Source organism: Falco punctatus, assembly GCF_963210335.1.
Source record: "Falco punctatus genome assembly, chromosome: 4".
In the NCBI taxonomy this organism is placed as follows: Eukaryota; Metazoa; Chordata; class Aves; order Falconiformes; family Falconidae; genus Falco; species Falco punctatus.
Window position 1 is genome coordinate 63,717,427 of NC_137583.1, and position 144,179 is coordinate 63,861,605.

General features: G+C 37.9%; 2 protein-coding genes across 5 annotated transcripts; one reads left to right on the forward strand and one right to left on the reverse strand.

Annotated features, from left to right (window-relative positions):
- The first annotated feature begins 33,993 nt into the window (after positions 1–33,993).
- PFKP (phosphofructokinase, platelet) lies at positions 33,994–80,752 on the forward strand. Of its 3 annotated transcripts, XM_080385112.1 has the most exons (23): positions 33,994–34,377; positions 43,141–43,214; positions 49,930–50,007; positions 52,315–52,504; positions 55,044–55,209; positions 55,953–55,997; positions 56,098–56,206; positions 56,563–56,658; positions 58,133–58,225; positions 58,598–58,723; positions 59,318–59,382; positions 60,069–60,138; positions 63,057–63,203; positions 64,106–64,176; positions 64,604–64,691; positions 65,640–65,792; positions 71,602–71,754; positions 74,937–75,101; positions 76,249–76,310; positions 77,275–77,386; positions 78,813–78,912; positions 79,555–79,660; positions 80,221–80,752. In XM_080385112.1, exons 1-23 carry the CDS (start codon positions 34,293–34,295, stop codon positions 80,372–80,374), a joined length of 2,508 nt encoding a protein of 835 aa, XP_080241238.1. In that variant the 5' UTR covers positions 33,994–34,292; the 3' UTR covers positions 80,375–80,752. The 3 variants fall into 3 exon arrangements, with proteins under 3 accessions (XP_080241238.1, XP_080241237.1, XP_080241236.1); XM_080385111.1 differs by lacking the exon at positions 71,602–71,754; XM_080385110.1 differs by lacking the exon at positions 65,640–65,792 and having other exon boundaries at positions 33,995–34,377.
- A 600-nt stretch (positions 80,753–81,352) lies between these two features.
- PITRM1 (pitrilysin metallopeptidase 1) lies at positions 81,353–110,086 on the reverse strand. Of its 2 annotated transcripts, none has more exons than XM_080385108.1 (27): positions 109,953–110,086; positions 109,472–109,574; positions 108,567–108,673; positions 107,448–107,599; positions 106,898–107,012; positions 106,649–106,745; positions 106,099–106,259; positions 104,717–104,843; positions 104,298–104,386; positions 103,624–103,752; positions 101,792–101,905; positions 101,259–101,355; positions 96,526–96,660; positions 94,354–94,492; positions 93,143–93,259; positions 91,925–92,057; positions 91,089–91,209; positions 90,224–90,300; positions 89,740–89,905; positions 89,515–89,615; positions 88,439–88,559; positions 87,567–87,638; positions 86,127–86,239; positions 85,489–85,614; positions 84,070–84,215; positions 82,382–82,484; positions 81,353–81,824 (listed from the first exon to the last, which is right to left on the reverse strand). In XM_080385108.1, the coding sequence occupies exons 1-27, from the start codon at positions 109,997–109,999 to the stop codon at positions 81,731–81,733; spliced, it is 3,102 nt and encodes a 1,033-aa protein (XP_080241234.1). In that variant the 5' UTR covers positions 110,000–110,086; the 3' UTR covers positions 81,353–81,730. The 2 variants fall into 2 exon arrangements, with proteins under 2 accessions (XP_080241234.1, XP_080241235.1); XM_080385109.1 differs by having other exon boundaries at positions 109,936–110,064.
- Positions 110,087–144,179: the final 34,093 nt, after the last annotated feature.

A 144,179-nucleotide genomic window follows, 5' to 3' on the forward strand; every position in this document is an offset into this window, starting at 1 on the left:
TTTTTGTAAAAAAAATGGAAGCTTTTTCAAACTTGTTTGTTGGTTTTCTTACTACCTTGAGGCTGTTTTTATCAACAAGTTGTGACTTAATTTTTAAGACCTCATTTTCCTCTAGTTCAAAAAAACCAATCACTATAAAAGTTTGGTTTAAAGAATTATAACAAATGCCACCCTCAAATCTTCTTGCAAATTAGTTTTTTTCCCCTCTGTAGTAAATCAACAGTGCAACTAATATTTTTATGTATGTGTATATATTTATATACATACACATCAGTTTAGAATATCTCACAATTATATATTTACCATTTAAAATATCTTCCTGAATTCTGATAGCAGTAAGAATGAAAATGAAATCTCATTTTATCTTCAATTAAAAGACAGGTAAATCTGCTATTTCATGGTGCTTTGAAAGATTCTGGATTTGGGGAAAACGGTATTTGTAGTTAACTATGAAAATCATAAACCTTTAAAAATACCTAATAATTAAATGCTATTTCAATTGCCTCTTCTAAAAAACTTGAATAACTTGGTGCTAAAAATTTAAACTCATTGAAAGTGCATTTGTTATATATTTTCTATTCAGAAATAAAAGTTTCATACTTTAAGTTTCTAGGTTGTGTGAAATCAGGTATAGTTTTCCAAGGCTAGACTTTATAAAATGCCTTTCCAATGATGGTGCATTTTCCCGTAAGTACCCTATTAAAAAAAAACAACAACAACAAAAAAAACTAAACTTGTGATTATTACTGCAAGTCAAGGCAGAGCTCCTTAGTACGGACAATCTAAACGTAGACTATACATACCTTCTAAATGTCCATTTCTGGGAACTGAAAACAAACTGGCTTTATTCTGTCCATATTTGTTACCTCCTCTTCCCATTCAGTACAAGAACTGTAAAGAAACAGAAACTGCAGAGTGCTTGATATATGTACCAATTTTAAAAGTATCTTCTATAATTTTGCCATCTGCAAATGATTAACATTAAATTTCATGAAAATCTCATTAATTTAACCCAGTCTTGTTATACAATCCATGGGTGAAGGCAGTCCAAAACCCTTTAGTAACAGTTCCCAAACTATCTTGGTTCACTTACCACATCGTGAAAAAACGATTTTATCATACTAATGTACTTGCCTTGGGTGCATTACCCTTAATTTAAGCATACCTGCATAAGTGCCATAAACCTAAAATATGTTAATACAAATGAGGCCGGCACTGTTTGGATTAGGAGGCTGCACTGTGTAAAGCAGAGGAGAATTCTGACCTTAGGTCTCCTGCATTCAGGTTGCAGGTTTATTCACTGGGTGTTATATAAATGAGTGACTTGCTATGAATTTTTAAAGAAATGAGTCCTACATTTTCCCAAAAAACAAAATGAAGTTGCTAGTCTGCAGGGACTTTGAATTACACTGTATGGCAGTAAAAATGAGGCATTTGTTTTTTACTCCATACTCAGATATTTTCTCAAATCTAGATAAAAATGGAAAACAGAAGCAGCAGTCATTGTAACAGAAACCATTTTAGATGTTTCCATACTCTTCTACTATGTTTTTATAGATGAAAAAAAAACTAATTTCTGGAGTTGTACGTGAGAACTGAGGACATTAAATTTTCATTGGAAAAAAACTTTTCATTTTATAATGTATTATCCATTCTTCCTGGTTGCCCCTCTTTCTTCTTTAATCTTCAAGCTTTCCCATGCAATAATTAGTAATTAACTATGAACTTCTAAAAGGCTGTGAGTCCCCTAGACATTTCCAGTGTCATTCACTGTATAAATGTCAGAAGTCATGTAATGAAATTTTCCTGCAGGTGGGTGGAATCTTGTGAATAATAGGAGTTTTTTCAGCGTATAGATTAATGCATATTGACCAACTATTACAGTGTACACTACATATATATTTGGAGGGGGGGGAAAGTAGCTGTAACAGTAGGCAGTAATGTCTACTTCTGTAAAAATTATTCTTTTGGAATAATTCCAAAAAGGATTGAATTAATATTGGATTCATGCATTATTCACTTGGTTCAAAACTTCAATTCTGGAAGCCTTAGAAATGCTTGATTTTCACAGAACCTCAGCTTTTTGACATTTATTTATTCCAACCATTTAATGTTCACTTGCACTCTACTAAGCTTGTCCAGCATCCATCTCATTTTAAGCGTGGCACAGATCCAGCGTCTGAAACTCCCAATGGAGCCAAGCAAATGCTTTGGGAAGACAAAATGGATCAGCTCTACTTTGGGAAGACAAAATGGATCGGCTCTCCAGAGAAGTCAATGAAGTCTGCTTTCAAAGCATATCTGGGGAAGAACAGCAGTGCCTCTTCCCCTTTGTAATAAATGAAACACTTATTCTTGAACGGGAAGGCCATACATCTCTCACATCGCCTGTAACTGCCATAGTTAGCAGTCACGAGGGCAGGCACAAGACTCAACTAAACATAACAGCAGTAACACAGGTTGGATGGTTATTATGGTCACCCCTAGTTGGTACAGCCTTGCTTAATCACCAGGTTACAGTTTATTCTAAACTGAGGGACATTACACATGTTTCTGTCTCTTTCTCTGTACACATACCTTTCTTTGGCATAGGGATACCAATTTAACATAACGGTTAGCATTCCTGCTTGGATGAGGGTGAAGTTCTGTTACGGTATGTCCAACAGTTTACTCCAGGTCAAGTTCTCTGAGCATCCCTTCTGTCTAACTGTCAGAGGTCCTGGGCTGATCTGCTACAGGGGAATGTTCAGGAACACTGAGCTTTGGTGCAGGGAGCTCATAAGCAATGCTAACAGCCCACACTGTGAAGGACTCTGCCTTAATTCTTCCAAATCCACCAACTCACGTCCCACATTTATAAGTGATGACTTAACCCACCACACCACATGCAAACCCCCATTGTCCTGTGCCCTACATTAGACATACTCTGCCGAGCCTTCACTGCACAGGCACACAGCATCGCATTTATAATCCTGAAACCAAATGAATGAGAGAGGTCAATTAACATGAACACATTAGTCAGTCAGCAAACAACACAAAACAAGTAATAAACCATCACTCTCCTCCCCGTGTGGATGCGGTAGTCTCAGCAGATGCCCAAGATCAGCACCAGCATGCACCAACAGAACACAAGTGTACCAATGACGAATGAGAAGATTCAACAGACAAGCAGTGCCTGCTCATGTAGACTCTTCATGTTTGTAAGCTACACTGTAGAGGAAAATAATTGTTCTTTCTTAATAATTTCCTCTTGTAATCAATCACAGAATTATAGAACATTGAGGTTGGAAGGGGTCTCTGGAGGTCACCCAGTCCACACCCCTGCTCAGGGTTTGGCTCACCTACAGCCTGTTGCCTGGATTGTGCAGGTGGCTTTTGAGTAACTCCAAGATGGAGACTCCACAATCTCCCTGGACAACCTCTGCCAGTGCTCAATCACTCTCACAGTAAAAAAGTGTTTCCTGACACTGAGGGGGTAACCTCTCGTGTTTCAGTCTGTGCCTGTTGCCTCTGGTCCTGCCACCAGGCACCACTGGACAGAGCCTGGCTCCATCTTCTTTGCACTCTCCCTTCAGGTATTTATATACGTTGTAAGATCTCCCCCAAGCTGTTGCCTTCTCTAAGCTAAACAGTCTGAGCTCTCCCAGCCTTTCCTCATAGCAGAGATGCTCCAGTCCCTTAATTGTCTTACTAGCCCTTTGTTGGACTCTCTCCAGCATGTCTCTCTTGTACTGGAGAGCCCAGCACTGGACACAGGACTCCAGATGTGGCCTCACCAATGCTGACTAGATGGGAAGGTTCACCTCCCATGACCTGCTGGCAGTACTGTTCCTAATGCAGCCCAGGGCACCATTAGCCTTCTTTGCCACAAGGGCACATTGCTGGCTCATGGTCGACTTGGTGTCCACCAGGAGCCCCAGGTCTGTTTCTGCAATGTTGCTCCCCAGCTGGGTGGCACCTACCATATACTGGTGCATGGGATAGTTCCTCCCCAGGGGCAGGATTTTGCACTTCCCTTTGCTGAACTTCATGAGGTTCCTCTTGGCCCATTTCTGCAGCTTGATGAAATACTTTTGGATGGCAGCACAACCCTCTGGTGTATCAGTGCTCCTCCCAGATTGGCATCATCTGCAGACTTGCTGACCAGGACTTTGCGCCATCATCCAGATCATTAATGAAGATGTTGGACAGGATTGGAGCCAGTACTGATCACTAGAGTCCTCTGCTAGTTACTGGTCTATGACTAGACTATGTGCTACTGACGATCATCCTCTGGGGCCAGCTGTTCAGCCAGCTTTCAATCCACTTCACTGCCTGCTCATCCAGCCCATACATACAGCTTCTCTATGAGGATATTACAGGAGACTGTTGAAAGCCCTACTGAAGTTTAGGTAGACAAGATCCACTGCTCCTCTCTCATCTACCAACCCTTCAAAATCCTTCACGTGGATTTTAAAAACTGTCTCTTTTCAACCTGTACTAACCTATTTATTTCTTTATTCAATGGAAAGCAATGGAACTTGCTGCGTGTCTGGGAATCTAGCTGCACCTGCCAGTGACACCTGTCCTTCAACTGCAGGAGTAAAAGCACACAGCTCAATAAGTAACAGACACTACCCATCTCTAAGGAAGAATGCAAAAATTTCCTTTTTTAGCTTGGTCTTTCATTCTACCTAGTGTTTCAGATCTGTTTTGAAGCAGCTGACTTCTCCAAGAACCTTTGTGCCCTTCTCCGGAACCTCTGTGCCCAGCTCATGAGCCCAGACTTCACATTAGAAATCATGTAAAGATACAAAATATGACAAGGCATAAGAGGTTTGCAGAGATTTGAAAATCGGTAGTTTTCCTATTAACAAACAAGTTTTCTCCTTGTTTTCTTCTGTTTCCATATTTTATTGGCTTTTCTGCTCTTTTATTAATTCTTTCCCAAAGCAGGAATTTCATCTGCCAATCACAAAACATGGGGTTTTTTTGATGAGATTTTTAGCATTTTTCCACCATTTTAATATTCCTGTACAACAGTATAGGTTTTTCATGTATCTTGTCATAAACATCAGTCATTTATATTTTCAGTACTGAAGTACATGGCTAACTCCTTCTATGTTTTAATTGCATTTACCTTTATATAAGTGACATTCTACAGAATTGGATGGGAATTAAACAGTTAATTGATCAGGATCTTAATTTAACATTTTGAATTATGAACTCTACTGAATTGTAGAGCTAATTAACAGATTTTCCAAAAAACATTTCTGTATTATTTTCTGACAGAATTGAGTCAATTAATAAAAATTAAGTGCTAGCAGGGCTTAGATTCATGCGTGTTTTCATAGAAACAGGGTGAGTTCAAAGCAAGTTTTAAGAAACGGTGCAAGGTTAGACATGGCCATAATTTTCCAAAGAATTGATATTTTTTTTATATTTTATTATTAAGCATGATTTTCAGAGACTGCATGATCAGCAGTTCCAGGAAGCCATGTCTTTTGACAGTGCCTCAGTCTGGATGCCAAAATAATGACAACTAAAACGTTTCACATTACAGTATTGGTAGAGAGATTACATAAACCACAAAGCTCTTCCAAATGTGAAGTCAGGAATACCTGGCACATCAAGCTTGGCCATTGCATGAAAAATTTCACACAGAAAGAAATGAATGAGAATTCTAAAACAGATGCATAAACCTCATGAATAGAAACCAGTGAGCATTAAATGCTATGGAAGGAAATGATACCAAAAGTGGTAAGGCTTAACCATTCTCAAACAAGGTTCAGGCCCAACTAGAATGTTTAACTAATCCAATAGTTTATTTTAATTAGGGAGTGATGCAATTGTGAGAACATCTGAAAAACAGGCAGCTTTTATTTTACTGTCATTTTCTAGCTTTCAGATCGGAACTCAACCTGGCTGAGTTAAAACATTCTCAAGGATGTTTACTCTAGCCCACACCTTATCAAAAACATGTAAAGAAACATTTAAAATCACCAACTTCAGCCTCCAGCCCTGGTGCATATTGTATTATGTTACATTTTACACCAACTTATAAAGCTTGTATGTTAATACAAAATATACCTTATCCCTACTCCAGTTAGAAAATTCTGCCAGAATCTAAGAGCTCCAGAGGCTGGGAACATTCAGAATGATAATTAAATATCAGTATGTTTTAAATGGTCTCCCTATAGTGCAGTATCCCCAAAACAGCTGTGCTAAGTACCCTGGAAGACCTAGCCCTAATGAAATAGGGAAGCCATCAGTCCTCTAAATACAGGGACCTTTCTTCAGCTTCCTACAAATACGAAGTCACCTGACTTGACATATGAGGGGCAATGTCTTCAGAACATGTCCACAACTGTCATCCTCCATGACCTACCCATGCCACCTAATGATGCCACTTATTCACAGCTTCAGCACTCAAACAATACCTTGTTTTCAAAACAAATAAAACATTGGTGTGCAATCCAAATTTAATCACATTTGCCTTTTTTTCTATACTAAAACACAGGATGCTGAATCAAGACAATACTGACGGCCAAATAAAATAGAATTCAAACCCCATAATCTCAATGACAGGTTCTTAAATCATCATTGGCCTTCTCCGTTCACCTTTTGTATTCTCATATATCTAATGGCCTAAGAGTCACAAAAATATTACAACCTGTTAAGAAATTTCACTTAAGTTGAAAAGTGAGAGAATTTAATAGATTTTTTTTTTTAAAGCAACGTGAGTTTATTAGCCATGAAACATCAGGTACCTTTAGCTGTCACAAAATACTAGTATTCTCTCCCCTTCCTGGTTAAGTATTTTAATTTCAGGATTTGTCATTCTAAGCTATGACAAATTTGCAGGACTACCTTGTGGAAAACAAAAAGCAAAATGTATAGCATGTAAACATGTCCATGGTTTATACCATGCTGCAATTGTCTCCACTAAGAATGATGATAGGAAAGAGTCTCTCCATGTTCACATTGCTGAGTCTCCAGGGAGCTCGCTGCTCCTGGCTATGCTACTAATACAAGCTCTCACGTAGGTTTCTCTACTTTGCTCTGTAACAGTATTTAGGTTGCTTTCTGCAGATAGCAAGCCTTCTGTTAAATTCTTACAAGTCAACACAATCCTAAATTTCCCTATGGACACTATCCGAGAGATAAGAATTAAAGTACTAAAAAATAAAAGTGATTGCACAAAGGTCACCAAAATAAAAAGTCTTGATATCCAGATCTTCCAAGTTCCATTTTGGTATCTTAAAGATGATTTATAATCTACATTTATACCAGGCCTAACAAAGGTTAATAATTTCCTCACTATCCACATTCTTGAACAAGTGAATGTAAATTTTTTTGAGAGCTACAATGCTATCATTTCATTTACAGGACTCGAGTTTTAAATTCTAAGCAGTGAGGTTAAATGTTTAATTTTCAATCTTTCTGGATTACTTTTCCTGATCAGCAGGAAATTACTTTCAGGTGTGGCTTTCACTTTCTGCAGATAGACGTTATACAGTAAAGTGTGCCTTTTAAAAAAACCTAGTTCGCACCCACAACACAAAAAAAGGGGGTGGGGTGGATGGAAACACCTCTCCCACACACATCAGCCCCAAACTGAATGGGATCTTCTAGCTCAAGGAATTCTTGTAGTTACACAGCGATACTGACAGTATTCAATTACCTCACTTCGAGAAAAGTGAGGTAATTGCTGCTGTCTCCTCTGGCAAACCAGCAGAAAGGGGCCAAAACACAACAAAGACTATGGTTCTTATGTTCAATAAATATTCTGTCAAATATTTTTCTTTAGTTCATTCTTTTACAGGTCTTTTTGTTTGTTTGCTTGCAAATGTTTTAATTAGAAACACAGCAGAGCAAAAGTTTTACCACATCACTGCTGAGCATCTTGTAAAAGGAAAACCACAATAGAAAGAGAAAACATGAAAGGAAAAATGCTAGAAGCATTTCAGGTGCCTAGCCCCAGTCACTCCTAGAGTTGCAGTGCTTGAAAGGAAATGACATTATCCTGAACTGTGAAGCCTAATGTTGAAAGCCAAGCAGGGTGGAAAACTGAAGTGTTAAGTTTTAAAACACAGACATCTATCAGTCATCTTTCAGGCCAAGAAAAATCTATAACTCCAGCAACAAACAAGTAGTATTTATGCTTCTATCAGTAAGATAGTCTAATATTAAGAAGAAATTTAAAAAAAAAAAATCTGGTATTGAAAGATTTGTAGGTTCAAGTAAGATCATTTACACAGCTAGAAAAAGTGATGTTTCCTCTTTTTATTTTCCTGTTGGTTTTTTTCCCCTTCAAAAGAACATATTTGAATTCCTATGTCAGACAAATGATTAAAAACATTCAGAGGTGAATTGCAGAATCACAATATGGTTATTTCATTAACCTTTTGAGAAGGGACTCCCTTTAGTAAACATAACATGAAGAAATACCTTTGAAAGCTGACTTGTTTCACTTGCAGCCCCACTGCACTCCTTCCTCAAATATTCTCTCCAAAGTGGTCCCAATGAATTTTCAGTACAATGAATTTATAAAAAGAAAAATCATGATTTAGTCACAAGATACTACACAGCAATCGTGCATCTTTTATTCTTTAGTCTTCATCTCTCAAGAAGCCACAATGGGAAAAGGAAGAAATGAGAAGACAAAGACAAGGAGCACAGGCAATTTTCACGCGGCTCTCCTCCTCCCCTAGAATGCTTCTCTAAATTTTTACTATGTAAAGTCTATTGAAGATGTACTACATATTTTCCATTCTTTACTGATGTTGAGTCAAAAGCAAAGGTGAGACTGAATGCCACATGAAAAATCTAGGGTACCACTGTTTACAGATATTTACATTAATATACATAACATGCATTTTAGAAACTGAAACTTAACCAGCACAGTTCCCTAAACACAGAGTAAAATATGTTTACCACCATCCAGTCTACTTAAAACAAAGTTACTCAGTTCAAAGGGAAACCAGTATTTTCAATCTTATAAACAGGATCCACCATTTTAGAATTTCAGAACTATTCCTTTATATGGTTGGTTGCTGAAACTGAGTATCCAACTACTAAGCTGTTTTCTGTGCTAAATGTTAAGAAATGTGTAGTGAGGTTTGCACACAACTTCAGTGGTCTAAAATCCCATTTTTGAAATTCAAATCATAATCAGTAAATTATTACCTTTCTTATTTTTTGTTAGGCATTGAAAACTCGACAGGTGAATATAAATGAATCCATAAGATTTAGGTTAACATCTGTAGCATCAAGTTAGGTAGCCAGGTGGCTCACACTGAAAGGTGTGATCACAGTGAAATGAGCAATCAAGCCCAAAAATGTTCCAACTTCCAGCACTGTACTGTTCCTGGTGTTCCCTTTGCCCTATTACCACAGTTCTCCATCTAATCCTGACGTAGTGTTATGCTAAGAAAGTGGTGCCCTGAATTATACCCTTCCTTAGTGCCTGCATGTATCTTACGGTAAATATTTAAGTCCTGTATCCAGAATCTACCGCTGCAAAGATGTTCATGAAACATCTCCAAGACAAGATAAAATGAGGCCTGTCTTACCACACCCATTAGCTACTTACTCGCAGAAAAGTGGAAAAAATTGCCTTTAATTCCAGATGTTAAGTTCCTTATTACGATTCCAGAAGAGTTATGAATGGTATGTAGAGAACTGACATCCACTAGCAATAGTAAAGTAAAATTATTAAAGATTGGCAGGTATTCTGTAAAGGGAAAAATTGACAAAACATTAGAGATTAAAGATACAAATACGATCTTAATGAGCTTTCCAGAGGTTGGATGTTAGATAACTACAGACTTTTAAAACTACAAGTCAATCCATCCAAAAAAAAACTTTTAAAAAAATGGTGCAAAATCTTTTCTGTTTCCACGTTATGCAGTGCTTAACATTTGGACAAACCAACGTGAAGAAACTTCAGGCACCAAGATGAAGGGTCTCAGATAGATATGAAATAACAAGAACAGTACAGTTGGATGCTAGATTACTTCAAGTTTTAATGGGATTTAAAAGCCCCAGGGACAAAATTTAATGAAAAGAGAATATTATTATTAAGACATTTTCTAATTTGGTAGGGATTAGCTCTCTTGGAAATTAATTCTCCTCAGTAACTCCAGCCTACAGTGAATGAAAAACTTAATGCTGATAGTCCTTGGTGCAACTTGGGGAAGTAACATATGTGTATGTGTGTGATGTATGTTGTATGTGTGTGCGCACGAGTTTGCATTTTACATTTGAAGGTCAATATAATACTTACAGAACTATAAAGTTAGATGTTCGCATAGAATGGGTACAGTTAAACTTTTTCACTGTTATGTTCAATGCCACTTATACAATTATAAATCGCATGGGGTAAATTATATGAAATTCTATATCCATTATGTAAATATAGAAGACAGTATTTGTTCATACTGAAGAACACTGGGTTTTATATTTTATTACCTGATGTGAATATTTACAAACTGCTAACGATAAAGTTGTAAAATAAACTCTAACAGTTTGTTCTACAGACTTCAGACATGTATTTTTTCTCTGTTTAAATAAAAACTTTAAAATGTGGCCTCTGCCACCCACATATAGCCTCTCTATTGCCTGGAAATCAACATACCTGAAGAGATGGAATAGTGAAAGAAAGAAGTTTCACTCTGCATCATCTGCTGAGAGGAGGTGGTCAGAGATTTGTAACAGTTGGAGAAGAGCATTTAAAAGGGACTGAGGCAGCTGCCAGAATGTACCCCAGGAGCCCTACAGAAGTGCACAATCAGGAGCAGACATTATCCACAAGGTAGGCTTTTTTGATTTTCTTGCTCATTTTTCTAGATGAAATCAATTTATTCATTTAACTTCCCCTTTTTATTTTACTATTGTAATGCCCAATGAGTTTATGACAACAAAATCTGACTAAAATATAAACTTATATTTAGAAGTGATCACTCTAAATCATGTTACAAGTTACAGGTAAGAAAGAAGGTTACAGGAATTACTACACAGCAAACTGCTAGGGGAAAAAATATTCTTTTTTATTTCATTATTTAGTAGGCAATAGTTTACATTTATTCAAATTTACTGCAGCAAATAATGCCAGTTTTCTAGATACTGTGGAAATAGGTATTTCAGAAAATCAGAATAGGATATTTACAAAAAACATACAACCATTTACATATTATATGGATAGTATAAAAAAAGGTTGTCTTATATGATTTTTTTTTCTTCTTTATACACTGAGTAAACATATTTAACATTTAGAACTTATTAGGCCTATCACAGCACATCAGTAAACACAGAGTAAAAGTGAACAAGCAGAAGCAACTGAGTGCTTGCATGACTTCACAAAACTGTAAAACCACCCTGATTCTGTTAAGACTTCTGTCTTCTTACTTTTCCAAAACTAGACAATGTATTGCCCTGGGAGCCACTTCTTCCTCTTAACTGTCTGCCTTATTGCTACATCCCTTGGTTATCGCCGCAGCAGCAGTCATCAGTGCTTTCAAAGCGTGCAGTGGAGTGCGCTTTTAGAGGAGATTGAGAAACTGGTAAGTCAATGTGTAAAATATTGCCACAATTTATAGATGTCATTTTCAATCTTTCTTTAGTTTAGGTGCAAGAAATTCCCAAATGCATAACAATTGCCTGGTTACAATTTTTTTTTACATTATTAAAAAATTATGAGCCAGATACCCCTTTTGTACGAAGCCAAAAACCTTAAATTTAGATTTTTCAATCTGAACTCCTTCTGTTGAATATATGACATTTATGTGCCTTCCTGAGAACACATCCTCCACACAGAAGTCACGTATTTTAGAGCACACAGTCATCTGGGGTTCCTGCTAATTGGCATCAACTGAAACCATAACACCACAATTTACTATGACTTAATCCCACTCAAGGAAAAGGGCATTCACAGCCATAAAGTTTTTGGTACAAATACTCTCTGAAAGTGTTTTTGGAAATCAGCTATATGAAAAGCATGTTTCCTCTCCCAGTTTGGCTTCTTTTGTGGCCTGCCCTTTCCCCAGCACCATACAGACTGAGCTCCCTGGAATAACTGAGAAAAGGTGAAATAGGTATCGGGCAGCTATTTCTTCCATTTCAGATAGGCTTGGGAACATACAAGCAAATTAATCTTCCTCACACAACCTCATGAGATACATAGTGTCCTCTATGAATGTGGTCATTCATACACTTCATCGTTAAGTGACCAACTGATAAGTGAACTCTTTTATTAATTGTTTCCGTAATAAGCCTGGTTTTGCATATGCTTAAAATTTCTATACTGATGTTTTCTTTAAGAACAAAAAAGGCTTTTCTTTGGAGTGTGAGGAAATGAGCAACGAAGATTTGTGTTTCCCTGAGCAGATGCTAAAAGCAGTAAGTAGAAAAAGATACATACTTGACATTATCTCATTGTAACAGCTCTACCTTACACAGCCTGTGCAACTTGTTAAAAGACTTTCACATTAGAATTATGACATACTAAATTACAGCTTTAAATGATAAATCTGACTGTTGAGTGTTCAGTCCAAATTCTTTTCCCTGAGAGGTTACTTACGGAAATAATCTTTTTTTTTTTTTTTTGCTTTTCCTATTATTTAAGTTATTATGTTACTTTTACACGAAAAGGTTTAGGTGCTTTTTTGTTAGTCCTGCTGTTTAAAGTGGAAAATTAGTTGGAATCAATCTGCTAGCCTGGAAACTACCAGCACGACATGCTGACTCAATTTCAGTCAGAAGCAGACCCCACAAAATTAGGGCTGGGGTGATTTTACATGCTATTCAGTACATGCATGTACTTTATATGCACAGTTCACTTTCAGTCCAGGTCTGCAATGCCACAAAATAAGAAGGTACTGGGTTGAGAGTGTGCGACTGCAACAAAGGAATTCACTCAGCCCACTTCCAGCTCATCTCATCAATGGAGCTTCTAAAACACAAGCAGGGAACAAAGGGGGAAAAAAGTCATCGGCCTCTCTTGTATTTCCATCTTCTCTAAGACAGAGGGAGCTCCCCTTCACCAAATATGTACTGCGATTGTGAGGAAAGAGCTGCACACTCAGTGTGTTGTCTTTGGTCTGAATTCAAAAGATCTGCTTTTGACTCTTGGCTTCTTATTGACTATTCCTTGTACACTGTATATATCCAAGAATGTCAATAGAATTCAAAAATGCAAGATATATTTCCATTACAAAACACAGATCTACCTTATGAAAGCAAAAATTGCAACTGGAAATGCACAGACAATTCCTGATTTTCAAATAAATACCATCTTTGCAATGCATATTACTTTCTATAATTTTTGTACTAAAAAATTTGAAGAGCAGAAGAAAGTGGTGAAAAGTCTTTAAGAACTTAAAACAGACTCTGGCAGTAGAAAAACATACCATTATCTGAGACTTAAGTGCAAATTTCAGAAACCAAATTTGTCTGTATTAATTTTTTGTCATCACAGGTTGGATATGATAATGCCGCCATTGTTCATATAGTGCATGAAATTGCTGAGTTTTTCAAGAAAGCAGACACTCCTTTTCAAAGCAAGAACATTTTTCTAAGAGGAATGTATGAAGCTCATGCTCAGCTCAAAACTTGTGTAAGTATAATTTTTTTTTACACCACATGATATTCAAGTCAGATATTCATGGTTAATAAAACTGGTAATATGTATGCTGAAAATGTGAGAGAAAACTTTAAAGATTACATTTTCAAATAATGAAAATTAAAACATCTGTATGCAAGTAATGACAGGCATCTTTCGCGCTTTTACTGACCTGTATGATACAGGCAGTTTTAAATTCACATATATGTATTTGTGGGCATATTTTGAGATGTGATGCCTAAAAATATGGCTAAGCCAGTATTTAACTTGCTTCTCCTTAAAGACTGCACCAGTTCTACCACAGAAGTACTTACTATTCTCACTAAATATCAATGTCATGTGCTTTGTTTCAATTACTTATGACTTCTGTCAAGACAAGCTAACGTAAAGAATTAGCTGCAAATTGTATGCAAAACACTTCAGGAAAATATTAGGTCTGCATTCATCTTATTTCAGCTCAGTAAACTACTTAAACATATATGCTAATAGTTAATTCAGTTGGGGTCAGCTTAAGAACTATTTACAGAGGGTGAAGCCTCAGATTAACTATAGCTTGCCTTGCAACTAATGCCTATGCCATGCACCAGATTTGCTAATTAACCTGCAGGAGAACAAACCTAGGCATACAAATGTACACTCTAACACACTCTTCTGTGCTGCTGTGGAGGGAACCCACTGCACTTCACTGCAGGAAAGAGAGGTTTCCAGGGCTAGACATATGCCTGAGCAACAGCACATAAACACGGAGCTCCAAAACCACACTGCTGCTTCTGACCTGGCTAGACCCTAGAACAAGATGGGTACAACAAATGATAATAACTGGTGGTTACTTAAGCACTTTTTTTTTTTTTTAATGAATTAACATAATCACATAGGTACATGATATGTCAAACGACCACCAGTTACTCTGAAATCAGTTTCCTTCAAAGACAGCGTACATAAACAAAACTAGTATTGTCACAGAACAAAAAAAATCCATAGACCCCTTACCTTGCTTTGAACATTGACATATTTTTCTCCTGATCTCTTTGTAGACATAGCAAGTGTGTGCTACACTACCTTTAATATTAACATATTTAGCAGGCTTGCATCTTACAGAAGCATTACAAAGCTCTCAGTCATGACCATGTCTATCAGAAGGTACTGTTTTCTGAGTCATGTTGAACTTCTATTTACTTGTCACTGTTCAAACTAAGTTTCTTTTGTTTTCCATTAAAATAACAGCTGAAGTCCAGACTTAACACTACCCATGAATCTATAGTGAAAGACTGCTTCCAAAAAATGGATAAATTTGTGGCCAAGGTAAGTAGGCTGGTTTTTTTCTTCCAGCTCACTTTAAGGAATTTTAAAGATACAGAAGAGTTTCTTATACAAGTTATACATAGCTGATCAAAGCTGTATGAATCTGTGGGATTGTGCCACATTACCAAGCACTACAGATTTTCACTCATACAAAACCTTTCAGCCCACACCCATTTTAAGCTCAATCATCGTAGGCTTTCTAAAAATATCTAACTTTAATTCAGCACCAAAACCTATACCAGTCTATGCCTTAGTCTATGCCTTCTTAGAAACACTTTACATCACATGGGTAAGGATTAGCCATGCAACTGATGGCACCTATTTCACCTGGAACAGCAATGATCATTTTATACGCCAAAGAACACTTGAATCTTAACTAAATTTCCTAGAATTATTCTTCATTTTTTCTTAAATTTCTTTTGAATAAATTATTACATGCTTGTTCACAACTCACATTTTGCTTGCCACAATACTGGATGTCATTTTTTATAAGACAGCTAATAAACACTTCTTGACAATCTTTTTTTCATAGGCAAATGATCACTGCACTTGGCAAGAGATCCACGCACAATTCAGAGAGATACTTCAAAGAATTGAAAACTACTCTTTCAAAAGAAGAGCAACACATTAGCAAAGTCAGTTTCCATCAAATACTTTGAGGATCTATATCATGTCATGAAAAATTATCCTATTTTTCTAAAAATTAAAGGAAGTATATACATATAGTTCCTATTTAAAAATATAAACTGCTTAACTTATTATTGTCAAGACATTTTTTATAAAGAACTATAATAACTTTAGCCTTAATAAAAAGGATGCAAAAGAGCATGTAAATATATTTGTGTGTGTTCGTTTTACAAAAAAAAAAAGGGGGGATATTTTCGTAAAATATATATCATAAGATACAGCCCTCAAAACCTTCTGTCCAGGCTAAAAAGTGAGCATATCAGTTACACTACTTAATTTCACAGTACATTTATCAGTTATGGGAATATGAACCTATGACAGCCTAATGCTTTTCCAACGCACATCTCATACCACACATTTGCACTGCTGCATCTACCACTGCAGTTACAAAGCTACCTAGCTGTTCATGTGTGAAAAGATATGCTTGTTTCCACAACGCCATGCTGCCAGGCTTCCACAACCGTTCATGAAGAATTCTGAGATTTCAGTTTGATCATCCAGATGTAAATTTCATATCTATATCTCTCTATATATAAAACTAACAACTGCATTCCATTATACAGACAAGACCTAAATAGTGAAACACCTTTAAATACTCACATGGTATCTAATAGGCGCTGGCAGCACTGCGTACTGGCACATTTTTCCGAGCAGCTCGCTGACTATTTGAAAGCCTGTAAAAGAAGATAACATCTATGAAACTGACAGTTTTGAAGAAGAGAAAGAAGGGTTACTGTGAATGAACAGTGTTTCATAACATCTTTTGGCATCGAAACAACACTCATTCCTGTGGTTCCAGATTTCTAGGCACTGGTTTTCAACCTGCCTCTTCAGATAACACAGATGTTAAAACAAATCAGGAGACTTTGCAAAACATTCTAATATTCACATTTGATTTAGATTACACAAGGATGAAAAGAGTAAAATTATTTGTAATACTGTATCTGTCCCATCTTCTTACCATTCTTTAACTTTTTATTTGTTTTTCTAAATCTGTCTCAAGTCTTCAAAGGCAGCCTAGCACCTCAATTCAGTATGAATTCCCAAAATCCCCAAAATCACCTCAGCCCTCCTTTCAAAAATGGCTTGGGAAAAACCCCTTATCTTTTTTTTAATTAAAATTAAAGTTACCAGGTAATCAGTATTAACCCTTTTAGACCTACTGCTTTGGCACCAAGATTAAGAACAAACACAGTTTTTGTGTTTTGATCATTTGTCGTGGCATATTCATTACACTGCCTTACTCATGCATCATCTGGACCAGAAGCTGCTCACTCAGCCAAGACCTGTGTCACAGATCAGGGCGCCAACAGCATGCAGACAGTGTTCCAGCAGAGAAAATAACCCCTTGAAGTCACACAGTAATCAATATAAAAATCAAAATGCTTCCATGAATAAATTCAACTAAGACAGATACTAAATTAAAACAATGAACAAAATTCCCTCATCTTTGAACTGAGGAAGTGCTTGTGCATCTACTGCACTCTAAGACAGATATTGATATACACTGCAGTAGTTTGGATGTGGATCCAACCTTTCCATCATAAAAGGTACACTGCCAGTGTAAGCACATTATATATACTGATGGCATAAATACCTAGAAAGAAAAATAAAAAAAAAATAAAAATTGTCCTACTCTTGCCTTTCCAATGTGTTGCTTTGTATATAGTTCAAAATATATATATGGGTTTGTTTTTTTTCTTTTGCTTTGTTTTATTCCTTAACACGTAGACATTTGTAAACTGAGTTAGGGTGGGATTATTACACTAATACATCTCTCTGAGTATTTATTTTAACCGTCATAACCTATTTTAATCAGATTAGAAAGGACATCAATTATTTAAAATATTTGATACAGAAAATATAAGCACACAAAAATAACCTTACAAAAATAAAGAAGCAAAGAGATGCGCTGTGCTTTAAAGTTTCAGCTAATGAATCACTTGATGAATACATTGGTTCTGCAATATCTGTCCCAATCTCCTACTGTAGAGGAAGATATATTAGGATTATGAAATCTTTAGGCATCTAGCAGTGATACTGTGCATTTCAAGTAACAGCCAAAGACAGACACTTTAATTCCTGCTGGAAAGGTTGTCAACTTCTAACCTTCTTAGATGTTCAGCAAATAAAACAACCTGTTTTCTTTTCATAGGAACTTATTTTTCTGTGTATTCGCAGATATGCAAGCAAGTTAAAGCAATATGTGAAGCTAAGAAGTCTCTCTCTTGCATCTGGGGGAAAGCAATCAGAAATCATGGCCACAATAAACTGTGTATGCCAGATAGTGACAAACAGTTTGGACTAGCAGGTATAACACCTCCGTTAAGGACCATTCTGAGGACATCTTTCTACAGCACAGGGTAGTACAAAAATACCTGAGCTAGCTTTAAAACATTTGGCTAGAACATGATAAAAACTTGAGCTACAGATAATAGTACCAGTTCTTCACTTAGGCAGCAAAGAGCAGATTAACAGCTATCCTAATTTTATACAGCAAAAAGTCAACATGAGTAAAAAAATACCAATGCATATTTCATTATTATGAGTGTTTTGTTTTGTTTTCCTGAAAAACAGCATTAGAATTGCTAAAGGCTTTTATGCTTTGGAAAAAGGCAGAAGTTATTCAGCATCTTCTAAAACGCTAAGCATGTACTGCGAAAGGGGGAGGTTGGAGGAAAAAGATTTTTAAAGGAAAAGAAATAAAAATTTGAAAGAATGGTCATGTTAAACAGCCTATACTTTGTCTCAGAGAGCTTCAGATATAAGTTTAAATATACATTGCCTTATTTTGCATATTTTTACAAAGTATTTCGGAATACAAATAAAGCAAGGAGACTGAATACAATATGAAACAGCACTTTTGGAATAGACTAGAACTATTTTTTCCTCCATTTGAAGTCACTAGTATGCACAAGCTTAAAAATATTGTTTCCTATCACAACTATTTAAGTCCAGCAAACTTGATTTTACCTGCCAAGAGGAATTTGCAATAGCAAAATTTAAGAATAGGTTCTTGCACCAGTTGAATATTCACATCCAAAATTTCACCTTAAAAGCACCTGTGTAGAACTCATACCTATGTAGTACAGCCTTCATAAATACAAGATATGTGTACATCCTCAGATGTAGTAAACACAGTCTTTTAAATCAAGAACATTTCTCAAGGGACAGTACTGAGTCAGAGGTTGTATTAAATAGCAATTTTACTAAGACTAGATTTATTAGTGACTCTCCAATTCCAACCTGTGGAAGAGACAAGAGCAGTCACTTTCCAATATACACATGACTCCATGATGACTTTGAAGATTTGTATGCCTGGATTCTTATTTCTGTAGTCTTTTTTCAATATAATCTCATGTAATTTGACCTTAAATTTTTCCTCATTCTTTTTCAAATAACCAACACCACACTGAAAGTCTAGTGGTACCATCCTTATAGCCTGAACTAATTAATTTAATGAAGCACATTACATGATTTGGTTTGTCATTCGGATTCATTGCATGTATTTTAGTGTAACCAATACGCTAAGGGCTTGTATCTGTCCTTGACCCAGCTATTACTCAGGAGAAAAGGACCTGGTGGTGTACAGGAATGGCAAGAATAGCAGGCAAAAGTGAAAATTGAGATATTTATGTTATTAGCATATGGCAAACCAAATATACACTAGTTATTTAAAGTTTGAAGTTTTTAAAAATTCCATTTGCACACAGGCATCTCAAGAGGGATGTGGCAGAACAGTACGAGACAAAGTCATGAGTGGGAGACTTTTTCTTAATGGTGATTTTTTCTGGCTACAGCAACTGAACTTTGACATTACTAAAACAGTAGTGTATCAGCTTTTTAACATGAACTTACAGCTGAAAACAAGGAGAGATGAGAACCATACACCAATTTCTATAATTTAGTGAGAATGTATGGCTTTCAGTTTAAAGAAGCATGTGGTGCTATCTGCATTCTAAGCTAACAACAGCATCAGAAGAAAGAAGCCCTGCATTACCATTTTATGTGATCTTTACTCTGTGACATACTCAGAAGAGAAAAAAGCCTCGGTATATCAAGGCCTGTCACAAACAAGGGAAGCTATTTGTAGCTAATAAAAAAAAAAAATAGCTGCTCTGAATTATACTTCAGAAAACTCTCCTGCCCTGATCATAACAGAGGGCTTCCACTTATTTTAAGGAGCTTAAGCTTGTTAGAGTCAGGTAACACACTGCGTATCAAAGCTCAAATACTCTGTGGTGCTTTGATGAAGGGATAGTTTTGTATTGTTTTATAGGACTTTTTTAACAATACACTCTGTATTGCCACAATCATTCTAAAACAAAGTGTTAGGTTCACTTTAGATAATTCTGAATGACTTATGGAAAAAGAACTTAAGGATTTTATAATAAGCATGTTGCTCCTTCAAATTCACTTTTACTACTTCACTCACTGTGATACAATAACATTACTAAACTTCCACTTCTTGAAACATCACTCAGATTCAGTCCAAGTTAATAGCCCTCCTGTTTGTAGCTAGTTTAGAATATCGAAGTGTGTCTTTCTAATGGAAACTGTTCACAGAAAACACTGTCTCTGAAAACTGAACAGCAGTTCTGCAATAAAGAGGCAGCACTTTATGGTAAAAGCTCTTTCCTGCCTGGTTTTGTATTTTATGTTCCCACCCCATCTTTCTTCCTGCTTCACGTGCATCTTCCCTGCATATACCATAACTGTATATCACAAAAAAAAACTAGAAAAGTCTATCTTAGATACCAAATCCCTCTCCAAATAAGCTTGCAGCATGGAGTCTTGGAAAAAATTCTATCATCAGTGATCTGAGTTCATAAGACAGTCTCACCAGAAATACTGAGTTCACCTGGAACCCCAGCTTTCCCCTCTCGAATGGGGGTTGGAACAGAGAAGCCCATTTTTAGCCTTCGTCCAGCACAGCAGATGCCAGATTCTTTCCAGACTCAACCTTGAAACTGTCACATTAATAAGACACAAGGCTCTCATCAGCTATACTGCTAAAATTACAAAGATAAGACTCCGCTCTCTTTTGTCATGGAGCTGTTAAACATTGGCTAGAATGTAAATATTATTTCAGATACTCCTCCTGATATTTAGCCACTGTCCATGTTTTTGTTTTGTGGGTAACTGCTGCCTCTTAAGAAACAATAGATAATCCAGGTAAAATTTCCAGTCAATATTATGCATTACAGATAAATAATGGAAATACTAATTTTTTTACACTCTTAATATAAGCAACTGCCTGCTTTAGATTTCTAGCATGTTAAAATTCAGATATAAACCTAAGAAGGAAAAGTTTAATTATGTTCAATGTGTTTGGTTCTTGAATAAGAAAACTTAGCTTCAAAATGTGAATTATTCATAAAAACAAAACACTGTACCACCTGAATATTTACTCAACTGCCATACAGTACCTTCTCACATCTGAATTCTTGATTTCTGGTCAAAGAAATTTTCTTCCTAAGCTCTCGAGTCCTTGAAAGAGAAAAACAAATGCAACCTTTGTTTTTAAGTACAGTATCTACGTGGCAACACTGTTTAAAGTTAATTTGGAAAATATTTCAAGCCTGTTTGTTAAACCATAAATATGTGGCATAAGGAACTTTAGAACATGCATGTGCATGTCATGGATTATTACTGGAAAGGCCACCCACATTCAGAACACAGGAGAACAAAGCAAATAAAACTTGACAATGTGATACTATTATCCTATCCCCATGTTTACATTTATATCTTATAAAAGAAGTAGTGTACTTGTCACATTTAATACACAATCAGGACTACAAATCACACAATCACAGAATGGTCAGGGTTGGAAAGGACCTCTGGAGACCATCTAGTCCAACCCCTGCTAAAGCAGGTTCTCCTAGAGCTGGTTGCACAGAGTCACGTCCAGGTGGGTTTTGAATGTCCCCAGGGAAGGAGACCCCACAGCCTCTCTGGGCAGCCTGTCCCAGGGCTCTGTCACCCTCAAAGTAAAGATGTTTTTCCCCATATTTAGGTGGAACTTCCCGTGTTGCAGTTTGTCCCCATTGCCCCTTGTCCTGTTGCTGAGCACCACTGAGAAGAGCCTGGCCCCATCCCCTTGACACTTGCTCTGAAGATAGTTGCTTCTCTTCTCCAGGCTAAGCAGGCCCAGCTCTCTCAGCCTTTCCTCATAAGGGACACGCTCCAGTCCCCTCATCATCTTCATAGCCCTCTGCTGGATCCTCTCCAGCAACTCCCTGTCTGTCTTGAACTGGGGAGCCCAGAACTGGACCCAGCACTCCAGATGTGGCCTCACCAGGGCAGAGCAGATGGGGAGGATCACCTCCCTTGACCTGCTGGCCACTCTTCCCCAGTGCACCCCAGGATCCCATTGGGCTTCTTGGCCACAAGGGCACACTGCTGGTCCATGGGCACTTTGCTGTCCACCAGACCTCCCAGGTCCTTCTCCACAGAGCCACCTTCCAGCAGGTCGGCCCCAGTCTGTACTGGTGTATGGCGTTATTCCTTCCATATGCAGGACCCTGCACTTGCCCTTGTTGAAGTGATGCTTGAGTATCAGCTCTCTTGTACCCCCCTACCTTCCAGAGCCCTAACCCATGGGATCCCTCCAAGGAGGTCCTTGAAGAGGCCAAAAGTCAAGTCCAGGATTGCAATCCTACTTGTTGCCCTGCTTCCTCCACACAGGATCCTGAACTCCACCATCTCATGGTCACTGTAGCCAAGGCTGCTCCCAACCTTCACATCCCCAACCAGTCCTTTGTGTGTGAATACAAAGTCTATGAGTACACCTCGCCTTGTTGGTTCCTCCACCACCTGCATCAAAAAGTTATCATTGATGCTCTGCAGGAACCCCCTGGACTGTGTGAGCCTGGCTGGGTTGTTTTCCCAGCAGATATCAGAGAGGTTGAAATCCTCCATGAGAATCAGGGCCCGTGATCATGAGGCTCCCTCCAATTGTCTGTAGAAGGGCTCACCGACTGCCTCTTCAAGGTGAAAAAGATGAGTTGAAAACAAACACCTGATTCCACAGGGTCAAGAACACGGATGGTGGTCCAGGTCGCTGACACAAACATTATAGAACAATGGTGGCTAAATGTACTAGAAATAGTGCTTGAAGTGTTTAAGTAGTCTTCAGTGAAAAAGGAATGGACTGAAGACAGCTGACTCTTTTAGATGAATATACATTACTTCATATCTTTAGATTCAAGAAGAAATAAGTATCAGTATCAGTAACACAGAACCTAAAGTTACATATTCAAGTCACATAAAAAACAGTCCTACTTTAAAAAGAACAAAAGTAAAGGTGAAAAAAACCCCAAAGCCCAGTATCCCTAACTTAGTACTGGTAACAACACTGTTACTATTCATACACGTCTCAATGTAACAGTAACTGTGGGGACAAAAGATTACTATCAGTTTTAAGTTATACTTGTTAATGAAATACTAAGTTACCAGAACGTAAATTGTGGAAAATAATTTTGTATGGTGGTATCAGACAGGTGGCCTAGCCAACCACTTCTACCTCAAACTTATATGACGTCATTAAACTGCACTTCCATTTTGGGTAAGGAAAAAGAAAGTAAGAAGTATTTGAAGCCCTAACCCATGCCAGAGTGGAGTCTGCACTGCAAACAAGATCATGCCAACTCATTACAAGGCTGGAACGGTTGTAAAGCTGAATTAGGTCCATTATAAAGGAGCAGAGTACAAACTTGCACCCACGTGCCCTCTTAATGTGATCTTTGTGCTGGACATGTGTACAGCTGCCTCTTCCTCCAACACCCATATTATTTCTTTCCTATTAAGGATATTTATTACATTTTGCCCAAGCGGTTGCTGACTGACGGCTGCTCAAGGGTAGCATTAAGGGACTGCTGCTCCAGACCTGGCTGCTGCTGCCAGACCTACTCTGCAAGTTATCTTCAGTTTCATTTTCACTACTGCCCTGACCTTATAGCAACATCCTATCTCTCGATCACATCACCTACAGCAGCACAGACTGTGGCCTCTTGCCAGTGTGCACAGCTTTCAGAGAAATTCTGGCCCTAACAATTACAAGGAAACCAACTGCAATATCAATTATTTTGGCTTCTCTAAATGATTCTTCACTCTGGAACCTAGGTACTCCCCTGGGTTTGACTTTCTTCAAACTATGAAGTGCTCCCTGTTTGTTCAGTAATCACAACCTTGCCCTGACTCATGCTACTCACCCTGTTGGCTGCACAGTAAGAGTTTCCCCCCAAAATCCCAAGTTTCTAGAACTTCACTGGTTCTTTCTTAAAACAAAAATAATTTCAGAGTGGCTGCGACTGGGCTGGCAGCCTAAGAGGATGCATAATTTCCTTCAGAACTTTTTAGCCTGTAACTGACACTCTTCCCTTCCTTGCAAGACACTATACAATACCCCAAAGTACAGTCACATCCTCCACTAGGGCAGATGAATACTTGCCACCTAGCCAATACAGCTAGGAAGCTATTACACACATTCAACCTCTTAGTAATTTACAAATTTGAGTAAAATTTAGAATTACAGAATCATAAAATAATTAAGGTTAAAAGGGACCTCACAAGAGCTAAACTCAACCTCCTGCTACAAGCAAGGTCAAAACTGAATTCTGGGCTTTGTCCAGTCAGGTCTTGAAAACCTCAAAGGTAGAAGTTGTAAGAAAAGTGAATAATCCTCACAGCAGATCACATTCTTTTGTGATTCTTGATAAATTATTTTCATTGGTGGGAATATGAAGGTTAAAAAGGCATTAAAACATTTTCCCTTGTAGACATTATCTCTTCTGTCTCTGTTCCTGTCTTACTTATGGGATTATTTTTGTCCTCTGTTCTGCTTCTTCACCTTTCAGTACTCTATCCTAGTCTGGCCCTACATACTGGAAAGCACTGAGGTTTGCCAAGGCAGCCACTTGCTCAATTTATGATCCTCAGATGCTTGTGGATCCTAAGTTAGGGACAATGGCATTGCAGCAGAATTGTTTCAGGGATAGGATGGGAATTCCTATCCCTCTCTGTCACCTAGCAAAATGGAAGCAGTTTGCCATGGGTGTCTGGTTTGGGCTTGGTGAGCATCACCTTGTGCCACTAAAATGGAATGAAACTTCACAGCAGCAGATGTTGACTTTATGAAGAAATTAGATTGGCTATGGACAAGTGTATCAGGGAGGAAGACTGAAAATGTAGACTATAACTTACCAGAATTAGCTAAAATACTACTAACTCCTTGTGGGGCTCATCCTGCCCTGGAATTCAGGGATCCCCTTCTGGCCCACCACACATTATATCCAAGACTCCCAATGATGTCTCCTACTCCTGTCTACTCCTTTCAATCATGTCACAGAAATGCTGACTGTTGTGAGCTAAATTGCTTTTTTGGTTTTCATAGTAAAATTTAATTTGATCAAGTTCTGAACTCACAAAAGCAATAATGAAGAGTAAATACCATGACAGGTAACCTCTATATCATGTTATTTAACGAACTAATTTTTCATCTATGTAGAATATTATTTTCCTTTGTGGTAAGAAGGATCTTCTTTTTAATATCTCCAGTGAGCTGTTGTTATTGCACCTGTTCTTCCAACAGTTATTTCCTTTTTTTTTTTTTTTAAAAAAAGCAAATATTTAATACACGACTTTCATACCTGAAAGACAAAGTACTGTGTAAGGCATTCAGTCTCAGCAACAAATAGAGACATTCAACATCAAAGAAACATCACCTTTCTGGAAGGGAAACTATAAACCTAAGATTGATTGTAAACAATAAACATTAAAAATCTTTCATCTATGTCTGATCACAACAATCACTGTTCAATTTATTCACAATATACTGATTATTTTCACTGGTCCTAATGGTATTACACAAACATACCATAAAAGGAAGCTGCTCACTTGCATAGACAATCAAAGAAATCAATTTTTCCTTTATTAGAATTCTTAGGAACTCCAAGGAATTATAATGCAAGTTGAGGAAAAAAAAAAAAAAAAAAAAAAACCAAACAAAAAAAACCCAACCAAATAACCAAAACCAAATATGTCAAAAGCCAGATACTTTATACCTCCTTAGGCCTAGCACATACTCTTAAATACTGCACTTCATATATGTTTACAATATTATTGTCTGTAGATAAACGCAAAAACATTTGTTTTTTCTTAGTTCTGTTCCACAGTTTAAATGTTACTTAACTTCTTAGCTATGCCTGCCAAAGTATTTCTAAACTGTAGATTCTGGTATATGCAATGTCTTCTGTCTGAGTTTGTTTGGGTGGGGTTTATTTTTGTGCTACAGAATGTGAGATAAGACTTTTTCTGGTGTCATTCTGAGCAAAGGAGGCATACAAATGCATAGTTACAGAAATTAATATTAAATGCATCTCTGCCAACTATTTAAATTTCACAGACAAGGAGAAACAAGACGTTATTAACTGCCTTCCAGGAAGGAAACAGACAACATTGCATAAGGCATCCAGATTGGCTTCTGACAAATGAAAATGACTCTGCTAGTCATGAAAGGCTATTTTTCTTATTTCACAAAGGGAAAAATTCCGTACTTTTTACTATTGGTTATGATCTCAGTGTCATAAAAAATATTTGCAAACAAGAATATGAAATTTGCATCAGTTAACTACTATACTATAACTATCAATGAGAGTGAAAAAATTCCTGACCTTCTTATCTTCAGCGTTAAGAAAGGAAGAAAGAGATGGGGAGGAAGTTGCAAGTAGTTAAAGCAAGGAGGAGCAAAGGAAAAGAGATAGTAGGAAAATAAATAAAAGGAAGAAAAGGAAGGCTGGAGTAGGGAGGAGAAAGAGAGACAGCAAATGCATGCTAGGGCATAAGAGGTATTGACTGATCAGGAAAGTAAGTAAAAAAAAGTACGTCCTTTTGAAGAAACAATCTGTGCTGTTATATATTATTCATGACACCACAACAGAATAAAACAATAAATCAAAGGTAAAGACTGCTTCTTGAAGTGCAAATTATTTGGACCAAATACCTAATTTTATTGTGTTGTCAAGTACTTGTAATCGCTCTCAGAAACTGCTGGCTGCTAACACACCAGCCTTAATGATGGCCCCACTATCTGCATTACTACCAAAATTGCTTTTCTAGTCTCAGTCCTGCAGAAAGACAACTTCGTGGCACTGTACACCCAGATAGTTTGTGGAGGAGACAAAGATGCCCTGTACACTCTGGAAGACATTGCATTTTCACCAGTGAGGCTCTCCCCCCACCTCACAGTCCCCCAAATTAATGTCTCCATTAGGTTCATTTTGAACACTGAATCCTCTTTCAATCCAATAGGATGACTCCACACTGATTTGCAAAAGCATTTGAAGCACTAGGGTCATATCAGCTACAATAAAAAGTGCAATCATATATCATTCTATCTATCTAAGCAAAATATCACTAATGGCTGCCTGAAGTCTCCACAACCACTTAGGTTATTTTAAGCACTGCTGGAGCTTCCATTTCCAGGCAAGCCACAAGACTGCAAAGAAAATATGCATAACCTCTATTGTAAAGAGTGAAATCTACCCTCAAAAGGAAAAGATGAGAAATACATATCAAATCCATTGTTTATCAATACTAATAAAAGTAATATAAATACTAAAACTTTTGCAAAAACCTACAGTAAGTAGGAAAGCATTTACAGTGCAACAAAGAACAAGTTCACTTGTTTAACTCTCATGTATTATAAAACATGTAAAGATTGCAAATCATAAACCACATTTTAGATTAGTTTTATTTTAAATGAACTAAAATTCTTCAGTATCATGGGAACCGCTACATATTTGGGGGGGACTACATTTTTAATTCACCATATCAGTAACTGTCTAACTACATTTATATTACCTTATTACCTTAACTATACTGCCACGTTAATTCCACATTATAAAATTCCAAGTCTTTGTGGAAGGGAACAACCATTGTGATGTTGTTAGAACATCAGAGCTTACATTTAGAAATGAAGTTACACTTACCAAACCAATTGAATTAGATTAGATTAGATCATTACTCAAGGTATCATTTCTTGAAGTATAGTTAAGGGTACGTAATTTTAAGTAGAGAGTTATTTCTGTGGGTTTTTGGTTGTTTCTCTTTTCCACATAAAATGTTTCCCAAGGCCATAAAATAGGGGAAGAGATTACTCTTTCCTTAAGCAACCCCAAGTTACACAAATAATATAAATTCTTCTTTATCTCTCCCTTGCAGTTATTTCCATCAATTCTGCTGAGGGAAGAAATCAGAGACAGCTTCAGGCCAAATTGTCCATTTGGCCCCAATCCACATAAGCACTTAGTTGATGTGTCCTCTATTCATGCCTGTTGGGGAACAACTGACTAAGCATTATTCCAACCAAACTCTGCTGAGGAATATAACAGATCTTCAGAGAACTCCTTAATATCACCCACTTTTCAATAGAAGTGACTTTCATGTAAAATTCTACATTGCTCATCTTTCATATAACATAGCCTAACGACTGCAGCATATGACCAGAAAGTGATGCTCCTGAGATCAGTTCTGCCCAAACACGCTGACGTCCTCCTCCACAATCTGCCCGATTGGTCAGGAGGACATTTTTCTGGACGAGGACACACCAACACTACTGCTGAAGCTGTCACAAGGATTCACCCATCCAGAAGTACTGTACAAAGGATAATAGCATCCAATAACTCAGTAGTTAGGGCACTCATCTATAAGAAAGAAGTTCTGTGTTCTAGACAATATTCTAAGGTTATTGTTCATATTTTTATATTGAGTATTAAGGTAAACATAATTCACATCACATAAATAGTAAGATTTCTCCTCAAGATCATTTGCAGTACTTAAGAGAAAGCTGCAGAAGGACCACATTCTGAGAATACCATAATTAGTCTGCATCCTTTTAACATGGAATATGAACATACACGCATAGCCCTACTCATTTCCCAACCAGACGTATACCTTTTGTGGCTCATAGTATGGCAAGCTTACAAATTATCCTGTGGTGCCAAATGATGGCTCACTGTGGAAGTCTTCTGGGTGAGAAAGGCTTATGTATTGTTCACCCCCCAAACCAGGAGAAATAACTTAGTCAATTGTATGATTCATTAATCGCTTAATTAGCACAAGTTTTCCTTTTAATGAAGTGTCTTAGGCAGTTTTTTCTGTTTTGGAGTTTTTTAACCCTCTGAGCAATTATGATACATGTATGACTAGCATGGTTCAATTATTCCAAACCTAGTATATCTGACACAACATATCTTTCACAATAACACAAATCCTCTTTGCTCTGCAATATTTTTGGGTGGTGCTTAGCTCAGTCATGAATTTTCCTACCCAATACAACAAGAAAAACAGACTTCTAAATTAAGAAGTGGACTCCAGGTCATGTCAAACCCCAGAAAGATGCATTTTTAGGGGCTTAGACCTTGTTTTTTTCAAGAATCAAAGTCTGAAAGCTAGATAAACTAGAAATAGATAGCATGTTAATAATACTTGTTTGATGGTGGCATTGAACAGTGAATTTAGTGGCTGGTAGCAGAAGGAAGGAAAAAACAATGTCACACAATGAACCTGCTGAGCACAAACTAGAAATTTTAGTGAGTGTCATATAAGAAAAGATACATGAATTTACCAGGGAAGAAATAACTATCAAGCCTAAAGACCACACTGACACATTTTCCATATAAGCATTTATAGAACATTTTCCACAAAAACCTGGAAGCTTCAAAGCTGGTATGAGCTGAACAATACTCCTTGGTTTTGAAGTTATATAACATTCCCATTCAAAATATTTTGGCTAGGAAGTAATCTGATACTGCTTTATTATGTTTTACATTTACATCCTGAGATAAAATCATTGTGGAGGAAATAACTTAGAGAAAATTACTGCTCAATCATTGTCTTTTTTTTTTTTTAATAAAGAACAGATAGAGTCAAGTAAACATAGGGATTAGCTTTGTGCTTTTCTTTTATACAAGGCCTGATTCAAGTACCATTAAAAGGTCTTGTCATTTCATTTTAGTGGGAATTTAATCAAGGCCTTAGATTTGTACCTAAACTCTCAATTGAAGCGTCGGGGACAGCAAATTTGAAGCAACAGCCATTTAACACCCAAGAAAAAGTTCTAGTTGATGGTCAGCACGTGATTTTCTTTCATTATGAATATGGTGACATTTTACATTATCATCCCTCATTGAAAATAATGAAACATCCTTTACAGTTGGCATTTTTTCCCTCTTCCACTTCTTGCGCCAACCTGGGCATTGTAAATGTCTTACAATTGCTACAGTACATGACTTAAGTATTTTTGTCCCTGTGTAAAACTGGCATATCCATAGGCCACTGATACGACTCTCTCTTTTTTAAAAGCTGATATTACAGTGACTCAGGACATTATCCATGTTTAGAGTGAGAATTATTTTGATGCATTTTATATGGCCACTGGGAAGTAACATTAATAATTTGATCACTTTTTCCATAATGTCTATATTGGCCAGAGTCTGTCTCTGAGGCTATGTTAATTGCTGTTCTCTAACAAAATCAGTACCAATGAGAGATGAAAACAAGAAAAATACATGGTAAAATCTTGTCTGAATATTTATTAAAAGATTTAACTATTCTGGATACAGTCACATCCCTTTCTGAAATCCATGTTATCTTTCCCTTGCCTTCATATCTCTTCCTTCCTCACCCAACTCTAACAGCAAGTCCTCCAAATCTCTTGGATATTTTCCTATACTTCTTGTCTCACACTAGTTCTGGATTTCCTCTCATTTACACCTTATATTTCTAGCATAAAGAAAGCCTTTTTCATATTAGTCACCAGGACTGTCATTATGCAAGAAAGGAAAGAACCCCCATAGAATCCAGCCCCTGTACTACAGAATTTATACTGTTAGAATGACACAATTGAAGGGTGAAAATAAATAGGAAAGTGACTAGTAACAAGGGTTTATATGCAACATGTAGGGCCAGTGAATATTGTAGTATTAACAGAAGAAAGCAGTCAGTCCTTTTCAAGAAACCATCTGCCCAGAAATTATATTTTGATGACTTCTTTCCTTCTTTCCATGCTAATCTGTGCATCCTATGAGTAGGCTGTTTTGTTTAAAAATGCTGGAATTTGTTTAAAACCTTCCATCTCGTTCTCTGTTCTCTGCCTATTTTAAAATAATATTAACAAGTTGAATATGCAAAAGTTAACTTTCTTTATGATTCATAAGTCTCATGAAAAAACAACAGCTGGGCAGAAGAGACAGCTCCTATAAGCACCTCAGACAAACTTGAAGTGTGGGCTCACGTACCATTAGATGCCAGAGAACCCACATATGAAAGAAAGGTCTAGCTGTAGAAAATAGTTCCAGCTGGCTGGAAACCCATTCATTCAGCTCTGTTACTCATGCAATCATCTCGTTCTCTTTTGACATGAATTGTTTCTCCTAGTTTAACTTAATTTCAATGGAAGATGTTTTGCCAAATGAAGAACTGGATGCTTCTGTGATATTACATGCATGATATGAACCGTTTTATAGTTCAAAGGTAGCATGTGTAAAGATACTGCCACAGTAAGATGAGATGGGTAGCAATCCAAAGTATTTTGAAAGGGTCAATCAGGATTTCTTAGGTAGTAAAAAGATTTCAAGATGGACATATAGGCTTGATCTAGATGGCACTGGCAACAAACAGGCAATGGGAAGAGGATGCAGCAGAGCATCTGCAATGGTCACTATCAGGGAAGAGTCAAAACCCACCTGTCCTCTCCCTATCCCATGTAAACTGACTCTTTTTAGTATTACAGTAAGAGGACAATTAGAGTGCCTAATGTAGCATGCAAATAACCTGCTGAGGTTTCATTCAGATATGCAGTTTCTTTATTATCAGTTTGCATATCTCAAAAGAGCCTATTCTCTTAGTGTCAGTATGATTTATGCACCTGCACCTAGGTGCATTGCAACTATATCCCACAAGGTTAAACAAGACTGTTTCCCCCAACAATCTTCAACACAAGCCAAGAAGTCACTCCTTTTAAGATTACAGGCAATTGTACTGCTGTTAAGATATTTAAGTATATCAAGACAGCTTCAGGAACAAACAGTTCCACATCCTTTCCTCTCCTCCCACCTCTACTTTAATAACTTGACACCGACAAAATACAATTCTTTCCTGAGAGCTCTGCTGAAGAACAATGAGTAACTGTATTAAATGATGAAAACAGTGAAATCATAGGGAGCTTCCTGGTTACACAAGGGTGAAAAAAATATGTCACTTATGTTCATTACATACCATAAGGCAACTAGAGAAAAAAAAATACCTTCAGAAAATAATAGCTCCTTAGCATCAAGGCTGTATTTGGAAACAAGAGGGGCAAGACTACTTCCAAAGTGTGAATACTTAAGTTACAGTGAACAAAACACAATAAGCCAATTTTAAAGAATGTCTAAGTAACTGTACCAAACCAAGCAGAACCGATGAATGCTTCCTCAAAGTGTCACTCTGATGACAAACTATCATTGGTCCATGATCTTAAAATAGTCATAATAGTTTATATTAGCCAAAGACCTTCCTATTGATTTTACAGGCTTTGGATTAAGCCCCGCATCACTGAAATAGCTTAATTTAGCTTTTGCAGAGCTACTCTCCAGAAAACTAATGTGATTCTAATTCACACCAGACCCCTTTGAAGAGAGCATGACTTTATGGGGGTTTACATATTTCTGTAACAAAAGCTCACCTTTATAATCTGTGACTCCGAGCTCTCTTCACATTCAAGAAAGAATACCATTACATTTCCTGTAAAATCACTGTAGTTGATGGTATGTAAACTATTCGGCAATGTGTCTTTTCAGTTTTCAATTCACACGCTCATTTTAGCCTCTGAGTAAATTTGCAAACATCAGCTGCCCGCTTACTTGGTATAGGTATCTATTTGCAGGTATGGTTTCTTCAAACATTTATCTATGAGTAATTTTGACTGAACTATTCAAATGACTGTACTTCTGCGTGTGTCTCTGTGCAAGTTGACACGATGAGCATGTCTTTGTACAGTGTGAGGCAAGTCTAAGATGTGATGAAGATGTTGAATAAAAGCAATAATTACTACAGCAATTAAAATGTAAAACTTGAGTCAGCATTTTGCTGCTGTTCCTGACTCCCTGACTTGCTTTGTAATTTTGGGCAAGTAACTTAGCCCTCGACCCTGCAAATACTTATGCTAAGTACCGTGAAGAACTGTATATGGGATAATAGAGCTTTATTTGCTTAAACTAACAAAATCGGGGGTTGAAGTTGTTTCTGTGACTACACTCATTGCTCTGATCAACAATTATTCTGTTGTATTCCGGTGTTGTGTTACAATACAGTGAGTTCAAGTGAGTGCTTCTGTGCCAATACTAAGCACTCCCCAAGCAAAATCATATTTTTGGAGAACAAAAAAGGCAAAGACTGGGATTCCTACCTAGGGTAATTTCTCCCAACTGCTTTATCTTTGTTGCTCCCTTAGACTCGACCCTTGTCTCTAAGCTGTAAACACTTACAGGAAGGAACTTCCCTTCCTTGCTGGCACCTGAACGGCTGCCATGGCTTAGAGATGCCACAGCAGCAAGGCATACCCGAGAAGGGATGAGAGGCAAAAGGAGAACGAAGGGAGCTCCAGGCCTTTGGGTTTCCCTGCCTGACAACGCGGCCGCGGACTCGACCCCGCCACACGAAGCCGGCACAAGGGGCTCCTGCCTCACCCCGCAGGCACGGCGGGAGCCGCGCTCCCCGCGGGCTGCTGCGGGCCGCCGGGCTGCAGGGCAGCGCCAAGGGGCCGGCCAGGCCGCCCGGCAGCGCGCAGCCCACACGCCGGCGGCACATTTCCACTCCAGCCCCCGCCCGCCAGGCCTGCCGCCGGGCTACATGGCGCGGCCGACTGGGCTCAGCCCGGAGAGCCCAGCCCCACTGCGGGGGAGCCCAGGGGCAAGGCCAGCGCGGCTCTGGCCGCCGCAGAGCTCCCGCAGAAAGGGCCGCCCGGGGAACCCGCTCCCGCGGCTCCACACGCGGCGTTACTCCGTCTCTACGGTGGAGACGATGAGTTAGTCAAGCCCGCCCCCTCCGCGGCCGCGCCGCCGAGCCGCCAGCCATCTTTCCCGCATCGCCCCCACCTCAGGCGCCGCCGGGGGAAGGGCGCGGCGGGGCCTCCCACCCCCACCTGGGGCCCCGCCCCCGCCGCCCGCCTGCTCCCGCCGGCCCCCACCTGCCAGCTCACCCCCAGCGCAACCACACCGCCCGCCGCTCCCGCGGCAGCTCGCTCTCTCATTGGCTCCCCGGGCCGCCCGTCCGCCTGAAGGGGCGTAGGAGGGCGGGGCCGGGCCGCACCGCGCAGGGCTGTCAGCGGGCGCGGGGAGAGGAAGCGGCCTCGGGCACGGCGGGGGAAGAGGCGGGTGGCTGCGATGTGAGAGCTGCATCTCTCCGCTCTCCCCTCACTTTTTTGTTTTCCTCCCGGACTTTTTCACACAGCCGCCCCCTCCCCTCATTTTTTTCTATAGCAATCTACCTGTCTGTAGATACACACCTACACCGTTTTTTTCTCGGGTTCTTTTTTTTCGCAGAGCCACATACTTCATCCAGCGGAGTGTGCGCCCCGGATAGCAGGGCAGACCCCCGCGGCTAGGGGCTCCCCTCAGCGACCTCGCTCCGTCTCGTTCGCCGGTGCCGCCCCCGTAGCGCCATGGATCACCAGCCGAAGTTCTTCGAGAACCTCTCGGGCACCGGGAAGGCCATCGGGGTGCTGACCAGCGGCGGCGATGCCCAAGGTAGCTGCTCACCCCGTTCACACCGGGAGCGGAGGGAGGACGAGGGGAAGGAGCCGAGCGGGAAGGAGAGGCAGAATGTGGGGCGGGGAACTGCGGGCGCGGTGGGGAATGGGGGCAGCGGAGAGGGAGGGTGAGCAGCCTCCGGGGGACGGTATGAGGGAGGCAGGAGCGCGGAGGGCCTCCCAGGCAGGCCGGGCGCCCATGCGGGAGGCTGGGCAGGAGCCGGTGGGTGCCGCAGCCCCGCGGGCAGGGTGGGAGCACGGGCCGCCCGTGGGGCGGTGGCGGGAAGCCGCGCCGGCAGGGGCACATGGGCGGCGGTGGGGAGAGCGCGGGGTCTGGGAGCGGGGCACACGAGATTGTGGGGGTTCTGGGGTTCCTCTTTGCGCGCTGGCCTTCGAGCTGTCTCGCTTACTGAGATGATTTGGAAAATAAATAATTTTTACGCGGCCTGGGCGCCTGAGCTGCAAGCGTATCTTCATGCTTCCTCCTTCCCTTTCTCATCACGTTTCCTCTGAGCCTGCCTGGGCCGGGAAGAGGGTAGAAACGCTCCAGTAACTTTCACCACCACCATGTCCTCACCCCTCGGGAGATGGTGGGGAGAGGAGAGCCAGGAGGGAGCGCGGATGGCTGATGTGAGCGGGGGAGGAGGTCGTGCTGCCTCGCACGGCGGGTGGGAGGCTGGCTGCGCTGCTGGGGCTCTGCCAGCCCTCGCCTCATCTGCTTTTCACTTCATTTTGGCACCGGGAGCACTTTCGTGTTCCTAGCCATGATTTCGAACGCTCAGCTGGTAGTTTACTCTCTAGAGCCCCGTAGGAGTGTGCTGGAAACGTGTTTCACCTCCTTAAGTCTCTAAAGTGTGGAGGGAGTCGTAGCTACAGGACAGGGTGAACAAAAGACTTACAGACATTAAGAGGGAAGGGAAAGAAGAGAGGCTTGATCGCAGTGCACTTAGTCATCAACTCATATTTTCCTACGCTTTCGCTTCCCATTTCCTACCGTATAGATTATATATATTAAGAGTTTGAAATTTCAGTTAATTAAGATGTGCAACGCTCTGTGCTACTTGAGAGAACTTTTGCCAGGAGGGTTGTTTAGTGGTGATTGCTTTTAGCTCCTTCCCCTTAAATTGCGATTTTTTTTTTTTTTTAATTTTTTTTTTTTTGCCGGCAGTGTCTAGAAAGTACTTTCACTTAAAGAAACGGCACTTACTCGCATTTGTGAAGAGGATGGGGGTGGGGTGGGGGTGGTGCGGGGAAGCCTCTCCTTTTTGCGCGGGCTGGGCAGTTTAATGACCACTTTCCCTACCTTGTTACGCGGGGGCGCGGAGGGACGAGCCCGCACCCGCACCGTGCTGTCCGCTTCCCCGGGGCGGGAGCGGGCGCCGGCAGCGCCGCTCCTCCCCTCGCCTTCCCGGCGCGTCCATGAGGTGGTAGCCTACATGGACCAGCGTCTCCGCGCTCCCTCCCCGCCGCCGGTGTGTACGTGATCCGCTGCGAGTCGCTGCAGATTCCGCCTCTTTGCGTCATCTGGGCTGGGAGAAGCATCTTCCCTCCCTCTGCCCGCAGGAATAACGGGGAGCCCCCGGGTTTACCTGGGATTATCTGAAACTCTAATCAGGCGTGGAAGGAAGGGATTTGGTACCAATCGGAGAGGGAAATGTTTGCCATTTCGGAGAAAACGCAAATCGATGTCCTTAATGGCTTTTCTGTTGCCCCTTAGTGGGGTTGCACTTGTTTAAGTTTCATCAACAGTTTGCACTCAGTGCCGTCAATTCCACCGCTAAGTGATTCTAGGAAGGACGGCGAGTGAAGGCATCTCTGTCTTAGTGGTCTGGTCGCCAAATCGCCATTTTAGCTTTAAAGTGTGACAGGGCATTGCCTCAAGCAGCAGGAGCGAGTTCAGCAAGAGGCTGAGCCCTGCTACTTGCTTCCGCGTGGCTGGAGATTATATAATGCAGCAGCAGATGTATCTCTTTTTGTAAAGTATTAATCTGCACTTGCCACTATGTGAATTAAAGCATTTAAAGGACTTGCAGAATCCATGGGTAACATCTAGGCTTTATTATCTGGCAGGTTGCCACTGAAGCATATTTTTCTGGACGGATAAACAGTAACAGCCTGTGAAAGTTGCTGTCTGAGGGGTGAGGTCGTCACAAAGACCAAAGTGAATTGAATGACTTCCAAGTTGTTCTGTAGGCAGCTTTATTGCCCTAACTTAGAAGAATAAGGGGAAAAAAATAAACCCCAAACCAAAAGGCTTTAGAACTTGATTGTTTCAACTCAATCCCACAACACAGTTGAGGTTCATAACCCTTACTATATTGGTCACAGTATAGCTGTGTAAAATATGCAACCTCAAACCTGTTGGCATGCTAAGTTAGGAGTTAGACAAGGGCCAGAATGAGTCATGCTCTGTCAAGGTCGTTTGCCCTCTGTAGGGCAAATGTGTGAGAGAGGTGAAGTATAAGTAGAGGGAAATATGCAGCTATTGCTGCAGAGCTATTTGAAAATGTATGTTCAAGTAATCTGTAGGTGAGGAAAAACTAACTCTGAAGTAGACAAAAAAAGTACTAGTATAAAAAAAAAAGTTCCACTCTCCTGTTTTGGGGTTTGTTTGTGTGTTTGTTTTAATTTGTTAGACACTAAAACTCTTCAGAATATCTGTAATGCAAACGAAACACAAGAGAGTTGAGTGGAAGGAGCACCCGTTAATGTTGTAGTAAACACATCATCTTCATATCAATAGGTGCCTTGATTTAGACTGGGCTGTAAATCTTAGCCTAGAATAAAATATACTTCAAATTATCTTAAAATAGAAGTTACTGCCTTTACTGTTATTGTACACCTTAATAATCTATAAGTAGCATTATGTAAATTACACAAGCCTTTCTATTTGTAAGACATGTTAAGTTTTAAATTACTTCCCTACATTTGTGGTATTTCTTTGCAAGGTTTTTTGGTTTTCCTTTTTACTACCTGTGGAATATTAGAATGTATATATGTCATACTGGAACTATTATGATTTGCTCACCATGTTTTAAACATAGGTATGTTCTTTGGTGGTGTTAAAGAATTTATCAGGGATTTATTTCACGGGGAAAAATATTTTTGTACACTGTAAACTTGGCATTTAATCATTTCAGGTAGCCAGCTGTTAAACTGTGAATTAAAACAAGTACTTTCCACCATAATAACAAGTGATTGAGGGGCAAAGGAAGTTTTGTTTTGGCAATTGATTCCCAAGATTTATGTATTGGGTCAGTTTCTGGACTATTTCTAAATTGTAGTGGTTGCAGCTCAAAAAGGTGGGATAATAAATGGGTTTTAAGTCACACTTCTATCTTCACTTTGTGGGATTGTCTGGCCATGGTCTCCTTCAGGTCATGAAGTACACTGGTTGTATTTTATGTGGATTTCCAGTGGCTGCCACAGACAATTTTGACTGCTGTAGGTCTCTTAGTTCCTACAACCTCCAATCAGACTGCTGATTGTGTGGGACCGTGATAGGTATGGCTTAGCAGCAGGAACAGTGTCATCTGAAAGCTTCTGACAGAAGACAATTGTGTGCTACTGGGGAATGATGTGTTAGTGGCTACTTTGAGCTGCTGTCGGGTTCTGGTTCACTGGCTCAAGATTATTGCCTTTGAATGTGACCATGTTAGCTGAGATAAACTTGAAAGATTTAGTGTTGTGGAAGACAGCATTAAGTAAGGGACTTACGGATTGCATGGTAATGGTCTGGAATATCATAGACTGTGACTGCTGAAGTAAAGATCTACTACATATCTCTACGTCTGAAGCACTACAGACTTCCCAACATTTCAAGGTATATTTAATATAGCAGTGTAGATGTACTGCTCTTGTCCTGGTAACTTAAACTGGAAGAAGAAATCTCACCACTCAACTAAAAAAAACCCCTCCACTCCTTCAGCACCTACTGAGCTTAAAACAGCTGAAAAGAACTCTGTGGCCTCTTGGATTCCAGAGTTTTGGAATGCCACAAGCATGACTGGAGGCAAAGATCTACCTATGTCTACTTTTGAGGTGTTACAGGCTTCAGAGGGACATCACAAGACAAGTGCAGATATATTGAACTTGTCCTGGTAGCGTATCATGGAAAAAGAAATTTTGCCACTGAACAAATAAAATATAAAAACATACAAACAAAAAAAAGTGAACACCCCCCCCCCCCCCCCCCCCCATAACAGCACATACTCTTTTTATGTCATCAAAATTACAGTTTGTTAACATTTAAGTAATGGGAAGATAGTCACAAGGGATTTTTGAGTCCTACCCCTAAAAACGCACCTTTTCCAGCAAATAATTGTGCGTGTATAAATATGTGTATAGAATATGTATATATGTGTCCATGTATATGATACTATAAATACAATTTAATGTAAACTAAGGAATATACTTAACAGATGTGTTTAACTATTTCAGTATACTTACTGTCTTGCAGGAACTGCTTCCGTAACTAGTGGATTCTATGTTTGAAACTAGTCTCTTAAGATTTTATTATTTTTTTTTTAATTTTGAAGGAGACTTGTATGTCATCTAGTTGTTTTGCTATTGTATTTTTTTGTGCACTAGAATGCTCTGATCTAATATGGTGTTACTAGGAAAAATTGTACAGTGTTTTTGTCAGGTATCTAGAATTATTACTGTGATAATATGCAACAAAATCTGTTATGTAATTAAAAGTAAATGGAACAAACCCAAATTGTTTTCTTAATGATTTCTTCAGTTCTTGTATTTGACTCTTTCCCTTTGATGATTATAGGCTTTTTACATAATTACTGATACATCCATTTACATGCTTGCATAAAGTCTTTCTGTTTTGGTAATATTTGTACATTTTCTTTAGTTTGTGTGTTCTGCCATATAGCCTTTTAAGTGTGGATCTTTATTCAGGGTAGCACTTAAACATATGTGTTAAGTCATTAAGTATGCATTAAAACCAACGTTTATCTTTAAAATTGGTGGTACTTAAGTGTTTCTTGATGCTTGTCCAAGATACATAGTTCTGATTTTTCTTTTATATGGTTAGTATTACCATTATTTATTTAAAGGCCTGTGTAGCTGATTAAAGTGAGGAAAACTTGGCTTAAACAGAAAATAGTGTAGTGGTGCCTATTGGATGTGGAACAAGATGTAGTCACAGGAAAGGAATACCCTTCTGGGGGAAGGGAGTGCTTTTAAAATAATTCAAAGATTTCTGTGGTACTGTTTATAACCCCGCTATGAAAGCTGTTGCTTTCAAAGACAATTGAATAGATAATATCAAGAAAGACAGTAAATTATCAACTCTTAAATTAATTCAGACATTATGGAAAACTGTGCAAGTAGTTACAGTTTACTTAATATTTGCTGAGTCCAAAAGAACAAAATAAATCATTTCCTCTGTTGAAGGCTTTAATGCAAGTGGTAATTCAGAAAGGTTTTAACTAATTCTTATGTTATATAAAAATACTGGTTTTACTTGTGACTTTCTTTTGAAGCAGCTATTGTAATCCTATATGTTTATCAGGCTATGGTTATTATTTGGGACTAAGTCCATGGTTAACCCGGTAAATCTCTTTTTTTTCAGTAATAAGCATATGATTACATTTCATAGTTACTATGGTAATTCACAAATACTGTTGTAAGACTCCACAAATAATCAAATACTGCGACATTTTGTTAGACAAGTTCTGTGGAGACTTAATTAAATTCTCTGTATTTACCTAATTGAATCACTGCAAGCACTGTATTCTGATTTAGATAGCCAACATGTAGAAGTCTAAAGCTTCAATGACTTAATGTATTTAGTAGTTATCAAATTATAACGTCCTTCAGTCCCCTTCCTTTCTGAAATGTAAGCCACTTCTTTAGGAGCTTGCCAGTAGACACGCAAGACCTTTTTTTTCTGTAAGGAGATAAGATACACGTTGTCAACTAATATTAAGATACATATTGCATAAACTTGTAAAGTTACGGTGGTGGTGGTACTGAGAAGATGTTTCTGTCTGTAATTTATGGTTTTTTTTCCTGGGCTTTTGCCCTTTTTTGCAGCAGGGAAATTATGGATTCTACCAGTTTTTCATGGAAACTGGAAAATATTCATGAAGAAAGTGTGTGGCTATATTACAAATATATTCACGTGGAAAGAATGGAATTGTCATTTTGAGAATTAAATGCTTATGTTTTACTCTGTTTTTAGAAGAAGTATGAACACTAGGCTGAGTCAATATTTGTAGGCTAATTTATACATAACAAAGGTATGGAGGATCTAGAGAATTTGTGGTGAGAACAGAGCAACTACCTTTTCAAATGCACTTGAGAGGCGCATGCTAAAGGTAAAAGGGAGGATACATGACCAATAAAGCGGTAATGTGAGCAAGAAACAGATAAGAGAAGTATGTAACTTCGGTAGACACATGAATGTTTGTTTAATGTTTTCCTATTTTGTTAATTATTTCCCACCCCAACCCACCCCACCCCCCCACCCAACAAAAGTATTCTGCTTTAGCCTGTTTGGACCACAGATGCTTTTTCTTTATTCTAACTGGATACTTGCAATACAGAGGCTACTGCTGAATGAGACACCAGAGTCTATAACTGGACATAGATATCTGAAACAGTCTTAGTGTTTCTTCTCAGGTGCCAAATGGGAGAGGTGACAAAGCTGAACCTCAAGAACAGAGGGTTCTTAAAAGGGCAGTTGTCCTTTTAAGAGTCCCGAGTAGTCCTCATACTGTGAGAATGAACTTTTTCCATTCAGAAAACAAACCTTTTAGCCGTTATTCTAGAACCCTGCAGCCAAATGGAGAACATAAAAAATTTTTCTTACCTCTAAAAAAACCTCTACACAAACAAAAAGCTACAACACCCCACCCCCCCACCCCCCCCCAAAAAAAAGGAAAAAACCCGAAACTACCAAAAAACTCCGACGACAACAAAAAAACCCTCCCACAAATGTTGTGCGTTAATAGAAACAAGCTGTGGACTTTGATGAAAGGAGTAGCTTGTGCTTCCCTGTTTGAGGAAAATGGCAGTGCTGTGAAGAACTGTCAGTTTTAAAAACTTAAATAGAGGTCTTTGTCCCTGCTTTCTAGGGGACATCGTGTGGGTGTGAGAGTGTTCATTTTGTTGTGAAACTCCTTCACTGAGGAGATAACTTTGCTCTGTTTTCTGTAGATCTGTAGATCTGTTTTAATCTGCAACTCTGCATGCTAGCTTTCTTTTCAGTACAGCCTGTCACGTCAGATTCTCTGCTTTTCTTTGGCATCATCCAGTTCATCGTCTAAAGCTGTGCTTTTAGCTGTCTTGGCATTTGAGAACTTTTTCCAGGTCTGCCACAAGGCTGACTCTGGTTGAGAGAATTCTTGCTGTTATTTCCTAATACAGAATTGATGTGAAAACACTGTTACTCATTATTTTAATCTTAAGACTAAGTGACATCTATACAGACAGCATAGCAACTTTTGATTTTGGCAAACAGTTTTTTTTGTTTTTCATTGGGCAACTTCAGGGACTTTCTGTTATGTTCCTAAGTAATAAATTTTTGAGAGAACCTCAGACTCATTCTTTATTTAGACAGGTAAGCCTTTCTATTATAGCCCAGGGTTTGGTTTTTTCCCAGTAATGATAGATTTTGTAGGAATAGATCTTTATGACTTACTGTGTTGTGGGTTTATATATTCTAGTTAACAACTTTTTGTATCTCCACATAGGTGAACACTTAACACCTATGTCAAACATGGAGGTGACCTACTTTACTGTTGTGATACTAAGTGCAACAGAATTGGAGAACTGGGGCCCAATGTTTTGGTTCATCACATTTCTGGCATTGCTTTTCATCTGATGTGCTGAGACTATTTCTTTCAATGTAGCCTAACTACTTATGTTCTCATGCTTCGCATAATCTCTTGAGTCTCTTTAAGTGGTATGGAAGCAATTAGTTTATTACTTTTGGGAACTTCCTGAATAATGATTAGGGTAATAGAGTATCTGAAGGGGATGGGTTATAACAAATTCATTTGATCACATAGGGAGACTAGTGGAACTTTCACCATTGCTCAGGAGGTTAAGTGTTTGACCACTGGAGTTAAATGGAAGATTTTACTTATACGTATACGTAATATGATTTGTCAGATGTCTGTGAGCAGGGAATTCCAGTTTGAACTCGCAATTCCAGGAAGCAAAGTGGCATTTAGGCATTCTTCTGTCAAATGAGTCTATGCAGCATGTCTTGTGTTAGTTTACTGCTACTGCTCTCTTCCTTAAGTGGGCACCTGTCCATGTCAGCTTTGGCAGTGTTCCCCACAAAATACTGTATAAACACGTGTGTTACTTCAGAAAACTCAGGAAAAAAAAATGTTACAATAAAACTTCTCCTTTGAAGAAGCTGAATTTTAACTGGCTGAGTGTTTTGCATTTCATTTAGAAAACTAATCGTTATTGTGAAATAAATTTACTTCCTGTTTCTGATTTAGTAGCTGTTATTTTACAATGATGTTTTACAATCAGCAGCAATTTAATCTCTGATTGATACTCATGCTGGTATCCACATAATTATTGCAACAAAGCAAATAGTTCTGCACTCTTCATGTTCATGGGCTGATTGCACTGTCATTAAGCAAATTTCTGTTTTAATAGATGCTGATCATTGTCAGCCTTTAGGAATGAATTAATGTTTCCTTTTATTTAAAGACTGAAAATTTATAGTATACAAAAAATACTGGATAACCTGTAACAATGTGATTTTGCTTTTTCTTCCTAGGTATGAATGCTGCTGTGCGCGCAGTAGTACGCATGGGAATCTATGTAAAAGCCAAAGTGTATTTTGTTTATGAGGTTAGTTTTTGGTTTATTTGTTCTGTGTTTGTCTTCTGACTATACTTGAGTTTTTGTTGAAACATCATGAAAAGTGAATAGTATAAATTAGAAAATGTTGTAGATGTCATTCCCTTGCGTTGTGTCAACATTTTATTACATATTTTTTATTTCTATGGAAAGTACTTTTCAAGAGGTATGCACTAAAGCTGTTTGATTTAGAAATGCAGATTTATTACCTGCAATTCTTGATGTGCCACCAGAATCTTGAAAACACTTGGAGAACTGCAGGTGGTTGTGCACCCAGCAGTCACCTGTGTATTAGTGTATTGTTAGATGTTTGGCCCCAAATATAGCACTGTAGAAATACCTTCCCAAACCTAGTTAAACTACTAATTCTTAACCCTTTAACTTTTCCTCGGTCCATTTTCCTAGCATATTAAGGATGTGCCATCACCCGCATTTCACAGATTACACAACTTGGTTTTGACCCAGAGCACTGGCAGGCTGGTGCTGTCTTCCCTGGTTTGTAGGTAGTAACTGAAAAAACTCCAGCCAACAAACAAAAAGATCCCACCAAAAAACCTGTGCCATCAGTAGCATGTCCAGACATCAGAATTTTGTGATTGAAACTTGAGACTGCATGTGCATGAAGATTAACTTCTGTAACAATTACTTGATATGAAAAAATGATGGGACAAGTTTAATGGAAATGCTAAAATAATACTATATGTGTATGTCTTACAGGAAGACTAAGTTATAGTTAGACTTCCACGTGAAGGACATTCAGTTTTTATAAAATTTGCAGATTAAACAATACACTAAATATATTTAGTAAGAAGTCATTCTGTTCACTCTGGAATTCCTGTACAACTCCTTAGAAGTTTGAAGTGATTACAAATTGTAATAAATACATTTGATATGGGGTAAAATTTTGGAGGCAATATTCCTAGCAAAATGTAATTTTAATGTTTAGTATAAAATACAGAGTACTATAATTCATGGCAGTTGTAGGAAAGAACTTTGCTTTAAGTTTTGCACATGCAAAATATACAATTTATCTTTAAAAGGTAGTTATTTATCCATTTTCTTTCAGCTTATTCCTATAGTTCATTTACTGAAGAGTTGTGAAGTATATTGAAATGCAAATAAGCAGAGCACTGTGCTCCAAAATTCTTTTGTACTACAGTGCTACAGCAAGTAGCTCTGAATACTTAGTGTGTGCTAATTACATGGCCAAACTCTAGAATTCCTTCAGTGTTCAGCTGTTTTGCAGGCTTGCTGAAATGGGTCAGATAACTTGTGGAAATAAGGAGGGATCTTTGGCTGTCTTTAAAGGCCATAACTTGGATTTTATTTTTTTTTTTAATTATGTTTAACTTAGTAATTACCATAGCTGTAGTTCCTCTTACAGTATGTTTACTTTTGTCACCCTTTAAAAACTGTTTTATATCACAGAGTATATTCAGTGATAAGTTTCCAGAGAAATTTGGATATTTCTGTTTTTCTGAACTTAGCAAAATTGCACCATTTTATGTTATTATGTGTCTCTGTTAATTGCTGGAGCTTGCAAATGTGAAGTCACAAACATTTCTGAATGAAAATTGATTGTAAGAATCAGGTCAATGTTTGAGTTTCCATTATATATTTTCATACTATCTTCATTGTAACAGAGCAGTCTAGGAGAAAAATGCACGTTTCACTGTGAGTATGGGTAATAGCTCTGAAAGAGATCTTTGCTTCTAGAGTGGTCCATTCAGTTCTGTGTTTCAGGAAGTACTGAATGCTAAGCCTTTTTCTCTCTGGCTGTTTCAATTAACATATGAAGTCAGTTTTCTTTCACAATACATCTAAGTACTTCAGTGAAACTGTTGCAAACTTTGAAATGGAACAACTATTTAATTTCAGCACTTTGAAATAGGAAACAGATGCAGGTGACAAGTGTAGTGAAAAGTAAAAATCCTGGGGTAAGATTTGTCACTAATGATCCCTATTATAAGCCTTTGCATGACGCATACAGAGATATATTTTTGTATATACTCGAAGTTGTTATATTTAATACTTTTAATACGGTCCTTCTAAATTACAGTTTATCAAATACATACTTCAGTGTGTTAAGCAATGACAATAGTATATTTTTAGCCTATGTTTTGAATAGGCATTTCAACTAGACACACATACATCAGGGTAAAGGGTTATGTGTACTGAAGCTGCTCTGAAAAGTGAGGAAAAAGCCTGAAGTGTCAACATCTGAAAGGTGAAGAATGTTTTCTTATTTGGAGCCAAAAACAGAGTCAAAGTCTCAGCCTTTTCAAGCCTAATTTGCTGTAGTTGTAGGCTTTTTTTCTCCTGCAATTTTCTCTGTCATAAGAACTTTTTTTTCACTGTTAAAAGACTGTAAAACCATCTGTCTTCTACATTGTGGCCAAAACTAGCCCTGTATTCTAAGTAAAACAGTAACATTTCCCTTTTGTTTTCTAGCTCCATTTTGCTTTATTTTGTGATGAGAGATTACCAAGAAAAGTAAACAAAAATTGGCAATGAACTAGATATAAGTAATTTTCTAACCTTTTTTAAGTTGGGTTTACCAAAGCCCAAAGAAAGAAATAGATACTGGAATTCATGAGCAATATATTCAGACATATTTTGATTCCCAAACAGGGAAAATAAAAACATGTGACAAAATTATACAGTAGTTTTTATCTAAAACTATAATTAGTAAATTATTCATATTCATATATATTTACAGACAATAATGTATAATTTATAGTGTATATATATAAACCTAATTTTATAGCTGTAAAATTAAAAAATGTGTATCTTATTGAAATCAGCACATTTGAGATTTTTGCTATTAATTTGTGGAAACAATGCTTACTCTATACAGTTGCCTTAGTTTCATGTTTCGTTCATGTTAACATCTTTTAGTATTTATTTTCAGTATATGAACAGTGTTTATTCATCCTCATTAACTAACATCACATCATTCCTCAAATCTACCACAGTCGGAATTAAAGTTTGAATACCTGTGGACTTATTTCACTCACACTGTAAAATCTGGGAGATGGAAGTACATGTAAAAGTGCCAGGCTGCTCTAGGAGGCTAGTTTAATTTTTTTTCACTAATCAGAAATTATTTAAGGTGGGGTTTTTTTCTTTTTTCTTTTTTTTTTAATTTATAATGAGAAGAAAAAGTAATGCCTCTCATTTATGGCAATTCATTTTAGAAACTGAGGTCTTAAATATTTATACAAATAACCTGCCCTTTTTCCAGGGTTGAAGCACATAGTTCCCAGTGGATGCGTGCTCATACTACTAAGCTATGGAACTTTTAGATTCTTCATCTTGGTTAAGAGTCTTTTTCTCAAGAGGCCAGCATTGGAAATGCAATGGTACGGCAGTCATGGATTTCTGTGAGGAAAACTTCGTGTCTTTTATGTGGTGGTTTGTGCACTCAGTGACGCTAGTATTTTACATTGTCGAGCAAGAGCTAAAAAAAGCTCAGTAATTAAATCACTGTTAAAGCTCCAAATGTCTCACATGTAACATATCAGAATGGCTTGTTCTTTTTCAAAGGTTCTGTTTTCAGAGTTAAGACTAGAAGCAAGGTTTGCAGTCTGGCACTCTCCAGGAGTTACAGTGTTTATGTACCCTGTGAACATATGACCCACGGAGATTTCTTATTGTACATCTTCGAATACTCAGATTTTGGTAGAGGAAGAAATAAGCATAAAATGGGGTTGATCTTCACAAGTAGTGCTTGCTGTGTTTTTGACAGTTTACTTTTTTCCATTCTTGCCCCATAGTTTTAGTATCTGAGTACCTAAACTGCTTTTTTTAGAATCTTAAATATGATTTTTTTTAATGTAAATTGACATTTTCCCACCCCTGTTTTATTAAGGTCTGTATTCACATCTGCCATTAACTTTCAGTAACCAGACAATTGTAACAGTATTGAACTATTTGATAAAACATTTCAAGTTAAATTCCACCTTTAAATGGATTGCCCAGTCCCCAAGTTAGCATCAGTGTTTAAATATCTAAAATGATAAATGGGTCATTATTAATACTTCAGTTATAAGTAATCAATGTTTTTCTCCCTATAGCTTTTCTACAAAGATGTTTTAGTTCTATGGCTTTTGTGTCTCTTAATAGTATGGAGGAACAGTGTGGGATTTCGAGCTATATTGTGCACAGAGCTAGCTTACGTACAGAACTTTGGCAAGCAGAACTGCATTAGGAAACACTCATGTGACAGTTAAAATGAATCGGGCCTGTTCCAAAAGCTCCCTGTCCTTACCCTGTAGTGGGAGGAATTGTTAATACAGCCCCTGTTCTTGCTTGTCTACTCAGGGAAAGTAAAACTGATGTGGACTCCTGACCAGAATGGATGAGTTCATTTGATTTTAAAGATGCATGGTGCAGGAGTTGGTCATAGCTCATCCTTAGCCTAGCTATAAGGTATTTAAAATCTTATAGATAATTTCAAGTAGTAATTCATCCCTTTGCTTTCCCCAGTGTTTTAGATTTGTTAATAAATATGAATGGGGAATTTTCATCCATGAGTCTCACTGTATGTATATAATGGTTTATATATTTACTGTACATACTACTTTTTGGAACACACTTTCTTTATTTTTCCTCTCAAGTGAAAATGGAAGGTGGATGATTGGAGCAAATATGTGAACTGTGTTTTGTCACCTTGTAGTGCAGGTTACAGTGTTACAAGTCAGTGTTACAAACTGGGTTAGGATGCAACATCACAATATTCTTTCAGAATTTGTTGCCTATGTATGAATCTTTCTGTTATTGTAATTGCCAAAAGGAGCACAGATAGGAGAAGCTTACAATCTATTACTGAGTGATATAAGGAACACTGGATTCTTTGCTTTAAAGAAATAAAACCAGCAAACCTGTGATAAGTGAACTTATTAATTTATTACCCTTCATCAAGCTCAGTTGGATCCACTGGAATGTTTCTTTATCTGAGAATGATTATTTTTTTCCTTCTTTTAAAGTTGTCATGTAGATTAAGCATTATTTCTTTTCCAACTTGTTCTAATTTTGGAGAAATTGTAAACAATGTCTTAGCTTTGAGCCATCATGTGTATACATTAGTATGCAAGAGAGTATGTGTATACATTGGACATACATCGAAGTTATCTGGAGAGCGTACAAAATATTGAAAGGATTACTGAATGACAGAAATTAGAGACAGCTTATTTTCCATCTAGCTCTTTAGGATTACTTGATCATCTTATATGTAAATTCATTTGTCAAGTTTCACTGAGCAGAAACTTCTACGCTTTCTCCTTGGAATCTGTACTAGAATCCTAGAAAACTTAATTTGAGTAACTTGTACTTCTGCTGAGTCCTGGTTATCTTTATATTTTTATCCTATCATGCTAGTGAGGGACTCCAAGTATGATATGGTATTTACATAATATATATGGCTTTTGAAGTTTGTTTAGTTGATTTGCGAGTTATGGCTTACTGGATAAAATCTACATATATTCTGGATCACACTGAAGTAAATGTCTCCAATTTATGATATCAGTTTTGCTGTCTACTAAACTCCCTTCTATTTCTAGTTCCACTTGATTTATTATTGAGAACCATAAAACTAAGGATGTACAGTCTTGCAAGAACTGCATACAGAAGGAAGGTTAAATAATTGTTCCTCAGCATGATTTTCCATATGCACACATAATCTAAAAATGGAGGCATAAACATTGTCATGTTTAATTTTGTTCAGTGGTTTTCTGTTTTCTTTAACCTAGCGTGGGTTGGGTTTTTTTTCCCCTTTTGGATTTAAATAAATGTCAATAACTTGAATGTTAACTCCGGTTTTATTCTGGTGTCTGTATTGGTTGGGTTTTTCCAGGTTAGAACTTTGATGCATTTTCTTTTTTTAAAATCAGTGTTCACAATATCGCCTAATGGAAAAGAACCTGTATTTGTCACTATCTTTCTGCTGGTATTTATGCAGAGAGTTGTTAAAGCCAGGCATAACAAAACCCTTCAGCTGCTCACTGGATAGTTTTCCTTCTTTCAGCTAAGTATAGTTCTTTCCATATTACAACGTGCATTGGTTTCTGATGACCATATGAGTTAAGCTATTAAGGATTTCTTAAATGCATCACTAAAACTATATTTTTCTACTAAATTCCTTTCATCTATTTATTGTGTAACTGCCTTCAGAGAAGAATAAAGATTGTGTGACCTGATTTCTTCTTCATTTATGAAAAGATTTTGGTTGTTGCACTTGATTTTCTTTGCTTATTACCTACCTTGGGAGAAAGTGTACAAAGTGTTAGAAAGGTGGATTTTTTTTCTAAGATCATGACCTCAAGCTGAGGTTGTGTTTTTAGGAAGCACATTTTATAATACTTTTCAAAGTTTTTCCATCTTTGTAGTTTTTAAAACATAACTGAATATTTATTCCTAAGAAAGGAGAAATAAATTGCCATTCCAGTTTATAATCTGTGTAATCTTTGTAAAGTATTACTTTCTCTTAAGGTTGTCTTTGGAATTGAGCTTTTAGGAAGAGGATTTGGCTTTTTTTCCCCCTAATGTGAAACCTGTTTCAATATTATTGCATGTAAATTGACTAATATTTTATTTAGTGTTTTTAATTACTTAAAGTTGTATTAAAATATACAAGGTGGGTATTATTGCAGTGGAAACGTTACAAAATTTTTCAAATCAGACTTCTGAAATACTTTTTATCTTTCAGGGTTACCAGGGAATGGTTGATGGAGGTGATAATATTGTAGAAGTTTCATGGGAAAGTGTTTCAAGTATCCTACAAGTGGTAAGTATTAAGGGGTGGGGTGGCACCCAAACCCTCTCTCTTTAAACAGGGAAGCAAAATTCTACATCCAGGCAACCACTGCAATTATGGATTCAAATTCAGTGATGACTGAGTGACCTGTATGTACCACTTTTAGCAGAGCCTGGTTTCTACAGTGTGGATGTTTGACTCTTTCTAAAGATCTTTGTGTGATTTTGTATTTGGTGCACAGAAATAATCCTGGAAACCTTTATTCTAGACTGTCAGCATCACATGTCATCAGCCTCCTAAGACCATATTGACAAGCCTATATTTAATAAAAAAGACATCACAGGGCCAAAATATGGAACAACTGTGTTTTGTAAGGCGTGTGTTTTCTTACGAAATCGTGTTGGCTTTCTGTGTAAGTGCATTTAGACTTATAGTAGTGGGTGTAATTACAGTACAATTCTCCAGAGCTCAGATAATTCCAGTGACTTTGTATTTTATATTATAACATTCTGCAAGGAGGCCATTTGGATCTCCTTACGCTTTTCCTGAGCATGGTAATGTTACCTTTTCCAGAGCAGATGCTATGTTTGGCGCAGAGGACTTACTTGGCAAGCACCAAGCTCTCTGAAAACTACCTCCAGGTGAAGCGTGGGTTTCTTTGGAGCTTTCTGTAGAGCTAATATAATAAACATAAAACAGCAGAGAGAAAGATATTTTTTTAAAAAAAAGCAAACAAATACTTGGGAGTACTGTGAGCTATTTTGTCCACATATATTTAGGTTTTTGGTTGGGTTTTTTAACCCTCCCCGTCTATCATAGAATCTGTAATCACAGAATGATAGAACAACTTGAGTTGGAAGTGACCCATAAGGATCATGGAGCCCAACTCTGCTTCTCACAGGGCTACCTAAAACTAAACCATATGACTAAAAGCATCATCCAGATGCAATTTATGATTAAGAGAAAATTGAGGTGTCATGGCCAAGCCACACAAGGGCATAGGCAGGAGCAGGATGTAGACATCCTATACATGTATATAGCGTACATACTATAAGAGCAACACCTTTCTGAGCTTGATTGCTAGGAATTCAACAGACCAACAATGAAGCTGAGGGTACGTCTTAAAGAATGTGCTTAGTTGTTTTGATAAAAGATTTTTCAGCCCAAGATTTATTTCTGTTTAATCAAAACAAGTTGTAGTATTTTGATTCAAATACATAGACTGTGTTCCACTTAGAACTATGCTTTTTAAAATACGAGAATATCTAGTTTAGATACATTTTTTAGTCCTGATTGTTATTTTTAGAAATCTCCCTGTGTACGCTTTTTTTATCTGAAAGCTGAACTGATTCTATTCCACTTTCTTTTTTGTTGTTGTTTCTTCCACTAGCAGCTGTTGTGTATTGCCATGTAAATGGCAAAATAGTGCCTAGGACTGGCTTGAGAACTGCAACACCTATTGACAGGGCAGATCATGTCAGTACAGCCTCTATAGATTTGAAGCTCAAATTTAGATTGGCCTGACTGATTTATTGTAAGTTAAAGAAAATGTTTGTGCAAAAGTGAGGTAATCATCTGCAGATTTGTTTGCAGGAAAAAATATTTTTGCAGTCTTGATTAATTTTCCTTTTTACTGTGACAATAAATAAGATCAAAATCAGACTTTTCTTGAGTGACTGAACAACATAAACATAGAAGATGTGTAAATAACTTCTTTTCAGCAAGATGCCTAGCAATCCTCAGTGACAGGGTGCTTCAGTCTTTTTTGAAAATAGTAACTTTCATTTTTGGAGAAAGTTCTTTAAATCATATTAATACATTCAATAATTAATAAGAGAAAATTTAGCATTAGTCTGATCTATAAGGCACTAAATTTGGATGCAGTTCTTTCCATAATTCTGTGGAATGACAATAAATGCTAATTTTGAGCTTTAGGGATACATCTTTTCTGTTACTGTTTCTGTTTCTTGATATTAGGGGAAGAAATGTCATACTTTGAAGCAAATTCATTAAAATACTTAACTAATTAGTATTGTATCACTTTTACTATTGTCATCACATATAAGTAACAATTAGATAATTTATTGAATTTTCCTTCATTTTCCTTCAAGAGTAACTCTTTTATCAGTCATTTTTCAGTGTTTTTTCCCTGGTGTGTCTATCTGCTCTTGAGAACGTAATTTCCCATAGGTTTGATAATTCTTTGCTTTTTATTACTTGCTGTAAAATTAAAGATGGAGGTTATGCTACAAAATACCCATTCGTCATTAATCCATCTTTAAAAAGTCACTAAAATACTGGATTATAAATTAAGACTGTTATACTTCCTTGTTCTAGGGAGGTACAGTTATTGGTAGTGCACGCTGCAAATCTTTTCGTACCCGTGAGGGCCGCCTGCAGGCAGCCTACAACTTGGTTCAAAGAGGAATCACTAATCTTTGTGTGATTGGCGGAGATGGTAGCTTAACTGGTGCAAATCTGTTCCGTGAAGAATGGAGCGGACTTCTAGAAGAACTGGCGCAGAAAGGTAGGTTTGCATTTAGACCTTCTAGACTTCTAGTCCAATTGCCAGGGTAGTTATGTACCCTAATTATACACATGCAAACTATATCCACAGGATATTTCTTAAGTTCAAAAGTAAAATGCATACATTCTCAGAAATTACATTGTTCTTCATAAAGTAATATTTTTTTTCTGTACATCCTCTCTTACATACCTTAAAGCTTCAAAAAAGGCCAAATAAGTTACTGGGTAACATTCCGTGTGGCTTTTTTTTCTCCCCATTATGAAGTACTTTCAGGGTCTGAACTTGGAACTTTCTGCTTGAAAAGCCTTTTGCCCTTATATCAAATCTGAGATGGTAATTCCTTTCCTGCAACAAGTTACACACTTGTTTGTTATCAAATTAAGATGCTTTCCTGCCCTGTATATCACTATTTGTTATAGATCACAACCACAACATTAAGTGGCTGTTGCTAAAAGTGCATCCAGCCCAGTAGCTGTCTTTGATAGCATCTGAAAAAATGTATAGGGAAGTGTTAAAGAACAGAATAAGCATAAATAATGCTGTGTTGATGCTATATGTTATTCATATATATAAATACTCTGATAGGTTCCATCCATTTCTGTCTTCAGGATTTCCTGAACCAGACGCTGTTAGCAGTCCTTACTGACTTTCTCTTCCATTAATGCATACAGTCTCCTTGAAAGCATACAGATTTTTGCTGAAAACATTGTGTAGCAAGGAGTTCTACAGCTTCACCGAATGATGAAGATTGTGAAGAAACTTCTGTTAGTTTTGATCCTGCTGGCTTCTAGTATCATTTGATGTCCTATAATTTTTATGTTAGAACAGTGAATGATCAGTCCTGCTTCCTCTCTGCATGCCACTTGAGATTTTACAGCTGTCTTATTTTCCCTTCATCATCTCTTTTTCTAGATGGAAGAGTCCTAGTTTGCTTAGTTGTTCCTTATATGTAAGTTCTATACCTTTGACCATCTTTGTTGCCCTTCTCTGAACCTTTTCCAGTTCTACCATGTCCTTTTTGAGGTGGGGAGGACCACAACTGCACCCAGTATTCAAGATGAGGGCAAACCATGGATCTACACAGTAGTATAATGATCTTTGTTTTGTTCTCTATTCTTTTCCTAATATTTTCTAATATTTTGATTTTTATTTTTTGACTGCTATTGAGCATTGAAGCTGATTTATTAATGAAAACAGCATTATTGTGTTATTATGCTGAAAATAGCATTATTTTGTTTGTGGTGTTAGGGTACATTTTTCACATATATTGGTTTACATTTATCTACAATGAATTCCATCTGATACTTTACTACTCACTGTGTCTTGCTAGTCGTCTTCATTTCTTCTCAGACACTCCATACCTTTAGAACCCAAATAATTCAGTTTGATCAGTAACTTTGGCACCTTACTGCGCATTCCCTTTTCTAGGTTATAGCCGAGTAAGTTGAACAGCACAGATCCCTGTAGAACTCCATTGGTTACCTTCCTCAGATACAAGAACTTGTATTTACTACTGCCCTCATTTTCTTATTTTTTTACCCTCCGTTTCACATTATTTATTTATTATTTGCAAAAGCCTTCTTTCTTATGCTGTGGCTACTTAGTTTCCTCAAAATCCTTTGGCAACAGACCTTGTCAATGGCTTTTTGGAAATATAAGTAAGATATGTCAACCAGATATCCGTTATTCACATGATTATTAAGTTACGTTTGGAACTCTAGAAGAGGTTTGTAATGCATGGTGTACATTCATAGAAAACATTTTGATTCTTCTTCAGAATTCTGTATTTATCTTTTTGAACGTTAGTTACATTTATCATTATGGTTTCTACTACTTTCTCTAGTAGACATTAAACAGACTGATACATAGTTCTTCAATCCCATATTAAAAATTTGGCGTTACATTTACTACCATCACATCAACAGATACTGGAGTAGTTTTAAACACTTAAGCAACTAAGGTATTTCATCCTTGAGATCCTTTAGAACTCTTGGATGATTCAGCATTTTCACTGATCTCTTGGGAGACAGACTAAAGTTTAGAATAGTAGCTTTTCTATTATATTTGCTTATTAATCATGAAATCAGAGCCTTTCAGTGTTGTGGAAGAGAAGTCTTTAAAAGTTTAATGCTGGTTTTTGATTGTTTACATATGTCCATAATCACATCCAGTTTGCATCATTTACTTCTTCATTGCACGTCATACACCGAAACTACAATGTGAATGCTATTTAAGTCCAAACCATCAATTCTAAGGTTGGTTACAGAACTTGATAATCTGTTGGCACTTTGAAATGGACTGAAAAGCTCTTGTTTCCTTCATTACTGTAAGGAGTTCTATGCAGGATTCTTTTGTTTGGTTGTTTGATTGGCTTTTGTTTGTAGTTTTGACTAACCTTGTTACCTAAAATATCTGAACATAATTTGATGTTTGGATATGTTTAATTTACAAAAGTAGAGCATCCAAGCAGTGTGTCTAAAATGTTAGGGTTATGTTTTTTTAAAACCTTATAGCTCTTTCTCTGGATACTTCTTTACAGGAAAGATTGATGAAGAGGCTGTTAAGAAGTATGCTTACCTTAACATTGTGGGAATGGTTGGATCCATAGATAATGACTTCTGTGGCACTGATATGACCATAGGTACTGACTCAGCCTTGCACAGAATCATTGAAGTTGTGGATGCCATTATGACCACTGCTCAAAGGTAACTTGTGGTATTACAGAAAACTACAACAAATATACAGTTGTTTATGCTTCAAATCTTAAGTTTCCTATTGCCGTACAATAGCAGAGAGTGTAAGTTAATTTTAAATAGAAATTAGGTAACTGGTATTTGTAATATTTCTAGAGCAGGAATAAAAGCACCTTTGGGCTGCAGCGTTCAGTTGTCCTGGTTTCTTTTGTTTTTTTAGTAACAGCTTTTCCATCATTCCTGTAGTGGCAGCACTTCAAGCATCTGATCATAGAAGCTGTGTCAGCTTTAGGGGCAGGCTTTGGTTCTTTAATGTTTTCAGTCTTTCCCCAACATACACTTCTAGAGAAGATCCAGACACACTTTGGATAGCACTAAGTAGTATCTGTTTGTATATAAACTTTCCCTAGATAAAATTTAAGCAATTAAATGATTTTTTTTTTTAATACAGCTGTATTATTACAGTTCTTAACTATGGGTCTGCATCATTTATATTTCTAGTGAATGTTAACCTCTTCTCTCCTAACTGCCTTTACATGTTTTAGAAGAAAGTAGTAATGATAATGAATTATGTGTTGGAAGTTACATAATTTTCAATAAATTGTTTAATAGGACTTCTCTTTTGCTAATGAATTCTGTGTTTGGTAAGCATGCTAAACACAAGCTGTTGCCTGATGCCAGGTTCTGATCTCAAGAATTTGGACTGAAGTTTTGAGTTGCAGTATTGCAGTTAATTTGCTTTCTTATTTTTACAGCCATCAGAGGACATTTGTTCTGGAGGTTATGGGGAGACACTGTGGGTATGTATTATCTTCAGCAGTTTGTATCTTATACAGATATAATTATGAAAGATCAAGAAATCTGAATCATAAATGTCTAATCTTTTTTTATGTTTATTAGGTATCTAGCTCTTGTTAGTGCCTTAGCCTGTGGTGCAGATTGGGTATTTATTCCTGAATACCCACCAGAAGAAGGATGGGAAGATTCAATGTGTGTTAAGCTCTCAGAGGTAATCTATCACTGTGTTTGGGATTCCCTGATACTTTTGCAGAAGTTTGTTTGAAAACTGATTTAAAAACGTGATTGGGACTTTCTGCAATTGTTTTGAAGCATTAGATGGCCTACTCTGGGGATTACATAAAACTATAGCTATATACGCAGTGTATGTACCTTTCCTCATTAATTTGATATAAGACATTTCACTTCATCAGTGTATGAATGTATGAAGATAAAATGTGTGAGAACTCTGAAGTGATCAAGTATCAAATCTTAGCAGCTTAATGTAAAGCAATTGATTATAAAATTGCGCTGTAATTTTTTCATTTTTTTTTTAATTATATTGATATGCTTTTATTTTTATTATAGAATCGTGCACGAAAGAAAAGGCTGAATATTATTATTGTAGCTGAAGGAGCTATTGACTGCCACAACAAACCTATAACGTCAGAGAAGGTTAAGGATGTAAGTGTGAACATCTATACCATACAGTTTCCGTTTCGTTCTTAAGATGGTGCTTGTTGCTAACAATAACACTTCTGTAAAGTAAATCTGTTCCTGTAAAGTAGTGTATCACAAAGTTTGCTGATTGTATTTTATATTTGTGCTTTATTATCTGAATCCAGGGAAATCATTTAATTGGAACGTTTTCTCCTTGTAATGTAAGACAACAGTCCAAAAACACGTACTTCATGGTTCCTTAATTGATAGAGTCTGAAATCAGCTCAAATCAGAAATTACAATCCTATTTAACTTTATTTTTTGTAAAATTTTAATAATGTTCTGTTTCACAGTGAAATAATACTGTCTACTTTGAACATAGTCTTACCACTTTTTTGTACATGGTTTATTTGTCAAAAATTTCATTGGTGTCTAAGATTAAGAAGAACTTTTCACCTGAAATTATTCTGCTTTTCATGGAGAGGGTCCCTTAAGGAAAAAAGTTGAAAAATGGTCATCAGCAGAAAGAAGCTATGACACTTTGACTTTGCCTGGGATTTTTCTGTCCTGTGCCTCTGAAGTTCTGTTTTCCCTAGCTGTCAGCATGAGAGTAATCTTTGACTCTTAGTTCAGAGTTGCAGTTTTACAATGTAAAATTTGGCACCAAGCAGTGTTAAGTGTGCATACAGCAGATAGCTCTTATGCATTTATGGAAGAAACATTGCTTGCTTGCAACACATTTCAGCCAGTTAAAAAATTCAAAAACTGTATTTTCAAAATCATCTATTCCTGGATTTTAATTTCTAAGGCTTTTTTTCTGCTTTATGGTATCCATTACTTATTCCTAACCAGCTCACTGAAGGTGTATTAATACATGTTTTCCTGTGATTTTAGATTTGGTATGTAACAGAGGAAATGGAAAAAAGTCTGACTGAATGAAATAGTTTTATTACTTTATTTTTTTTATATAGTTTATAGTTTATTATTGTTTATTTAAAACTATAATTTTTACTGCAAGTTTTAAAAGCTTTGTCAATTAAGGTTAAAAGTCATCTTCACTGAAGTTTTACTCAGAATCTTTTGGGGTGTATGATCTTGCACATAGATTAAACATGAAGTGAACAAAACACTATAATCTGACTTCTGTCAAGTATTCTAATTATAATATTAAAGACCTGTTTTTATAAGGCTGAGGACTGCACATAGTGAAGCCGTTGTAACTGTAGTTAAAGCATTGCAATCTAAGCCACTATTTTGCCATTATTAAATAAAAGCTTCCTTTAGATTAGGAACCTGGAGTTTAGGTCTAGGTTAGGAATAAAATAAAGACTGGCTTAACTTTTGTAGTATTTTCGTTACTGTTGACATATTAATGTATAGTATATGTAGAATTTTATTGTTCCAATAGCATGTAAAGCAGAGTAGTGCTAACACTATATATATACATATATAAAATAGTGATGACAACAAAACCACTATATCTTGAAATTCTTTGCAGCTTGTGGTTCAGCGACTTGGTTTTGACACCCGAGTAACTATCTTGGGTCACGTGCAAAGAGGTGGAACCCCTTCAGCTTTTGACAGAATTTTGGTGAGTGAACCTGAAATAATTACTCATAGCGCCACATAGTACAACTGCATTTTGGTTATTTATTTGGGGATGGAGTGGTTCTTTACCTGATTAACTTGAAAAATCCAATTATTGCCTCACATTAACTGTCTGAATAGCTCGAATTCAGAAGAGTGAAGCACTTCGTGTAAAGGAATCTATATTAGGTTTAAGTAGCAAAGCTGCAAGAACAATTGTCCATACTTAAGGGTATTAAACAGCTACAATATTTTCACCTTCCAAGGGATAATTGGTTTCAGCTTGATTTACAGAGAAATCATGACCATTTCTGTAATTGGGAGCCTTGTGATTTTAAGCGCTTGCTTCAACAAGTCAAACATTATCTATTTTCAGGCAAGTCGTATGGGTGTGGAAGCTGTGCTTGCCCTTTTAGAAGCTACTCCAGCTACCCCTGCCTGTGTCGTGTCCCTGTCTGGAAACCAGGCTGTCCGTCTGCCTTTGATGGAGTGTGTGCAGATGGTGAGTTTCTGGCAAAAAGCCAATTTATAGTTATTCATTAACTACAACAGACCACTGTGTACAATAATTGCCTGTTGTCGTTAAAATACTGATGGGAATGTGTGCAGCACTTTCCCACGTTTGGGAATAATGAACTTCATGTGTGTTCTCTATGTGTTATTACTTATTTGGAAACTCCCAACCTCAAGAAATATACACTTATTTAAAAAAATCGTTATAAAATTTCATCTCAGAGCTTCTTTTTTTATTGCTAAAACAAATTCTTCAAATTCTTGCATCCATTTATGTGTCATACACAAGAATCAGGTTTCTGCACTAAAATTGTTCAGCTTAAACTGAAAAAAGAAAATGCAAAACAGATACATTGATTTTTTATTTTTTTTATCCCAGGAAGGTTTTAGGTGTCTACTTCTACTTGTTCTGTCCACTGTAATTTATCTTATGATAAGAGGTAGCTCATAAATTAATGAAATGTCAGTATTTCTTTTTTCACTTTGGAAAGCTATTTCAGAATGGTTTATTTACTGGAATATATTAAATATTCAACTTCCTGTGGTTTGTAAACATATTGAGTAATCAACTTGTTTTTTCAAGACTCAAGAAGTCCAGAAAGCCATGGATGAGGGAAGATTTGTTGAGGCTGTGAGGCTTCGTGGAAGGTATGGCCAATAACTCCTATCAGTCTGTTTACTCTAGAAAAGCCAAATTGCTTTGCTGTTCTGGCACTTCATGTTTTATATTAATTAACTTTATATCCATATTTTTTTATGTATTTGAGAACAATAGAGAAGACGGAAGAAGAGCTGCTTAGATAGCATAATTGAAATTCTTACCTGCAGCTACTACTGTAGTTCAGTACTGGGTCAGACTTCTTTACTGGTACTAGTCACAAAGAAATGAGCTGCAGCGTTGTATGAGCTGAACAGTAGCAACCCTATGTTTGTTTATTCAAGATTTTGAGGCCAATCCTGTGAGCTTGTTTGTAAGTAGCTGGTAGTTTTCCAACAGTAAAGCTGGAGGAGACATTTTCTACTCTTATGTGTCAACAGACCATTTTATGTTTCAAGTCATTTGATAATAAAATGCTTTATCCCTGATCTGTAAAACTAACTTGCCAGCTATATAGTTATTTTATATTTTTTCCATATTACCTTACAGGATTAAGTATTTTCCAGTGTTCTCTCATTCCCAGTTTTTATCGTGTTTTGCGTTTGTAATAACTTTGGTGCTAACATTACACACCTGTTTTTAAAGGTTTCTGAAAAACGCAAGTGTTCCTTTAAAACAACTAGGAGTTAAAAAATTTACCATTTTATTTATCTTACTTATTTTCTTATTTATTTAGGAGCTTTGAAAACAACCTTAACACCTACAAATTGCTGTCACACAAAAAACCAGACGCTGAGCTTCCAAAGGTAAGGGCCTTTTTTTGGGTGTACAATGTACGTCCTGTTTTTGGGGTATCTTAGCAAATATCTTCTCATTCTGCCTTAATACTCTTTTCAAACCTGTACCATAGGATATTTTATAAAGTTAATTAAATATTATAATGGCAGAAAGATTTATTGAATAATTCTGGTTTTGACCATAGTGACTGTGTTGTCTCACTGGTTAATTCCTTTTTTAATTGTGGTTTGTGATGATTTGCTATCTTATTTGCATGATTATGTTACTGTTTTGTTTTTTGGATTTTTCTGTTCCAATTAAACATTTGAGTAATGATTAATAGTATCTTCTCAATATTACCAAGAAGAAAAATTGCATTGAAAATAAGAAAAGATTATTTGAATAGCTGAAATCTATTCGGAAATTCTGTTGAGAACAAGTAACATAATCACAACTAGCTGTTTTAATTCACAAAAATTAAAAATTACTGTGTGATATGTCAGTGTTGCACAGTAAAGGAAACTTGGTTACAAATGAAGTCATAGGGGCATTAAAGGAGACTAAGATAAAATAAATCTAGTTTAATTTTTTTCTTTGTTCTCCACCTCTACCCCACCCACCCCCACCCCAAAAAAAAAAAAAAAAAAAAAAAAGGACCTAAGTTTGACCTTCCAGAGATCAAAGAATTCAGGATTTTTTTTGGTGGGTTTTCAACATTTGCTTTGCTAGATCAGGTGTTTGTTGTTTCGTTTTGTGTTTCTTGTATGTACCACTGCAAATTTAGCAAATTTAGCATTTGGCTTTTGTATTTTGTTTTAAAATAGTTGTGCCGTATCTTTTTGTGATGGATGGCATTAGAAGGAAATGTAGGTTGCATGTAATTATTAAGTACTTGGATTTGACCACATTAGCCAAATCTGTGTGCTTCAATAAAAGGGGTTGGATGGGAATTAAAAAGTAAATGAAATGTGCATGTCACAGGAATTGAGGAAAAAGCTAAGCTGATCGGATCACTAGAGCCTACTGAACACTCTGGTTCAGCAATGTTGCTGCACACAGATATTATGCTGCTTGTGTTTCCTTTTCATTTTTCTACAATCCTTTGATTTTGCCAGAGCTAAAAAAGAAACTATGTAAGTTCTGGTTTAGGTCTCTCTTTGTGGGTTTTTTTGATTGGAAAAGATTCCATGATCATTACCTAACAACTGTTCTGGTTTTTTGGGGTTTTATTCCCATCTTCCAGGAAAAAGCTAGTAACTTCGAGCTATTCTGTACCAATTTGTTATAATTCTGTCATGCCAATAGTTATCAACAATTTAAGGTCATCTAGCTGACCTAAAGCATGATGAATTTTAGTGTATAAAATCAGACTGTCAAGTTTTCTTGCATTTAGCTTACATAGTTCGCTATAATTTAAATTGTTTGCTAAAGTCATAGAGAGTGCTTAAATTTTCTAAAGGTGTAAAGTTTTAATTCTTTACTTACATTTTGCTCTCAGTATTAATTTCAAAGCTGTAAAAATAAAACAAAATTAATAAATTGGAGATCCTTCTACATCTTCTGGCAATGGATTGTATTTTTATCTGTTTTAAATCAACACTTACTGTTGTCAATGAACCTGTATTGATTTGTACCGGCTGACCATTTCTTAATCAAAGAAACTGGCCTGTGATTTATCTGGAAATAGGCCTTCTATTTCAAGGAATATTTCATATACAGCAGACCTGCATTTCATGCTTTGAAGTTAAAATTTAATTCAAAGATGCTTATTAATGTTTTACACACAGTAGCACTCTTGCTTTGTTTACCCTTACAGTGCACATTTATGAGTAATGTCTTCTGTTATATTTTTCTTTTTAATGCAAGTATTGAAACTTGTTCCTCTGGAAAAGAATCTGTGATCTGAATGATACCGGATTTATCAGTACAAAGTAGTAATTCCATTAAAGAAAACATTCTTAATTTTAAAACTCTTGTGGTTTTGGAGTTGGGTATGTTGTAACAAGACAGAAGTTTTTAATAGTATTTTGTAGCTAGATTTCATTATTTTCTCCACTTGTATTATTCAGTCTGTAATGCTTACATCCATTTAGATGTAGTTGTTTTAGAGTAAGATTGATAACAGAGCAATATAAATGGGGACTAAATGCATAGGTATGGAATAAGCATTATATACCAAAATATTTATTATTTCTTGTTATGTTTTAAATAGAACCTTCTCTCTTACATTGCCTGTGGTTTAAATTATAAATGTATATTTGATCTCTCAGACTTTCATTTGAGTAGATTACCCGCTACTTTTAATACTCATTAAACTTGGGGAGACACTGTATATAAGCACAGTTACTTTGAGGCGTTAGGAAATGCTTTAAAAACTGCCATCATCTGAAAATGTATGGTATTGTGAAAGATGCTGAATGCTACTGTTTACTATTGTATTTTCAGCTGCTCTAAAATCCTGGCCAGTGCTTTAATTAAAAGTTGTTGTCTGTTCTGCTTTGCATGGTACTGATGATACATACCTAGCTGCTGTAGTGCTAGAATAATTTCCTACTCTTTTCTTGGCTATTCTGGATGGTTTTGGAAAAAATTACTGCTTTGATCACATGAAACTGGTTGAATAATGCAGCGTATTTTATGTTTCTTGAACCTAGCGGAGCTACAGTATAAAAAAACTGAATAACTTAACCTACAAACCAAATGAAAATGTGATAAAAGTCTGATTTAAAAACAAGCATTCTTTATTTAAACTTTTTGTTTCTATGTGATATTCTGCAGATCAGGAAATATGTGTAGGTATCTCCTACTTACCTTCAACTTTTGGATGGCTGAAGGGATTTGAAATTTTACTTTCCTACATTCCAATATTTAGCAACTGTGTATGATGGACAAATTAACCTTTTTGTAGAAATTAAAGTGCTTTTTAAATATTATTTTTCTCTTGCAGACTAATTTTAATGTGGCAGTTTTAAATGTTGGTGCCCCTGCAGCTGGAATGAATGCTGCAGTGAGGGCTGCAGTGAGAGTTGGCATAACTGAAGGCCATAAAATGTTTGCTGTCATTGATGGATTTGAAGGTTTTGCTAGAGGGAAGGTGAGTATTAATTACATGTGTGTGTTACATAGTAGCATGTATCCCATCCGACACCACCACCACCTTTTTTTTTTTTTTTTTTAATGTTTATCTTTATAGAAGGTATGTTCTGTTGTAACTATTGTGGAACTAATTCTGTAAGTTCTTTTATTTCAAAATGGTATACTGAACCCAAATTGTAGCTGTATTTCTCAACTATTCAAGTCTATAGATTAATTTATCTTTAGTATTGCTAATCACATGCTGCAGAGCTACAGAATTGGTTCACATGAATCCTACCTCCAAAATTTGGTCAATGTTTAGCATATGGTGGCTTTTCCACAGAATAACAGAAGAATTGCTGATTCTTTGAGGCAAGTTGTTGCTTTTATGTTCCTTTGCTGTAAGAAACTTTGCAGTGGTACTTGTTGGGGGACGAAGCTTCCCTGCCTCTCCCCCCAGGTGAGTTAGATTCTTCTGATCCCCTGTTTTAAATGTTAAGAATCAGTTGGTATACTGAGGAGAAATTGGATACAAGACTTATGATTTCTATGCCTAGCTGGAACCATAGGTCCCAAAACTAACTTCAGAGACCTAGTTCTAAATTTTTGTGATTCACATTCAGTAGAAGAGGATGTGAAAATAGGATCATGATGTGACACAAGGAGGCAGGGTTCATCATGTTCTGGAGAAGAAAAAACAAATAGACAGAATGGAAAAGGATTGTTAAGAATTCAAGAGAAATTAAGTTTACCTCTTGATGCTGTTTTCTTTTTATGCCAAGTTCATTTTTGGTGCTGTCTGTGTCCCAGCAACTTGTTCCAACAGCTTTACATTAAGTAGTACCTGGTGTTTGCTGCATGTCAAGAGAAGTAATTGGATAATTACTTAACTGAATCTCATATTTTTACTTTTCTTCAAAGATAAAGGAAATCAGCTGGGGAGATGTTGGAGGCTGGACTGGTCAAGGAGGATCAATTCTTGGTACAAAACGGTAACATCAATATTTTGCCAATTGATATGATGAATTCTAGTATTTTATATAATCGGTGTATGATTCCATGGTGTTTTCCTTCCACAGGATGTTTTAAGTCCTGTTGTTGGAGTTTTTTTAATTGTTAACCAACTTGGTTATCTTTACAGTACTGGACCAGCTCTGAAGAGAAAACGAAAATGGGAATTAGGACCTCAGCGTAAAAATTTCCTGAGGTCCTTACAGCTAAAAGGATTGCAAACCTGAGGTTTCTTTACAGTTAACATGATTCCTTACTGGTTGTCAGGAAGAATCATTTGTATGGATAAATATGTAAAATGAAAAATATTTCATTGCCTGCTTGGTTTATTATTTCAGCTTAGTAAGAAATTTTTATTGCTGTAGGTTGTAAATTGTTTTTATTTTTCTTTTGGTTTAATAATTTTAGTACTCTTCCTGCAAAATACTTGGAGAAGATTGCTGACCAGATGCGCACTAACAACATTAACGCCCTTATGGTTATTGGTGGATTTGAGGTACACTGAAATGCCTAATTATGTGTGAAGTAGAGTAGAATTCCTAACAAAACGAATAGACTATTTTCATTTTTACCCAATCGTCATGTAAGGTGCATTTGTTTATAACTATATTTGATATACAACACAAAGAATGTTCAGTATCAGAAGTATTGTCAATCACTGATTCTGTGGAAAGTTGACATTCAATACAATGATTAGTAGCTGCAAAACAGGATATGATAAATGGATAAATAAGGTGAGATCACATGATAGTATTTTTGCATTAAAAAAAAATAATTACTGACTTCAGTAGTGGAAGTTCCAGTCTATATTGTACCGATACTTAGAACTTACTTGCAGAAGTTCTTAACCTTTAGTAGTAATTGCACTGTGGTCCCTTATTTAAGCCACTCTTTCTCCCATAGTGCATTTTGAAATCTGTAATTGATCTAGAGAATTATTTTCTTTTTTTTCCTGTAGTTCACGTTCATTTTATTTTACCACAATAAAACATTTTTGAAATCTCAATTCAGGAAAGTATTTTGCCAACAGTTCCCAGAGAAGACCATGCTTATTGCTTCTTGATAAGGATTGAATCATCCATTTTTTTGAATCTGTTAGGCATAGCCCTATTCAGCAATATTAAGGTTTTAATTGAGTAACAGTACCTGAAAATCGGGGAACTAGTTTGCAGTATGTTTGTGTTGTACGAAGCACTTTGTTATGTCTAAATTGTATATTCCCTTGAAAATGAAAGTTCTATTAATTATTTGTTTTCAAATGTATACCTGTTTTTAATGCTTTTTTTTGGTGTGTGTTAGATTTTAGTGGTTCCTTAATGCTTTGACTTGCTGAAGTGTGCTGTGGTAGAAATGGCTCCCCCTGTGGCCCTATCCATTTTATCACTCCCGACTTTGCCCTTATTTTATTCATCCTAATTTTTCACCCAATGCCTGTGCCCAACAGGCGTACCTTGGACTTCTGGAATTGTCATCTGCCCGAGAGAAATATGACGAATTCTGTGTTCCAATGGTTATGGTTCCTGCAACTGTATCCAACAATGTACCGGGTTCAGATTTCAGCATTGGTGCAGATACTGCTCTGAACACTATCACTGATGTAAGTCTATTCTGGTGTGTGCACTTTACTAACAAAGTAGTTCTGGTTAAAACTGACTTAGTTTTAACTTGTCTTGGCTAGAACTGGATGTTTTTATAGACCAGAACTTTGGAAATGTAATCTGGAAAATTACATAGTTACTTGATACAGCCACAGTCATGATACCTATTCAAAAAAGAGTATGTTTAGGGTCCCAAATGCTTCCATTAGCTGTCCTCTGAAACTGCAATGACGTCAAAATTTGTAAACTACAAAATAAGATGGCATATACCTATTCTATATGGAAGAAAGAAACCTAAAGCTAAGACCTGATGATCATTTGATGCACCGTAGAGGGGGAAAAAAATCCCCATTATATGAAAATATCAGTATACCTAGCTGTAACAAATGGTGAGTGAATGTTCTGTTCAAAAAGAGATCCTTATTTATGTAACTTTTGTTGCTCTAATAGAGAATGTAAGATCCATATTTCTCTAGTAGAATTCATGTAATTCCTATTATTAATAACAGATTTAACAAAAAAGAGTTGAGATGTATTATGAAGTATTTTTTAAAAAATAAAATCCAGTGATATGATATAAATTAGAAATGGATTGCTACTAAACTCAGTTGGACAGAAAGCATTGTCAAACACTATACAAATTGAATTGTCAGACATGCATATTTACAGTTCATTTGAATCACTTCAGAACTATTAATCCATCACACCTCTGCTAAGAAAAGCAATTCCATTTCTGTATATTCTGACATAATTTTGCCTGTGAAACGATAGCAGTAGTATTATGCTTCCTTCAATTGTTTTTCTTTTCAGCCTAATATGCAGACACATATATATTGCAAATACAATTGAAGTGTCCATAGTTGGTTTAAATCACAACAAAGACCTCATAAAGCATTTGTCTTCAAAACTGAATTTATATTTTCACTTACAAAGAAGTAACAGAATTATTTCAAAACTTAGTGAATTGCCATATTACTTTACAAGTTGTACTTTCTGGTTTTTGTCTCCAGCCACGCTGGAGCCAGAATGTAGAATTTTTCACTGATTGTACATATTGAGGTACAATTTAAAAAGTGAAAAACAGTGAGCGTACTAGTCATGTAAAGTGGAAAAAAAATTTCAAGTTGCTTTTGAAAATTAATTGTCAGTTATTGTACCACTTAAATGTATTTGAAGATTAAAATGATGATATTATTTCCAGCAATTTGAAGTATTCTGCAAATGCTATCAATGTCAAAAGCACTAACGTAACTTTCACCTGTTTGTTTTTGATTTGGTTTGGTTCTTTTACAGTGCAAAAATAAATATTTTTACCTCCAACAAAATAAACACTTCAGTTAGGAAATGTCAGTTTTGGACAGTTCAAGGAAATTGCCTTGAACAAGACTAAGCTAACTAAAATTTATCTGGAACGTACTCTTTATAGACAACTTAGGTTATAAATGTTGAGATTGTTTCCAGTTCTGGTAAATAAAAATATCTTTCCAAAACGATTGATCACAAATTAAGGTGAGTAAAATGATTGTGCATAACACCTACTTTTCTTCTTTCCTTTTCTTCATAAGCTTTATTTACCTAACTGGCTTCTTTTTGTAGGTTATTTCGTGTAGAGGAGATATATAATAGTCAGTCAATGTCTCTGTCTCCTTGTTGCTGTTTTGCTTTATATGTAGGTTTCTAGATACCATTTGCCTTCATTAGATAATATTATTATGTCCATATTTTCAATACAGTAGTTGAAAACTTCTAAACGATGGCTTTTTTTACTAATAGGTTCCATGTTGGTTTTGCATTTTATTTTGTCTAGATTTTTCTGTAAAATAAAATTGGAAATGTAGTGGCTTTGCAAGATATAGCTTCAATCCAATGGAAAAATTTAAGTTTGTTCTTCTTTTGGGATTGCGCAAACTTTGTGTTGGGGAAACATTTCTGCTTGCTATCTTGTCAGTTTTTGGCTTTGATTGTTTGAGCACAAGTCACTGAAACTGATAATGAAGAATGTATCCTTTCGTTCCAATGTCACATGTTCAGATCAGGTTCAATAGTGATGGTGGCCCTATTAAATGTGACTGATGGGCTCAATGCAGGTCATACAATTAACTGTGGTAAATGAAAGCAGCAGATGGACATAAATGTCCATTATATCTAGTTTATAGCATTTTTATTCCTATTGCTACTATTAGGTCAATAAATGCATCATATCTTTCAGTGCTCTCAGATTAGTACCTCTTACGAACACCAAAATGTCATTATGCTTAGTTTTTCTGTGGTACTGTTCTTCCTTCTGTGTTCTTGATAACTTTTAGTAAGGTAAGTACACTTCTGCTGGGTAATGAGGCCTTGTTAGTGTTTGGCATTACTAGACACTTGTCCATGTTAGGTTGTTAGAAACTTGTCAAGGCATGTAAATGGTACCTTGAGACACTTGCAGATAAAATGTGTGAAGATGCTGCATTTAAAAAGAAAAACAATAGAAGATTAACAGGTACATAACTTCTGAGTAAGAGATTAAGCAAGACTTTGCTTTTCCCTGAGTCCTAGGTAGTGGACGGTACGCTTCTTAACATTTAGAATTTAGATTCTACAGCAGATTCTGTGACCATCTCGAAAGGTTCCAATTTTTCCATATTTGTTTTAAAATATAAGCTTATAATCAGTTGAATAGTAGAATTTTTTTTGTCTTTTGAATAGTGTTTTAAATTTATGATATGCTGTATTTTTTATTTCTGTTTTCAGAATATTAGTGTGAAAAATTGTCAATGAAAACTCCAATATAAAATACCTGGGGAAAGCTGGATGTTTCTGTACCTGAAAAGGGTGTGCTTAAGGCTTGTATATCTAGACACACAAAATAAATTGTTTAGGATTGCAGGATAAGGACATGAACTTTGACTTTTCTATGAAAGAAGCATCAGTAAAATAACTAGCTTAATGAAAATACCAATATTCGCAACTTCATGTTGTTAATCCAGTGAAATGAATAGAGTATTAGTTCAGATAGCAGACCTCTGGTATGTCACAATAAAGAAATGTTAGTTTTTTTCCTACGTAACCATGAAGGATAGAAGTTTCTTTTAAAATGAAAGTTGGATTACTGACAATAATCAAAAAGAGGCATTAGGAATACATTTTGCAGGTGGAATTAAAAAGCAGAAACCTACTCTGTAATTAAGCAGAATTAATAGAAGGTTAGACTCTTTCAGCTACAGAACATGGAGGGTGGAAAGGAAGAAAATTTAATTTGAAAACAAAGCCTACTGATGGGCTAGAGGAAACTGATGGAAAGTGTAATAAACCAGAACAAGGTATGGAAGAATATTCATTTGATTCAGGAGATGTAGAAGTAAATGGGGAAATGAAAAGAAAAAGGTATTGGCTAGAGGTGGAGAAAAACAGAACCTGAAAAAGGAAGAAGCTAAAACTCGCCAGCATGTTTCTTTTGACAATCTGCCTTTTCCTTTCAACAAAGGGAAAGGGGGTACCAGTTGGTCAGTCATTTGTGTGAGAAAAAGAACAGTGTTGCCACTGAGTGGAGAAATCTACTATTAGGTTGCCTTAATGTGGTCTCCATGCATTTCCCTTGAAAAACACAGACTCATGTACCCTTCCAGTGCTGGCACTAGCATGTGTGGCTCTGCATTAATCTGAACAAGGAAGCTGAAAGTTAGCCTGGTTGAGCCAGCTAACCAATTAAATTTTCATCCACTTAAGTCCTAGCAACAGCTGGATGTGGAGCTAGGGCAGTAAATCCATCCCTTTCAATGGGCATTTGCATTTTGATCAACATAAAAAGTCAACAAACCACAATTTTTGCATGACTGCCTGTATTTTTATAAAGCATCCTTGGTTATGGCAATACCCTTTTTAATAACACAAACACAGTAAAAAGATGTGAAATGATTAAACCAAATTATCAACATAGTACAGTATCCCTCTATGATCTTACTGTAGTACTTATTTTTAAAAAGTAGTGGTAAAGTAATTACTAAAATGACCAGTCACTTGCTTACCCTTTGTGATTGTAAAGTGACCCTTTATTGAAAACATTTTCATGTTTTGCTGCAGTGATGTGAAGATGTTGCATATCTAATGCTCATGCTTGGTGAAGGTAGTCTTTGGATGTGTTTGCTGAAATCACTTGCATTAAATACTGCCATTTTATTTGATGCAAGTAAAACATACCTTAACTGCATCTTAACGTACCATAAATGCAGACTAACCAGTTATGCTAGTTTTTGGTCTAAATCTCCCTTCATCTTGATTTCCCAAAAGTCTCAATGTAAAACTTTTTTAGAGAAACTCATGTTTTGCAGATCTCCAGGAAGCCGTGTGGTTTTGCCAAACCACTGTGACTCACTGTATGTCTTTATTTTTCAGTAGGAGTAAAAATTCAAAGCAGCCTGACTGAGCTGAGGTGGCTAGTCAGGTACTGACATTTTCTCAGTGAAGTCTCATCCACTCAAAAAAAATCAAAAAATCCATTTGTTGCTCTGCTTCTCAGAACTACAGGTCTGAAAGTGCAATCTTTTAGACTGTTTCAGACTTAAACTGGAAATGCATCCTAGCACTGAGCTTAATTAAAGTTGCACTTATGAAATAAGTAGAGATAGACTTTAGAAAGTCAGTTTGCACTTAGCACCTATCGCCATATGTCCTGTCCTCTCACTGAACAGGATCTGCTCTCTCTAGAACAAAAACCTAGAGAGCAGAACTCTCACAGGTGGATTTTTCCCCATTATTTTCTACTAAATTATTATTTATATTGGTCACTGTATAGATATTTGTGGAAATAGCTTGATAGCTATCTAATTTTGATCTGCAATGGTTTCCTTCTCTGAGTTGGTTTCAGAAATTGAAAAGATGAGACTTTTGTGAACATCGGTCCTTTCTGGGAGAAAGATTAAGAAAAATGTAACATTTTATGTAATCAGGCTTTCTTGTGGAGAGTCATTACATAGGTAGTTTGAAAAATTGCCACACATCATGAGAGATGTTGATTAATTTAGATTAGAAAGAATTGGAAAACGTAACTAAAAAATATTTTTACTGACTTAAAAGAGCAGCAAAATCTTAACCTTTAAGTATTCATTTGATGTCCATTAAGAACACCTAATACTTTTCAATGATGATTTATTTTGTAGTGTTTGGAATCTTTCCAAGGACCTACAGCTGCTTTCCAAAGAATCCTTGAACTGTACCTGCAAACTTCATTAACTCATCCATTGCACATGTTCCTGGATTTTTCCGGCCAATGTCCAGTGTGTGTGCGTAGAGGCAGATGTGTGATGTTGATAGGCTCTTGGAAGGCATGGGCAAAACTTCTTTTTCCTTACTTTTGGTGGAAATAGATGTATGTCTTGACTTTATAGGATAACATAGTTTTTAAAAAAGCACGCTTCTTTAAGCGTTCCCTTCAAGTTGTAGGTGTTCTACTAGTTAACTTTCTAAACTCCATAACATGTATCAGACTTTGTTCTCTGAGTGGTTTCTTGTGGAACGGTTTCCAGTCTGTGCTGTCTTTTTCTGCCCAACTGCTTCAGACCTCTCTGCTGTGCACACTTCACGTTCACTCTGTATTAACATGCACTAATCTTCTGCATTTCTTTAAAAAGCATTGTGCCAATGCAACCCCAGTGCACTGTTGTGGTATGTACAGGATATCCCCTCCAGGAAATCTCACCAATTGTATTTAAATTGTATTTACTTGGAGCCGATGGACAGCCAAATTTACCATCACACGCAAGGAGTCACTAGCAAAGCAATCCAAAGGCAAGGAATGTATCACTCATACTTGTACCACTGCTTCAGGCCTATGAAAGTAGTCTGCAGCTACAGGAGGCACGTTCCCGCTTTGAGGAGTTTTGTGTACCGATCTGTGTGTTGCCTGCTACTATTAGCAACAATGTACCAGGCACAGACTTTAGCATTGGTGCTGACACTGCCTTGAATGCTATTGTGGAGGTAAGAACGCGTCTCTTTTAAAAGTTGGTAAAATGCCTAAGATGAGGATACCTAAAGAAACTTGAAATGTCGAGTTTTCTAAAATACTTCAGTTACCGTCTTATTTTTTATGGTTTATAGTTAAGTTTTCCAAAACTCATTAAAGGTTAACCTTATAAAAATTAATAATGTTACATGTTTAACTTTTGGGGACTTAGTTCTGTTATCCAAGGCTGGTGCATTAGTGCTTAGGGCATTTGTTTTTACTGAGAATAAAATATTTTGCTTCCTTTTATTTTGTTTTTTTATCTTATTTAGCTCCTCAGCATTACTTGGGTGGGTGAAAGAGGAAAGCGCATGTGTTGCAAATAAATGCCACATTTATTGCAGGGACTAATGACTGAGCTTGGTGCAGTAGAGCATTTTAAGTACATGGTTAACACTAAACACATGAATAATCCTATAGACTGTATTAGGTTTAACACATATTAAGTGTATATAAATGCATGCATAAGCACTTAAGTCTGCCATTGTTTCTGTCTGAGGCCAGAACTTACTATGAATGAGTTTTCCATTACAATCAGAACAATCAGTTTTCTAGTTTTATTCTGCCATAACTTTTTCCATTGAGTACAACTGTTTTATGAACTCTTCACTATCCTACTGAGGCTGCTGGAGCCACAGCAAAGGGACCTGAGTCAAGGTCTAATGTAAACAAATGAGTAAACCTCTGAACAGCTCTGCATTTTATCAACCCCCTCATTATCAATCCAGGTAACTACTTATAAAGTAATTGGCCAAGAAAATCAGAATAGAGATCCAAGGGTTTGAGAACTGCATCTTTTTTTTTCCCACTCTGATACAGTATTATTTATTTCTATAGAGTGAAAATTATATATAGATAATTGAAAGAGCTGTGTCAGAATATATTGTGGCCTGGTCTTTGGGAGATGCAATACAGCATTCCTGGGGTGAAGATGACCTAAGATGTAGTGTAGGTAAATTGTAGCACTATTTTCATGGGCAGGACACAGGTACTTTTAGCATTCCATTAGCTGCTTCTCCCTTAACCTGACATCTATAGAAGTAGGTAAGTCTGCTAATTATAACTAATAGCACTTCTAATTGTGATGCACCTGTAAAAATGAAAGCAAGAAAACATAATGGGGGGGAAAAAATAATTGCTTGTATTGCGGCTTTTTCTTACTTCACTGTTTTCATTATTATCTTTAATTGCAATTTGTACAGCTTTCAGTAATGGTCTCAATAAAAAAAATAAAGGTGGTTGTACTTATTGAATTTCATTATGGCTAGAATGTTTAGTTTATGCTAACAGTAGAACACCGTTGATTTGGTGAAGTTTTGAGTATCAGATTTTTCATGAAGCTGGCTCAGTTCACATGAAAGCTCAACTAGCAATGCAGCTCCAAAGAGTACTCCAGAAAGAGTTACCATGTCTCCAGGTTTAAAGCTTCTGAAAGCATCAGGTGTTTGAGCTTTGGCCTTTTCAGCCTATGGAGTAGTATATGAATTAATGTTTCTTTAAAATCCACCTGTGGTGTTTTTGTATTAGGGTATTTTTGTCATAGTCATTATGAGAAAGCAGGAATAGTAGAAAGTTTCTACTATGTCTCTTGTATAGTCAGGGATGGAAATCCTTCTAAATAAATCTAAAGTGGGTAGTCCCAAAAGCAACTAATGATTTACATCCTTGCTTAGAACCTGGAGCTTCTTAAAAGGCAGAAAATGTCACTCTACTAGCAGCAGTTGGAGAACACTTTTAGAAAGCTTGGGGTTTTCAAAATGAAGGGGTTCTTTGCATGCGTATTTATTACTTCAGTGTCTAAAGCCAAGATTTTTAAAATGAGTTAAAATTGGTTCAGTGCTACACCTGCCACTAATACAAGTAATGGCTTTTTTTATAAATTTGTTACTGTTTACTTTGTGCCAGAAACCAGTATTGTGCAAAAATTCTTACGAAACCACATCTGGAAGGCGAAAGTAAGGTGCTTGAGGAATTGTAAAATCCAAGACAGGTAAAAGACAGAAAGCCATTTCGAAAAAACAACTGGAAGTTCAACGCAAGGCTTTTGTGACATAGTTTGTTACAGAGATACTTTCTGCTTAGGGTAACAGTGTTCGTCTATATGCAGAATAAATTCATGTGAATCATGGGGGTGTGTGTATATGCAACATACACATATGCAAGTATATAAATACAATAAATGAAATAACGTGTCTTTTGCTAGCTGGACCTAAATAAATGCATACAGTGGTTTTAGTCCCTCAATGCATTAAACCTTTTTTTGTTAAAGGTCCTAGGTTTTTATTAAGTTTTCTGATGTATCAATTAATTATTTGTTCTGTGGTCTGTTAGGTGTATTTTTAAAGACCATATTGCTCACAGTGTTAATTTCAGCTTGAGGTATTATTTTCAGTTAGCTGAATGAAGGTTTGGTTGTAAATATCTGTGAAACAGAAATACCTTAAATATTACAGCATCTGCAGTTACTCATTCAGAAAATCATTAAGACCTATGTACTTAATTGTAATTAATCAAACAAATTATTAATAAATAAAGTAAGTATAAATACAATTAAGTTATTATTACTAAAACCCAAAAATCATTGAAAAATGCACCAGTAGGGCTTGAAAGAATAATATTTACGGGGATATCATTGTTGGAAAGTAAACAATAGGGGCTATACATGCTTAAGTTTCAGAAATTGTAACTGTTAAGTATGGTTGGGAATGCAGTGAATTTTAAGATCAGTACTAAGAAGAAACAAACTCTTCAGTAACAAATTGAGTTAAAGCAAAGAAGAGAAACTTATTCATGCCAGAATTGGTTAAAAAGCTCCATTATATCAATTTCTGTCTTTGTTAGAAAACTATCACTACTTTTAATTCCATGCATAAATCAAAATTAATTCTTGTTTTTCTGTTTGCAGGAAGCAAATAAATAAGCGTTGATAATAGCAAAACATTTCAATTTGACTCTGGTGTTCAGTATATGATTTATAAGAATTACTTTATTTGGTAATTATTGTAGTTAAATGGGTTATTCTATTTTGCAGTTTTTAAAGATTTATTTTTTATAAATTCTTTTACAAGAGAGTGATGTAAAGTTGCGTGACATAAAACAAAACTGAATTGTTATGGGTTTATTTAATTTAAACTTACAATGTCTTGTCTTTGATTAGACATGTGATCGCATCAAACAATCAGCCAGTGGTACCAAGCGTCGTGTTTTCATCATTGAGACCATGGGTGGTTATTGTGGTTATCTGGCTAATATGGGGGCCCTTGCAGCAGGAGCTGATGCTGCTTATATCTTTGAAGAACAGTTTGATATTCGAGAGCTCCAGGTATGCACCATTAGAAATGTTTTCCTTATTTTTCAGTAGATCCTAAAATAGTTGTGTGTGTATATATATATATATATATCTCTATCTCATAATGTGTATATTTGAAGTAAACGGCTCATGTAACAACAAAAAAAGTTTAGATTGTATTTAAAAGTCTGTAGCACTTTGATATAATGACGCCGGATCTTATGCCATGTTATATAAAGGAATATATACCCAGTTATTCTTGGCACCAGGTTCAGTTAAATGACAAAATTATTGTATTAGCCATTAAACACTACGAGATGGATTGTGTAATTTGTAGTCTTGATTCAAATTTAAATTACATGTAAATGAACAGACCTGGGCAGTTTTGAAAGAAAAAAAACAAGTAAGGAAAAAAACCCACCTTTTTCCATTATGATATTGCCTCAGCTCATTGTGTGAGAAGGCTGTTCCAGGTCAGGAACCAAACAGTACGTAAGGTGCGTTAGATACTGACTTCGATACCGCAGCTATTCAGAGCATGTTTGGAGGTGTTCCTAAAACAAAGACCTCTGGCTTTAAGGATTAGAGATTAGGGTGTAAGCTGATATGGAACTTGTCTACTATGAGGATTTTACACTTCCGAGGTAGCTGGTCCTAGCTATGGTCATGGACAAATACAAAGCTAAAAAGATTGAAATTTCTTGAAAGGAGAGGGATGTGAAGTGAATCATAATTCCTCCCCACTCGTTTCTCAGTGGCATGTACTCTTCGCTTCATACACGGGAGTACCAGCACAGCAGTACATCGCTGTAACTATAACAGACTGTTGCAAGGACTGGGAGTAAGGACAAGCTATGATCTTTTGTGGCACTTTCTATATTTTTATGTATATTGAAGATCTCCAACTTGGTGCTGTATCAGTACAGCATACAAAAAACGACTTTGTGTTGCTATTAAAATCAGTTATTTGTGATGTAGAGGAAGAAGTTAGTTTTAGCCCAAGATGAATAGCTATACATGGTATATTATCCTGGATCTCCAAAAACCTGTTAATTATTTGATTTTGTACATAGTACTTTATGGTGGGGAATACTTTACAGAAATTCACAGGATACATAGGCTCATTAAAGTTGTTCTAGAGTTCTCTATGGCTCATTAAAAAGACTTTTGTTGTTTCTAGGCTAACGTGGAACATTTGACTGAAAAAATGAAAACCAGTATCCAGCGTGGTCTGGTGCTGAGGTAAGCAAAAGTAGTTTTGATAGATGGCATCAGTGATGCTGAGCACTTCAAGCCAGGTAGGCTGCTTGGCCGCTTGCAAAGACACTCCCAAGTCTATATTCCTTTAGTAAATTTTATTGTGTAGTGAAGATGTTGCTCCAGAAATCGATTCTGGGAGCTCAGTTCCAAAACTTCCTTCTTTCTATGTAAATACATTTGCTCTATAATCTAAAAAAAATATTTTATCCTGTTTTCAGCCTGTTTTCTTGTCAGCTTTGTTTTTGTAGATTCTTTTGTACTAAAGATAGTGTGAAAACTAGCATACTTGTGTGCACATATAGTATGGCTTTACTATAAAAATTCTACTTAGATTTCAGGAGATAAGTGTCTTTCAAAAATCAAACCAGTTAAAATATGTTGATTAGCATGTTTTAAAATTTTACTTTATTAGGCAGCCTGAATCGGGTGGTAGCTTTTCTTGAGCATTTATTTTCAGTCTGCCAAATAGGGAAGGGCTGAAAAATGAATACCACAATAAGTCGTATGAGGATGCCATTGTATTTGTTCAGGTTCTACTAGTTACGTAACTGGGGTGAAAAAATACCCTACATTTACAGTATTGGTGAGGAACAGGTTAAGGTACTATTCATTATCCATGTTTTTATAAATGGCAAAATTATGACGTTGGATGTCAGTGGGTTTTTGTTTTAATGCAGTTTTTCCTCTGCATAATTAACTTTTCACTACCTTATTCAGCAATGGATTCCAAGTGACCTGCCAGTGATGTTAGTGTAGTAGAAGTAATGCAGACTTTAAAATCATGAGCACATTACATGGAAGTAAACATACATGATTAGATGAAAATATCCAAGCCATAAATACTGGTATCAAGAAACTGGGAAAAATATTTGTCATTCAATAGCTGTAAAGATATCTACTACTTAATAGTAAACTTGCTAACTCTATCTGGCCTTAATTGTTACAGAAACGAGAACTGCAATGAGAATTACACAACTGACTTCATTTATCAGCTATATTCTGAAGAAGGAAAGGGAGTGTTTGACTGTCGAAAGAATGTACTGGGCCACATGCAACAGGTAAAACTGACCTTAAAATTACAGACAAGCTTAACTTTGTACGGACAAAGAGCATATACTATTCAAACATTTCAATCAAGTGTGACTCAGGATTAAAGAAAAAAAATGTGCATTTTTGTTTGTAGGTAACTTGGAAGTTTTTGTTAACACTGTATTTTTATTGTAGTTCCTACTTAAAAATCTAGAAAAAAAGCATTGGATTCTTAATGAATTTAAATTTCCTCTCCTGTCTGTATTAATGAACAATTTTTTTTTTTTAAATGTATCTTGTAATTATTGTAATACACCCTTAGAACACCCTTATCTGCCCATCTGTAACGTGCCTGGCTTCTGAACCCTGGAAGATATTAGGTATCATTAAAAAAAATATATGCAGAGGGATTGGTCTTGTAGAAGAGACAGTAGTGAGCCACTCCTTGTGGTCTTTGCACCTTGCATCTCTGTCTCACTGTACTGCTTGTTAGCAGGCAAACAGTGAATTTCTAGCTTGGCTACTCTAATCACCGAGACTGAAGTAGAGTAAAAAATAAATGCAGAGCCAAATTTCTCAAGTACTAGTAGTGAAGTAACTATCTCTCCTTTTAAATCATTACAAGCTATATATGTATTCCCATTACTCACACGGTTCCAGAGTGTTCAGTGCTGAGGTTAGCACTTTCTGTGTAATATTTAGGAAAGTTTACTTTGAAGGTCAAGGCCACCATTAGTCAAACAGCCTGTTTGGAACTATTTTGGAGCTACTTCACATATAATTTCAGTCCCATCTGCTCCATTGAAAATGGATGAAAAAGTCAGACTTTATATAATACAGAGGGGTTAAAAAAAACCCAAAACAACACCTTGGTTCCCAGAGCTGTAGAAAGGCTGCTGTAATACTTGGGATGAAAGCCAGAGGAGGAGGGGAAATAAATAAATTAAAAAATGCAATTACTAGTCTAGGAAGTCCTAATGCAGTTTGGTTTTTTTTCTCCCTAGTATTACATACACGGCATTATGGCCTTTCTTGTTCTAGCTGCCCTAGGGAGCTGTGCTTCCCAGAGGTCTTAGATTACAGAGTCAGCACTTGGATTTCTTAGGCTCCCTCTGACACCCCTCCTTCCAACCGTTCCCTGGTTTATATTATGCTGAAGCCAGGTTGCCCTGTGGCGGTGAGATACCTGGGCAGCGCTCGGTGATCAGCACCAAGGGCAAGTGGAAGAAAGGGAGAACAGTGCCCTCCATTTATGTGTGCAAAAAGTGTTAGTGAATCCATGAGTTCTGCAGGTGCTCAACACAAATCTTCAGTGTTTTAGCTTGATTTGTGTGGTGGGGTTTTTGGTTTGTTTACGTAAGAGGTAGAGCAGGCCGTTAACAGAGGTGACTGATACAATAAGGCAAAAATACTCATTCAGTAACTAAACTAACCCATGCTTAAATTTTCACACAGGGCGGTGCACCTTCACCATTTGATAGGAACTTCGGGACAAAAATTTCTGCAAAAGCTATGCAGTGGATCTCCAAAAAACTGAAAGAAACCTACCGAAAAGGTGCAGAAGTATTTGGTGCTCTCTCTTGTCCCTGTCTCTGATTAACTATCAGTACGTAGGACTGCTGTACTATGCAAACATATGAACGTATCTTAGTTTGTTAGTCAACATATACTTCTGTCCCTCTCCAGTATGATTTTATTGTTCAGTAGTGCCTTGCTGTGCTTCCTGCTGTACAATTTCCCCTCAGATGAAGTCAGTAATTCAGATAGCTGTTTTTTTATCTGTCAGTGTGATTGCAGTGTTTCATGTATGAAGGAATTGATGGTTATATAGTTACATCTGTTCTTCCTTTTTGTTTCATGGTGGCTACATGGGAGACAGAAGAAGGTAATATGTCTTCTTTGGGAATTTTTGTAAAGGATTATTTACTAAAATCTAATTTAAAACTGGATGTTAAAATTCAGTCTTATTGTTGCCTAATTGCACTGTATTTTCATCGCTAATCACCAAAGCTGAACTAAAAAAGTGAAGATCTCCTAACCCTATTAAAGTACTAATTGATGTTTGATCATTACATTAAATATTCAGTAACTGGAATTAAGCTGCTATAAGCTTCCTATTCAGTTTAATTACAGACAAATGGTATTTGCCCTTAAAAGTGTGAGTAAGAAAGATCCTGAATTATTTCATTCCTTTTAGGGAAAGTATTTGCCAATACTGATGACTCTGTCTGTTTGCTGGGAATGCGTAGACGCAACCTTGTTTTCCAACCAGTGGCTGAGCTCAAGACTGAAACAGACTTTGTGTACGTACATGCTGCTTACTTTTAAGCATTTGGACACAGGCTTCCTTTCACCACATCAAACCACCAACCTCCACAGTGCTGACGCACAGCGCTTTCCAACCGTTTTTACTCCACTTCTGCCTTTGGCCTGCATTTAGCCAGTGATTCATTTCAGTCATTCTCTTTTCTAACAGCTTTGTCTTCCTCCTCCTTGTACTTGGAAGTCTCTTGTTAGGAATTCTTGGAAGTCCACTGTTCTCCTAAATCTCTCGTAGCAGTCTTTGCTGTAACACTTAGAATTACATTACTTCTGGCACAGTTTAGCAGGACAGCATTTTTGTGCTAAATCTAGTATTATGCTTACTTGTAAGGTACATCTTCCAGTGAAATCTGTTCATTCCTTCAGTATTCTGTCCTCATTTCTATTTTGGGTCAGTATTTACATCCCACCATAAATGTCAGGATCTGTGTGATCTTAGGAAGGCCATGACTGTTACTATTGTCAAATGCATTTGTCTAAGCAGCTAAGTAAATCCTCATCTTTTTTTTTTTTTTTTTCTTTTTTTTCTTCCCCCCTCCAGACACAGGATTCCCAAGGAGCAATGGTGGCTGAAGCTGCGACCCCTGATGAAAATCCTGGCCAAGTACAAGACTAGTTACGATGTTTCAGATTCAGGCCAGCTGGAGCATGTTGCTATGCACAGCCCAAAGGAAGCAGAAACTGGAGCCATCTAAACACATCACTTTTAGATTATTGTAATAGATGCACATTGTGAGTAACAATGCTTTAGAATTGTTACAGCTTTGTTTTGTAACATTTAAATTATTGTACCAGCACTTTACGTGAAACAAGACATTCAGATGTCACACAGATTTTGTCCTATATTTGTGTTATGTTTGAAACAAACCCTAGCATCTAATGGATAAGCACCATTTATTGATACTACCCCTTAACAGTTAAGTGCAACACCGTTCTATGCACTCTGTAACTACTGCACTTTGTTTCAGAGTACTTACACCTCAGAAAATAAGTGTAGATGCCTAGCTCTGTGTTGAGTTACAGGATGTGCTTAAATGTATCTGAAGTGAAATAAAATACTGTTGCAAACATCATGAGTTGTATGCGCCTGCTTTTAAACAATGCGGGGAATGGTGCTTCATGCAGGATTCTCTGTACCCTCCAGCGAAGGAAAGAAGCAGTTGCCCTTTTCCCAACCATGCAGGCAGTAGTCCCAGCAGGGCAAGCGGGCTGTGTTGCTGATTAAGGATTAGGCTAGAACTCTGCATCCTTTCTCCTTATACAGGGATGATTACACTAGTGTAAGCTGGTCCTTACTTCATGCTTCCTTTCTCTGCTTCTTCAGGACAAAAACCCCATTGTGATGAAGAAGGGTAAAACAGATTTTTGAAATTAGGCTGACAAACAGGGCCAAGATCATTTCCTCATGCCACCTTATATGTTAACTAGACCTTGACAAGAAGTTAAATACTAAACCATGTCATATCAAAACACAACTGAATGTTGCCCAAATTGGCAAAATAAGTAGAACTGAGCATGCACTGTATGCTGACTCAGATTTGTCCGCTACGCTGCAACTCACTACAAACTTGGCTCAGTGCAAGGTAGAACGTATGGTCACAAAGCTCCTCTAACTGGAGGTGGCTTATGCAAAGGAAGCTGAAATTACCACACCAAAGAATGGAATCTGGCACTATGAGAGACATTGTTCTTTATATATCCAAGAGCAGACATTATTTCAAACAAACACCATTTACAACTATAGAGTTTTACATATACAAAAATATTTAATTTATATGGGATTCATATATGGTTGGAGGAGTGAGTCTTCAGAAAATACTAAGGTCTGTCTTTGCCATACAGAGCATGTAATTCTTGTTCTCAAATACTGTATGGTTAGAAAATTTTTCACATAGTTATTTCAAGGACAGCTTAGCTTGTATGTTGGACACTTAAAAGCAGCAATGAACATTTAACAGTGCTATGGTCCAACTTAAAAGTTACTAAATATACCTTATTATATAGTGACACAGATTGGCATGTTTTGTACTAGCTCAATGTTCAGCAGCAATTCATCGTTTGACCCATGAGGGATCTCTGGCAATATCTGCGTTTTCTGGGCCAAGTATAGCTTGGCCACGAGTGCTCTTCCCAACAGCAAGATACCTGCAAGAAAAAAAAAAAAAAATGAGAAGCTGCTGCATTCAGCTAAACAAAAATACTCTCATCTCAGGACAAAGTGCTGTCTGACATGTATCTCTTGTCTGCATTTAAAAGCATCCTTAGGATCTGCAGTGGGTTTTCATCACAGTATAGCAGTCTCCTAAGGTGCAGCCCTAACCAGCCCGTCTCTTTCACCATGCATTCTTCAGTAGTGAATTCTTACATCCGAAGTGCAGTTCAGAAGTTAAGAAAGCACAAAATGTTACGAGTCTAGAACCAGCTCATACAGCCACGAGCTGGATGACTGAGTGTACTTGCTCTCCAGACAGTGTCTGGATCCTTCAAAAATAAAACAACTCCCCCAAATTCAGAATGCAGGAGGAGTTACATCTGCTAAAAGTCAGTAAGCAGGACATAACGTCTCTCTTTCTAGGTTACAAAACACCAAGGAAAGAAATCCCAGAACTTTATCATGACAACCTCACAAACCTGTTTTCTTCAAGTTAGGTTTTTGTCCTGTTTTTCAAGTAAACATTTTCCTAAATTGAGCACAGACTTACTTGTTTGACACCTCAACTAGGTTATCATTGTTCACAGCAAAAAGTTGTTCTCTGTGCAACTGCTTCATTTCATCTGAAATCCCATGTAAGAAATTATCCATTCCTAGAAAAAAAACACCAAAACCCACAGATCACTGCACTGGAATCTCAGCTACGGTTAAGTGCATGAATGAGTGCAAACTAAGAAGGTACATGTGCTGGGAGGGAAGAACAGACACTACTGTTAGACCATTGTTCTGAGACAGTATCTAACTGTAAATCAAATATCAAAGGTCAGAACTGGACAAACTGATTTTCTGAGGTAGGAAGAGTTTACTATTTAGGGAAGAGAAGAAAAAAAAATATCATATTCTATTCTGGTAAGTGATTTTGTCAAAATCCAGAAAACCTAAACACGATTCATTCTAAGACTCTCAGAACTTTCTCAGAACATTTTACCCAAGCTGCATTTCGTGAAGCTTCTATTTTTATTCTGAGAATAAAAAGAGAACAACAAACTCTTCACATTTGCCATCAGTTGTAATATATGTGCAATGCAAAGGTTTGTTCCCTGTTTAAAGAAATAATAATCCAAATCCAATAAAAATAATAATAGAAAAACATTTTGTCATGCAAATAGTCACAGGGAATAAAACAGGGCTTGGGAGGACATTTGTCAACTAGTCCAACCCCCTGCCCAAAGCAGGGCTGGCTTCCCAGCTGGATACGGTTGTTGAAGTCCTTACGCAGGCCCCAATGATCAAAGTAACAGCAGCACAAAGGGACAGGTGCTCCCCTCTGCAACACCTTCCAGGCCTACTGAACAATGTTCTTCTATCAGCATTTCTCTCAGCCTGCCATAGCTCCGCTAAAATACAGGTAAAAGTATCAAAGAACGTAAATCGACTTCCACAAACACAACATTCAATATGCAGCCATTTCACTCGTATGCACCTAAAATTGATTACTTTTTTAATTGCCCAGACCAAAACCAAGTTCTGTCAGCTGAAAGTCAGCTTCATTTTGTGTTCCTGTTTAATAGTGCTGATACAAGTACATATCAAAATAGTGCTAATTTTAACCTTATAATTCCCTTATATACAGGGAAGAAATATATTCTAACTCGGCAAGTTAAGCTGAGAATGGGGGAGGAAGGGAAAAGCCAGGAAAGCAAAGCAACATGTGAGCAAACTGAAAAGATGTTGAAAATACTACCAAGCCATCATAAGTAATGTTGTAAATGTAAAGATAGCACCCTCCACTGCAGCAGACTTATGCTTTAACATCTTCAAATAAGTATGCACAAAAGGTTAGTAACATTCATAGTCAATATGCATACTTTTGTCAGAAAATAATCCTTCGGCTTTTTTTGAATCAGAAAACCAGTATTTCTTTTTATTTTCCTGCATTTCATGCCCTTCCCAAGCCTAAACTTGTTTGTTTAATCTACCTCCATCTCCTGGCTGTATTCACCTGACACCAAGGAGCAGTAGGAACACAAAAACTTCAGCACACAGACTGAATGCTTGTGGAATTTCTGAAAGGGGGCAACAGGAATTGACTGCTTTGTTCGAACTGCATTTGTCTTGCATCTGCCAAGTACAAATTTTATCAAATGATACAGTTTAGCAAACTATTTTCTTCCCTTTAAATGTAAATAATAAAAAAAAATAAATATTGGCAGCACTGGGAGCCTGGTGAGAATATACCTTTATCTGAAGGAGCTATTGGTGCATCTACAGCAGCAAATACTGCTAGCTTAGCTTCGTTGATATCTTCTTGTGTGAAATCTCCAGATTTGGCCCATTCGACTGCTTTTTCAAATGTTTTCAAGGTGGCTAATGAATTTGGGTCTCTTAGAATAAAAACAAAAACAGTAAGATTAATTACTTCAGCCTTACAGAACGAAAAAATAATTGCTTTGTTCTCATTTCTTTCACAATGCGTCACACAAACATATATACACAGGGATTAAACCAAATTATAAACTTCCTTTTTATGTATAAGAGGAGGTTTTAGGATTGGGTTCTGTGGGGTTTTTGTTGTGTTGTTTTGGGTTTTTAGAAGAACAGAGTGTTATAAACCAGGCATGTTTTGAATTTACAAAACACAAGTGAAGCAATTTCAGTTGTCTAAAAGTAGTTCCAGACAGTGTACAGAGAACTCCTATTAAAAAAAAGATTGTAAACCAGCACCATTTACAATGCATTATCAATTTGCTGCAACAGCTTAGTAAGCATAACTGCCATTAGTATCAACAACAGTAATATTTATGATATGCCGTATCTTCTCTAGAGTTGCTTTTCCTGCTACACCTGTTTTCGCTCTCTGTAAAACAGGTGCAACAGGTTAACAACTACTGAAATACCAACCAGGACAAGTCCTACCATGTTGAAACTTCATAGAGAGGCAAGGCTGCCCAAATTTTAGCAAGTAAACTCCACCAAGCACTGTGCTAGGCTGCCTTTGGTCTAGGGAAATTAAGCCAGGACACTATAGCCACATGACATTTTTAGTGGGGGTTATAACTGATCTCTGATTCAAATTTCATTCGAAAGTGCTTTGTTAAGACCAATGCAAGGTAACTGTTCTGGGCTGGCAAAAAAAAAAAAAAAAAAAGAGGAAAAGAAAAGGAGAAAGCAGTTCTAGCACATCACCAGCAATGCCTTCTGCTGAATCTCTGATGATTCCAGCCAGTCAAAGGAAGCTGCACATTTTCAAACTCAGGACCTTAGGGAACATCATTCTACTTCCTGGTCTCAAATTTAGGTCTTGAATTCCCTTTTTTAGGGCCTCCTCAACCCAGTAAGAAACAAGCGAAAGCCAGTTTTACATAAATCTGGTACTAAGACATTACACATCTAAGTACAGAGATACAATGGTTGCTACCAGCAGAAATAAGTTAGGCTTTCCCAAAGACACAAACCAGAGAAAGCAAAGAGGTGTTTATAATATGCCCTAAGCAACTACTCTTAACATCATCAGCACTGAACCACTTTCTTGTCATTTCATTCTTTTGATATCACTTCATCTTGAAAGAGAGCTAAAACTAATCAAAAATACGACACACACAGGTGCATTCAGTGGTCCCCACAGACAGGAACAGGAAGGAACTAACCCGCTGTTACCTGTAGGAGTAGAAAGTGAATACACCGTTGTGGCTAAGTTTAGCACCTCCACCATAAGCCCCTCCTTTCTCTCTGATTTCTCGATGTAGGAATTTAGCTGTCATCAACCGTGCAAGAATTCGAAGGCTGGAATCAGAGAAATATCAACAGTAAAGATGTTACATGAATTGGTCAACAGGAATACTCTGAACTTCCTCTAAAGTTCACAAAGATCCCTATTTGCAGTGCATTGCTGCTTGTGATCTACAACAGTAACAATACTCAAAATGTAGTAATAGCTAAATAATACAACACCATTTTAAGTGGCACTGCTTTGGAACATTCCTTGACTACTTTCACTGATTTCACTGTGATGAAATAGGAAAGCAGCCTCCTAACCTTTGTAACATGCGAAAGGATTGTCAACTCAGACACATCCAAGTAGGCAGGACTGTTTATTTGGAAGTTAAGGGACAGCTGCCCCTCATTACTTAATCTCATCATTTACTAAAACAGGGCGTTTCTAGACCTAGCCATGCAGAAGTTGCTCTGTAAAGATTTTGTGGCAAACGCACTGCAAGGCACATTCTATTGACATTCCATTTTCTGTGCTCCACCTAACCCCTACGCAGAAGCTCCCTGCTGGTTCTGCTACCCACCTTGCATAGTCTGCAGCTGTGTAGGGAACTGTTCGAATGCATTCCCCAATATAGTTCACTGGGAAGGGCAGTACAAAATGGGTCTTCATCTGGCATGGTTTGAAAGTAGGATCCTAAGAGAAAAACACATTACTGTCACAGTAGCAGAGATGAGACAATTTATCCGTTTGGTAACTGTGGCTTTTTTGAGAACTATGACATTCTGCCAAACATACAGACACAGAAATGCTAAAGACTCCACCTGACCTACACTGCAACCAGTGACATTTCACTTGTGCCCGTATCAGCAGTCCAGTACACAGAACTACCCTGGGAAACTAAAGTACATGGACACTGTACATTGGCTATACATCCTTGCACACAGCTTCTCAACTGTGCAGACCTTGTATTACTACCAGAGAGCTGGTAATAATGCTTCCCCTGCCACGCCTTTACTTTGACTGAAACAAGTGTTCCTAACTCTCCACTTCTATGTCCACATTAGTACATGGTGACATCACATTTTAATCCACCTACTCAATTTTACATACTGGGAAGAGGTTCAGAAACTGAGATCCACAACAAATGCAAGCCATTTATGAACACTGGCAGCTGTATGAACTTCTGCTCAAACATCCCCTGCAATAAACTCAATTCCTCCTTACAACCCCACCTCCACCTCTTCATGTCTCCAGGCCTCCACAGCACTCGCTTCTTTGCCTCTTTCACACATGCATGTACTTGTATATGTGTGCTTACTTAAGCATGAGCAGAGCCTTACACATCTCCAGCAGCTTTTATGACCCTGTTTCAATACTCCCAAGCCTTTCTTCCCTTCAGAGACCCATTCCCAAGCCCCTCACACAACTCTGGCTAGTTGGGCCAAGCATAGCAACGTATACATGTTGGTCAGCAACAAAACTGTGAGCTGAGCTTTCCCTGCCTTCTTCTCAAAGTAGAGCTCAGGGTATGTTAATCTGTTTTCTCTCCTGTGGCCAAACGCAGATTTTCATTTTTACTGAATTGTCACCGATGCTCTTCTGCCAGGTGTCACTCACATTCAGAATCATTTAGGGAGGAGAGGAAGGAAAGGAAGGAACTAACTAGAATTGACCACACACAAGCCCGGTTCTGAAAGAAACCAGGTTTACAAATAAAACAAGTATCACTTACAAGAGATGGCACAAGTGAGTATTTGCCTGTACGTACAGATGGTGGAGTCACCTAAATGATATTCATTCCAGAACCAAAGGGAAGATAACAAAAAGGATGACATCAAAGGATTAAGAAGTTTGATGGCTAGTTTAAGGAAACAATCCAGTCAGAGGGTGGATCTGAAGGGCACAGCACATTTCAGTGGTGTGCTTCTAACTAATAAAAGAATCTCTAACAGCTTAAGATGGACCATTAGTACCCGTAAGAGCTCTGTAACACCAGTATTCCCAACAATACTGTACTTACATTCACTAATTTCCTTGTGATCTGCAAACCAGTAAGCGCTTCATTTCCCACAGGTCTGACTTCTGAAGATTTCTACAAGAGACCCAGCCCTCATATTAAAAGATGACTTAACAATTTAGACCAAGAATACTACAAATGCAACCCCAGCCACTCAAACCTCTTTGAAACTATCATCAGACTGTGTCTTCACAAACCTAAGCAAGCTACTTGATTACTTCTTTATATTTGAATTTCTAAGCAAATGCCAAATAAATTTCCTTTCAAGAGTAATTTGGCACTGAAAGACAGCAAGACAGAGATTAAATCAGGCCGAGAAAGTTTCAGACTATCGTTTCCCGCATGGATAGGAAACTGGGAGCTTATGCCAGTCTCATCAGAAATTAGGACGAATCTGCGTATTGACAGAGCAGATCTTTTGGCAACTCTATTGAATGAAGCACATTTTATGCCAAATGTCCTGAACACCCAGATAACAAGACAAATTTCTACACAACTGAGGAACTGCACATCATGCACCATTTCCTCTTGGCCAACATTTCAAGTAAAGCTCAGCTAAAAAAGAAATTACAGTTTCATGTGACAAAGGACGGAAGAATTTCTTTTTCCACATCCCACAGCAAAAGCAGTAACCTCAGGGTAAGGCTTGACACCTGATCCACAGGATTGCTATTGCCCGTTTTATTGAGGTGAAGACAGCCTCTGTGGCAAAACACATTGCAGCATATCACAGAGCTACCTCTTGCAAATTTCTTCAGATATCTTTGTATGGGCATAGTACCAGAGTTCAATGATCTCCTGATTACACAGTGGTTTTTACACGAGATAACTCAACTGTATTTTATGCCCTAGTCACAAATGAAGTAATGTCTTACCTCAATCACATGGGGACGAACAGGTTTTCTCTCTTTTTTACTTCTAGCTATACCCTTTATAAATTTCTCTACTTCTTTAGAGGCTTCTGGTATCTGATGAGGTGTTGCATTCACTGAACATCTGTTAAAAACACATATCAAGTTTTTAAGTGTGGTTTTATGATTTTGGACAGTCCTTTATAATTTGCACCACTCTGTGCTCCTAAACATTTCCTACTCAATCATCAAAATGTTACATCTGCAGTCACTGATAATCACTATCACAGAAAAAAGCAAAATACTCATAAATCAGCATTTGATGTGCAATTAAAAAAAAAAAACTCACAGTCCAATTGTGGGGTTTTTTTGCTTGCCCAAGAACACCTTTGGACTTTTTAGCAGCAGCAGTCAAACTATTCCTGTGCACAGGACAGGACGACATCAGTTTTGCGAAATACAAGTGTCTCACAAAGAAACTAATGCCCTCGGTGTTCTCTCTTCACACGCAGACTTATCTGTATGGTTCAAAACCATGGTATTTCCATAATTTCATTCATCACTTCATGCTTTGCAAAACAAAACTTTGCAACTTATGTCACTCCAAATGGACTTATTTTTGGAACTAATGTGTCTGATATTAAACACCTTAAAGTGCCCTCTTATTTTTTCCAATATATTCATAAAGCAGATTTCAGAATGCCATGTTTTCCTTTTAGGAGAAAAAAAATCCAAACTAAAATGTATTCTACTGTTACAAAACAACAGAACAGTATTTGTCCAATGGGCACCTTGAAGGAAAAAAAAAAAGAAAATGACAGAATTTTGAGTATTTCTGTAAAATCGCCCAGGCCATTTACACACTTGTGGTACCAGTTACATACGAAATTTGCCGTAAGTTTCTCATACCTATTAAAATTGAACAAAATAAGCCATAGCTACAACTCTGTAAGCAAGGAGGGTTTAAACTAGTAACATTTTTCCACAGCTCTTTGTTGCACAAAACCCCAGTACTCCATGAAGTGCACTGAGAAATGCAGATCCACAGGCCATGGCCTCTATTTAACCTAATGCCCTTTTTCTTTTTAGCTGAAACACACCTGATGTTGTCACTATTTAATAAATACTTCTTAATGCGTGGTAGTTTGCGTAGTATTGGTTTAATATCAGACATTTCTGCTATCCTCTTCATCAGCTTCACCTGTGTGGGAAGGGAAGGCAGAAAGATGACAGATTAAGCCAACAGAAAGAATTAGCGAAAACAAGCACTGTCATTCTCAAGTCGAGGATTTCGGCCTTGCTGAAGGATGCCATCAACTTTTTACCTGATCCATCCCACTGAACATTTCTTGCAGTTCTCCAGAAGGTGTAAGGTTTTTGCTGGCTCTAATAGAGGCATATAAATGCCCACAATCTGGAATCCCGTTTGACAGCTCCTGGGCAGTCTTCTTAACCAGCACCCTGAAATGCTCTTCCTCCTCAAACTGGGGGCTGAAAAAGAGCAGAATCAGCTTGTTAAGTCTCATGCAAAAGCACACCAATTGAATTTATAATAACGAATCATTCATCACCCCAAGTTCAACAAAGAGCTTTTAAACTGTCGGCTCTCCATTTAATCCACTATACAGTCATGCAAATGATGGAATACTCAGGTTTAGAAACTGAGAACCACTAAAAACAGTTATAAAAAGAAATCCAAAAGTACAACCTCTAAGAAGAGAATGGTTGGGGGGAGAGGGAAAAAGAAAATAAAAGAGAACCCCAAAATACATGCAAAAACATGAACAAATGAAAACCAATGTACTGTACTTGTTAAATATTTCACTCCATAAATGCATCATGTCTGGCAGATTTCTATCCAAGCACAGAGATGAAAAGAGCACACCCTGAAGAAAAAATAAAAACAAAACAGGAAAAAAAAGCCTTCACATAAGACAACCAAAGCAATGGCCTAAGAAACGTACAATAACTTTCATGAAAGTGATGCAATGATGCCAACTCAATGTTACAAATCACAAAACCAGTTTAATGCAGGCTGTGCTACTAAACTCAGAGCAGACATGAAACGTGATTGTTCTTCACACAAAGTAAGCCTGTCAGTTCCTCCTTAACAGAAACAAAAATTCTTATTTTTCACATCAAGTACAAATAAAACCGCTCTAGGGGTGCACCTTTCTGCAAAGGAGTCCTCTAATTCAACTCCAGGATCCATGGGGAGCAGAACACAGCAGCAAACCCCCAGGTTAGTCTAAGAATAAACCTCAAGAAACATTGCTAGGACTGTTATGCCCAACACTGACACCTAACGATCTTATAAACATTCCATGTATCTGAACCACAGCAATCTCCGTGTATAAAACTAAACCATTCTGTCCTCTACCCTCTGCTTCCAAACCTTTTTGCAGCACCCACAAATACGGTGACAGATGCTAGTGAAGCACTGCCTTAAAACAGACAACCACATCAAGCACAATCCACATCAAGCAGTCCCCTTAAGACAAAATACTAGATTAATTCAACTGTCAAAATTCTATCTTACACAAAAAGGCACGAGTCCTTTTATACAGTACATTCTCAATACACATTAGGTGATCCTCTGCTTGGGAGCCGACTGACCCTTAACTATAAAGCTGTTATTGCAAGTGGAACATCTTGAACTTTATGATTAATCTACCTGTTCATACACATCCAGGTGTGAATCATCTGGAATGATATGTGGGCTGACTGACATCCCACCTGTTTTTAGTTCTATTTTCTGGGCTTGTTCCCTGTAATCAAGGGCTCCACATCCCATCCTGTGAAAAACAAGAGAGATTTATTTCCATTTTCAGTGGATGCCAAAACCAGGATCTATATGGCATTTGTAAGGTAGACTGTTCAGGCCAATACTAATCTAGCAACTAAACAACTTGGAGAGTTATCAAGCAAACATAGTATTTCACATCTTATAAAAGCTTCACACCAAACTTCCCCATTGAAACGTCCTGTTAAGTCAAAATGGTGTATTAAAAAGTGTGTATGTGTACAGGCTTGCTACCAACACCCACATGGAACTACATTAATAACATCACATAAGCTGTTAACACTAATAAAAAAACCCAGATTCCTCCCAGCCCAGGTTACTTGTTCTGGTCTGTGCCACTCTCTCCTATGATGGGGCCAGGGTTTCTGCAACTCGCATGGTGAAATTAGACCAAAAACCTATCCAAGTGAAAACCTTAACTTCTGCTAGGGTATTTTTAATTTTTATGACTTTTCCAATCTGCTCAGGGAATACTTGTGTTGATGCTGAGGAACAAGGCAATGCAGAGATTGACAGAGAAGGGGAAAGGAGTTGGCAACTCTGTAGGGAGGGAACAGGGAAGACCAATGTTTCTGCAGGACACCAACTTAACAGCATCTCCCTCATATAATAAGAACAGATGCTGAAATTATTAAAAGCAAGATTGTTTCAGTAAGCTTTTTGCTTACAGCCTGTTGCTTCAGCTTCTAAGAAAGTAAACCTCTCACTTTGTAATGACATTGCAGAAGAGTGGCACGTATGGTTTGAGCTCCTCGGGAAGCGTGTTCAAGCTGGAAACAGCTCTGAAATAAACCACCCCGTTGGTCGGCTGAGCACAGAACTGCACAGGAATTTCATCAGCTAGGGATAAAAAAAGACAAAAGCAAAGAACAATCAACAGCTTCCTACTATAAACACATAAGAGCAAAACAATTTCTTACAAGATCTTCCCATCAAGAGTTATTTTCTGTTGGCACTTCAGAGCTACTTCTTGTTTAAGCTGCACTGAATGCTGGACTGAAGGGGTTTTACTCTGCCTGTCCATGGTAAGGCAAAGGATACCTGGACAATCTGAAGACAGAACTCTGTTGAGAGAGGTCACATTTCAGAGGTAATACCCAAATAAAGGAATGGCAATTTGTTTCTAAACAAGTGAAGACGTTTTTCTCCCTTATTTTTTGCCTTCATCACCTCAAAAGCTGGGGAAAGCAGGTTCTTGCACTGTACATTCTCTCTAAGCTAAGGCATTAGAATATACACATTAGAATTTTCATAAACCCAGGTCATTTTAGCATCAAAACTACACAGTACTTCATACCTGCTGGCAATTTTGGGTGGGAAGTGTCCATTAGAAGCATATTACAGAGTAGTATTACCCGCAAGATTTTGGCAGAACTGTAACAAAACTGAGATCTACAATTTCCTGTCTCCTATCAGTCCATGGGGTAGCCCCTGGCAAAGTAGGGAGAAACTTGGACTGAAGTTATGAAGAATGATATATATTTCTTTTTTCCCCCATGTGTCCTGTATGTCATATTCTGTAAAAAACAGGTAGGGAGGGAAAGCAGTAAGGAAGGCTCGCTGCACAAGCTGCCAATAGTGCTGCACCCTGGTAAGTCTTTGGAAAGTGGGGAGATTGCTCAAGAGCAGTGGGGCATGCCCCGAGAGACCCCTCTGACTGTCAGACCCCGGGAAGGCAGGCGGCTGGCTGGAGCTGAGCACAGCCCTGCATTGCCCCTCGGAGGCGACGGCAAGAAGCTCCGGCAGATCGGGTGCAAACTGCCTGCTGCAGAGGTAGCGGACTGAGGGAAAGGACCAGAACTAGGGACAAGAAACAGTAAGTACATATGCTTTGCAAAGAGCAAAAAGAGCAACAGCTGGGCACGCAGCTCGGTAATAATCCAGTAGTGCTGCTCTTCTGAGGACAAAATAGTGGTTACACCAACCTGCGAGTGTGGTCTCCAGCACAGTGAATGGGATTTTAGGCTCAATGTCGGACACTTTTAGAGCGGGGAGACAAGAGGTATCCTGAGGTTTGCTTTGAAGAGCGATTAATTCCAAACCTAGTAAGCAGAGCGGAATACCACTTCGTCATTTTCAGCTTTTAGTGTAAGTGCATTCAAAACCCACTGAGGTGATGCAGACACAAAAAAGCAAGAGTTTGAAGTTTAGAATTTTCTATCAACAATTCTTTCAAATACTTTACTGAAACAAATTCTGCAGATCATCACATCGCAACACTTTGTAAATCCTCTTTCCAATCGCCCCTTCACATCCTGTTTACAGCAACATTCAATTTAAACCCCGAAGAACTGACACCTGTCAGGCCATCCTCTCACCTAGCTCTGCGAACACCAACCCAGGCAACCCAGACCTTGCAGGTAAGAACATCTTTCTAAGCCATTCCCCCCAGTTCTTACCCCGGTGCTCTGTCAGTAACTCATGCAGATAAATTGTGTTTTAATTTTATATTTCAGCCTTTCAGATTCTAGCTGGTCACCTCTAGTACTCTAATTTACTTTCGTTACTAGAAAGCCTCATCTGATCTTCTGCTCCCCTATCCCCCACCTAGTACCAAAGCTTTAGAAGATTAACACCGCTTTTTTGGAGGATTTCTGTGACTATATCACTGTTTTCACAAAATCAAGTGACTGCCCTGGGTTTCCAAGTTTAAGTTATTGCCCAGAGTAAGTTAAACAACGTTATTTTTAGAGTTGGCTTTTTAAGTAGAAAAGGTAAGAAATAAAATTACAAAATTTAAGTTTTATAGGAATATGAGGCAGACCTCATCTGCTCAAAAATAAATGGCTTCAAGGTAACTAGTGGGATTCACCTTGTACTTAGTGCAAGTTAACATGGAAAAGAATAAGCAGATCACTATTTTGAAACAATTTCCTTTCTTCTGCCCAACTGGAGATGTTGATCACTGTATTTTTGAGTGCTAAAACTAATGGAATATACCAATCGCACATTGTAGTGTCAATACTGCACCACATAGACCCGTAACACATACACAAACTTCCAACAAAAATCATCCCTTTCAGATCAAGTGCTGGAGAGTGCCTGAGAATTTAAGATATTCTATACAGCATCAGCTAAAAAATTGGCTATGCTTTTAAGCTGCTACCCCCTAAAAAATATGAAAAAGCATGTTAACCTTTTTCAAAGATTTGGGTTTTTTCTTCTTCAGAAAGAGCATTGACCTTTTTTGCCAGCTTTTCTGCTTCCATTTTTGCTTGTTTTTCATGGTAGTCCTCCTCTGGACTCATTGACAGAGTCAATCTATGTGGATTATCCTGCAGAAATATATCCCAAAACAAAGGATTATTAATTTTGAGGGCAACTGCCTCCTGTTTCACCTCAGATTATTGCTTCATCGACAGCAGATAAAAACAGTCTGCACCACTTGGCTTGCGTATTATCAAAAGTATCACAAACAGGTGATATGAACTCTTCACACAGAATAGCCTGCTGCAAGGGTGGGGAAGAGAGACAGCTTACCACAAGAACAAGCATGGACAACCTTCTGTGTAATTTTAGTATAGAGTCAGAGTCCCTCAACAACACACAGTACTCATTAGTTTAATTACATCAAGGTTAAACAACTGTACATAAAGCTACAGAGCAGCACGCCACAAGTTTTATCTGGAGAACGTTCTAAGATGGGGAATCTGGTTAAATGCAGAAGGGTTTCATTAAACACCTCTTTCAACCTGCCCAAGCACGAGTGCAGAGAGATCCCATATGATGCAAAATGTGCATGCCTTATCCTGCTCAGAAATACTTTGCATCAGTCTTGCTGCCAGAGAACTCCATGCCTTATGCAAGTGTCACAACCGCTGTTGAATTTCTCTTTGTTTATACCAGACTATGCAATTTTAATAACAAAATTACTCAAGCAGCTTCCATTTTGTATAATAATGAGAGGCCAGTCAAAAGATAGTGACCTCAAAAGCTGCCCATTTCAAAGCAGGAGTCAAACAGCAACATCTGTCACTGACAGACACTGCCAATAATTTGGGACAATGTAAACTCATAAAACAGAATGGGATTATCTCCCCCGTGCTTATGTGGAAAGACTACAGAAACCTGACTGACTACAGAGTTTAGAGGGGAATGCAGAATTAACCAGACATATTAAAATCGACAGGATGAACAGCATTCTCTGCCTCACTCCTTGTCTTCCTGCTTTATTTAAACTCCAAGCACAATGTACAACAGCGCATAATTTTGTGAAACAAGATCATTCAGCTATTCTCATTACTTCCTACTGAGTCATGTTTTTGCCTTAGCCCCATCACCAGAACTGCATAGTAAAGAACATTTTAACATTTTCAAAAATACTGCACCTGTATTTCTTCCCTACAAAAGCTAAAACTGTAACAGCTCCCTACTACTTCCAGACATTAATAATGCCTTTAGGAAAACAGATTTCAATTGATGCCACTGTTTCTTGTTGCCTTAGAGTATATGAGAACCAGCATGTACTCACTATTAAATCATGCTGGCCGTTACCTGTAATGGATATGCCCTCCAAAACAACTTGAACAATCTGACTGAAAAAAAACCCCACCACACAAAACCAAAAAACCAAAACCCCACCAACAAAACAAGTACACAGCACCACCCTCCCACCCCTCAAAGAAAACAAAAAAGAACCCAAAAAAACCCCCAAAACAAAAATAACCACCCACCCCTATTTCTGCACTACCACTGGATTTTTTCTTTCTGACATTAATTCAGGGCTTCAGAACTATTCACTGTTATAATGCCTCTACTGTTTCTATGTCTTCAACAACTCCAGTAGTATGTATGGACAATAAAGAAAGAAAAAGAGCAGAAAGCAATTGACACTGACAGCAAAATTCAGACAGCAGTTCAGTGAACATGAGGAGCACCAGAACAATCTTACTTATAACCAAAGTCTTTTCAAGGAAAAACAGATACATCTTGCTATGCCAACACATAACTAGGTCTCTAATTCCCTCTTCACAGCCCAGCTTCTTATTAGGAAATACCCATGTGCCCTTCTACATCATCAGCATACAGCATTACTGAACTACCACAGCTCAGTAAAACATTAGTGTTTTATCAGTGTTCTAGTATGTACGTTTCCAAATGTCCAAGCAGACCATTTTTTCTGTTTTGAAAAGTTCTCACTTCAATCATTCAAAATTCATGTGCCACATTCAGAAGTGCTGCTGTTCATCTACACCTAAAAATAAGCAGTATGGTTATTAAAAAAAAAAAATATCCTCGGTTTAATTTTCAATACAAGATTGTGATTTAAAAATTAATTCTGAAGATATTTTTCCATAAGTTTGCCTACCTTAAAATATGTTTTAACTTTTTCCTGAAGAAATGTGGGATTTTCTTTAAGGCACTGCTTGAACCGAGAGACTTTATCTGCAATCTGCAGAAGCTCCACTGGATCCCCATCTTGATTCCAGCAGGAGGCTATATACTGAAAGGGAAAAAAATAATTAGGTAAGTAGGACAATCCACGTGCATTTCTATAACTGACATCTATGTTCCAAAACCACATTATCATTTATATTTGAATTGCAGACATATAATGAGTAGTTCTAATATATTTGACAGGGAAAAAACCAGCTGAAATCTTTGTTCAGATTCAAAGGACTATTCCATCATCATCTGTCCCTTGTTCTCTCCATTCTCTCCTCTAATTTTATCACACCAAACCACCTATTTTATTTAATAGGTGTGTATCTGTATTCTGGAAATCTTGTAATATTCTTTCTTCCCCCCCATTTAAAATAAATTAATTTTTCAGCCCAAGAAAGAAGGAAAAAAGAAACAGACAGCAGAGGCAAAGTAGTCTCAAAATAAATATTACAGTCCACCAGTTTATTTTATCGGTCAGATGAAATGATTTATAAAGAAGTAACTCAAACATGTAACACAGAAGGGACTTCAGAGAAAGAAGATACTAAATAACGAGAAGTATCCTCAGGATATTTCTTTTAGGAGGATATGTATTGTAGTTTTATTCTCTACTTTGAGACTATTGTTTGGTCAAGTTGCTATTGGAAGTTCTTCAAATACACCACAGGGCGAGATATCAAAACCTTCTCCATTTCTACTCTGTGTGAACGGGGAAAAAACAAAGCAAAGCAAAATAAAAATCCCAAGAACTAGGAAAGAAAAGGCTTTTAAAAGCATAGAGAAAACAAATGCATTGGAACTGTCAAAACCACCTTCCTTTTTCTTACCTCTTTAATTACAAGCAGGTATCACAAGGCTTCCAGACTTTTTCAGTAGTATTGATTATTATCTATTCTGTGGAAATTCACTAATGTGTTTTAAAGAATAATACTGTTTCAAAACCTGCTCACATTAATTCTCTTGAATTAAAAGTCGTCACTCCTTATTTGAGGCTTCTGTGGGGTCATTACAACAACTCAGTGCTGGTTCTCAGTAAGCAACCTAGAAGTTTAACTGTCTGTGAGCGTCATCCAAATGCTTCTTGAACACTGACAGGCTTGGGGCCATGACCACTTCCCTTGGTGTCATGGTTTAACCCCAGCCAGCAGCTCACCCCCCCCAGCCACTTGCTCGCTCCCCTCACAGCAGGATGGGAGGGAGAACTGGCAAAAGTGAGAACACTCATGGGCTGAGATAAAAGACAGTTTAACAGGTAAGACAAAAGCTGTGCACAAGGAAAGCAAAACAAGGAATTCATTCACCGCTTCCCATGGGCAGGCAGGTGCTCAGCCATCCCCAGGACAGCCGGGCTCCTTCATGCGTAACGGTGACTTGGGAAGACAAACACCATCACCCCAAACATCCCCCACCCTTCCTTCTTCTTCCCCCAACTTTATATGGTGAGTATGATGCCATATGGTATGGAACACCCCTTTGGTCAGGTGGGGTCAGCTGTCCTGGCTGTGTACCCCCGCAACTCCTTGTACCACCACCCCCAGCCTCCGCACTGGTAGGGAGGGGTAATAGGCAAAAAAGGCCCTGATGCCGTGTAAGCCCTGCTCAGCAGTAACTAAAACGTCCCTGTGTTATCAGCACTGTTTTCACCACAAATACAAAACACAGCCCCATACTAGCTACTGTGAAAAGATTTAACTCTATCCCATCCAAAACCAGTACATTTGGGGAGCTTGTTCCGGCGCTTGACCACCGCCTCCATTAAAAACTTTTTCCTAATATCGTATCTGTACTTCCCTGATGCAGCTTGAAGCCATTTCCTCATGTCTTATTACTGGACACCAGACAGAAGAGACCAGTACCTCCTGCTCTGCTCCCCATCATGAGGGAGTTGTAGACAGCAGTGAGGTCACTCCTCCATCTCCTCTCTTCTAAACTGAACAAACCTAGTATCCTCAGCAGCTCCTCACAAGACAAGCCCTCCAGTCCTTTCAGCGTCTTTGCTGTCCTCCTTCGGACATGTTCTAATATTTTCATGTCCTTACATTATGGAGCCTAAAACTGCACACAGTACTCAAGGTGAGGCTGCACCTATGCTGAGCACAGTGGGACAGTCACTGCTTTCAACCAGTTAGCTATACTGTCCTTGATGCACCCCAGGGCACAGTTGGCCTTTTTTAGCTTTATGTGACTCATACAGAACTTACCACCAATGAAAACCCCCAGATCCCTCTAATCATAGAATCATAGAGTAATATGGGTTGGAAGGGACCTTTAAAAGGTCACCTAGTCCAACGTCCCTGCAAAGAGCAGGGTCAACTTTAACTAGATCAGGTTGCTCAGAGCCCCATCCAACCTCACCCTGAATGTTTCCAGGCCCTTTCTGCAGGGCTGCACTCCAGCCTCATCGTCCAGTCTATATGCACATCCAGGATTATACCATCCCTGGTATATCCACATTTGTCCTTATTGAATTTCATACAGTTTGTGATTGCCCAGCACTCCAGTCAATCAAGATCTCTCTTTACTTCAAGGGAATTGACAGCTCCTCCTAATTTAGTATCATCAGGAAATATACTTAAGTGTGCACTCAACTCCTGTATCCAGGTCATCGACAAAAACATTGAAGAGAACTGGCCCAAAATTTGAGCCCTGGGGAACACCACTTGTGACTGGCCACCAGCTAGATGTTACCCCATTTAGTAAAACTCTTTAAGCTCCACTCTGCAGTCAATGGTTCACCTATTGTACTGCGTTTAAAATAAATGCATCACACAGGAAAGTCCTTCTAATTGTAAAGCTAGCACAGCACTGGAACACAGCATGGAAGTTAGAGAATCCTTACCACATGACATCTAAAATTCCACAGGTTGTCATCTGCAAGAACCAACATGGCTTCACAAAAGGCAAATTGTACCTCACTATTCTGGTGGCATTCCACAATGGACTGACTGCATTGTTGAGTAAAGGAAGAGAAACTGATGTCATCTATCTTGACTTCTGTAAGACCTTTGACAGAGTCCCACACAACATCCTAAATTGGACAGATATGGGATCGACGGATGGACTGTTTGATGGATAAGCAACTGGCTGGATGGCCACATGCAAACAGTTAAATTCAGTGGCTGAACATCCAAATGGTCATCGGTAATAAGTGGTGTCTGTCCCTCAGGTGTCTCTATTAGGAACGATACTGTTCCGTATGTTTATTAATGACAAACTGTGGAATTGAGTCCATGCTGGGCAAGTTTGCAGTTGACAACAAGCTGAGCAATGCAGTAGATACACCTGAGGGAAGGGATGGCATTCAGAGGGACCCTGACAGGCTTGAGGAATAAACCCACATGAACCTCATGAAGTTCAACAAGGCCAAGTGTGAAGTCCTGCACCCGGCCTGGGGCAATCACCAGTAATCAGCACAAGCTGGGTGACAAAGGGTTGGAACTGGATGATCTTTAAAGGTCCCTTCCAATCCAAACCATTCTATGGTTCTACAATTACTTTAATTATAACTAGGCCCCTTTCAGGCCCTTTTCAAGGTCAACTTCTAAAACATGAACTTGGGGAAATGAACTGAAATATAACCCTTCTCTATGGGAGCATTAACAGCAAATGCTGCAGGACCTGTCTTTAAAAGCAAGAATTGTTTAAGAGTTTTCTGTTCTAGAATTAAGTCCTAACAGCTGAATCAACCTCAAGACTTAAAAAATGTTGAAAGATAAAGTATATGCACAACTATTTCATCACAGAGTTACTCACACAATCTGAAGACATGCTAGAAAGTTTTGGCTATCAAAGTCAGTCCTGTTTTGTCAGATCCTACTATGAAACATGGCAGACAATTAAATTTCCACAATTTGTCTGTTTCACTGTATGGCAATTCGATTTGAAACAGCTCTTGGTTGTGCTCTCCCATTTACAAGTCTCACGTTAAGCCAGGACCCTGCTTCTTTACCTAACCTTGCATGCCAAAGGATTTAACTCTTGTCCATGCTGAAGAAGATACGACACTTGAGAGAAGAAAGCAAAAGAGCTGCTGATCAACCGCAAAGAAGAAAAAAACACAGAGGACACCAGAGAAATCAGTGGCAGCAGGAGGCCCCAGTTTCCAAACTGACTGTAAATACTGCAGCTAACTTGTTCCTGAATTTATGGTGACTGGCCAATTTCTCAAAGACACTACATTCTGCTGTGGAATGCATTTTCTGTAATAGTTCCATATCAAAATTTCGATACAGCTTTGGTATCAAAATTTGAGGCCAAGAATTTAATTATGCACAATCCTCACTTACAGATCTTGAAATTAAATTACAGCAGTACCACCAGTAGTAAATTCCATAGAAAAATATAGTCCTTTTAAAAATACATAGGCATCTAGCCAAAACATACAGTCCCAAGAGCCAGCATGGCATGCCTCTTACAGAAGTAATCAGTGCTACTGCAATCAAAGCTACCATTCAGTCAAAGACAACAGGCTTACTGCCTAATTAAGTCATACAGTGTGGAGTTCAGCAACAGTTTGAAGGCTACCAAAAAGAAGGAAGAAAGATGTACATGAAATATCAAATGCCTACAAAATGACCCCATGTTTCATAAAGACGCAGACATGGCTTTCTTATCCATTCCTAAAAAAACCACACATGGGCACACATACAGACTTACAGATGTCAGGGCAAGTCCAAAACTCGTAGACTGATGCTTCAGCTGGATTTCAATTTTGTGAAGTAGAGCTTCAATCCTATCTTCCTCAAATCCTTTCCTTTGGGAAGGGGTGATGAGAGAAGGAAATCATATCTATTAACACTAATCAATTTAAGTGAAGTTATGAAAATGAATTAAAACATTTATAAAGGAAGCATTAAAACACAATGTCTTCCACACTGAATTAAAACTGAGATGAAATAATCTTACCATGCTTTGTCATTTAGTGAAACTCTACTAATAGCATTAAACTCCTGAAGGTTACACTGATGAATAAGCTACAATAAAGGAAGCAGCAGACAAGTTTTAAAAGAGTACTGAACAATATTACTACTTCTTTAGCGCATTTATTTTAATAAAACTAAATTTTTAGGGCATGTTATTATATATGCTTGCATTATTATATGCCTATATATTATTATATTACTAATATCTAATTGTAGAAGACTGTATGAAAGAACTAACAGTATTCTCAAAAATTTAGTATTACTCACTCAATAACTTCATCAATTGTTCTAGCAATTATCTGTTTCACAGTATCAATATCTCCTTCAGCAATACCCTGCAGACCCACACTGAAATAAGCTTCTCTTGTTGAGCCATTAAACCTAGAATAAAACATAGTCAACTCAGTGGCAAGTACTAGAATTTCAGCATCAAAACTGCCAGGAAAGGCAGAAGGGGAAAAAACACCTGTCACTTCCACATACACACACACACACGGGATTTTAAAAGCTAGACAGAAAAAAAGAATAATTACCAAAGAGGCAAGAAATGGAACTTAAAAGCATTTTTTGTTCACTTTCAGTATTAGTAGCCACTGTTAAGAAAACATATGGCATATAATATTAGACAAAGAACAACAGTTAGAGAAGAAAAGCTAGTCTCTTCTATTCATCTTCTCATTCACCTGTAAGTACTTTCAGGTAAAGAATTCTCTCTCTCTTTTTTTTTTTTTTTTTAAGGTGAACATTTTAGCCACCTGTAATGCCAAACACATACATTCTGCTTAAGCAGGTGAGTGGAATGGTACTTTTAAGTTTGCACTTTTAAAGCAGTATTTGTAAAGTAAGTGGTGAAGGTGAAACGTTCTATGTTTGTTGCAATTAGTTTCAATGGTACTTAAAGGTAATGTTGTCCATGTGGTCAGGCAGAGTTAATCACAAGAACTCATCTTTAGAGAGACAAATTGACACGTGCAGAAATACGGAACACTTAGCAGTTCAAAACAAAGCCAACAAACAAAAAACAACTGGTGCTCATCAACTCTAAACATCCATTATTTCATACTAAAAATCATAGAAGGAATTAAATAGCAGACTCAAGTGTTGAATTCTGGAATACTGATCTCTGGATTCAAACCTCTTTTTCTAAATCAATTCATCAGCAGAGTCACTAAGGTAAATTTGGTTCAATTACCAAATTGAATCACCACTTCAGTGTCTAAAGACAGGTTTCTACTGCCGTGCTCTGTAATATTAAGTTGTCTACATGACACAGGATTTGCAGGAAGCCCATGACTTCACCTAGAAACAGTTCAAGCTAGGCAGATAAAGACATTAAAGCCATAGTTGAGTGTATTAAGGTTTCCCACTCAAACATCTGAGACAGTCAGTGCAGACAACAGCATGATTTTTGTCATCCTCAAGTCTAAAAATCAGTCAGATGAATCATGCCCTGAAAGCATTTTTGCTTTCTGCTGACAAGAAAGGCAAACTATGATGAGCAGCTGAACCTGCAGTTAGGTGAAGACAATCCACCCACCCTTAGTCTGCAGTGCAAAATGAGCTCAGAAGACTGGCTGCAAGAGCTACAGCTTGAAAAAGTAGGTGTTGGCAGAAATACCCTTTTGTACCAAGATGATGGCAAATTAATGGCACCTAACTGTGCAAAAGTACATTTGTGCCAAAGCTACCTCTACTAAATCACAGAATTGACGGAAAAAAGCAAAGATAGAGTACAGAGAAGGGCTAGCAAACTCTCCCGAGTAATACTAAACGGCCAAGACGAAAACCTCAAGTAAATTAGGACACCGATGCCATACCATGTTTTTATCTACCCATTTTTCTTGTTCATAAGCTTTAAACAGTACAACTTTTTGTTTGAACTAACATAGCTTCTGACAGATTATTTTTACAAGCCAAAAATTACACTGAAGAATGCTTTACAGTTCATCAGTAGAAACTCTTTAAAAACGTTTTAAGATTAAAATAAGATTATTCTGGCATAAGATGCCTGTATGAGAGATGACTTCACCCATCTTAATAGTAATTTGTAACTTTTTTAATATTGCTTACATTGATGAAATGTAAACTGCAACACTTACCCAACATCAGGAGAAAAATCTGTACCAACACCAGACTCAATTAAAGCCTTGTAGAAAGGAGAATTCGGCCCATCAACCAACAGTGAAGACAACAGGCTTAGTGTGAAGGTTTCAAAAGTATCTGTAATACTGAACAAAAATTAATAGTTCTTAAAAACCATCAAGCCAGAAATATGTGACACCCAGCATCGCTGAGAATTACTTCTACAAAACACTGTAGAAGGAGCAAAGGTGAAAGGATTGTCAGTTAGGAACACTGCACCAAATAGGGAACTAGGAGAGTTCTGCATCTTTCACTTGTTATAACTGGCAGTAAAGCAATTTAAATTGAGCTGCAAGGGTTGACAAAATTAGGAGTAGGACACAGGAAAAGCTTGCACATGGCAGGGAATTGAAACACAGGAAGCCAGTGTTCCCAGAAGTCTAACCCACTGAACAGTTCTGTAAGATAATAGCTGATTTTTCTTACATCTAGCTGCTACAGAAAAAGACAGCAAAAATTCTGCTTAGTAATTAAACTTTCCTTTACTAAATTTTGTCTAGCTTTCCCATGGTATTAATCACCTTAAAGATGACATTTATAAAGAGGGACTGGTGGACACGCAATATGCCTGCATCTTGCTTAAAGTTCTAAAATAAGCCTTTAATTCAGAATTTAATTTTGATATACTTACTCTGTCAACAAGTAGCTGACACTGACAGTCGTCTGTTTGGAAGGATCGGCAGCAAATGAGTCTAAGCCACATGTTACACTGTGTTCTCTCTGTAAAGTATAACAGATTTGATACAGACTGAACTTGAGCAGAAGTCACAACTAAAAAATGACTCCTGCATCTTCCCAGTATCTTCCTTTCAAAGATTTCAAGTGATTTTACAGATACTCATGAGTAAGTTCAATATTCATGAGTAAACGCACAAACACACTTCTAAATAAAAAAAAGTAACTCCAGCAAGCTAGGCTAAAATATTACCCAGTCATTCAGTTTTTGCAATTCCAAGATTGGACGTGCACTGTTTCTTTCTGTTTGTTTCATTTTAAGTACTTTTTTTTGGGGTGTGTGGTGTGTGTGTGTTCCGGGTTTTTTTAACTTACAGGCTTTTCCCAGAGTTTCTGTTTCGGGATGTCAGTATTTGATTCAATTCTTTCAAATTTTATCAATGCTTCCTCATGTATTTGCTTCAAATGTTGCTCCAGTGGAAAATTACCGTAAGTGAAAAATCTGTATTTCAAATGAAAGATTGGGATTAAGCATCAGATTGTCAGAAATTTACAGTAACAGCTTTTATTATATTCTGAATTTCATGTGTTTCCAGTAATTCAGTTGTATCTAGAATAGAATGTACTTTGTAAGGCCCCTAGGTTAAAGACCCACCAGTTTGCCATATACATAGAACTCTGGAAAAATGTGGAATTTTACAGCTTCTGTTTTATGCTTCAGAGGTCACAAAAAGCTAGAATTTGTTTAGTTGCAGTAACATACAATGTTCCAAGAAAAAAATATTAGTAATTGAAGCCAGAATCCCAGTGCTCTAAAGTTTCAGAAGGCAAAATTCTTACACTCGTCACACATAATGTATAAAATATGATGATCCATTTGTCTTAACTGATCTGTAAAACATGGCTGGGTTCTGTGGGTCGGTCTACCAAGCACACTCCTGTATATACAAGAAACGCTGCTGACTTCCGCTGGATTAAATATGAGCATAGGGTATGTCTCCGGTAAATCGTATTTCCCAATTAAAATCTAAACACAGGTGCAGTAGAATACTTGGGATGACTGGAAAAACAACGGATGGTAAATTCACTATCATGACGCAAACTGACGTTCCCTAAGTGAATTAATCAGATTAACCACAAAACTGGTACAAAAGAAACAATGATACTATGGATTTCCCTCCATACCACCTTCAAATTGACTTTTAGCTTAAATACCTTATTAGTACCAACAGAATTAGTATCTGACCTAAATGAGTATCCATTATTTAGAACTTGATACAGCAATGTGTGATTCAGGAGCAGATGAATAGCAATTAATTTGTGACTTCTTTTTTAACTTAATCTGTTGACTTCAAGGAGGATAGGAACTCCTAGACTCATCTATGCTACTCATATCATAACTCCCTAACGTTATTGCCAAATAGTTATTAGTATGTGGTTTGGGGGAAATTGAACATGAGTTCAAGGTAAAATATCTGTAAACATAAAATCCCCAAAACAAAGCCTCATAATCAAGCAGGCAGATGCACTCTAGAAAAATCAGCCACTTCTCTTTCCTGCCTCCAATTCGCCTTTCATTACCCTTCCTAGAGCAAATTCCTTGCTTCAACGATGTCCTAGCTGCTGCAGGGCAGAGGTTATCTAAGTTGCTGGCCTTGTGAATGGCAACACTGTACTGCTGGTTTTCCCCTCAAAAAATATAAAAAGGGTGCTGATACACTATTTAACCTAGAAAGTTAGTCATCAATTTCAGATACCTGGAATTGCTTGGATGATAATGTGTGGCATGGAACTGTTTAAGCTGCTCCCATGTAAGATCAGGAATACATAATGGATCTCCACCAGATACTACACCGTAAGTGTGATCAGGAAGGATTTTATTCTGTAGGTGCTGTGCATATACCCTCTCATTATCTGTCTTAAGAGGAAAACACCACATTTCAGTAAAAGTCATCAAAACAGTTTAAAAATAAAAGGTGTTCAATAATAAGACCTCAGAGCTCTAGCTTTACACAACTCCTCCTCACATAAGCTTTTGTCACATACTGTACACATCCCACATACTATAATAAAACTATGTTATGTCAATTTAAAACAAAATTCTACAATAAAATCCATTAACAAGGTGCTTTCTTCTATGTAACAAACTTTTGAAGGGCTAACTTTAAGACTAACCATGTAACAGATTGCTGCCTTATCGAGGGCTTAAATTCCACAACAGAGGAAAACTCTGGTGCCATTGATAATCTGAAACTTAAGCCACCTCCTCATGTATAAGATCTTAAACCAAACATTCACAAAACTTACAAATGCCCCTTTCATTTCATTAAACACAATTCCTTTGAAGACTAGAGGTGTCTGAGGATCAGCTGGGTTCTCGTGTTCTAACCTCCAACCTTCTTGCCTGAAAAAATTAATAACAGGAAGTGTTGGGAATGTGAAGGTTTGGGTTTGTTTTGGGTTTGTTTTTTTTTTGGTTTTTTTTTTTTTTGGGGGGGGGGGGTAATTTTTATTTCACTTAAGGTTTGCGCACATTTCAAGCTGTCCACATCTTACCAGAAATCTAGTTGCCGCAAACATGGAAAGAAAGCAGCATCCAAGTACACTGACAGGAGATTCTGAAAATCCTTGGAATTTTGTGTTGAAAATGGATAGAGTGTGTAATCACTAGCTGCATATAAACAAACATAAAAAGACTGTAATTTCAGAAACTCTAAGATGCAATTTGCCTTCATTCATTTTTAATTTTTCATTCATATAAATAACTGGAAAAGAAGAAACTTACTAAATGAAATATATTTCTGCTGAGAAATCCACTGAAGTTTAACACTGAAATTATTTTACCATGTAAACTTTGCTTTTGCCATGTATATATACAAATAATTAAATGTATTGTTGTATACTATAAAGATCCAACTCTACTGGGACTTTGTAACTGCCAAATAAACAAGATTTATTTTATTGCCCTGTTAGGTTTTTTAATATCTCACATTATTCACACTTAATAACAACGGCTCTCTAAAGGGAAATTAAGGAGGGCTGACAAACAGCTCTACTGCAGTGAAACCTCATGCATTTTAAGCGGTATTATGTACTTTGGGCTCACCTGTGAATGCATTCATAAAGGTGGACAGCGACCTGTTTAACATTTTAAAGAATGGATCTCTGCAAGGGTACTTTTGAGAACCACATAACACAGTGTGCTCGAGAATATGTGGGACCCCAGTGCTGTCCATTGGAGTAGTTCGGAATTGTATACTGGAAGACAGAGAGCACAGACAAGAACACAGTTGTTTGTTGTAAGTCCACCCACCTCCTACCTGCAGCTGCGATTCATGGGAACATTATCACTGTCTAGTAACTAACAGGACAAACAGCACAATGCAGAGTTACTGAGTTCTTAAAACTCCTGAGTGCTCAGCCACCTCTTTCAGAGGGTGTACAACCTCTGCACTTGTAATTCTGGAGATGGTACAGAAGCTTTCAGCACATAAAAAAAATAATGTGTTTAGTTATCTATAAGGTTAAAAATGTCAATAAACCCCACCAAGTTCATGGAAGGTTACAGAAAAAAACTGGTTTACATCTTGCAACTGTAAGGCAGTTTATCAGGAAGTGCACTTTTCAGCTCACCAATACAGAAGAGAAGATAATAAATTTGAAACAGTTTAATGGAGAGCCATAAAGATGGATGGAGCCATGCTCCACAAAAAGAGGCTGAGGAAAATGGGTTAATTTTGCCTGGAGAAGGAAAGGCATGAGGGGACTCAATAGGTGCCTTCTAATACCTACAAAGAGGTTATGATGAAGGCAGATTCTTTGCATAGATATGCATGATGGAAGGACAAGAGGCACTGTTCATAAATTGAAGCAAGGAGGGGTTCAACTTGATATTAAAGAAAAAGACATCCCACCATATGGACACTAGGAACAAGCTGCCCAGAAGGTTGCATAATCTCTGTCTTTGGAAGTTTTCAAGGCCCACCTGGATAAATGTCTGAGGAACTCCACCTGCATTAAGTGCTGACCCTGTCTGGAGCACCAGACAGAACAACAGACCTCATCACATCTGTTCCAACCTGAAAATCTCTGAGGCAGTCCCACAAACCAACTACTGTCCTCTTTGTTATCACAGAAAAAAATGCAGTTATGAAGCTGGATTACAGTTTAGAAACCACAATATGATGCTGAGATGGATTGTGCTATACATATATTAATGTTTTACCTGAATAGATTATTGGAGTCCTCCCGAGCCACATGTAAATACCTGGCTCCTGTACTGTCATGACTAAGCTTCACCGCAGTCAGGAACAGCTCAGGAACAGCTGTCACCTGCATTGGAATAAAACAGTTATATTACAGAGTTACTGCAACTAAGTCAACTAAAATCATGGATGGTATTGCAATGATCAGATTGTTGATCCTGTATATAATATAGCATCTATAGTATTAAATTAATTCTTTGTTCCTATGATTTGTGGGGTGAAAAAAACAAAAAAAATGTATGCAAATGGAAAATAACCAATACACTACAATGCAAGAATACAACTATATTCTTCTGGTACAGATATTAAAACCCAAACAATTTGATTAGAAATACAAAGAAAAGGCATATATTCCAATGGCAATGGTTAGGGCAGACAGAAAAAAATAATAATCAAGAAACCCACTTTCACCACTCTCTTTCACTAGCAATCGCTTTTTGCAAGTTACCTTTACTCTCTGCTTCTGCTTTTTTCTTTAAAAAAGTGAAAAGAAGCGTAAGCTCTTAACAAAGGCATTAAAAGCAGCTGAGGAGATAAAATATTACTTGAATGTATTTCATGAAACAGCACAGAGTGAAGTTCAGTTGTCTGCCAGGACTTTTAGAAGACCAAACCAAATATTCAGCATCTGCAGAGACACAGAGACGCCGGGGGAGTGTGATGTGTTCTAGGAGGCTGAGCTCCCTATAGGAACATGCGTTAACGTTACCTAAAGGATTCTGGTTGCAGAGATAACCGCAAGCACCTACTGCATCATTTTTTAACTGGCCACCCAAAGCGCCTATGCAAGTACGTGGTGTGCGGACTCCTGGGACAATTTCTCGGTACGGACACAGGCGAAACGCAGGCGAAGGGCGCCGCTTACCTGCTTTACAGTGAACCCGTGGATGCGCTCGCCTGCCCGGTACTGCAGGGCCCGTTCGTTAGCGGGAACGCTCTTCCACCTCCGCAACTTCTGATTCAGAGACCTGAGAGAACACGGCGCTTCAGCACCAACGCGCTCGCACCCGCCGCGCCGCAACCGCGTCCCTCACCCCGCCGCGGAGGGAGGGAGGCGGGAGGCGGCCGGGGGGCACGCAACCGCCGGCCCCTGCGCGAAGCTGCCCCCGGGAGCGGGCCCCCAGCGCCGCCCGGGGCACGGCACGCCGGTCCCCCGCCTTCGGCAGAGTGCCAAGGGGCCGGCTGCAGCGCGGAGCCCGCCCAGGCCCGCGGCGGGGACCGGGGCCGCGGCAGGCCGGCCTCCCCCCCCGCGGAGCGCCAGCAGAGGGGCCGGGCGGGGCAGGGAAGGGAGACCTGGCGGGGCCCCCCAGCCCGTTCCGCGAAGCTCACCCCCACCCGGTCCTCACCGGCCGCGGCCCAGCAGCCCGCCCGCCGCCCGGTAGCGGCTCCACATGGCTCAGCGCCTCGGCCACGGGACGGGCCGCACAGCGGGAGCGGCGCAGGCGCCGCGGCCCCCGCCCGCATTGGCGGCGGCGGGAGGCTCCGCCCGCCCCGCCCGCGGCCCGCCCCGCGCTGCGGCGGCCGCGCTGGGGAGCGGGGCTGCGCCGGGAGCCGTCTGCGCGGGTTCGGCCCTCGGCCGGGAGAGGTCGTGGGGCCGGTGGGGGTGCAACCCCAAAACATCGGCCTTTCTGGGGAGGATCGCCCTTCGGGGGGGCGCTTGGAAAGGCGTTTGCCTCCAGAGGAAGTTCTCGGGAGAATCAAAAGCCGCGTTGGTTGTAAAAGGAGTAGAGCCTATGGTTTGCTTTCCCAATTTTAAAAAAACCAGCACCTCAACACCAGACATAAATGTTTCAACTCTCCTTGCCCACATCTTGCCAATGCATCTTAATATTTTTCTACAAGGATTCTGTGAGGAAAATGGGCAAAGTAAATAGACCTAAGAGGGAAACGGCCAGGCTGCAGTGCTGCGGGCCTGCCCTGCGAGCGGAGCCCCCGGGCTGCCCAGGGCCTGGCGCAGGGCCGGGCGGCTTCCATGTGCTGCGCTTCCTCGGGTCGGTGTTGTAACAGGGACCTCGGTGACGGTTCACGGGATGTTGTTGTACCCACCAGGAAAGCGCTGATACGTGCCTAGGCTTTTATTCCTTCTATTTCGCAAACTAATACAACTTTTAGGTAGTAACTTGATGATTGATTTTACATCGTGCATTGGTGAGGTTTCCCAGAAGGCCGGTATCAGTGAAGTACCGATCCTGAACATAAGAGCCCGGTTATCTGTTCAGACATGAGGCCTGATGCCAAAAGAGGAGACTACATGGGATTTTAGACAAAACTAGTGAACAACAGGTGCTTGGCAAGTCCTGTACCGCTTGTCTTTAGTTCTTTGGCTATGGTGTTAACTGAAAAAAATGGAATTTGAAGTATCCTGGGAATGTTTGTATCTACCATCTCTTACATCTTCTTCCTCCTGGCTGTCTGGCATGCAGTTTACCTCCTGCTGCTGCTGTGATCAGTCACCTAAGGGATTTATCACCCCTGAGTGACTGGGCCCTCTGGCTGCCCTCCTGCCCTGACCGCCCCTGCTGCCGGCAAGCAGCCCCGAGGCACATCCTACATCTCCTCCCACTACCTGCGTGGCTCCTGATCACTCCAGAGCTGCTCATTTCCTCTGGTTTTCTCATTTGTGTTTGCCATGCAATTTTCCCATTTTGTTAATTTTTAAATTAAATCAACAAGCCAATAACTTGCTGTAGTTAAAGTCTGGATGTTGTGCATTAACCTGTATAACCTGTCATCTATCTTAATTACATATCATTCTCATCCTTTTTTAAGGCTAGTGAAAAGATCCAGTAACTTTCCTGTAAAGCTTAGATGCTGTGTACTAGGGAATGCAATTTGTTTACTCCCTATGTTCATTATACCTGATTTCCTCCCTACCTTCTACCATTTCACCTCCTGTGTTTTTTGTCCTGTCTTTTCTGTATTTGTTTCAGATTAAATTCAAGTCACAACACTTTGATAGGAGCTGCTTCTAGTACATGTTTCTTTTCAGTATATGATTCCAGAAACCGTGTTTCTAACACCAGGAAGAACCAGTTCTGATGGAAACTTCTACATTGTTTCAAGCTAAAACCAAAGAATAACAAACATCTAATGAACGATGTTCTCAAAATAATAAACACATGAGAAGAAGTACTTCTGAAACTCACATAGAACGCTGAACTTACACTGCATGGTTCAGTTTTCAAATATTTCTAAATATTTTTGTATACTTATAGTTTATTATTAGTCACAACAAGGTTAGCTTGCAGAAATTTTTATTTTAAAAGACTATACTATTTTTTTCTGTTGATTTTTCAGTTCCTTAGTTTTACTAACAGTTTCCTACTTTGACCATAAGCTACTGTTTCTTTTTACAGATTTCTTGTCATCAATATTTAGTTTGCTTTATGGTTTAGAACATTCATCTTAATGGAATATCAGGCTGGCATTCTGCTGCAGACATCTATTTATTTTTAGTTGATGTTTATATTGGAAGGATGATTTACTGGCTGTCTGTTTTCATATCACTGACATAGCGTTTGACAGGCAACCTTTCACAAATTTAACCAATCTGAGCAGGCTGAGTTTCAAAACACATCAAACATAATTCCTAAACTTAAATTCAATCACAAAATAGAAATCTTTTATACTACCCTTTAGATAACTTAAAAATATTTTTTATTTCTCCTGCTATTGTCTTTGATGTATTTTGTACATCAGAGCTTTTCTTCTGGAAAACAGAACAGAAACTGATGTGTTACACTATTTTTTCTTCCTGTGTAAGATTACTGCTGCACTGGTAATGTCAGAGTAGTACGTTATATTCTTTGTGAATGTGCAGGCACACACGCGTGTGTATGTGGGGTGTGTGTGTGTATTTTGTAAACATGACTTTTGTATTTCAAGAAGATAATTCAGAAAAACCTCATTGCCATGTAAAAGCATAACAGGTATTAAATTACCTTCGTGGACTTGTTTTGATAAATCACATAAAACCATTTGGATTACCATGTCCAGATTTTGCTTTCAGTTATTTAGTGACAAATTCTGTGTAACTGCAATTACTTCAAAGAACTTTTGCACTGGTGGAAATGAAATTACATTTAATCCTCAGTGTTTGACTAGAGATATACCTTTACTTAGTGTTATTTTCCTTCAAAAGGTTTGTTTTTCAATCACTTACAAATTTATCTACATTAAATATTTGGGCTAAAGAGTCCCATGCCTGCACAAGCTGTTTCTTTAAAAAAAGTCAACTAAAACTGTTCAGGAATGAAAATGATATTTCATGCTTAATTAAGGAGTTTCATTCTTTACCCTCTGCAGCAGAGTTTGGTCCCTCCCAGTGTGTCTTTTCTTGTCTTCATGGACAATAAGGCCCAAAATTTGCCAAGGTAAAATCTCTGAAAAATACTTAATAGATGCTTGTTACAGCTGGAAAACTATTTTCTATGATGTCCTTTACTAAGCATACTTAGATCTCAACATTTCTCCGTGTGCAGAGCATAGACTGTGCCTGTACCTTTCTTCTAGGTTTTTTTCACGACTAAAGTTAACAAAAATTATTTCCTCTGTGACTGCTTCACCTTCCCAGGGGAGAGACCAGTGATTTTCTGCACAGCCCTGTACTACATGTTGGCAGAAGCAACAAAAATCTCCTTATGCAGCAGTCAGCAGAAGTTAAAGGAAAAAAAGGCTATAGTCAAGGTCTACTGAAAGATAGAAATTTAAAGGGTATACAGTTGGTGTGTCAGAAATTTTGCTCTGTCAGTGGACAAAATAATGAGGAAACTATCTGCCTGTCAACCCTTTTCTGAAGGTTGTGAGTAAAAGCTCTGTGAAGTGAGATCATGGCAACAGTGTGGCAGCCGATGGGTTGAGAAGACTAAACTTTCACATCCCAGATGCCAGCTCTTCTCTTCCTGGGTTCCCTGTGATCACCACCCATCATCTTACCTATTCTGGTAAGAATAGGTCTTTGCGAGGAAGAGACCACAACCTCGACTTCAGCTGTATCTGAACGTCACAGAGCCCTACTAGTAGCCTTTGCTTGTGTATCAATTTTGCTTCCAAAATTATTTATGCACACTCCTATTTTTAAGTGTATTGTCTTCAATAACAAAACATTAGCAAGCCAAGAGTTTTGCACCATGGGTGTCAGCCAGCATTCAGTGGGCACTGAAATTGGTATTTTACAAAGCCACATTCAAAGAAAAGTTTCCCAGGCCTCAGTATACCTCATAATTGACTCTGTCCATGCTTTCTTCTAGACAAGATTGCAAGTAAGAGGCAGAGCCAGAAGCTGATGGTAGTACTTCTCCTTCCTTCCTACCTTCACAAGTGTCTGTTTAGCCTGAAACTTAGGACTTGAGGGTATCCCAGAGACGGTCTGCTCGTTATCAGGACTCCTGTCTGTGGCAGCTGGAAGGTTATTAAATCAGTACATGGTAGTATAAAAGGGAGGGAAATGTTCCCCACAAAAACTGCATGAAAACTGAGCACAGTGGTCAGTGTCATGATTTTGGGACAATTTATCTCAAAGAGATCCCACAAGGTGAGACTAAGCTCTCCACCAGGCTATGTGACCCTATCCAAGACTGAGGCTAGCATGTGCCAACTCTGCTTTGCATTGTACTGCCGAAGAACAGGACACCTCCCATTGCTGCAGTGCTGGCAGTGGGCTTGTTCCCAACCAATGACTTGAGAGAAAAATAAAAAGAAATTTATGTGTCTTGCTAAAAGCCTTGCGTGATGTAGTGTATCTAAAGTGCTTCTGTGTCTCAGGATTATTTTAAGCAGACCAGAAAACATGGTTACAGTCAAGATAAAAACCTTGCTTAATACTTCAAATTTCAAATACTTTTACTACCCTCCTTCACATCTTTTCCCGCATCTTTATTAAAAGTTGTAAATATTTAGCTTCTCCTGCTAACAAATAGTGTGACAGTGAGGAATTCAGGGACAGGAAGAAGAGAGCATGGTAAATGGGAGAGACCTTTCAATACTTAAAGGGGGCTTACAAGAAAAGTGGGGCCAGGCCTGCTGCGATAGGTCAAGGGGTAATGATTTTAAATTGAAAGAGGGTAGATGTAGGTCAGAAGATTTAGATTAAGAAGAAATTCTTCACTGTGAGGATGGTGAGGCACTAGCACAAGTTGCCCAGAGAGGCTGTGGATGCCCCATCCCTGGCAGTGCTCAAGGCCAGGCTGGATGGAGCTTGGGGCAACCTGGGCTAGTGGGAGGTGTCCCTGCCCATGGCAGGGGGGGTGGGACTAGGTGATCTTTAAGGTCCCTTCTAAGCCAAACCATTCTATGTTTCTATGATTCTATGATGCATATAAGTGAGGAAAGCTGAAGTCGCATCAATATTATTATTATGAAACAGGATGTGATAAAGAATTAGCACTAACTGAAAAGCATTGCTATAGAATATCACAAATGCAGGAGTGGAAAGTTGCTCAACACCACAGTTTCTCAGAGGTTAAGCAGAATTTCATGCACAACTTGTTCTACACTGCCTCCAAATTGCAATTTAATGCTATATTCAAACCTGTGCGAGTCACTTGTTAACACTGGAGGGGTATGAATTTTAGGGATGACAAAAACATGGAATTAACAACTGTTAGAACACTGGCAGCATTTTATTCCATCAAATGGCTTAACCATTTATAACTTTCTTATTTTCTAAGGTGATCCTATTTGGCCTTTGCTGGTTGCTTATCATACCCAGAAATATTCAGCTGTGTGGCTTACATAGTCTTATCAATCTTTTCATTCATCCTTTTACAAACACTTTGGGAATGCCTCCACTCTAAGCATTAATAATGTTACTTGCTGTAGGCAGATAGCTGTAACATACATGATCATCAGTTAGCATCAGAGTCCATTTTTTTCCAACAGAAGAAAAACAAAAGCCTCGCTGCTGAGAAATTCCACTGTTGTTGTCTCATACCCATTCATAAGCTATAATCTACCACACCAAGAAGAGGATAAACAAGTTCTTGATACTGCAGTGATCCACATTTTATGAATTTTCTTTTAGCCTTAGTTGGGTTATATTTCATTTCTTAACTTCTTTGTTGCACCAGAGTGAGACAAGCTAGACTAGACATTAATGCTGTGCAGATGTGGTCTCTCACATAGCTCTAACAAGGTAGTTCAGTCTTGCTCCTGTCACCCCGTTGACAGAGAGCCTTTATTAAGTCCTTAACAGTGCAGATACATGCATAGCACAGGCATAGGCCAAAGTGTACTCTTTGTGTGAGGGAAGAACAGCGTCTGTGTAAAGGAGTTGTGGAGTTTATGTAGAGTTAAAGATTTCATTTAACTGAGCTCACTACCCATATCTGCAAAACCACATGCTAGAGCCTGTGGAGCTGCAGTAATGGAAAAAACGTGAAATGTATGCTTTGGTTTAGTACAAGTGAAACATATTTTGAGAAGAGGTGGGATCTAGTCCATGTCTGATGCTGTCTGGAGTAGTTGGAGAATTGCTCTACATCTGTTTAAGTTTCAGCTGCCACATGTTGGAAAGAATTCTTTCTTGTTATCTCTTACCTTTCATTTTGGGGGGAGAGGGGAAGGGAGAGAAAAATATTTAAGCATGAGGTTTCTTCCATTTTTTTACATACTTAAGTGTCAGGGTAGCGGTGGGCCTCCATGATAAAAAGCATCTTCTAACTGCAAAGCCAGAGAAGACACACAAAAACTAAGATCCAGACTTGGCTCTTGGTCTTCTCTGGTCCCTATGTGGCCCTAAGACATAGCTGAAGGGAGGCGAATTTCAGTTTAAATTACCTAAAGTAGTGAGAGAGCTGTAATGCATCTTACTGGAGCAATGATTTTATAAAACAAAACTGTGCAGCATCCCTCCATGTGTGGGAAAAGGGCCTTGAAATCTGAGGTGTAAAGCCCCAGGATTAGGTCCAAGGGTTGTGTTAGGGGATAGCAGCCTAGCCCAGTAAAGTCTTGTTGCAGTTGCCTTTTAAAAGAGATCTTTGAGCAAACTATCTCCATAATCTCATCAGATTTTGTTTCAGGTCTAGGTTATTCTTTCCAAAGAGAGCTTGAGAGTGAATTAATGTTTATAAGAGCTGAACCATCAGAGGATGGTGTAGCCAAGTCTGTACTGGTCTGTACTCCGATAGCCAGAGAAGCAATTCTTTACTAATCTTCAACTTTCCTTATATGAATGCTTGTTTGCACATTTAGTGTACTCAGCTGGATGTATTCTGACATGCTAAAGTAGCAATGACAGTTAAAAATGCCATATTTGTATCTGTGACTACTTTAGGTATTGGAAGTTTGCTATGTAAAGAGGCAGGTGTTTACACAAGTTGTCCCATGACCAGCAGGTATAACCAAATATTGTTTCTTGTTGGCTACATCCATTACATTGAAGTAAAGCAGCTCTGCACTATCTGTCCCCATACTGCAATGCCCTCAGGAGCCTCTCATCCCTACTATGATTTTATGTTGCCTGGGCTAGCAGTGTAAAATCATAGACTAACAGAATAGCATCATAGAATTGTTTAGGTTAGAAAAGATTTTTAGATAATCAAGTCCAACCATTACCCTAGCACTGCCAAGTCCAGCACTAAACCATGTCCCTAAGCACTGCATCTACATGTCTTTTCATCACCTCCAGGGACGGTGACTCAATCACTTTCCTGGGCAGCCTGTTCCATCGTTTGACAACACTTTTGGTGAATTTTTTTTTTCCTAATATCCAATCTAAACCTCCCCTGGTGCAACTTGAGACCGTTTCTTCTTGTCCTATCATCTGTTACTTGGGAGAAGAGTCAGATCCCCACTTCACTACAGCCTCCTTTCACATGGCTGTAGGGAGCAATAAGGTCTCCCCTCAGCCTCCTTTTCTCCAGGCTAAACAACCCCAGCTCCCTCAGCTGCTCCTCATAAAACTTGTTTTCTAAACCCTTCACCAGCCCCATTGCCTATCTCTGGACACGCTCCAGCCCCTCTGCGTCCCTCTTGCAGTGAGGGGCCCAGAACTGAACACCGGGTTCAAGGTGTGGCCTCACCAGTGCTGAGTGCAGGGGGACCATCATTCCCCTTGACCTACTGGCCACACTGTTTCAGATACAGGCCAGGATGCTATTGGCTGCCTTGGCCACCTGGGCACGATATGGGCCACCTGGGCAATCATATGCTATAGCTGATTTGGGGTGATGCATGGACAGATTGCTCAGCAAAATGAACATAGAATGGATGGGCTTTTCCCGCTTTTCCCTCATCTAGGCACTTAAGTTTTTCTGCTGCTCATCTGTCTCTTTTAACAAAACATGGAATTTAATATCCCTGGGACTTCTGCTCTCTTCAGGTTCCATTGCAGTTAAGTCAGTTGGTAGAGGAGAGGGGAACTCAATGATAGACAGGAAAAGCATGAGCTACAAGTCTAATTTTCTTAGCTAAGCAAGATGTACAAATGATATCAAGCTAAAGTAATCAAAACATTCTCCAGTTCACTGACTGTTTCTGAGAAAAGGAAAGCAGTGTTATATTTTAAGATGTACTTGGTTTTAGATTTTGTACTGGCTCTTACACAGCTGTTTAAAATGCAGCACAAAATGCAACTTGACATACACTTTATTATTACAAACAAACGCTAAGCAGAAACCATCTGTATCTTCCACTGTTAATGTCTATATGGTGCTGCAGTTGGCCAACTCTTATAATCACATTCTAGACATGAGACACAATTGTAAGTCTTGTTAAATGTCTGTATTCCATGCCATCATTTATGTGTACCATTGAAGTTAAACTTTAAAATGCAGGTCGTTGTTCTGAAGATTCAGAGTCAAAACACTTCAGAAATGTTGAAGACTGCATAATTTTTTAACTTGCTCAACAACCTTGTTGGTTTCAGTTAATCTTTAAATCTCATGGGTCAAACAATTTCTGCTAGCTTACATATGGTGTAGTCAGTCACACTGCAGTAGAGAGCATTTCAGGAAGTGAACACCAGTGAAGTATTGCCCCATGGCTTTTGTTCTTTATGGTGCTTTATACTTACCTGTAGCTACAATGACAGCCGCCTGGGAAAGGAGGTGCACACGTACCGTTACCACCGCTCTGTGCTCACGGAAGGGCAGAAAAGCATGCCTGCTGACAGACAGCTGCAGCCTGTGTAATCCTTGCATTTCGGGCAGGGTACATGCAGCTCTCATTCTGGCAGCAGTGGCTTACTGCTATGTATCACTGGGAGATTTACCTAAGTAAGATTGCAGAACGGAGCCAGGGGTTTATCATGCACATTTTACTTTTACTTACAGTTTTCAGGACATGTATGTCTCTCTCCTTTGAATAATCCATAAAGTCTTCAAGTAGGCAACGTGACCTAGTCTGCCGAATGATCTCATGCTTTGTCAGATGTAAAATATTATCCAAAGTGAATGAAATGAGATGGTTTGAAGTTTTGAAAAGATGTCTCTGGAATGTATGAACATATTTGTTTCATCTTCCACATGTAACCCAAATAAAGAGCCCATTATGATGTACTCCACATAGTATACAGTTCATTATGTTCAGCAACATGTCTCTCCCTTCTTGTATTAAAGCAAAGTATTCTCTTTCATCTCTGTTCCCGTTAAAGTCTTGCCACCTTTTACTGCTTAATAATTGAAGGCAACCTACTACAGAAGCTTAGTGTTGGATGGCTGCCTGCACTAATAATATGAAAAAGAATCAAGTTATTATTTTTGATGGCTTTAGTAGTTATTAAAACTGAAGACTGTATGTCATGACTCCAGGAATCTTTTAACTCTGCCACTGACTTACAAAAGAAACCCTGGCCTTGCTGAGGTGAATGGTGACTTCTGCATCACTGTAACCTCTGCTTCAGTCATCAAGTCTTTCACTTTCACAGTTTCTCAAAGAAATCATGAGTTAAGATTGCTATTATTATCTATTTTACAGATAAGTTAATAGAATTACATTGATTAATCAACACGACTCAGGTACAATATTCATTTCTTTGTCAGAATCACATAGCACCTATGTGTTGACATATATGGGTGAAACAACTTCTGAAGTTCCTGTAAAATTGGCACACTTTTTACATATATGCAAATTTATATATATATATTTGAAATTCAAATATGTGTTTATCTTAATCCTTCATTATGAATTTCAGAACAAGGTAATTTTCAGATATATTTATTTTGCATAGACAGATTTTCTGAACAAATGGATCTAGTTTGAACAAAGACTTCTCAGTCACCTCTGTGGTGGTTTTATACATTTTGACAATTTTCTTTTTTTTTAAGTTAGCTTTCGTGGCAGCATGGAAGCTAATTCAGGGGTGAATCTTTCACAAGACCAGGAAATTCTTTAAAGCTTGCTTTTGCTCATTTTGACCATGATCATAGCAAAACCAGCATACAAAGAACTCATGAAATTAGCTGGCATTGTACCTTCAGTCATCTGCATTGTTAAAACAAACAAACAAACAAACAAACAAACATTATTTCAGTATGGCTTGTATCCATACTAATGTGGAATCTATATTTCACTCAGGTTTTTATTTGTTTGGAAGGTCATTTCACATGTCTTTCACACACAAACGGAGAATAAAGAGGATGTGAAAATTGCTGATCAAATCAAGGGCCCCTCGACATTAGGATCAGCACAGCAAGGTTTTGTATGCAGGCTTGTCCCTTCATTTTGTCAGGGGAGACGATACCCAGGACTAGGCTGCACTATGACTATGAGGAACATAGTCACGAACAGAAAAAATCCAGCATGTAGTTGTGAGGCTATGACAAAAAGGAATTTAAAAGAAATCATAACACTAATTAAAGATATGTAGCTATGAATATGGAATCCTTGAAGCCTCCAACACTTACCATCGATAAAATATGTAAAATATTTTTCATTTTACCTATACCATATGCTTCATATTTCTGTACGTAGGAAATCTGAAAGAAGCACTCAATTTCTGGAGCATTAAATGCCATTTTCCAATTTGCCCTCTAAAATGAATACCTAATACAAAAATTAAGGCCAAGCAACATGTAAGTGACAGAAGACTGTATCCCTAGAGCAACAGCTGAGCATAAAAGCGAACATGATAATAACTTTGACTTATTCAACTCTTAAACATAACTTAGGGTGCAATTGCATTTGGATGAGACAATGTCTAACCTTGGCATACAGAAGCACTGCTATGGGCCAAAGCTTTTGCTCTCTTGCAGTTTATGTGTCATTATTATGATAAGCTTTTCTATTGTGATAACTCAAGCATGTGCAGTTTCCCATTCAAAACAGAACCAACATAGCTTTCAATAAACGGAATAATGTATACCCTGAATGTCAGATACAACACCAATCATTAGAAAAATCACCATACGTGCAAAAATCATTGAACATACATGCCCCAGGCCTGCTTACAAATGTCTTTCCTTCAATAATTTATCTATTGTTAATAGAGCTCACCAAACACACATTTTGCCTTCACATAACTGGCTGAGATGAAATATTTACCTTTGTGCTATGCAATGTATAAAACAGCCATGTATATATCATATGTGTGCAAACAAATAAAATACCAAACATGCAAAGAATACATCCAGTTTGAGATTATAGATTCTGCTGTCCTAATGTTGACCCCAAACTTCCTTTTGGTACATTGGCAGTTTTCAATGGAAGGGCTGATGTAATTAAATCATGAGAAGGGCTGCATTTATTTTCAAAACTGGACAGTTACATTTTATGACCCTGCTTAACACATTGTTCGAAACAGAAGATATTAACTTCAGCTAGGAAATCAAATACATTTTCATGTTCAAAAATAACAATTTTACACAAATAGGCTTTGGAATAATATCTCATGGGTAAGCTTGTTTTGAGAGAAGATTAATTGGAAAATTACATAATGTTGTTAGTAAGCAATTAAAATTCAACTGAGCCTTAAAATTTGCACCTTAGGGAACCCTGGTTGAATTTACACATATTTCTAAAATAAAAGTACAAACTGCTTCCAAAGTGCTGTGCCATGCCATGCATATTTAAGAGTTTTAAATGATCCATTTAGCCTTGCTTAAAGGTTCTTGGGAATATCACTTTAGATTACTGACTTCAGAACGATCAAAAAATGCTTGTCCTCCACGACCAAAGGTAGGTTTTATTATACTCAGATTTTGCTTTCTTCACCTGTCTTAATGACTCAATTTTTAGAGGAGTGATATTGGCAGTGGAGAATTTTAGGTCTGTGTGATGGTAGGTGTTGGATTGGGGAAAAGTTTAAAAACACCCCCACCTTCTATGCCTTTTGAGACTGTGGAGAAGGTAGAATGAAATACAGTGTGCAACAGAAAGCTGCTAGGGGCTTTGCACACCCGTGTGGAAGTCAAAGCCGGCCAGGGAAATGGCAGGAGAAGAGGTATGGTGGGGCTATGCCATGGGAAGGGGCGATAACTTCAGGTGAAGTGTGGCTGAGGAGCACGGTGGAGTTGTTGCCCAAGAAATGGCACTGGAAAGTGACACCTACTCTGATTTGTTCCAGGAAGGTCACAGACTGCAAATTTATAGCACCAGAAACTTCTGAATCATCTTCCAGATAGGTTTAGTGTCTGGACTGACGGTAATTTTTTTTCTATGACAGCTTCTGGGAAAGTGCACCGCGTTCAGCCACCTCCTCTCGGGCTTCTCCACAGCCCAGGGAGCACGGCCGGGCTGATGCCAGGGAGGAGGAAGGGCTGCAGAGGGAATTGCGGTAACTTGGACTGTTTCGCACCATTCACGAGCTGCAATAAAGGATGTGCGAGTTTGAAAGCGCAAGAGCTGGCTGCTGGTCAGGAATCCTCTAGAGGGCGAGTGCTCCCTGTTGTATCTTAAAACCTCCAAGCAGGATTTTGTCCTGTGTTACAGTATGGCTTCTAGGCTTGTCTCATTTAAAACTGATGTTATCACCCTTTCTTATGGCAAAGCCTCAGCTTAACCCTTGCTTTCTTACCCATCACACTTCTGGTTTTAGCTTCCTTCCTTTTACCACTCCGATCACCTCATTGATTGTGCTGCCGGCCAAAAGGAGCTTTCTGTTGAGACAGTTGGCCGTGAGACAAGCTGTGCGCTTAGAGCTCATTAGATAGGTGGGATTATATTCTAAAGCTAAAATCTGACACTGCAGCAGAATGATAAAACTCTTCCAATGCTATTCACTGTCTTCTCTGAAAACTGAGTGCAGTTATTGCATGTGCAATTTATAATTTCCTTTTTGAACGACCCAGGCTGAGATGTGGATTTCCACTGAAATCATGCAAAATTCATAAAATGTGGTCTAGCCTAGGTTTTCATTGCTTACCTTTCTACAAAACTGGCCATGCCATGCCAGAGTTGTGAAATGAGTTTATTTTAGCTTTAAACTGAAAGCAAAATACAGTGGGTTTCCAAACGGATCTGAAAGGAGCTATGATTTGAAGTGCCATACAAATGCTGACTGCTCTGAAAAATCAAGCTGAAGAAATTTCAAGATAGGAACAAAAATAGTCTTTTTCCTAAAACAGGAAGAACAATATACTTACAGCACAGTGTAAATAAGGCCACGCTTATGTGATACGAGATGACTCTGTGCTCCAGATTCCTCTGCTAGCTTCAAGTAGTTTGGTATGGCTAAAGAGCAAAGTGCATTCCCATGTGGACATACTTGTCTGATTACAGAAACAGTGTGATTCTTATACCGTGGCAAAATCATCTCCTTAAGACAAGAGCAACAGGACACTGAAGCATTTATAATGCTTCTAGTTTTGCAACTAGCCTGTCCAGCACTCCACTGCTTGGTGTGGACATACCCAGAGTTAATGAATATTTGTGAAAAATTGAGCTATGACTATGAAGAATAGCATGCAAAGTCTCATGAAAAGATGAAGCATCCTATGTACCTTTATGGCTTTAAACAGCACACTAAATTAAATCACAACAGTGATGTCCTGAGGATTACTAGGAATACCAGTTTACTATTCATTCTCAGCACTAAACAACACTGTGAAAATGATGTTTTGTGATCAAAGGCCATATTCATTAATTAACAATTAGGTAGGAATCTTCAGTCTTATATTTTCTGTGTGCTTGGTTTTGTATACCAGTTAAAAATCTCTTAACTTAGTTTTGTGAAATATAGTGCAAAGGTAGGTGTGTAGTCAGTGTCTAGGGTCTCTCTAAAACAGAGAGGACCCCTGAGAAATGCCCTACTTGGCAGCCTGGGAAAGAGGTAATACAGAAGGAAAATGACTGAACTATGAAAAAACCCAGCCTGACTCAAAGCCAAGACTGCGGAGGCTCTGTAAAACTTCCTGGCTGTTACAGATCCAAAGGGAATGACAAACCAGAAGAAAGCGGAGGCCTCTCAACTTCAAATATAAGAGAACAATGTTTGGGCACTCACTGATCAGTGAATACTGCCCAGTGCAAAAAAATCATTCTTTAATTAAAACCTGTCCTGTCTGCCAAGGGAAAGGGCACCATGTGGTTGTGCTGGCAGCTAACTTTAACAAATAGATTGTAGGATTCTCTATATGCAATATTTTCTTAAAGAACTGGAACATTGTGGTTGAAAGGAATGAATGTTTCTGCCCTTTGCATCCTTCAACAGAGGGGAACACTTACTGTCCTGTGAGGCAACAGCCAGCTAGGTTTTCCCATGTCCATTCAAGCTCTTGCACATCTGCACCGAATTAAAAGTTATAATTTACAGCTAAATATATGTATGTATGTAAACTATGCATTTATTAATTGTAGTTTTGTTTAAAGGCCATGATTAAAGATCAAAATCTTCTTGCCTGAAGGACTTCACATGAAAATGAAAGGACAGTCTTTGTCCCCAGACTGGCCAAGTGAAATCCAATTAAAATATTTCCCCATCATGAGCTATAAGTATGATTAAGCAATGCCTTGAAATAAACATAATGAAAACATTATCCATCATTTTCAATTGTGGTTTTCCAATTAAATCAGGGCATAACCTATTTGACAATTATCATGCAATGATGTCTGTCCCTAGTGGTAAATAAATATCAGTTTGACTTTGGTATAATGAAAGATTTTATTTTTTAACTGTTGAGGCACGCATGTGTGTTTGGAACCAGGCTGATACATAATACATGCGACTTGAGTATATATATTCCACTTACTGGATAGAAATCTAGTGTGGAGTGTTTTCTCTGGGCAAAGTTCAATACAAAGGAAAGGAAAAAGGGGCCGGTATTGTAAGGGATTTTTAACTGCTCTGAAAATACTTCATGTGTTGGCAACGGAAATCACAAGGCAGAGTGCTGAATGACGCAGGGTGGCAGCACAGATCAGCAGTTCTGGCTTCTGCCTGTTCAAAGGATAATAACCCCCCTGTGCCCTCCTTACAGAAATCTGTGATTTTTATTGGGGCTATTTTGTTCATGCCTTACTGTCACCATATGATCGTTTTCCTTAAAGGTCGTTCACCTTAAATGGGATTGAAGACAAGCTAATCTCCTATGGCTCAGTCTAGCTCTAAATGAAATCATTAGTGGGTGAAGAAACAAGCTCCTAGAGAATGCTTGTTCTAGAAGGGGTAAAATTAGACATCCCAGGTGAAATCCTGATATTGCTAAAATTAAGTGAGTGTCTTGTTATTGACTTTAATGGGACCCAGATTTCAATGCTAGGCTAGGATTTTCAGGAGATCAAAGGGAAGGACAGTAAGATTCAGGCATTTAAATAATTTAGTCACTTAGATTTGAAGACAGTGTTGCAGAGGAGTGATCTAACTTGTTTTAAAATCCTAATCCCAAATCCACATTTAGTGGTCTTGCCGTCACTAAACGACCAGGTTCGTAGGGGTTTTGCATGTTTGCGCTCCCTGTTGATTTAATGCTAATACATTGAGGAAGTGTGTAACGTTACCTTTAGGCACTGGAATTTCTATACTTCAAAGGGTTTCAGTTTGAAAATGTAATATATTGTTTTATTTGTATTCCTGTTGTGTGATGATACCAACAAGGTAAAATTAAGCTATTATTTCCAGCAGAAGTAAACTTAACATTTATTTCTCCTTAGCTAGTACACAGAAATTCGGGTTAATTTCTGTATTCACGTCAGCTGCCTTGTGCATCTGGGTTTCCATCCCACAAAGGCTTATGCAGCTTCTTAACTTCAAGCATGCCAGTTTTTCCATTACAGTCACATGAAATTACTTCCATATTTAAAGTGCATGTTAGCAGGATCAAGGACCTTAGGTAATACACTGTGAGATAGTGCACGTTTTCTAAATTCTGTGACTCAGTGGGGTGTAGTAAATGAATAATGACCTTGCATTTTTATGTCACAATGTCAGCATTGCTTTAATTTTAATCCATTGTACTTATCTTCTCAGGAATAAAATTCTCATTTAATAGTAATTTTGAAAAAGAAAAAAACCCTGGGTTTTTCTTTCGTTCGCTTAGTCATTTGTTCTTCTTTTATGTGCGTGCAGCTCTTGTCCATCCTGAAAGACTCTATGGTAACTGGAGAGACAATGAAATTATGAGATCTCAAGAGAAAAGAGACAGAAATCTGAACAAATGAGAGAAGAAAGGATTTTTAGCCACTGTTCACAACTCTTTTCACTCATTTTGACTAATCTACTGAGCAGCAGTGTCTCCAAAACGTTATCTGAGAAAATAGATTTTTTTTTTCTTGATACAGCTAACACTGAAAATAAGTGGTTTTTTACACATTTTATTTCTTGTCTTTGAATTAAAAAACAAAACACTTCACCCGTCCTTTAAATGCTGCAGTGAAGGTAAAGGTCGAGTGCTTTATCTTCATATAAAGATGATTACAATAATCTCCTTACATATTCCTCTCAAAAAGCTGACTTTTCAGTGCCCTCCATATCTTTCTTGCAGTCCTCCTTTGCTTCTGGACATTCTTGCTTCATTCCCATTTACTAGGAATGCATATAAGCACACTGCTTTGGTCCAAATGACTGCACATTGCACCCACTATCATTAGATACAGTGACGATAATAAATGAAAAAGAAGTTAGCTATAAGCAGGAAGAATTCTGCGATGAGTTGAGGCAATCTGTGTCAATGTCAAAAGGAGGAAGGACATTTGCACAGCATATATTATGCAGCTCTAAACACTTTCTTGAATACACATTCTAAGCACATAGTCCTTATGATAGAGGTTGTAAGGGGATTTTAAACTTTTATTCCTCAGGGCTCCATCCTGCAATGTGGTGTTGAAAGGCTTCAACACTTTCTGAAATCATGAAAGTGGTAGCAAAATATTAGCTGATTTAAATTATCATAGATCCATTGAAGTCCTTCCCCTTATTTCAGTAATAGTTTACACCAGCAAAAATCTTACTCCTTAGAAGAAGGAACTTAATAATTCTGGAAGCTGTTCAGCCCTTTACAGGATCAGATCTGCAGACATCAACAGCACCATGAAACATATTCCCAAGAGGCAACTGGGATTTCATACATCTTGGGCATCTGTAGGAATTCTGGTGCTAAGAAAGCAAGCTGCATAATTTAAAGAGGGAGAAAAAACTAAGCAGTAACTGCTTTGTTAATAAGATGGCATCTAATATTTGAAGGTCTAATCCTGTCATATTCTGATGCTCTCAGATTAGACAGTAAATGAATTTTTAAAATAGCTAAGATGGCTAGGGGTAATTACAACCAAATTGTCCTCAGTATATTTTTTAAAGAATGGTTGATCATTAAAAAATTGCCCAGAATAGGTCCAGCTATATTATCTCACCTCCAAGTAAAAGTACCCAAGATGATTCTAACAGCACAGCAGAGCACTGAGAGTTTTTATGGAGATGTGAGGTATAATAGATAATCTGACAAATGTAACTATTATGGTTTGAGCACACCACCAAAATAGCTCCCTGCCTTCTGGAAAGTAACAGTACGTTTTAGAATAGCTCAGACTCAATTCATATTGATCCACATAAAGAATAATGACCAACCACACTCTTTCAGTAGAATTAATCCAATCTCTTTCCCTACTTCCCTTGTTGAACCCTCAAGAGAAAATTATAGATTTCTTATACTGTTATGCTCATTCACTTACGATGTGGCAATGACCTACTTTCTGTTTAACACAGCGAACATGGAGCTCTGAATGTACGAACATACAACATTAGGCTTATGCATACAGAGTTGTGATTGTCAGAGATAAAATCTGACACCCAATAAATCTTTCATCTTGAAAGGAAATGGTGCTTATTTGTATCTAAGCACTTGCAAGCAATTGCAGGTAATCCAGATGGAGAATCAAAGCCGGAGGAGCTTTCTGTGGGAGATTCACATTTAAAAATTCTAGGCAGAAAGTAGTTTGGGTTTGATTTGCTGGGAGATGCATGGGCACTGAATTTGCACAAGTCTACAAAACTGGTCTCTTTCCAACTCTCTGTGACCTTGCCTTTGGTCATTGCAAAAGAAATGCTAATTAATAGAGCATAAAGTGTTGTGTTTTTTTTTTTTTCTTGTAAGTCTCTTACTTGAGAAGGATGCAACCTGGAGGGGATGTTGATATTGGTTATTATAAAAATCAAATAACATGTCTCCTCAAATGCTACAATCTTGCACATGTACCGGAAAGAATGGAAAGCCAGGTGATAAATAACAGGAAAGTTTGGCTCAAAGGCTTGTGAACTGCAATGTAAACATCATACCTCAGAATTACAGGCACATAAGCAATATGGTTGACACATGATATGCTGGGGTTTATGTCATGACTGCTTTTGCACAGGGCAAAGCTGTAATAATCCTGCACAGTTTTATGCCAAGAAGAAAACTGATTTGCTTGAAATGTGTGAAATTAGATGATCCCACTGTCAATGAGTGATATCCTTCATGTGAAGGCAGGAGGAATCAAAAAAGTAGTAAAAAAAGGATTGGAGGTTTGGATATTTGGCTTGAATAGAAGAAAACTTCAACTGCAAAAACTCTCTGCAAATGGAATTTTCACTGGATGATTTTATTTTTTTTAAATGACAATCTGACTTTTTGTAGGAGGTAATTTTAAAATAAAAATCAGTATTTTGCTCAGAAGCACTGGGCAATACTTTGTGACATGGATAGAACTTTCATTTAGATTCCTCAAAACAAATGCAGAATGTGGTGTATACAGATTTTGATTGAATTCGTATTACAAGGCAGATTTTTTTACTTTTCTGTTCAGTCAGCATTCCCCCAGTGTCATTATAAGATTTCTGGTGAAGCTGGGTGTTGCTCACTATAGATAAAGTTATCAGACTGGCTCTAGGTGAGTAATTAAGACTTATCTAGATGAGAACATTTAGCCAAAGATAGAGTTTAGCTACTTATCCTGGTGTGCATGCCCTAGTTTTATACTATTGTAAGCTTGTAAATCATGGCTGCTTGACAGTGGGCGTATATAAAAAAAGTCTAATTCAGAACTTCCTTTATTTTCTACTGTAATTTATTAGAAATGTAAACTATTTTTATCTACACAAAAAGTGTAAAATAAGTATGAAAATGGAAATACCTTTATTTTTTTATATGGTCTTATGATAAAAAAATATCAACAAAAACTTGCATTTTTACTATTTCTGGGATCTTTTAAAGATCAATTTTGTTTTCTTTAAATTGCTCCCTTTCTCATATTTAACAAAAACAAAGTTTTCCCTTGAAAATGAAAAAAACCTCCATAATAAGTGAAAAGCAATACTGCTAAAAGTAATTTCTGGTGACAGATCCTTAGATTTACTTCTAATGTGCATATATGACAACACATTTTTAAAAGTTTAGAGCTATACCTCCATAGCTGCCACTTGCCCTGTATTATTTGACAACCAAATTTGTTACATTGCATCAAAGAACATGATCACTAGTCATTACTGACATGCCAAGTTTCAAATACAAGTTTATCTGGTTTTTAAGTGATCTCTCGGGTGGTGGTAGGGGGAAGTGCTGATATCACTCTATTTCACAGTGCAGAAGTATGTTTTTTCACCTTCTCATAATTAAAAATACCTAACCAACTTTACTCATGCTGTAAAAGTTAATTAGCAGCTATTATAACATTCCTTTTACTTTCTGACAAGCCGTATGTATATAATTATAATTTTACATCCTTTCATTCAGCACATTGCATCATCTGAACCTGCATGGTAAATGAAAATTATTGTCTCTGTGTTTTCTAGCTATGTTAATGTTCAAAGTCACAGTGAAATGTCCTTCATATAAAGAAGTTTAATCCTAGAGTAATTAGGTTCTTCTTTCATCTTCACTCACAAGATGGAAAAGTGGGGAAAAAAATGCAAACCACTAAAAACATAGTCATTGAATAAGTCTTTCCATGATGACTGTAAGCGAACAGATAGACCGCAAACTTTTTGAAACAGTCAAAATAAATCCTTTCATGTGGTCTGGATCTCAGAAACAATGTTTGAAAATGTCATGTATGAAATGAATAATGTTGGAAGTAAGACTGGTACACTCCAGCAGCTTTGTTCATAGTGCTTTCTAGGTTGATTGAAAACAATCAGCTGGAAAGACCTGCGTACACAGGGAAATGACACAAGTGGCCCTTGCTAAGATATCTAATTTCCTCTTATTATGCTAATTAAAGAAAATTGCCTTCAATAATACAAAATGATATATCTATATTGGTTCAATTTAACTAATGTTCCATAGCTGCATAGGCAATCCATGAAAGCAAATAAAAAGATAGTCAGCAGAGAATTTATGGAGAGTGTGAGCAAGTCTCCAAAAGGAGGGCTGAGGTTTACAGTTTCCCCGCTGCAGATCCTGCTTTATGCTGTTCAAGGTATTTTCTACATTCTTTTTCTAATTTTATAATATAACAATGACTGACTCTCCTGATAAATCTGTTTCAATGGAGACAGTATTTCAAAGTGACAAATGCTATCTTTCTCCTTTGACAAAGAGAAAGCCCATTTTTTTTTGTCAGAATTATATAATTTCACTTCCGAAGAACAAGAACAAATATAAGAAAAATGTGTTTTAGGTTTGTCTCAAGCTGCTTGAGATTCAATGTGTATCTTTTAAGTTAACATTAATAGAATTTCAATCTAAGCTGCCTTAACCCTGATTTAAAGTGAGTAAAATAAGTTATGCTGCAACTACATTATGCAATGTGGAAAATACAGTGGCTGTGGTCTGAAACATAGTCTTGTTTCCTGATTCATTTCCAAACTCTTATTATATCTTTGTGATATACTTCCATGTAATTTCCATTTGTTTCAGGAGACTAAAAAACAGAGCAAAATGTATGGTTATTGAAGTGTTCCCATTTATTTTGAGCATCAAATCATTCTTTAAATCAAATGTAACTTTATTGATTGCCATGATTACAGTTTATGTTCCAGCAGTGACTATGAGAAATCAGTATTTCCCAAATGATACTGCAGAATTCTATCCTTTGCTCTCTAAATGGGGGGAATCATGAACTTATATACAAAAGGGTGCAGTACTTGGAAGTTTGTTGACACTATACGGTGACCTGGTAACTCTTGCAGTATAATTTGTCTGTCTATGGGTGTGTTAGGTATAGGTGTGTTAATTTTGGTGACCGTAAAGCTTATACCATTTGAGGGAGGATCCATTTCTTTACTACGTTAGTGTTTTCCTAGCTATACACAGGAGCCTTAAAACACACGTACTGACAGCCCATGAACTACAGTGGTAAATAATGACACTATGGGTGTTAACAGTCCCAGAGCAACTGCCTAGAAAAACTGAAGTTAGGCTTTAACTTGTGAACTGAAGCCCATGTGGGAAGTGAAAGGACTCCCAGCAATTCCATCTTGGGAGCTGAGCCTGTCATCTACAGCGGCAGAAGGACCTTCTGCACTCTTCGATGCTTGGAAAAGATTTAATTCCCAAACTTCTTAAATCCTTACTTGTTCTGCTTAGATTGCCAACAAGTGAACCAGTAAGTGCCAGTTACAAAGTGGTTTCCTGTTCAGGGAATGAAGTGCAAGGTGTCGATGAATTTCATAACCAGCCCTTGAGAGGTTACGCTTTGATTAGGTTTAAACTGGTAATCAGAGCTGAAAGTTTCTGCCCAGTTGCTAGTCTCCTAAATCATTAAAACTCCCACCTCTGGGCTAAACTTACCATCAGCAGCTTGTATTTTAAGTTAAATGAATATTTAGAAAATTAATTTAAAGCAAAGTGGCAGCAAGATGAATGAATGAATTTATTTTGTGGTGCTGGCAGAAACATGGAAACTGGACAAAATAAAATATTTCAGCTTTGCTGGCAAGAGATTCATAAAAGAAGACTGTGTTTTTAAGTAGTCTGGCTTTTAAATAATGCATGTAAACTGTACATTGGGTTCCAGTCAGTTCACCTATTTTTTCAAACGATGACTTGTTTTTTTTCCAAAATCTCCAGTTTCTCAGAAGTAGCCAGAACTCACACTTCATCTTCTGACTATAATCTCATTGGAGCTTTATCTCTCTGCATGTCTATACCGGCATTTATGGGGGGTTTTGTGACCATACTATCCAAACACATCACAAGATTTAGTTTTGCACTTACAGTACTCTTTTTAGGGTTTTTTTTCAGAATTTCGCAAATATTGCAATATAGAATAAAAATTCTCCAAGGTCACCCATGTTGTGAAACCATACATTTCAGAGAGATTGTATCACCTGCCACTCCATGCCTACATTATTCCAACATAAAATCATGTATTCATTGTGATTCTTCTTTTTTCCTTTCTTTGTGCAACATTAAAAACCTTTTAGAAATTAGTGATGGAGCAACAGCTTCTCTTTCCTGTTCTATTTACTTACAAGCAGAAGAGGGGAGGGGAGGGCAAAAGAGCCAAACACCAGAACCAAGAAGACTGCTGGCACATTTTCTAAGTTCAGAGTGGAAGATCAAGGCAGGTTTCAGATGCACAGTAAAAAGGATGGGAAGGCAGACAATGGGGAATCAGCTTCACACCCAGGTGGGGACAGACTTTTCAGTAGTGATAGGACAACATGTAACGGTTTTAAACTAAAGAGAGTATATTTTGGTTAGATATTGGGAAGAAACTCTTTACTGTGAGGTTGGTGAGGCACTGGCACAGGCTGCCCAGAGAAGCTGTGGATGCCCCATCCCTGGCAGTGCTCAAGGCCAGGCTGGACAGGGCTTGGAGCAGCCTGGTGTAGTGGAAGGTGTCCCTGCCCATGGCAGGGGGGGTGGGACTAGGTGGTCTTTAAGGTCCCTTCTAAGCCAAACCATTCTATCAGTCTGTGATTCTATGTTCAGCAGAGCTTCTGAGGTCGGCATAGATGGCAATGTGCTATTAGTGTACACAAGGGTATGTACGGGCTGAAGGCCTGTACTTTGGATCCCAAGGGTGGATCTAAAGAGCTAGTACAAATATACTCCCTGTCCAGTTTATTCTATATACGAGTAAGAGATGCTGTTTTGGGAACAAATCACTGTGCTATTCTCCAATTTGTCCAGCATGCTTAGCGCCATCTCTACCTGATCCATTCAGACTGCCTGGGGGAAATATTTTGCACCGTGTGCTTACATGTGTATTTGCCTGGGGCAAATCTTGGCCTTTGCATGTGGTCATGCCTGTAAAGCTCAAATAGACCTGGAGATCTGAAAAAGGCCATGAGCGTGCAGTATTCCCAACTACAGACTGAAGAGAATTGGTGACAAAAAAGTTACAGTTATGAGATATAGCATAGTAATACCATTTATCCATAATCTGTGGAGTTGATTCTTCTTCTCATATTGGAAATTTTGCCAAAAATAAACTGCTCTGATGAGAGAAAAGAAGTATATAAAAATTAAAAGCCAGGCAGCAAAGATTTGCAAGAGGTCATTTCGTGCTGAGAGAAGTAAATGATCTTACAGTGACTTAGGTCAAATTGTGCAAGCTTACTGATGCTTTCCTTAGAAGAGATCTATCTATCTCTTACAAAATCTATGTTTAAGTTTTGTTATGTTACCTCTCTTGAACTTCATTTGGTGGAAAAACTAGTTCTGATAATACCATGAAGACAAAGCGACATCAACAGAGAAAAACCTGTGCTCTTTACTGAGACGATAGAAATTCATTATTCACAGCTGCATACACATGATTTTGAGTTCTAACAGCCAGCAATTAGTTTAAACAGTAATACCACCGAGGGAAGCATAACTTAGTTAAAATTTACATTTAAATGAGATCATTTGGAGAAATCAAATGCAGAATAATCTGTTATTTTAATATTTTTATAACATTTCGTAGTAGATTTTCTTGGTAAGGTATTCCTCACAATATAGTTTTATTACTTGCTGGTCTGAAATTACCATGATACGTTTGTACATGTAGGGGGAAAAAAAAAGTCTCACTTACCATTTGTTCATTAACAACCTGATGCAGAAAATTATCTCTGTTCAGGAAAGCATATTAGCCAAATTTAACTGAACACTTGTGCTTGGCCCTGCTGAAAGCTAAGCATGTACTTAAGTGTTTTTCTGAATATAATTGAAATTCTAAATGCATTTATTTGCTTTCTTCAATCATGTTCTCAGCCCACAGTGACAGAAACTAGTTTCAGTTATGAAGTTCTTTGAATTTGTCAGCTATTTTTAATTCTTGTAACCAGTTTTAAAAAAACCACCATCCTGTAGCAAGACTTTGTGGAGACTTTTATGCCAGATAGGAATCTCTTGAGATTTAATGGTGAACTTGGAAATTAGAACAAAATGAAAATTAGACCTTCCTTCTTCTGGAAAGCTCCTTCATTTCAGCCCTTTTTTTTTTTTTTTTTTTTAAATCTGAATTTTTGATCATTACTATAGTTAGAATTTTCCACAGAATAAAAAGGTTTTAAATTGAAATTCTCGACATTCCCAAGTGTAAATAAGTCCATTCAGTTTTGTTTTGCCATTAAGCATTAAACTACATCTGCCAATGAAGGAAAGTATTTTATAGGGTTTCTGGAATCTCTTTTTCCCATTTTCCTACGTAGCTGGTTTTCCTGTCTGGATTTTGTAACATAGAATGTGTAATTTTTAAGGACTCTGGGGAGTAACAGGCTCTCCTCTGTGACAAAATAACATTTGCAGCTATTATCTTAAATAGGATCCAGGCAAGGAGCAGGGGAAAGCTTGAGGGGCACATCACTCTGAAAAATACCTTCCAGAAAGATTGACAGAATAGGACCCTTAACTCCAAACTACCTGGGGAGCACTGTCATCCAGCCTGAGGGGGTAAGCAGGTTTCTGTACCAGGGACTCTTTCCTGGAGTACCTGTGCAATCCTTTGTGTGAGCCAGCAGGTAGCAAGGACAGCCTGCAGGCAGCGTGCAGAGGCACCTGATGAATGTGGCTTGTGCAGTTTATTGTTGAAAATATAGTCACCCAGGACCATATCTCCTACTGGAATGGCTGCAAAAGTGTTGCATCTATGTCCACAAGCCACTTTTTCTGCTGAATAAACTGAGTAACACTATGGCGGGGTAGACCAGGAGCCTGTAATGAATGACTTCATTATCTGTTCAGCACCTAGAATGAGCAAGTATTTCATACAGGACACAGAGTAAGATGGGTCTGTGACAGAATGCATTTATATAAAGACATGATGGAACAGCTAATAATGAAAAACAGTTGCATACACAGAACAAGAAGGTCCAGAACACAAAGGTATCTGAACTGAATTTATATTAGTAGTGAAGAGCTCTGTAATCTATTAATTATGGAAGAATCTCCTCTTTCATTTCTTATTTTTATCACTATTATTTCTTATTTTCCTCCTTTTTTGTTCCATTGACTTATGGCAGTGGTTTTTAATACATCAGTAGCATGGCATTTTCTGACTCAAAGCTAAACCGGGCTCTTGGAGCTTTCTTTTCACCACTAGACAATGCTAATAAAACCTCTCTTGAAAAGCATGAGGTAAACCTGTTTCGAGATGGGTAGTTGGATGGGGATCAATAAGGCCTGTGCCAGCAGAAATGTTAAAAAAATGTAACAGTGAATGGTCAAGGCCAAAAATGATGTAAATTAATGAAAACTTGGCCATCCTCAAACCCCAAACCCAGACTCATCACTCATTCCTGATTACTGCTGCGAGCTCCAGCGTAATAAAACAGTTTTAAACAGTCTCATTTTGACATGTTTATGCATTTGTGATGCACTCTTGTCTCTATCTGAAAACGACCCTCTGGCAATGTCAGCAGACAGAGAGACCAGGAAGTGGGATAGGCATGGAGACTCTCATCTCTAATGGTCATCTGTCTGCCCTGGTCAAGAGGGAGCAGGGCATTAAAGGCAGCCAGCTCGGATACTGCTTGTACTGGCCTCATCCTTTGGTCTCCTGTGTACCGAGCCATGCCACTTAGAGAAAGCACAAAAAATCATGGTTAAAAATGTCCCTCTGAGGAATTTTAACAGCTGAAAACAATGCTGAAACTTACATCATGTGTTGAATTGAGAAATTTCTTTTAATTACCAAGTCAGTCTTTGTTGCAACCTCTTGAATTTGTGGTGTTGGTGTTTGTTTTCTTTCTTTCAGACAGTCCTTGTGTAGAACCATAGCTTTCCTCTTCGTTGTAGGCAGAGTAACATCTTGTCAGGTTTTATTGTAACAGTTGCCAACAGTTTTAGCTTAGAGTTAGTGGAAACCTGAATTTGAATAACTTCTCAGGTTTTATGCAGCACAGACATGTTACGCAACCAGGTGGTCAGGCTGGGTGGAGTTATGGATGATAAATATTTGGCTACTTGTCTTGATCGGTTGATACCAACTGAGGAGACTCATGTGAAAATGCTGCAGGATGGATGATTTGGGGCCCAACAGCCTCTTGGCTTTAATGGGCTTTGGATCAGACCCTGAGCTTCCAGCAGACCTTTAGATAGTCCTTCTGCTGAGCATCTGTGGAAGGGTGTGAGTGAGAATTAGATCTTTGCTATGGAGGGAGCTTCACTGCAGATTGTTCATGTGAAAAAACCCATCTGAAATGGTTACACAGGTACTGTTTTTTTACAGTTGAGCTTTCTTTGTTATGTTGTATTTGAAAAAAATAGGCTTTCTGCTACGCTGTTGCAGCTGGCAAGCCCTTTGCCAGCTGATCCAAACATAGAATTTGCAGTCCCCAAATCTGCAGGCAAGGATACATCTATCTTCAACTTCTTCCATACTGAAGTACATTGACACAACCTGGCTTTGAGAAAAAAACTGATCTTTGCAGAATGTGCACACACACACAAACACCTGCCTTCCTTGTGTAACCAGAAGTATTTGGCCTTATAAGAGCAGTGAATGAGGTAAATATAGGCTAGACTTATAGTTTCAAGAGTTCATACCCATCAAAACTGACATGATACAAAGACATATTTGAAACATTGCCCTTGATTTAGATAATATGACCGTTGTTGTCTGTAAGGGATAAATCAGCCTTTCCATCTCCAGAACTGCATTTGAATTTTCCAGCATTTTTTAAAAAAATAAAATATCTGAAACTGCAGAAGGAATCACTTTTAGGGTATTTCCCATTCTGAAGAACTTTAAAAAATAAAAGTATCCTGCTGTAATATTTTTAAAACTAAATGAAACAGCCTTCAGTTGTTTAAATGGAGCATGAAATTTATCCAGCCACTTGATTTTTAAAAATTATTAAAATTTTGACTTTCTGTTCTGTAATGGAAAGGAAAATTTTCAGATCTCAGTTGGAAACCTTCAAAAGTCCTATAGGACTGACTTTTTTTTTTTTTTTTTTTTTTTTCCCTTCTGGCTCTGTCACTTATAGTTCTTCTATAATCACAGGGTGAAACTCAGTATGCATTACATCAGCCTTTGGAAAATGAACTATGTATGTCAGGGAAATGCCATTGCAAAGGTACCAGTTTCCACTGTACTTTGCTAGCAGTTGTAAGAAATTGGCCCCATCTCCACTGTCACTGGGCATGAAAAGATCATGTTTGTCTTTTCCCAGTCAAAGGTATTGTACCGCATTACTCCCTGGACAGATGCTGGATAGATAATGCTAACTAATCCAACTGTGCTGACTGTAGTACAGGTGAAGAGCAGGAGAGAAAATATTTTTCTTTCTCTGGGAAACGATGCCCTGACTTCAGCAGATTATAAGAGTATTCACGCCTGGGTCAAGGGGTGATGCCCAAACGACTCAGAAGTGAGCAGGGACAGGCAGAAGCCATTGATCTGTCCTTTGGTTTAGAGAAGATGGTGAATAAGTGCAAATATGGTCTTCACTTGTCTTCTTTAAGGGAGCTTTGTTCTTCCTGAACTCTCCCAGGGTTGTGTGGAAGTGCCGTGATCAATGCCAGGCTGTGTACTCACCATGGTTCCCGAGCTCATTTCTGCTTCAGCAAATAAGAACTTGGTGCAACGTGGCGGATGATCTGACATGGAGTGTGTTGCTGAATGGTAATTGAAACTGAGATTAATTTGTGTGAGATTATGTTTCTCACTCCCAGTTTTACTTCTATCTATTTGAAGTGTAAAATAAACTGGACACATTCATAAAAAGTTTCAGCAAATGTTTGCTGTACCTTGGCTCTCATTTTTTGTGTGTGTTGATCAACTGTAGACAGATGGAAGCTACTGGTGATTTAAGACATTAATGCAGCCAAGGATTGTGCTGTCACTGTAAACCATATTATAATCCATGTTTGGAAAGGAAGCCGAGATTCTAGACTGAATTACAGTTTTACTGTTCAAATACAGTGCATTCACTGTCATTTATAATGTAAAAGGACAACTTCAGAGTAAGAAAATAAATAAATATATGACATTACTTGTAGGAAACTAGAATATTTATCTATTTCAACTCGAAAAGGTGTCTCAGACTGTGATTTAAAAGGGAAATGATTGCAATAAATCAAATGAAGCAGGGGCCGAGATTAAAGATGAGAAAACTAACGTAGCCAAGATAAATGCATTTGAGTAAAGTTACTTATTTGTGATATTTGCAAGACTGGATTCAGCAGCTGGTGTAAGACCCATCCTTAATTTTCCTGCTAACAGAACAGGTTTATAGGCACTGTGTTGCTTGCTCTATAACACTGTGAACATTTTATTTTAACCAGAATTCTGCTATTTTCATGTCTATTAAAACAATCTGGGAAATCAATGTCTGGAACATGCTGAGGTGTAGCATGAACTGGCAGATCTATGTAGCCACAATTCTAACTCAACTGTTTCATTGACCTACTTACATAGGTCTTACAATGCCCCCAGCTAAATCAAACTTATTATATGTACATGTGTACATGTATATATTCAGATCTGTGTATACGAGAAAGCAATTTTGTATATTTTATCTGTGTTTATATATATAATAACAATAATATTATTTTTCAAATTGGGGCCTTTGTCTCAAAGAACATATTTTGTTATTAATATTTTCTGTCCTTGGACTTACTGAAGAGGTTTTTTTTAAGAAAAAATATAACACCCCCCCCCCCAAAAAAAAAAACACCAAGTTTGTAATTTTATTTTTTTGTAAGCTTCAACCATTTTATCTGATTTAAGTATTTTAAAATTATTTCATTTTTCATCTTCAGGTATACAATGAATAGAGCAGTGGAGAAACTCATAAAAGAAATTGAAAACACTGGGATAAAAAAGACGAATAAGGGAATGTGATAAAAATATGCAAAATAATAAACAATATGGAAGAGGTAGATCAGGAGTGTCTATTCTTTCTGTCTCATAACACAAAAATAGGGGGACATTTATGAAATTAAAAGGTGGCAAATTTAAAATAGATAAAAATAAATATATTGCTGTACAGAGCAGGTAAATATTAAAACTTCTTGTAAAGACTGAAGACTTAGTAAGATTAAAACGTAGCTCGATGCTTATACAGTTCCTAAGAGTATCCTCCTTTACAATAGTGAATGATAATATAAAATCTGAAAGATTTAATAAGCTTCATGCCATAGGTTTATGACAATATTTATCTGTCATGACTCTGGACTCTGGCAGGTATTACAATGTTTCCTGTTTGTTCTGTGATCACCTGCTTTTAGTGATTCCCTGGGAAAGGGCTGCAGTTGCGGCAGCCTTTTTCCTATGAGAAGAAATGCTCTTTCTTTATAGTATTGATATTCAAAGTGTTGACTTGTATTTCTCAGAGAAGCTTAGTATAAAAATGCTAGGTTTTATAGAATTCGTGGGCTGAGGCTACAGGTGGGTACAGAGCCCGAGAGGAGCTTCACCTCTACACCTAATGCTCGTTCTCACCACTGAGGACCTGGGTTGACAGTGAACTAGAAAGGGCTGAGCCTTCACTCGTCCCTGTTCCCAGGGAGGTGATTTTACCTGGTATAACCTGACTCATATAATGAGTCTTGTGATACAGCTGAGATCATGGAGACTTGTGGGCAGCAGAAGGATTGATTTACTTATGCACCTTTGAAAGAGGAAAAGTGAAATGTAGAGCATAAACTGGGAAATTTTCTGCAATACACACAGCTCATGAATCATGCATTTTCAGGGATATGAGCAAATAAAAAATATCTAGCCTCTGTGGATTAAAACAAGTTTTCAAGGAAGACAGCTTATATTTATAAAATTATAAACATTTAACAGTGGGAGGAAATGGAGGTTTGGATTTGCAAAGAAGTGCAGAGGGATTAGTCAGATCCTATTCATTTTAATCAACAGATGAATTATTTCCCTTTCTTATCAGCACTAAGACTTACACGACAACTTAAATGGACAGTCTATACTATGCCAGCCCTGGCAGCGTTCCCCTTGCCTCTGGGCACTTGACTGTCTGCTGTGCTTGGGCCTCACACACTTGGCTCACATGCAGTAAGTACCTTGGATGGGATTCATCTGACTAGCTGTAAGCGCCTACCTTGGATATAAACAGTATGGGTATGGACAAGTGGAGGCCATAAGGCCTAGCTTCTCAGTCTGAATCTGCTCCTATTCATTGGTCTTTTTGACACACATCTTTGGGAACAGTTCATTGTCTGCTACTTCTTCACTAGGAACAAGCACCATTTCCAAATCAGTCATTCATAACTTTTGGCTAGAGCAATAAAACACTTCTAAGCATTTTCTTGCCTTACTGCCTGGAATTTTCTTTAAGCTTTTGAACAAGAAATGCAGAGACCTTCAGGATCTCATGAATCACTTCTAAATATGCCTCTGCTCCACCTTGTAGTCTTTTCCTATTTGTCCCTCCCTCTTTACTAAATACTGAACTACCAACTTCACTTCCACATCTCTCCTATCCTGTCCTGTCCTATCCTGTCCTCTCCTTCTCTTTTCTTCTCTTTTCTTTTCCCTTGTCTTTTCTTGTCTTGTCTTGCCTTTTCTTCTCTTTCTTGTCTTTTCCTTTTCTTGTCTTGTCTTTTTTCTTTTTTCTGCCCAGTCATGCTTTAACTGACTGTCCACTCGCTTTGTCACAGGGATTTCCTAAGCAGTAGGTATCACCACTTGTTAATCTAAACCAAGTCTTCAGACTTGAAATATTGACACATCCTGGTCTGTAGGCACTGCCTTGTCCCAAAGTGTTTATTATAAACAGATGATAATTAAGAATTAGATGATAATTAAGGTTTAATGACCATTCATTATTATCCATGTGCCAGATGCAAATTTACTTCCAGTGAAGTGAAGTCAATATAGAGTGAAAGGCAGCAGGGATGGTAAACAAGCATCACATTTATCATGACAGAGTGAAAAATCCCTGGTGTCAAGTTGTACATAGTGGTGCTCTTCAAATGCACAATTGGTCATGATTCACATTATATGTATGGATTAGTTATCATTTATTACTCCCTTGTTTGACTAAGCTGTGAGCAAACAAGTGCAGGTCTGACATTATACGTAGACTAACTATTATTAAAAAAACTTCCATCAGTTCTTTGTGTTCATGATTTTTCATCTTTTCTTGATTTTGAAAAGTGACCGATACCTACCAAATAGACTCAATTGAACAACTGAACTTGAGAACCTAGCAAAAACCTTTTTGACTTTTAAAAGTATGGTCGTCCTACAGAAGGATGTATTTCTTACAGATAACAAAATTAATCTTAAAACTTTTAATTCCTCCCACACTAATATACTCCTAAACATATGCAGAAATCTTGCTGAGCCTCTCAGTTTATTTTCCTGAGATTTAATCAGAGAACTTTCCTTAATTATTCAAATAAATTAACTCCTTGTTTAACCAGAATTCTTGGAGATCACATCTCCAGATAGAGTTCATGTGTGGAGCTCTGGTGCTTCAGCAGATTTTGTCCTGTAAGACAGGGTGAAATTCTGTACCAGGGACAATAAAATAAGCCAAGTTCAGCATATCTTTTATGAAATCTAAATCCAAGAATGATACCCCAAGCACTAAAAGCAATTGTCCTACAAATCAAATGAAACTGCTGACTACAAAAAAAAAAAAAAAAAAAAAGTGACTGCAGGCTGAGAGAAAATGGGAAAAATCAAATGGGACTGAATAACCTAGCACCAAGAAACATTAAAGAGATCGAAATGTTTGTAAAAAAAATAACATCGGTTTCGTAGGAGGATAAATGTTTACATGAGTGCTGGGTGCTTGCTTAAATCGCTGCAAGATTTCCTTTCCCACAGCATCTAGAATCAACAACCTGAATTAAAAGGGAGAATTAAAAGGGGCGTTTGGTTTCAGAAAATGTCTGTCCTGGGAAAACATAGCATGCCTGCAAATGTGGCAAAGCATTTCAAGTAAAATGGTAATAAGCATAAGGATAATCCTGTTCTAGTGAACAACTTCATTTTTAACCCAACATGTGCTTGGCAGTTTAACTGCAGTCTACTACCTTAGAGCTATAGATGTTAGAAGCTCAGATATACTTAGCAGGAAATTAGTTAAAAGATGTTTATAGTTTTTCTAACATGAAACTACTTCCTATCATGGGGTCAAGGGGCTTTGGAGTGGAAGAATTCACCCTTTTTTTCTCTGAAAGAGTAGCTAAGAACATAACAATGACTTTAAAAGAATATAAATCTTTAACAAGGGAATGTTTTTTATATAACAATCACATGCCTTCTGGTTTATTCCAGTCTGTCTTATGAGTTTTCATTGAAATGAGTCAGTTCCAAAACTGTAGTTTTCCTTAGGTATTTTAGAGCAATGAGCTTATTTCTTGCTTACTAGCATGCAATGGCCATGTTATAAATTATGATAAAAGTGCTAAAATAATTATTCAATTTTACAAGCTTAGGTTCACCTTAATGAATATTTTAAAATAGTCAGAGAATGAGATAACATTTGGTTGCCATCCAGACATTCTCTCTTGCCCTTCAGAATATGGCCAAATGTTGTACACTGGTCATGAGTCAGAAATAAAATATTTTTTTATAACATCTAAATGCCTGTGAAAGGCCATAATGTTTCCAGAGTCTTTCTCTTTTTAATAGCAATCTTTAAAAGTTTTTGTTTGATTTTAAAGGCAAACATGTATGTCTGAGTAATGATTGTAAAAAATTCAGAAAGACGCTCCCGTTCTTCTTTGTAAGTGGAAGGTGGATGAGGCTTTAGTCAGCGCCTCAGATGAGCTGACCTGGGAAATGGTGACTTACTGGTCTGTGCAATTATGCTTAGTGGAAAAGTTCCAAATTCGAGCAAATCTGGCAGTAGGAGGCAGACGGAGTTTTATGCTGATGATCAAACATGGCAAAGGTTCTGGTACTCGTAAATTCCAGTCACATTATCTCTCCCTGAAAAATGATGACTTGTTTTGACAGTGTGTCACTAAATACATGCCTCCTAAATTAGGAGCCTGAGCTCTGGAGGAGTGAATAGGGGATGGGGATTTGAGGAATGTTGAAGTATAAACCCTGCTTCGCTACTGACCTGTTCTGTGGCCAAAGGCAAGGTCGTCAGCTGTCAGCCTCAGTTTCCCCCTTCCAAATGTTCTCTAATGGCTTAAACTAAACATTTTTTATGGATAATGAAAATTGTCTCATAGCAGCGCATTATGAGAATGGTTTCAGAGTTCTTCCACTGTGCAAAAAGAAACATGTAGTAACAAAGAGTCATTTACTCCTGGCTTCTTTGAAGTCAGCAAATCTCAATTTCTGTTTATTTGTGTATTTTCATCAAACTAAAGGAAGCTATCAATTTTTGGGGTATTTGCATACCAAATCTTTAACGGCAATTAAAACAGACTATCAAATACACAAGGTGCCCAAATATGTTTTGTGATATTTCAGTCATTCCTGTTGTATCAAATGCTAGTTTCTTCTGTATTTTTCAAAGGTTTTATGAGATTTCTGGGTCGGATCCTCAGCTAGTTTCAACTGTCACAGCTCCAATGAAGTCAGTGACAATGTCTTTTAAATTAGACCTGCAGGGCCCGAAGATGACGGCAGCCAACTGCATCAAACTGTCATACTTCACATCATTCTGTATCAAAGCTAAATGCAAATGCTGCTTTTGCAGATGATGCAGTGCACGGAAGTCAATCAAACCCAGCCAATTTACATCAGCCGATTAGCTTGCCTGCTTTGTATAATCAAACACCCAACACTCACAAAAACCTCTAAGAAAGAAAAAAGAAATAAATACGTGGGACAGTAAGACCACTGAGCAGAGATACAGTCTGGTCCTGCCTCTGGCTGCAGAGTTTTGAGCAGTGGGACCAGAGGGATTCCTGGGGTTT

Coding starts and splice junctions, on each gene's coding strand:
- PFKP (XM_080385112.1), top strand. CDS start 34,293: ATGGATCACCAGCCGAAGTTCTTCGAGAACCTCTCGGGCACCGGGAAG. Junction 59,383..60,068: donor GCTGTGAGGCTTCGTGGAAG/GTATGGCCAATA, acceptor TTATTTATTTAG/GAGCTTTGAAAACAACCTTA. Junction 65,793..71,601: donor CTCTGAACACTATCACTGAT/GTAAGTCTATTC, acceptor CCACTGCTTCAG/GCCTATGAAAGTAGTCTGCA.
- PITRM1 (XM_080385108.1), bottom strand. CDS start 109,999: ATGTGGAGCCGCTACCGGGCGGCGGGCGGGCTGCTGGGCCGCGGCCG. Junction 103,753..104,297: donor GTCAGCTACTTGTTGACAGA/GTAAGTATATCA, acceptor ATTTTTGTTCAG/TATTACAGATACTTTTGAAA. Junction 94,493..96,525: donor AAGTTAAAACATATTTTAAG/GTAGGCAAACTT, acceptor ATATTTCTGCAG/GATAATCCACATAGATTGAC.